This window comes from Clytia hemisphaerica, unplaced genomic scaffold, assembly GCF_902728285.1.
Source record: "Clytia hemisphaerica strain Z4C2 unplaced genomic scaffold, Clytia hemisphaerica genome assembly, whole genome shotgun sequence".
Taxonomy (NCBI): domain Eukaryota; kingdom Metazoa; phylum Cnidaria; class Hydrozoa; order Leptothecata; family Clytiidae; genus Clytia; species Clytia hemisphaerica.
Window position 1 is genome coordinate 879,514 of NW_027103359.1, and position 144,179 is coordinate 1,023,692.

A 144,179-nucleotide genomic window follows, 5' to 3' on the forward strand; every position below is an offset into this window, starting at 1 on the left:
GGTCATTCAAATACAACTATGCAGCTCCGCTCGAAGCTCTACTCTACCATTTTTGTTTTGATTTAACTTTGTATTTTAATGACCAGACAAGTCTTTAATTTGAGGGCGATGCGTGTTAGCCTCCACTGATGCAAGTTACCCTTTCTCACGGTAGTCAATAGTCTAAAGAGATTTAGAGTGTCACAAGAAAGCCTGATCGAATTGAAAGCATTCGAACACAATCAAACGCAATTGAATGCAATCAAAATCTCAAATTTAATTTTTAACCTTAAATTTTTTTCCTCTCTCTTATAGAAATGTGAAACTGAAGCCTTCCCAAGAAATATAGAGATCAGAGGAAGATGTAATCAATAATCTATAATCAAATAAAGAAAATATTCAAGCAAATTATAATAAGATGCTCATACCTGTCCTGCTCTCTGTGATGGGTGGGTGCTCTCTTGGTAATGGTTTTTTTCAGTGCATGTGTGAATAATTCTTCCCGCGTCAAAATGGTATTGCCCCACATACGATTCTATCTTAAACCGGGGGTTTAATTAATCATTTTACCATTTTATATTTGTTTATACGTAGTTGTTAAGGATTTTAAAATCATATTTAAAAAGTCATAAAATTGTCAAAGTTTACATTATACCATTAGCTATAATTTTTATTTATTGCGAATGGAAATCAACGAAGTCAAGAAAGAAAAACTCCCTGGGAGTATAATGATCGAAACGCCTAGAAAGTAAGCGGGAGCTCAGCGCAACAGCTTGAAGATCTAGAGAATCTATCGTTAGGTGAGTGATTATTTCGGAGAAATCAAACATGGCGGCGAAAATTCGAAAACGAAAGGAGTGAAAAAAACGCTGAAACTGTTAGTTTTCAGTCTTTCATCACTATAAGTCGTGCTTAAGATTGAGATTATATGTAACGAAGTTATGAGATGGGAATCCGTGAATCAAAGGTATCCTTTTTGGAATATGAAGAAGCTGTAAAAAGAGGTATGGATGAAATGAAAGTAAAAGGCTTTTTTGCTTTTTTTATTTTTTTTATACCCCCAGGCGTAGTTAATCGATATAATCGATAATCTTGAGTAATCGATGGATTAGATATCGATTAGCCGATAGAATCGATAGGTAATCGATACTCAAGATTTTTTCAAAGCTCGATTATTTATTGATCAATTTTGTCATCGATTGTTTATCGATTATAGACCCCTTTCATAATTTTTCAGCTTGTTTTGATTTTCTCGCTTAGTCTTCTTTTCTGTATGGTCTTTTTTAACAAAATCTGGAATAAAAGAGACATAATTCGGAGGCAAAGTTGGAGGCATATTGCCTCTATCATCCAAATTTGTAATATGTTTTATTTAGGCTAAACAAGGTAATCCAAAACATATGACATCACATGAAAGGGGTCTATAGATCCAGGCGTACCCAATCGATAACATCGATTGTCGATTTAATCGATGTCAATCGATAAAAGTCGTTCGTAATCGATGATCGATCGATTACTAATCGATGGCCAATCGATAGGAACGTAAAATTTTATTATCGATTGGTATCGATTATTATCGATTAGCCATCGATTGAATTCGATTGTTATCGATTAAGATCGATTGTGATCGATTGAGCTAATTTTCTGTATTTATGATCGCTACTCTGTGTACCAGAGTGTATCTCACGATGATATCGTAGCGTACTTTAAGGGAAGAAATTTTCGCGGGAAGAACTTTTCACGGAACTTAATTTCGCGGTTTTTCGGCAAATCGGGTGAATTGCCTTCGCACCAAATTTCTGAGCAATCCGAACAACAAAATCAACGGCGCAAGTTTTTTTGTCCTTGCGGTACCGTGGTTTTTCTAATTTAACGCGTAGTCTAATTCAACGCGTACCCTGCTTTTGGCGAAAAATCGTAATTAATCTTACCATATATAGGACGGGGTGAATCGGATAGAATTGGAAGGTTTTGGGCAAATTGCCTCTTCCCGACGAGACCTACCACCTAATTATACCGCAGAACTTGACGAGTGGGGTCTAATTCGCGAGTTTAGAAAATTTCATTTTCAAAAGTCAAAAGTTTCTTCTACGAGTCACTCGTTTCGGGGTGAAGTGGATATAATTTGACGGGGCGCCATTCGGAACATAAACAAACACTCTCTATATTTTGTGGTGGAGCAATACCACTTTTCAAAAATTACGTTTTGCCGAAGTTATAATTTGAATTCATGCAATTCTCACAAAGTAATTAGTCATTAGATGGAGCGTCATAAAAATGTAATACCTAAGGGAGATATATTTGGGTAGTACGTTTAGTATCATTGATAATAAAATTTTGATTAGTGTGCGCTATGAAAAGTGTTGGTTGAATCATAGAGGTATAAAGAAAACAGGAGTTGAATGTGTCGGTAATTGGTCGTTAAAGTCTTTTGATTTCTTTTATAAAATGTATCAAAAGAAATTCTAAGCTCGCCCGATGAAATAAGACTTTTTAGTAGAACTCAAGTTTGCTCTGAACATTCTAATAATCAGTATTGAAGATTCTAGCCTTTTAATATACGAAAATTAGATAAAACTTCGTCCACGAAACAAATTTATGTTCCATTTCGCTATCCGTTCAATTTTGTTTTGAAAAGATATTTTCTCAAGCCAGAAAATGAAAAGTTCTTTATAAGCACACACGATTTCAGACTCAATTGTAGACATAAAGTCGCTGGAGAATTTTGGAGGAAAAGTATCAAGCAATAGAGTTCACCTGAAAGAAAACATTGATCGAAAAAATCTTATCATTTGATGAAGGATTGCCAAGTTTACAGGCCTTTTTTTAGTCCAAATATTTTCTTACACTGATGTCAGAAACAATGAATCTCGTCTCATCTAATTTCTAAAGCTTAAATGAGCCAATAAGATTTAACCTATGGATAAAAGAGCTCATTAAAAATGCACGATATATGAGATTATGAGCATGCATACATCGTAACTTTTTTAATCGTAGGGCGAGCTTGGTTACAATAGCATACTTCTCCTGTCTTTCTTTATACCTCCATGGTTGAATGCACGATAGAAAGTGCAATGTAAGAAAATGAAACGTCTCTGAAAGGTCTGACTACATTAGCTAAATCCAAGTTTGTTTTTTTATCTAACGCTTGCGTTTCGTTCCAGAGAAAATGAAAAGGGAGAAGTAAATAAATGATTAAAAAAGAAGAGCATTAGAGAAACTGGACAACTTACGAAAATATCAAATTTTAATCGAAGCATCGATCGATAGAGTCATCAAACACATATTATATGGTCGTTATTTTCCGCGGTTACGATAGAAAGCATTGAATCTAAAAGCAGAAAATTATCACACCCAGCAGGTGCGTATTTCTTTTTTACCTAAGAAGAGTCTAGCACACCCACACCCACAACCCTGTTTCACAGGCCATGTTAGGTTAATAGAAATTGCGCTCGAAAAAAACCCAGTGTTCATATCCCGTTGTTTACGGACATTTTAAATGAACACTGTTTTGACGTTTAGCGTCCATTGAATACCCCTGTCTCAATTATCATTCCACCGCTACAAATGCCCCCCTGAAAAGCTAACTTTTTCTACGTTTGCAGTGATACTGGGTGTGATAGCTGAGTCGATAAAAAGAATAGAGAAATTAATCCGATCATCGTATATTTTTGTTTTCTCCTTATTTCAGGTACTGAACAATCTCAGATACTTCAGAGAGACGGGAGAAGATTATCAATAACGCTCTGGTTGGCTCTAAAATTTGTTGACAAAATGATAAGAGAAAACGTACGATACACCCCTGTTTCAGTGACCCGGTCAAGGATCCGTCCCGATGAAAAAAATACAAAAAGTTACCTAATACTGACACGTTCACTGCCAAGCCACTTTAAGAATTTTGACCTCATTGAATTTCATCGAAAGTTTGACTTTCAAAGGCTCCAGCCGCCTTGGTTCTGCTTTAAGTGCCTACAAATTGCCTACCGATCGACGCAGAATTTGAGGATGATTCCAGAAATGCAAAAACGAATCAAAATAAACCAGCCGAGGCTGGAAGGTCAGCCAATAGAGCTTAGCTAGATAGCTTTAATAAGTGGGTTAACAGATGTAAGAGATGTACTGAAACCCCGGGGGTGGGGGCACTCGATCTGAAAACGACCATACGTTCGGCCCAAAATTTGGGTTCTAAAATCGGACCCTTACAGTGCAGTGAATTTCCATGAAAAATCATACCCTTACAGTGCACTTGTCACAAAATTTCTCGCCAAAATTTTTGCGATTTTCCAAGAAAATGTGGAGTTTTTCCTCCAAAATTGACCAATTTTACCAAAAAATTTGGCCTTTGTCCAAGGTCATTTACCTTGAGTGCCCCCCCCCCTCGGGACTGAAACAGAGTAGACTAAAAATGTTGAATAATGTACAAAATGTGAAACATTTGATAACTTGATTTAAAATTATTTAAAACAAGCCTGAGAGCTCCTCCAACCCCCCCCCCTCGCGAGAAGCTCAAAGTATACTTCTCTTTAGCATTGTAGCACTGTTTCTATGACATCAAACAATTAAGCTATAGTTCATTACTACAAAATAAAAGAGAAACATTTTGTTAATTTCATTCCATAATCACTTATGATACATTTTTTCTGTTGGATGTACCTTAAAGGAAGAAATTTTGGCGGAAAGAAAATTTGGCGGATTTGGCGGATTTGACTGAAATCCGCCAAATTAAGTTCCCGCCAAAATTTCTTTTTTCCGCCATCCACCAAATTAAATTCCCGCCAAATCGAACATTTTGAAAATATGATCTCTTTTAAGGTGTTTTTGCTATTTTTTCGCTGTTTTGACGCCATCCTAAGGTTAAATTTTTAAGCCATTTGTCGTGACTTTCTGCGATTCCATTAAAAACAAGTGATACATTTATGGACCTACCTGAATGAAAAATGAACACGTGAACAAAATCACAAAATCTTGAAAAACACAATTTGCATCCAGTCTGCGTAAATAAATTTTGTAGTTTAGTACCGTCAAGTTACACAACATGCACACAACCATCTTGAAGACTTTACTGGTCGCAAATGATAATCGAAAACAAAACTCAAAATTCATAACTATGCGGGGAAGCTCATTTTTCTCCCGTTTTGCTTTAAACTCGCTTTTGATTGGTCTATGAATTTGGGCGATTGATTTACCACCTTGGCGGAATAAACACACGACAATAATAAATAAATTCAACAGGGCAGCGGTGTAGCAATTAATTTCAACTGGGAGTCCTCTCTTCTGTGCCAAGCACTGGCAGTGTTTTTTAAACTCTAAAACAATGTTAAATGAAGACCAGATTGATCTGTTTGTTATGGCTGTGCAAGTTGTGACGAGAGTGTGCATGTTGTGTAACTTGACGCCAGCCCGCTTTCTGCAAGTCTGATAAGAGATATGTATAAACTGTTATCGCCATTCATTCCATTCCATCATTCAGTCAAAACGTGCGCCAAGGTTAGAAGAGGTTAGAAAAACACAATCTGCGTCCGGAACTGTGTGAAAAATAGTTTGATCAATTTCAACAAGAACTGTATATATTAATATTAATATAAACGATCAAATTCCAAAGACCATTTGTCATAAAAAAAGTCCAATAATAGGAGATGTGATGTCATCATTTGGTTCCCGTCATCTGACCGACCCTGATTTACGGTCAGCAGGTAGAGTTGGAGAGTCGGAAAGCTTTTCCACTGCTTTGCTGGATTTCCACTGTCGACCTCTGCACGCTCTGTGTTTAAACAAGTTTTCAAATCGAAGTAGAGAGCCGCATGCTAATGGAGAGTAAACCAAAAACACCAGTTTATCCACGGTTTCTCAATTTTCAAATTCGGATCAGTCCACACGGATTCCCTTTCAACAAGATGTAGCTGCTTCTTAACAGAAAAATATTTTCGAACGACCGACCGACCGAACGACTCCCACTTTTTAAAGTAGAAATGACGGGAACCAAACAATTTTTTGCGATTCGCCTTATCAAACACGTCCAAGTCCAAAAAAGCACAATTGCATCCAGTCTTTATCAAATTTATACAGTAGCTGTACTTTTGTAAACTTTATCAAATTCCAATAACATTATAACACCATCAATCCCCTAGAGGCAACAAAAGAAAAATATGTTTTTATTGCAAAAACTATTAAAAAGCAGCAATAAAAAGTATCAGAAAATTCAACATAAACAAAAACTTGAGCAAACGGCTTTAAACCTTCAAAAGATGTAGAAAAAGAATCTCCTTGATGAAAATCATGTGTTTGATTTGCTGAGTTGAAAAAATAAATGACAGAAATTGAAGCTTGCAACAGATTTACACTGGAAATACTTTGATACAACACTGACTTATCATATCGCTTGAGCCGCCATCTTGAAACACTACATTATGATCTGTAAAAACAACGCACGCTAAAAGTACACAAAAAGTTAACCCGATCGGAAGAAAGTTTAGAAATCAAAGTGAGATCGGAAGATCGGATTTTTTTTTTGTCGTCTTATGGAACCGAATTTTACCTATTTGAATGCTCAGCTTAGGCTGACCAAAAAAGTATTTTCTTTAAAGGTTATGGCCCTTTAGAGTACTGTCGGTATTTCGACACCTATACTACAACTAGGTCAACCCAGTCAAAATTGAAAAAAAAATAATTAATGAATTCTAGGAATAATGCTTAATAAAAGTGAATTTTCCCGTACTCCGGCGAGAATTAAGAGATTACAAATACAGAGTCGGCGTGTGTGTGAAGTTTTACTTGTTTCATGACTTCTCCGATGGTCGATTTCAAATTTTCACTGAATTACTGAGACAGGGGTATTATGGTGGCACTTAAAGAATTCAGAACCAACGTGGACTCGCCATGAACACAAAGACAGGAGACAGTAATAATTCTATATGGTATTCAATGCTCAGATACATAGTATACTCGAAGTTGGTAGCAAACTTTCTAAGCTCTTATTTGGAAAATATGTACTTTTTAATTCTTTTCTTAACGAAAGAAAATACTTTATAACATTGTCTCTCTCTCAGTGCCCGGTGAGAACTTTTATACCCTTTGGAAAAATGAAGGATAAAAAACAGTACGGAATAAAGAAAATAAGAATTTCTCGGGTTCTTAAATATCAGGGGCATATTTTCTCAACGGGCCGATTATTTATTGCCAATTGTTCCACTAGGAAGGGGCTCCACCGTGTCATACTTTCTTGCCTCTTTTAGCTTACCAATTTCCGCTTGCAGAAATATTTGCACCCCTGTCTCAGAGATGATTTAAGCCAGGGGATGCGAGACCTCCGAGAGAATGAACAGCATATGAACGAACGGGAAATTATGTCTTAAAGTGTTTGTAGCCTTACCCTTCCCACTATTTTCTTCTGGAAAATAATACATAACATATAGGTCGTGTTCAGACCAAGGTTTAAAGCAATTAGGTCTACATGTTTCTTTTATATTCCTTTTGTATTTAACGGCACGCTTCTCATTAGTTAAACCAAAGTTTAAAAAGGAATCACCCTCTGGTTTAAAAAAAAAGTTTTTACGATTTCGTTACAGTTTTCTGAATAGACTAAATCAGAATTTGCGAGTGAAAAGCATGCTCCTTTTGTAAATGAAGAAAAAAGAACGTGAAATTTATGACTTAGAGACGCTCGGAGCATCTCTAGCAGTAATGGCTTCAACGAACACGAATTAGTGTTTTGCAGAGGGATTCCCTGAAATCTTTTTTGTTTTAAAGCGTCTCAAGAGAGAAGATGACATTATTTCAAGTTAGGAAAGGAGATTCCTCGAGATCGCCAATCGATGATGACAAAAGAAAAGTGATTATAATTGAATTCCCGTATCAACAAAGTAATACTTAAACCTTAAACTTTCAGGTCTGAACACGACCTAAAACTCCTAAATTATCACTATACAAAATATACAAAGACATTGTATTCACATGAACAATGAGTGACTATTAACATTTGAACATTTATTCCTAGCTACTCTGAACACTAACAAGCCTCTTGGGATAGTGTGGCAGTAATTAAAAATGACATGATGACGGCATTTGATATTTTTTAATTATTCAATAATTAACTCCTTTCCATTTCTCGGTTCCGTATCACTTAACAACGCCTTCAACTTGGGGCGCAAAAGGGCGATTCGCGTTGCGCGTTTTAACGCGAACAATTTTCCGCCCTAACTTTAGAATGAAAATACGAAGAATAGACATTGTTTTTCGTTTAGTGAACCAAAGATTGTATACAACTGGCTTTCGTAGAACACAATGCCAAAGGAATCTCCAATCACGGTCGCTTCATTATTTCTTATTCGGCATTTCAAAAAAGGGTCTGAAAATCAGAAGGTTTTCTTCTTCAATTTCCGAAGAACATGTTCCAAATCTTCGAAGCCATATTTTTCCGATAGCTTGATCGATCAGTGAACGGGATCTGAAAACAGAATGGAAAAAGACATCGTCAGTGAAGTATGAGAGGCGATTAAACAAATTATCCGATTCACCCCGTCCTACGGTACTCTAATTATTAACGCGTAGCCAAAATTCTGCATAATTAATTTCACTCTAATTATTACGCGTGATCAAGCCTTGGACAAGAAAAATTAGACAGGAAAGTTTTATTTTTGATAAACTTCTTTCATTCATAAACACAAATTAAAGGGATCTTCGTCATCCTCCTCTGGCTCCTCCAAATCAGCTAATGCTTGTTAATACATTATACGATCTATATGTAATATATATTACACAAGCCTTTAAGTAACGCGTACTTAAAACACTTGAATATATCGTAATTAATTGTTCTCTAGTTTTTCACGCGTAGCGTCTAAAATAATTATTTATTGCCACGCGTTAAATTAGAAAAACCACGGTAGGGTTGCGTTTTTAGCGAATATAAAGAAATCGATATTAATCGATAACAATCGAAAGCAATCAGCGATTAATCGATAGCAATCGATAACGATCGAATCCAATCGATAAGAACGTAAAGTCTTAGAATCGATTGGCTATCGATTGTTTATCGATTAGTTATCGATCACTATCGATTATTATCGATTAAAATCGATTAATATCGATTGATTTCCCGTATCGATTTCATCGATTGGGTACGCCTGGATAGATCGATTATACTTCGATTAAATTAAGTATCGTTTAAAAATCGATCGGCTATCGATCACAGCTTTTGATCGATTACATATCGATCAAAAATTGATTATAATCATCGATCAAATAGTTAATCGATCAACTATCGATTCGTGATCGATTATTTATCAGATTTTAGGGAGTGGTACTTTAATTGGATTAACTTTCGCCTTCGCGAGATTAAATTAAATACACCTTTCCCGTAATTCGTAAAACTAATGCGCGCGCATTATTTTGATGCTCTCCACCGTTTGGTCTCTGGAGGTAAACAAACCCGTTTTTGCCTGCGTTCCCTTAGGGAAAGTTGGTTTTTTGAGCTTTTCTTAAGTTCTGTCGAACAAAATCCCCTCAAATTTTAGTATGTTCAACCTATTCATGATATTATACCACCCTGAAAATATTTTGCCAAAAGAAGGTCGCTGTCAAAAGTTAGAGGCTCAAATCCCAATTTCCCTAACCCCTCGCAGGCAAAAACGCGTTTTTTACCTCCCAAACAATTTTATACACAACGGTGGAGCGCACATTTTCCCGGGCCATTTCTGAGAAATTTGAATTACGGGAAAGGTGTATTTCTCAATTTCTCAAACAAATTTTCGCCATTTTCGCGAAATTAAAAGCAACATTTTTCGCTGATCTCGATTGGGATGTACTTTTGAATTGAATCCAATCCCCTGGTAGCATAGGACCTAGATAAAAGCTACTACACTCGAATTTTTTTTATAAGCATACGGTAAATTTCGGCTGAAAGCATTCTCAAACCCTCTGAAAGGCTGAACAAAAAAAGTTAAGAAAAAAACAAAGTTACCGTTTTATTCAGAGAAGGGACGTTATTGAATGGTTTGCCTTTTTGGAGGAGCATTATTAATTCGAAAGCGGGCATTTATTACGCATGGAGCGAGCATTAGCGAGCGGAGTGCGACTCTTTTGCTTTTGGCAAACGCATGCGCGTAAGCAAAATTTACAAAATTTCAATGATATGCGGGCCTTAAAAATGGAAATTCAGTTTTTTTTTTCACCTTTTTTTCGTCTCGTCTAGCCGCTATTCCACCATGTTTAGCCACTGAAATGTTTCAACTTTTAACATTTCGTGAAAATTAGCGTTTTTAAGAGAAGTCGTTGCAGTGTCAATCTTTCGCAAATTTAAAAACCCACTTTCCCTTGGAAAAAATTGATGTTTTTTGTTTTTTTGGGACCCTTGGGGCATAAGGTACCTGTAGACTATGTTATAGTCTAAGACGAATCACTATCTAAGAAAAAAGCCCTAAGCCGAAGAAAATTCGCAAACGGGTTTTTTTGCCGAAAAGAGTTAACAGTCGGTAGAGTTGCCAGTCTTCTTCGAAACTCTCCCGCCGATTTTTTTCCGTATACCGCCATAACGCCATACCGCCATTTTTTCCCGCCTTTACTATCACTGTAACGGACGATAACATCGTCTAAAGGTACCTGTTGACCGCAAAAATTTCAAATTCGCGAATTGACCGTTGACAACATTAGGGGTAAAGGGACCTAATGACGGTACGGGTTTGGGAAAACTTCAAAATGCGATATCTCGAGTTTGAAGAAGAGTTGAGAGGTCGTTGACCCCTCATTAGATTGAGAACTTTAGGGGGAATGCTAGATGATAAGATTTATAAGGCTTGGGTAGGACTTTCAAATTTGGCTGAATTTTTAGCCATTTTCAGCTGATGACGTCATCAAAACAAAAAAATGCGATAACTCGAGATTGGAAAGGAATTGGGAAGTCGTTGACCCCCCATTCTATCGGGAATTTTATGGGGAATAAGATGGGATTGGAAAGGAGTTTGGAAATGGCTAACCCCTCTTTGGATCGGAAAATTTATCGAGAATGCAATGAGAGAGGGGTGTTATGAGGCCTTAGGACGACTTTAAATAAAAATTGGCTAACATTTGGGTAAGCAGCGTGAGAAAATCAAAAGAAAACAGCCAAAAAGAACTGAACTCTGGAAATAAATAATGGAAAACGTAAAAAAAACTATTTTTTGATGAGCTCTTATATTCTATTCTTTCCATAAAGTCAGTAAAATTAAAACTGATGATAGAAATTATTACAAAACTACTCGACACACACGTGACACGACCCAAAGCAAATAAATTCAGCTTTCGGCACTTTCGTTCGTTTCGTGAAAACCAAACAGTTCTTTTTATCAATGTATACATAAAAACTTGAAATTCTTTAATACTTGTCTTAAGGATATTTTCCATAACATAAGGGAAATTCGATGTCTTTGATTAAACCAGGTAACAAGGGATTTTTGTAAAAAGTCTCTTGTGTCTCTCCCAATCCTCCACAAAAAAACTGTGTCTTTGACTTTTTAGCATCAATTCTTCAACAATCAAAACCTCTTACTTCGAAAATTCGACACAATAGTTGAAAGTCGAGAAGTTCGCCCCAATTAGTTTTTGTTTCAAAAATGTTGTTTCAGACCATTCAATAGATGCATTATTTGCATTATTTTCTCATCTATGCATCGAAACAAAAACATCGAAAAGTGTTATCAATCTGATAGAGAAACGCAATAATGAAGAATTTCTTCTCAATCGAAAAAATACAATACATCTTTTTCTGTGTATACTGTAATGTATAATAATTTATTTTGATGTGCATAATTTCGGCGGGAACTTCGGTCGAATGTTTTTGTTCAAATCTAAAATTCGAATCTAACAAGATTTTCGAACAAAAACATTCGAAATTATAGAGACCCGGAAGTTATTTTTCACTTTTTAACTTGGGAATTTTTGCCTCCTTTAGTTAGATTTTCTAACTCGGGAAATTGGGCTTCCTTTAACTATCCAAGTTATTTTCTTTTTTTAACTCGGGAATTTTAACTTCCTTTAACTTTCTGTAAATAGATTAAATCTATTAAATTTTACGTTTAATAAAAAGGCTCGCCTCGCTTGTAAAATATTTCTCGTATTGCACTCAAAGTCATGCGATAACTATTACTTATTGAGTCTTCATTGGATTGGTAATCATCGATAGAATCTATCTGAACAATTAGAAATTCCCTTCAGTAAAGTTAAAAATTTATTACCCTTTCGGTGACGACATTTAGGGCCAAAATGACGTCCTCATCACAAGATTCACAGTATTTTGAGTTTTGATCCGTTTTAAGTTGTAATTTTTAGATTTATGGAATTTTGGATTTTCGGAATTTCTTTGGGGTTTGAGTACGATATTTTTTTGAGCAGCGGATTGATAGCCTTCACCTCTTCTTACATAACTAGTGTGGGCTTGAGGCGTCTATAGAATCCTTTCGCTTTGCGAACACGAGACTCGTTCTCCGTGCGTAACCGCTTTTACGATTGATTCAAAGTAATACGATCGGTATGAGATTTGGCGAATTCCAGAAATTTTCTATATTTTATTAAATAACTTATCTTGGCCCTTTTTACGCCGGACCTTATAGCGTTATTTTTGGGCTCGTTAGTGGAATAAGGGCCAATAACGATACGTGATCGAAGATAAGTAAATAATTGATAAGTAATCGATGATTGTTAACAATCGATACATGATTGATAAATAATCGATAGGTTGTATGTAGTCGATATGTGATCGATAAGTAATCGATAGCTTGGAAATAATCGATCGCTGATCGATACTCAAGATTTTTTCACGGTCTGATTACCTATCGATTCTATCGGCTAATCGATATCTAATCCATCGATTACTTATCGATTACTCAAGATTATCGATTATATCGATTAACTACACCTGGTATACCCCAGTCCCAGAGCTGCTTTATACCCGACTCTGCCACTTGATACAAAATTGAAGCACTTGCAGCATGTGCTTCAACAGTAACGTTTTTACATTTTTACGCTAACCATACAGTTAGTCACACTTACCGTCAACTGCTCCAACTTGAGATGATTGGTCGAAACTACATGGCATGTCCATTTCTTTTAAATAGATAGTCCCAGCCTTATCCCTCCTTCAGTAAAGCTTCCTATACCTTTTGTCCTTCAGAAAATCCAAACATATTGGCCTTAATTGTTTGCTTTCAGTTCCTGTAGCCAGTAGTGTGAACCCCTGTTGCCTGTATTTCTATTTTATTCCGCGCGGGTTTTTCAATAGAGATGTCACATGACTCAAATCCCGCAGTCTTATTGGACTAGAGAAAGCGAAAGTGAAATCGCGCGATCTGATTGGATGAAAAAAAGACCGTGTGAACTGGAACCGAAAATATGTTCTCATTCTAAAACAAGAAGAAAAGAATGTCTTTTGCTTTGGACAAAAGGTTGTAAATTCTGGTTGATTTTAAGGTTTTATCTTATCTCATCTCATTTACTTTAATTAGTAGAGGCTTTTTCAATGTTTGGGGAAGGTAAGTCTATAAAAGTTATTTGTTTTTCAGTGGAAAAAGTGTTTAAAAAAGCATTTTTTGTGCTCAAGGTTATTTTTCGACGCAAATTTTTGTCTTCAATCTTAAATAGATGAACAGGTATTTCACTGATGGTTATGATTTTTTCACAGAACATAGTAAAACTATTCAGGAACTTGGACCTTTTTACAGAATTTAAAAAAATCCATCAGTTCTGGAGATATATTGAAAAGTTTAGACATGGGTAGTTTGCGTTCGCATTTTGCGTTCCCAAACCAAACGCACGTGGTATGATATCTGAACTGTATTTTTACTTACTGTTAAATCTCTTTGACAACAAATTTGTTTTGATACTTCCTCCAAGTTTATCAACCACACTTTCTGTCATAACATGTCACGATAACTTTCACTGATAACGCGCCCTTTTTGACTTTTTGTTTTCATTCAAAATGACCGGACACCGATTGGAGAATTAGCTAGCGCCCGCCGCCTAACCGCCTATCGCCCGATGGGATTAACAAATAACGAGTGTGTAACTTGCCGCGCGAGTGACGTCAAATGCTCCATCGTTTTGCCACTAATTTGGTCTTCTTTGTTTCAGACATTTGCGTGTGTTCCACTACAGATTTTTTTCATATTTCAATTTAAAAGCCTACTCGGTGTGAAAGAGAAATCGTGTATTTTTTAATACGCGGTTCATTAACTCAAATCATAATGACTTTGGAGGTTTGGTGAAATGTTGATGGAATGGTCTTCCCATGTTTTGTCAGATAGTCCCAAGTTGGAGCAGCTGAAATGTGTGTCAAAGATTAATGCTGCGAAAGTGAAAGCTATGTATCGTTTACTTGACTCACAAGCAATAAATGCGCCGCAAAACTTCTAGGGGATTCATGAATAAATAACCTGGCGCTTTTTAATGAAATTAACATTTTTGAAAACTATGAGAAATTGCCTAAAATTTGAGCCATCATAGATGAAAAAATTTGAGCCAAGTCAACCTTAAAAACTAATTTGAAGATCAACTTCCCAAGACAAAGATCTACAGGGGAGACGGAACCCACCTAGATCTGCGCACCGCCAGGTTATTTCCTGGAGATTTTCCTGGACCTCAAACACTGACCCATTTATATGTGCGGAATTATTATTACTTTAGCGTATAAACAAGGCCTTAGAAATCAAAGCACTGTCTCGGGAATTGAATGACAAAATTTGGTTGGTTGATATTCTGGCTGGCACGTTCGCAATCGGTCATATTGTCTCATTTTAAGTTTTCAAGTTTTAATTAATTGTCTTGGGAATTGTTGTTGCAAATACATCCTGTAGATGACTGATGTTGTTTTTTCTGAAAGCTTGATTTCCTAGTGTGACTAACTAATAGATGAAAAAATTTGAGCACCAAGCTAACCTTGAAAACTAATTTGAAGATCAACTTCCCAAGAAAAAGATCTATGAGGGGACGGAACCCACCTAGATCCACGCATCGCCGTATAGGCCATTTTCTGGAAATTTTACTGGACCTCAAACACTGGCCCATTTAAATGTGCAGAATTATTTTTACTTTAGCGTATAAACAAGGCCTTAAAAATTGAGGTGCTGTCTCAGGAATTGAATGACAAAATTTGGTTGGTTAATGCTGCACGTTCCCAATCGGTCATTCTGTCTCATTTTAAGTTTTAATTATTGTCTTGGGAACTTAAACTTGATTCAGGTAACTCTCATCCTTGTTGTTGCAAATACATCAGCCTGTAGATGACTGATGTTGTTTTTTCTGAAAGCTTGATTTCCTAGTGTGACTACCGTGAGTGGTCCTAAATCCGACAGCCCTGCCTAAATCCGATGGGGTCTTTCAAAGATACAAACTAAAATTATTATTATTATTATTCTTTTTTATTAATTTATTTGGTAAAGCAGGTCAGGTTCTATATACAAAACTATATACAATTATACACAATTCTGTACATATTGGCAGTAAAAAACTGATGTGGACCTACTGGCTAAAAAACGAAAAAGTAAAATCTTGTGAATCAAGCTAAAGTTGGTTGAATCAAGCTAATAGTTAGTTGAATCTAGGAGTTGTTTCGTATAGGAACAAAAAGTTGATTAGGATTTTAAGACTTAAGAAGAAAAATATATATTCAGTAAATGTAATTTAGTAATAAACATAATCTTTATGTTTAATAAAAACAAACCTTTTGCTGTGACACAACAAAGATACCAATGTGTCAACTAAACTGAGAGATTTGATACATTAAACCAAATGAACCAAATAACAATATAATTGCTTCTTATACAAAACATAATTTTTTATTGCAATATGTACAACGTCATAAATGACAAAAGTAGTAACTAACATCATCATAAAAAGTAATTATTTTTACAATTCACACTTTTTAAATTACATTAATTGACATCTTGACATTATAGTCATCTTGTTAGATGTTTTGTTTCGAGAATTCTTGCAATAGTTTTATCGTTCAACTTGGAGAGGGAATGTTTGTAAATTTTAAACAGTTATTTGCGGGGGTCGGAATTAGGCAGGGCTGTCAGATTTAGGACGGTAACACTTCTAAGTATAAAACGGTTAGAGGTAATAACATGCCTTTTATAAATAGAGATATGAGAAAAGCCATCATGGTAAGATCCAAACTCAAGAACCTTTACTATAAGAATAAAACACAAGAAAACAAAACAAAATACAAAATACAAAATTTTTTTTGCTTATCGCTATTGAGGAGGACTAAGAAAGACTACTTTGCCAACCTTAAAAATTCCAGCATAACTGATAACAAAAAGTTTTGGAAAACTGTACAACCATTGTTTTCAAATAAAGGTTCAAACAATAAGAGTTATACCTTAGTGGATAAAGAAAAGATCATAAATGACGAGAAACAGATAGCTCAAATATTCAATGACTATTATGGCCAAATAATATCAAAACTAGACTTGCCTGAGCCTCCCTATGTTGCATTTGACAATACAAATAATCATACTGAAATTTGTATTCAGAAATATAGACAACACCCAAGTGTCACTGAAATCAAGAAAACTGAGTATCTAAATAAATTTTCTTTTATACCAACAACGAAAGAGGAAGTAGGGAAAATCATTAAGGACTTAGTTCAAGGAAAATCACAGCCAAGCTCAGATATTCCAGTGAAAATCATAAAGGATAATTGTGATATGTTTTCCAAGTTTTTATGCTCAGAAATAAATGCGTCTTTCGAGTCAAACTCTTTTCCAAAAGAATTGAAACTTGCTGATATAACACCTGTGTATAAGAGAAAAGGTTCAAAGAATGACAAGGGCAACTTCAGACCGGTGAGTATTCTCCCAGTTCTGTCAAAAATTTATGAAAAAGTCATACATACCCAAGTCTCAACCTACTTTAACAACATTTTGAGCAATAGACAATTTGGATATAGAAAAGGAATGAGTACACAAACTCCACTTTTAGTCATGACTGAAATTTGGAAGAAAGCTACAGATGAAAAGAAAAAGTTTGCAGCGCTACTCATTGACTTATCAAAAGCTTTCGACTGCATCTCTAGACTGGCACGCCAGTCGGGCTGGAACGGTATCACGCGGGAAAAGTGAGCGTAGGAGTTAGGTAAGCGTAGGAAGAAATTTTGTCGGCGGCGAGGGCTGAAAGCCCGACTGGAGCGAAACCCCAGGAAGGAAAAAACGGCTAAGCTGAAGCCCCAATCTTACAACGCCAGATTTCGGCGTTGTAGAAATGAATGAACTTTGAGAAATTCGTGAAATGAGAAATGAAAACTTCCGTCAAAGTCGCAGATCGTGTTGTTTTGATTTTTGAGGAGGGAGTGATTGGAAAAAATAATGGCTGACTTCTAGTGGAAATTTTTATTTGAAAAGATTTTGTTTTGTTTCTTGTTTCTTATTGATGAGTCTCTTCTTTGTGTATATGTGGCTTTTCTTCATGGTTCTCTGCATGCAAGATTCTTTGGCTCCCTTAAAATACAAACGATCAGTGGTTGTAGGTATGTTACATAGGATTTCAAGAGCATGCAGTACTCGTCAAAATCGTGATGACAGTATAAAACGTGCCCGCGATATCTTAATCAAAAACCAATACCCAAATCAATTTGTCGAATCAATTATATCTGATACTTTGAAGAAAATCGACGCACCGACTTTAGCGGAAGAGGAGAAGGATGAGGTAGATGAACCAAAGAAACTGTTTGTAGAATATCGTGGAAAGATATCTGACCAGTTTAAGAAGTCTTTGCTTAAACTGAATGCACCGTGTCGTGTGATTTTTACTCTGAAAAAGCTTAAAACTGTGTTACCTTCACTCAAACCTAAGATCGACAAACCTTTTAAAAGCTGTGTGGTTTACAAAATTGTCTGTTCACGATGCCAATCGTGCTATGTTGGATATACATGCCGACATCTTATCACGCGGATAAAGGAACATCGATCATTGAAGGCTCCAGTTGGCTCACACATGAATTCTTGCGCTTGTGAATTGTCCATTGATGACGTAGAAATCATTGCGTCATCATCGAGAAATGAAAGACACTTAATGACTCTCGAGGCACTTCTAATCAACCAATTGAAACCTGAGTTAAACACTAGGGATGAATTTAAAAGTCACGTGCTTACAATAAAGTTTTAATTCATTTTTATTTTATTTTTTCTCCCTTGAGACTTGCAACATAATTAGTATGTCAGCAATGTTTTTCGGGATTTTTTCAAGCGAATTTGATTTTAATTAGTTTGTTGTAGAGTGTATGAAGAGAAGTTGTATGTACTGTAGATATGTGAAAACATTTTTTAACCTTAAACGAATTTTAATTCTTACTTTTTATTTTTGATTTTAGACCTGATGATGATCAAATTGATCGAAATATATATATTGTCAACTAAATAATGATACCGTTGTTGGATCTTATTTTTCAAAATCATTTTTGATTGTTTTTTGTTTTGATTTGAGAGGCAAGAGAAGATGGAAAATCTTGTAACATCAGTTATCAGAACTTGTTGACTTGTTATCTTTTCCTATTCATAAATCATTCAATTTTAGGAATGGAGTATTCAGATTGCAAACACTATGGACTGTGAGTTTTTTTTTCATTTCAGCTTTCTTTTTCCTAGGTTTGCAGGTGGTAATCAAAGGGACAACCCAGGTACAGTAGCTAACAATTATTTACTGACATTCAAAGACATAAGACGTTTTAATTTTCCAGGACTCACAAGTCAAAGGTTCTTTATCAAAAATATATGGTTGTTGGACTACCAGAGACTAGACTACTACACGACACTGACACAATGTCGTGTGTATTGGAAGTGCTACAAACTTTTGTGAATATCTACCTGTTATCCCTTTGTTTTGAGTTTAATTCGTACTGTATCTATCCCTATGATAAAATTACTCAGTTTTGAGTAGAAATAAAGTTATGGTAAAGCGGCACTGACAAATTTCTCCAAAAAATATTTTCTTTCAAATTATGAAATATTAAAAGTCTTCTTACATCTAAAAATGATTAAATTTTTTCGCCATGCTTATGTTTTACTCAATTCTAGTATTTTTTCCAAAACTTATATATACTTACGTAGAGGGAAATTTAGCAGAATTTATGGAGAAAATTAAGAATTCTCAGTTTGGCAACAAAAATTTCTCAAACGTACCGTGAGAGTGGGTAACTTGCATCAGTGGAGGCTAACATGCATAGCCCTAAAATGAATGACCTGGCTGGTTATTAAAATAAACTATATTCAGCTCCACTCGCAGCTCTACTCTACCATTTTTGTTTTGATTTAACTTTGTATTTTAATGACTAGAGGGGTCATTTATTTGAGGGCTATGCATGTTAGCCTCCACTGATGCAAGTTACCCACTCTCACGGTACTGTACACATATACCTACTATAACTTTAAACATTTACATATTTTTAAATTGCCAGATTAGTGTGGCAAGAAAACTCATTTTTTTTCATTCAGCCATAAATCTTCAAGTGTGAAGTTAATTTTATAGTACACATACTTACAATTTACAGAAAAATGGGTGATAAGTATATGTCACATGTTCAACAACCCATTTTTTCCACAGCTTACTTGTTCAACAAATTCTTGTCAAATTGAATGTCGAACAAGTGGGTTGTGGAACAAATGGGTGCCAAAATGATCGACAACCCAGTTGATTGACAATCCACTTGTTCAACAATCTATATAGTTGTTCAACAGACCAGTTGTTTGAGAGAAGAGTGTCGAACAAGTGGTCGTCGAACAACCATGCAGTCGAGCAAATGGGTGTTGAACTAATAACTGTCAAACAACCGGTCTAACAAATGTACCGTCGGACAAGTATACTGTCGAACAAGTGGGATTTCCCCAAAATTATAGTTGTACGTAGATGAAAATTTGTCAGAATTTATATTACGGTGAAAATTCAGAATTCTCAGTTTGACAACAAAAATTTCTCAAATAGGTAACTTTAATTTAAATAATTATATTAAATTGTAAAATTAGTGTGGCAAGAAAACTCCCAAAAAAATTTAGCCATAAATCTTAAAGTGTAAGGTTAATTTTTCAGCATTTTTGACGTGTGACAAGAAAATTCTTCAGCACATAGCCACAGTCTATAGAAAAAGGTCAGAATTTACAATAATTCTCTTCTCATGACAAAAATACTGCATTTTTCTAAAATCATGAATACGTGTGCCCAAAAACTTTTCTGTCACCATATAAACTCTGGATTTTCTATCAGAGCTATCTTATCACAGCACTAAATTCTGCAAATTTCAATTTTTCACAAATTAAATTTGTACATGACAGAACAGATGTTACATTTTTCATTCGACAGACTGAAATACTTAATTATAATAATACACTTATAATAATAATTATGCACCAATGTGTCATTGTTTTGAGGTTGGAGTTTTAGTTATTCAACATATGACATCTTAACTATTAAAAGTAAGTACTTTTCTGTAAGTTTTCCATTTAATTTTCTATGTGTACGTGTAATTTTCCTGTGCTTGCTTGGCTGGTACGTTACATGCTGACAGTCAGGACAGGTTGTTTTTTGTAGCAGTGAGTCTGTTGAAGAGGAGGGTCGGACTGTCAGACAGCACCCTGGCAGTAATGACATTGAGAGTGATGAGAGGGATAATCTTTGTAGTCTCTTTAAACTAACCAGGAAACGCTGTTTATTCTCACGATAACCTAAAAATAGTTTTCAAACCGTACCAAAAAAATTTTTGGTACGACTTGAAAACCTGTGTTAGGTTATCGTGAGATATTAAAAGTGTCAGAATTATTGATTATTAGGATATGTTATTATTCTTAAAATAGTGTCAAAATTTTTTCAAAAAGGTTATTTTGTTGGGTACTTTTGAGCAGAGTTCCTGCCTGGTTAGTGTTACTGTTGTATTCATAGAAAAGAGTGTTGGAGGGGTTCACTTAGCCACAATGAGACTAGAGTAATCAAGTTCCTTAACAAGTAGTCTGTAAGTACTAAAATAAAAAGCAAAAGGTATTTAGGTGGAACCAAATTAGACTGTTAGAAAAAATATTTCTTACCTTGAATGAAAGAGGCTAGCAAAAAGCCCCAAAAGCACGTAACATATACCACCAACCTGCATAAGGAAAACTGAATAATCCTTGTACACTTTTGATGATTGTAGAAAACTGAAGCTAAATTGCAAATACTTACCTTTCTAAGAATGTATGAATAACAAAAACAACTAAAGATGTAAAAGTTTCAAAACTTGAAAGGTGGCTCCTCCACCACCCAAAATTCAAAACAAAGTGGTCTGTCGGCTTTTCTCCCTCCAAAATTTAGGAAAGCACTCCTCCGTTCTCACAACCTCCAAAATGAAGCCGTGGCAGAATGTTCTAGTCTGTATATCAGCAGCCTCTCACCAACTTTTGCTCGCTCTCCTACGCAGCTCCTATTCTAGCAAACGCCCGCCGAATTTATGTTCCCGCCCTCTGACATGATTAATTTACAGACTAGTTTGCTAGTCTACTGCATCTCGCACGAACTATTGATTGCTAAACTTGAAGCATACGGATTTTCAAGGAGTGCCTTAGGTCTCATAGCAGCCTATCTATCAGATAGAAAGCAAAGAACGAAAATTGGCGACCATTACAGTATCTGGCATAATGTTAAAGTAGGTGTTCCCCAAGGATCCATTCTAGGGCCGCTACTATTTAACATCTACATGAGAGATTTGTTCTACTTCCTTGAAAATAGAAATGTACTGAATTATGCAGACGATACAACACCTTTTGTGATAGCTGATTCCTGGGAACAGGTTGGTGAGGAGCTCTCGAATGGAGCTGCTATCATCTTTGAGTGGATAACCCAAAATCAAATGAAAGGAAATGCAGACAAGTCTGAGTTGATAGCTAACAATACCAGCAAAGAAATCTTCATTACTATACAGAATGAACGCATCTTTAACAGCAACTCAGGCAAGATCCTAGGATTAACTTTTGACAACTGTCTGACTTTTGAGCCACATATTAACACGATTTATAAGAAAGCTAGCCAGAAAATCAGTGCACTTGCGAGGGTAGCACTGTACATAAATCAAAAGAAAAAGCAAAGGCTCATGAATGCCTTCTTTCGAAGTCAATTCAATTATTGTTCGCTTGTCTGGATGTTTCATGTTCGCAGGCTAGATCAAAAAATAAATCACCTCCACGAAAAATGTTTGAGGATAGTGTATTCTGATCATACATCTACTTTTGAGCAGCTTTTAGAGAAAGACGGTGCCATCAAATTCCACCATAAAAATCTTCAGTTGTTAGCAATAGAACTTTTCAAATGTAAAAATAACATATCAAATCTAACTAAAGAAATTTTCAAACATGATGAAAATATCAAAGTAAATCACAAAACGCCTTTCTTCAGATCAAGAGAAATAAACTCTGTTTTTCACGGTTCAGAGTCACTTTCATTTTTAGGGCCAAAAGTTTGGGAATTAATTCCGGATGAGTATAGAGATATAGTTGATCTTAGTATTTTTAAGGAAAAGATTAAGCAGTGGAGGCCTACATCATGCCTGTGTAGAAACTGCCGGACCTATATTGACGGTGTCGGCTTTTTGTAATCACCTTACAAATTGTAAAGAAGCATTGACTTTTATTAGCCTTTGTTGCTACCTGTTCGTCAACTTGAAATAAACTATTACATACATACATACACTCACGGTAACTGGCATATTTTTTATCACAGAAGAGGAGAAAAAAATTTAGATTTGATTTTTTGGACTGAAAATGAAACATTTTTGCACAAATATTTAGAGTGGGACGGAGGATAACAACCAAACCATCCTTAGTCACTTGTTTTGATTCTTGATATACAAATCAAACCAGATCGAACAGACCTGGAAAGTCTACCAATTTACCCAACATAGTCATTATTCATACTAGCTTCCAATATAAAATTCAAGTGTGGTTTTTGTTACTTGTTGCATGTTGAACAGAATATGGTCGAAATATAAAGCAAAAAGTCTTCAAAAGGCATTTTAATAGATGCTTAGCCAATTCTTTACAAATTTTTGGCCCAAATTTGGTAAAAAATTTAGTCAATAGAATACTTTTTTCTAATAAAATAAAGCACTGAAAATTCAATTATGTCAACTAATCAAGACTAAATCAGACTTTCTAAAAAATTTCAAAACCAGGAGAGTGCTACACTCCCATGTTAGATTTGATATCACATATTTTCTCAGTGAAGAATCAGTTTGTTCTTTTTATTTGTGTCTTTTTTAGTTTCTGATGAGGAGATTGAAAGATTGAAGAAGACATTTAGATGCTTTACTGGAAATGGTTCCTTACTCACAAAACAAACATTCACTAATGACGTCTTGTCAGGTCTGGTTCCTACAAGATTAGCTGAGGTAATATTTTATTTCAACCTTAATTGATTTTTGTATCTTTGTGGTTTGTGATTTTTGAGCTCTTTTTACTCAAAAAGGTTCACAAATTTTTCCTGTAAAATGAAATATTTATAATATTTTATGTATAAAATAATTATTGTTAAAATACTTATGTTAAGAATTTTTAACAATAATTTGTTGATTAAGTAATTTGTTAATATGTTTTAGCAATTGTTTTTAACATGTGGTGGTTCACAAAAAGGCATCAATTTCAGGGATTTATTGGTGTTGTTGGTTCTTATCACCAAAGGAAGTGTGGATGAGAAAGTGAGATGTATGTATTTTATTTTTCGAATTTTGAGAAATGTAGTAGACAGGTACGAGCCGGGAAGTATCTTATCCATTTGGTGGACTAACTTTCTTTGGGTTTTTCTTGTTCCTTATGGTAATAAAAATATAAGCTTCTGGGCCACCTGGATTTCTCACCCGGGTATCCATAATGGCGGATTTTTGGTCATGTGACCCCTGTAGGCAAAAGTGAAAATTTTTCCAACCCAAATATAGGCTTATCATATATCAATCGATCGGAAATTCGATACTGATTAATTTTGAGATACAAAGTTGGGTCTGAAAGTTTTCCTATCTCGGGATATAAATCACTTTCGTTTTCTCAGGTTTGGCTGCAGTTGTAAGCGGGCTTTCATGGAGTAATGCAATTCTTTTAGTCATATCTCAAGAAATATGCTTTTAAACATAGCAAAACTTTATGTGCTCCTAGAAAAGGCATTAAAAATTGTTTTTGCAAATTTTCAATAAGTTTTCAGTAAAAATGTGTATTTTACAGACCAGAGTACAATTTCCTTACTGTCGAAAAAAGATCTTTTTCTCTTAAAATAAGCCTTTTTCTCTGAAATGAATAAGTGAAATGTTTCCCAATGGGGTTTAGAGCCAATCACTTCTTCGTAATCTCACTCAGAGGGGTACTTAGCAACAAAAGGGTTTACGGTAAGACATGATCCCGAAAGCGGTGAAATTTCCAAACAATTAATGAAAAAGCCTCTCATTGCATCTTAACATTAAACGAGAACCTTCTGTTCTTTAGATTGACTAATGCAAAGAATTATGAATGATGTAAATCGTTACTGTGTGTATTTTACAGACCAGATTTAAGTGCTTCAAGGAGCTTGTCTTGTCCTAAAACGCTTTGGATTACTACAGAAATACCCGAACTTACTGAGTTTAATCCGTCAAAATGCGCCAATTCCTTCATCTTTATTATTCATGCATGTAACGAGATTTAGAGGGCTTAGAATCTGTGTTGTCTGTAGGGCCACAAAACTTCGGCATAATATGGCTTCTAGAGGTGATAAGCCTAGGCCATTGTAATGGAAGCCTAGTGATAGAGCTGTATTTGTGAACCTGTCTGGGGCTATGCTGGTTACTGTTACAATTATAAGAGGCGTATAATGGTCCAATGCATCATTGTATATCCGCTTTAACTACATGAATGCAACACAACACCTTCAGCTAGTTGAAGAAGTCAGACTCTAGGAATTTTAACTAAAAGCGCTTTCAAGAAGTTATTGCCACATAAAATAATGCTTCCCTTTTCCTCTTAAGCTACATGTCAAAATTATCCTCGTTTTCTTACAAAAATCTAAGTATAATATTAAGAAATCTTGATTTTAAAATTCTTATTTGTTTCGGGCATGGCTTGCTGATGGTGATTCCATTTTCCTTTCCCCTCATGAGGTTTTAAGGTTTTATTTTTAATCATCTGGTTTCTGTAGCTTCATCAGAACATAAACATATAAACGACTGGACATCCTTCTCCTTCGTATTTTCGTAGAAAGCACTGCTACCTTCGTAGCCACCTCGTTAAAACATAGAATGAAACAATAAATTTTGATGATCTACCTTGGGAATACCTTGCTAACAACGTCAAAACTTCGACAAAAGTCTCTGTTGTTCTACTCTTCTCAAGTCTTTTATTTATATCATAACAAAGATAACAGATGCGAAATCATCGTCATTTGTCAAAACTCCAACTAATATTTCTAAATTTTGACTCAAAAATATGAAAATAATATTGAGTATATAGGATCGAGAGTATAGGATTCAAATTATGATATTCTTATGACATTTTTTTTTCGAGTCAATAAAAAAACTAATTTCAATGACAAAAGTGATTCAAAAGTATACACGCAGTTGAAATTCTCCGTTTTGTGATTTAAGAGTAACTAGCCGTATGCGCAGCGTCGCATGCTCTGTGTCCCAATCCAGCAAATCGCTATACATCTAAAGAACCCTAATGGAAGAAAGATGGCTGCCGATTGATGATAAGATTTTGATTTTATAAAAGAAAGGAGAAAAAAGTTCAACGTCATGAAGAGGAGGCTTTTTAGAGCTTTATTAGATTTTCGAAAAATTTTTACAAAACGTTGTAAACACACACGTTTTAGCGTATTAATATACTTTAATCGTAGAAATTTTAGCAAGACTAATTTTAGCGTTTTAGCAAGTTTTCCCTATTTTCGCTAAAATAAATCTCGCTAAAACACGCCGAATCGACAGATTGCAAAAATTTATCCACGCGAAATTTTTCAAAAAGCTGATACGCTAAAATAAATTCAGTATGTTTTTCTTTCATTTTTTATCATTTTCATAATTTTTCAGTAACCGGGGATGGGGGCGTAAATTTCCAAGTTTATCCGGCAAAATTTTTTGATATCGTGATTCGCTAAAATAAATCCAAAAAAATCAAGATTTTCCTGACTCACTAATATACGCTAAAATTAGTCACGCTAAAATTTCTACAATTAAAGTATAGATTTTCAAGCTATCAAGCTATCTATCAATCATTGTACCTGTAATTCAAAGAAATAGCATTGTGACGGAATATTGTCGGATTTTTTATACCAATTTTAAAATACAGACGCCAACGAAGCTCACTTCAAAGACACAATGGAAGATAGACGTCCAGTTATGATTTATCCCATGTGAAGGCGCAGTAGTGTACCAAGTATTGACCGTCGTCTAGGAGATCAGGGCTAACTCCAACTCGGTGCTGTGTTTCACTTAATGAAAAGTAAATGCTACTTTTCTAGGACTAACCCATACCACGTGAGGGTCGTTGGGTGGACAGAAACTCTACAGGCCGTTCAGCGACTGTGCGACAAATCTGTGCTAGTGTCTAGCAAGTATGCAAGAAATAAAAAATTTTGGGCTTTGTTCTTTTTTAGAAAAATAATTCAAAGTCTGACGTCTCGCGCATACAAGGTTATCCAGGCTTAGTGAGCTCAAAGCCAGACTAATTTCATCAAAATTTTGTGCTTTGGTAGCTACGCAGTTCTGGAAATTTTAAGCGCTTCTCGAAGTCTCAAAGACAGGCTACACAGATTTCTCGTTACAGGCATGAATAATAAAGATACAGGAATTAGAGGATTTTGACGGATTATACTCAGTAAAATTCTCCAGCTCGGGTTTTTCCGTGGTAAGTCTAAACATTTTAGGGCAATATAACCACTTAGAAGCATTTAATTCTGGTCTGTAAAATACACACAACGATTTACATGTATTCTTAATTCTTAGCATGTGTCAAACTAAGGAATAAGGTTCAACTTTGTTTAATGTCGAGATACAATGAGAGACTTTGTCAAATCTTTGAGTACCGTAAATCACCGATTAAGCGCCCGGGCGCTTATTTAATTTTTCAGGCTCTGAGGGGGGCGCTTATTCAAGCGGGGCACTTATTCAAGCGGGGCGCTTATATTTTTATTTCAGAAATTCGTATATCAACAAATTCGGAATCTGCTTAAACTTAACTTCAAAAAAGGATGAATAAAAGAAAAATCCAATAAGAAACAGAAAAAAAAGAAAGCTAAAAGACCTTGATTTTTATTTTTGTACCAATTTTTTTCGACTGTTAATCATCTGAAGAGAAATTCTTATCCCGGAAATTAGCCTAGGCCACCAATTCGAATAAGCGCCCCTCCCTGGAGGGGGGCGCTTATTCAAAGGGGGGCGCTTATTCGAGCGGGGCGCTTATAAAATTATTTTAACTAAATGGGGGGCGCTTATTCGAGCGGGGCGCTAATTCAAGCGGGGCGCTTAATCGGTGATTTACGGTAATAGCTTAGAAATTTCACCATTTTTGGGATCAAATCTTACCAAAAAAACATGCTTATAAAGTGCTGACCAGACACATTTAGCCCTTATATATTCCCCAAGTACCTCTCTGAGTATAATATAAAGAATCGAGTGGCTCTAAACCTTATCAAGAATCATTTCACTCATTCATTTCAGACAAAAAGGCCAATTTTGAGAGAAAAGGGTAAGGTAAGGAAATTGTACTCTGGTCTGTAAAATACACATTTTTACTGCTAACTTATTGAAAATTTGCAAAATCAATTTTTAATCACATAAAGTTTTGATATGTTTAAAAGCATATTTCTTGAGATATGACTAAAAGAATTGCATCACTCCATGAAAGCCCGCCTACAACTGCAGCCAAACCTGAGAAAACGAAAGTGATTTATATCCCGAGATAGGAAAATTTTCAGACCCAACTTTGTATTTCAAAATTAATCAGTATCGAATTTCCGATCGATTGATATATGATAAGCCTATATTTTGGTTGGAAGAATTTTCAGTTTTGCCTACGGGGGTCGCATGACCAAAAATCCGCCATTATGGATACCCAGGTGAGAAATCCAGGTGGGCCAGAAGCTTAAAATATTCTTATTACCATAAGGAACAAGAAAAACCCTAAGAAAGTTAGTCCACCAAATGGATAAGATACTTCCCGGCTCGTACCTGTCTATATAGCTAGATCGATGCCAAGTGTGTATAATTATGTAATAAATCGACTGATTCTGTTGGATTTTGAAATCTTTTCTCTGAAATTTCCTCAAAAAGTAACAAGATAGAGTGAAGATTTAACATTAACATCTCGCTTGCTAGGCAGCATTATAACTAGGGTTTTGCAATAATATTTTAAAAATTCTTATTTTTTTTGTGTATGCTAATAACATGGAATTTATACTTCAACATTGCTTTATGCTGCCAAAACATTTCACCCATTTTGTTTGATTTAGTTATCTTCCACTTAGAAGTTTATCATGCAAAACAAATGATACCATTTGATACAATCATGGATGCGTTAGCGCCAGTGTGACTCTCAATATATCGAATGTAACTTTTTTGTTATATTTATTCCATAGTTTTATTCAACTTGATGTCAGTTGATGGGTCATCAATAACACGTGAAGATTTGGAGAACTTTTACACTGCTTGTGAGAATAATGCTACCTTACCTGTCTGCATCCATCAAGCCTTTTGGAGGGTATGTATTGTGTATATACGTTAAAAGAAGAAATTTCAGACGAATTTGCAAAAGTTGATTCTCACTAACAAAAACCTTTCCTAAAAATGGTTTTAAAACTTCCTCAAAACTACTTTCAAAAAGTAATTCTTTTTAGTTTGATAGATAAGAAAAAAGTATATACATTAATTTTTCAGAATTATTAAAAAGATCTGAAAATCATTCAAACCTAGATTTTTCAGAGTGTTTTTTACTTTTAGAATGACAACAAGTTGTCTTTCCAAGAATTCCACGATTGGATCTCAACAAACCCAGGCTTCAGCACAATCACTATCTGGTTATTAGAAGAACAAGCAGGCTCAAATGGAATCCAGTTATCGAGTGTCGAAGATAAACCATCATTTTACAAGTCACTTGCAAGCCATAGCAAACGTATTTATGTTGTTTTTTACCAATTTTTTATTTTAGCCTGATATAAACCCAAATCCTATCAGGGATAAATTAAAACCTATATGGATGAGAATTAAGAAGATATATTGTTATGAAAAACATCGAAATACCTTTATTTCAAATTTTATACTTTAAATTAATTATTAGAGTTAAACAATGCAAAATACGAGAGATTTGTATTTTTAAAAACTAAATCTTGTTGTCTATCCGTCTATTTATTGTTTTTAGTTAATGAAAAGGAGATTATTGAGCTAGAGAAACGTTATTGGTATTTGAAATCCACTTCAAGCACAGGCAAATTTGACTTGAAACTCTTCAAAAACTGTACAACTCCTCCATTGCCAGAAAGATTCACTAAAAGTAGGTAGATTTGTTATCGTTTAAAGCTTCCAGCTAAAATATTCTAAATTGGCCAATGTCAAATTTATTCAACCACTTTGTAAAATTCATTTGTTTGTTTGTTTTTTTTGTTCTCAGGTTTTTACGACTTTTTCGATAAGAATGATGATAATCATATCGACTTCAAAGAAATGGTTTGCGGTGTTTCAACATTTTGTAGAGGCTTAACATCCGAAAGGCTGGAAGGTATTAGATTATTAGATTATAATTTATTCATAACATGCATCATAGCAATGCCTTCTGACATCACATCATAGATTAATGAGCTGATTGGTTGCAAGTGGCGTATAATCAGTCCAATATGTCACATACAACCAATCAGCTGTTGGGTCCATGATGTAATATCTGAAGATATGCATATCATGAATTGACTTGAAACAATGGCAGTTATATGCATTTCTTTCAAGAAATATGAAATCCCAGTCCACTAAAGTCAAACCATGATAGACTAGATGATACATTATTACTACTAACTACTGTAAATTAGTGTGTTATTTTGATTACACGTTTTTTTATAAGAACAAACTATATAAGAACATGAGGCTTCGATGCCCAAAATATTTAGAAACAAGTTAAGGACATTTTAAAGGCTTTGCAGATCATAAAACACCCAAAACCCGCAAAACACCAAAAAAACATGTTAAGAACATTTTTAGGCTTATTAAAACTCAGAAGTTTAGAACATCCAAAGGCTTCGATGTTCTTGGATGTTCTTATAAAAAAGTGTACTTTTAACTAAGAATTCGGCCTGCTTTTTGCGAAAATTGAATTTTCCGTATGTGGAAAAGTTTTTTGGTGATAGTTTATTCTTTCATTTGTTTTCTTTTCTTTTGTAGCTTGTTTCGATATGTTCGACTCTGACCATGATGGCATATTGAACGATGATGAAATGAAGAGCATGGTGGATGGTCTACTTGAAGTTTACAAACAATACGGTGATGTAAGAATCGATTCGTAAATGCACCATCAGATACTCTAAGGTCCCGAATAAAAGTTCCCCCCCCCCGCTTATTATTAAATTTTTGAAATTTTCTGGACCCACCTCCTATTTATTTTTGAAAATATTTTCAGCTATCACATGCTGAATTACTCTAAATAGCCTCTAATTAGCTTATTTAATAACCTTATTTTGGCAAAGCCCTGCCATTTATTCAGATTCACTCTAATATTCGTGACCTTAGAGTATGACATTTCTTTCCCTTCTTCTTTTTTCATCCTACATAATAGCAAGTTTTAGCCAAAGAAAGGAGGAATGTAGAAAGGGATTTTGCGCTCGCTTTGTCCGGATAGTATTTTCAAGTTTCACCACAACCATTTTCATAAATACAAGTACATTTTTAATATGCTTGTTGTAACACTTGTCAAACAAGGTGGCATATAGCCAACATATAGCCAACACAAGTTTGTATGTGTTTCTCATTCCTTTCTCTAAAAAACCCAATTATTTTCAAAATTTAATTATTTTTGGACCTTTTTTTTTCTTCTTTATTAGAATTTGGAAATGCAAGCAGATGATGTTATACAAGAGCTTACTAAGCAGGTTTGAAATACACCTTTTCAACATTTTTTTGTCCGCTTTATCCCACTAAAACCGTCCCAGTCCTTTTTTCGTATCTATAGACAATGGAAAAATGTGCCAAAAAAGGATTGGGTCGAGTTTAGTGGGATAAAGCGGACAAAGAAATGCCTGTTTGGCAATTGGCGGCTACGGTCGAAAAGGTGTATTTAAGTCTGGATATTTTAGTCAACTCAGTCGGTTTTGGTTTGTGAGGCGAGTTGTTGCTTAACACCTACAAAAATATTGGAACATTATTAAGTCATTTTCAAGTTCCCATTCTCTTTATTCATGATATGCACTATTGCAATGTCTTCTGACATTACATCATGGACCCAACAGCTGATTGGTTACAAGTGACGTTTTGATTGCCTTTACGTCACTTACAACCAATGAGCTGTTAGGTCCGTGACGTAATGTCAGAAGAATGGTGCATATCATGAATTGGTACTTCATTATACCTATCAATAGTGAATTTTACTTGCTCAAGGCCCATATTTAGAAAGACATACAATTGTGCCTGCTTGTGCTAATAAATGTACTGGAGCCTATCTAAGGGGATGATCAGACCTCTCAAATAAGACCCAGTGGATGATTAAGACCGGACTACGAAAGGGACGGGCTTAGAACCTAGGGGAGCAGAACCTAATCTTATCTACAATTGTTAAGTTGCTGTTCAGTGGAGCGTGGAAGGCGCTATTAGGCGTTAGGAGGCGCTTGGTGGTTGCTATAAAGGTGTGGCTGAAGGAATTTTAGTACATAATGATTCGGAAAGACCTCAAATGATGCATACATTTTTTCTAACTTTATGTCTATAATATAATATATTTTCAGCCGAATGGTGGTGCAATTGGTTTGTCGTTGTTTCGATCGTGGGCATCAACCAGTATTCTGATTCACGAATTCCTTTTATTACTCTCTCAGGTAGGAATATCATTCTTAGCCCGGGAGGGGGGGGCACTGAGTGTCAAAGGTGACGGGACATGCTGCTGGAGTTTTAAAAATGGACCCTTTCAAATGTGAATATTTGGTGAAAGAAAGAAATAAAAAAATCGAAAATCTTTCCCATTGCACCCTGAAATGTTACCAAAATGACTAAAAGTAGACGAAAAATTAAATTTTTTTTTTAATGCCACCCTGAAAATTGTCAAAAATTACCAAAAGTCGACCCTGTCAGATACACATCTTGAAAATTAGTAAATTTGGGACCCTGTCAGATATCTTCAAAGCCTAAAAAAGGGACCCTGACCAGCGCCACTTCCCCGAACGCAATTTTGCCTACGTGCCCCCCCCCCTCGGGATTCTTAGTGACTTTCAGATGTGCAGATTTCTTACAATCTGTCGGTGAAATGCACAAGACGTAATTTTTATTTTGTCCAGAAGATAACATCTTTCTCAGGGGGGGGGGGTCATGCAGTTACTATGTGAACACTATGACACTTAGTACGTGGTGGTGTAACAACTAAAAATATTTAAAACAGTTACTCCAAAGTGGAGTAAGTGCACATTTTTTCACTTTTTTGAAAAATTTCCCTAAATTTTTGTCAAAAATTTGAAATTTTTCGAAGAAACATTGAATTGTTTTTGAAAAAATATCTAAAATTTCTCCATGAAAATAATTTTTTTGTCATATTTATGAAAATAGAAATCGTGGAATGCTTTGATAGTGACTTAAACCAAGTATATAAACTTATTCCAACAATTCTTTTAAATACAAAAATCAAAAAAATTTTTTGACCAGTGGGTATGTCTTATAATATCTAAAAAAGCCGCATATTACCCATTTTATGGGGTGGTGTACCCCTTTTTGAGCACTAAAAACAGTTACTCCACAGTGGAGTAAGTAATGGTGGTGGTGGTGTGACAAGAAATTTTCCAAAATGGCAGTTACTCACCATAGTGTCACGGACTAACTGCATGACCCCCTGTCTTTCTTTGTATCGTTATCATAGGCCATTCTCTTACATGATTACTTCTAATTAATTAGACATATCTACCGGGTGCGCCACAAAAAAGTTTCTCTCTTTAAAACTAATTTTCTAGAAGTCTAACAATTCTGAAAGAACCATTCCAATTTCATTGGAAAGAAGAAAGGTAAGCTTAAATTTTGATGGGTCATTTATTAAATTTGATTCATTAGATCAATAGTTATGCTCAATTGGATAAAAAAGTTACTTTCAGAAAGTGCTCAAAAACGTTAAAAATCGACCTATCAAATTTTAATTTCAAAACTGGCAATCACGATAGCCTTTACATGATTAAAAACATTTTTAAGTAATTTAACACATAAGTTTAAAAACTGAAGGGTCGAAAGGGTATAAAATCTTTATCAAAATCACTTTAATTTACTTTTACCCTTACCTGTTCGTCAGATTTTTGGTTTTAGATTGGATAAAGTCTACGTAAAAGTCTATGTACCTCGAAACCCATAATTATATGTATTTTTATGAACTTTTACCAGACTTTTTGGCCTTTTCGACGAATTTTCTGCCATTTATTGAAATTCAACCTTCCTTTATTTAACAAAAGGTCATTTAGACAGCTAATTATCATTTTAATGACTAAAACGAAAATACTGATGTATTAAGTAATTATCCTTCCGTTTAATTTGATAGGTCGATTTTTAACGTTTTTCAGCACTTTCAGAATGTAACTTTTTTATTTAATTGAGCATAACTTTTGATCTAATGAATCGAATTTAATAAATAACTCATCAAAATTTAAGTTTATCTTTCTTCTTTCTCATGAATTAGAAACGGTTCTTTAAAAATTTTAAGATTTTGAAAAAATTAGTTTTAAAGAGAGAAACTTTTTTGCGGCGCACCCGGTATATCATTAGTTTACCCTCAGAAGTTTGAAGGAACTATTGGACAATCATGTCAATAATAATAGTAACAAATATTTTACGTGGCATGTTTCGAAAAATTCAACAGCTTTTAAACAGCTGAGGAATTGTTTCCATGAAGGCCCACTAACAGAACAGAATAGTAACTTAACAAAATTAGAAACAAGCAAAAAAAAAACCGAAAGATGTCCGACTGCCGATTGTTAGCGTGAAAGTTTTGAACACAGACTTGTACTGCAATGGACTGTGTTCGAATCCGAATTCACTTCCAGGCAGGGCGTCAGGATAGTATATTGAGCACCACGTATATAGCATCTCTTACTTTCACTGATATATCAACAGATATCAATCACTTGTAGCCTTAGCGCAGAGAAGGGCTGTGTTTGGAACTCAAGAGTTTGATTGATATTGATGATTTATTGACAAGAGTTCAAACTGAAAAATAGAAAAGTGACAAAACTAAGTTTTTGAAATAAAATTGAGAATCTAGGCTAGACCTATTGACATGCGAAAAATTGATTGAAAATATGAAAGTAGATGCTATGCTTTATGAATAATGAACTTAGAAAAACTAAACTTAAATAAATCTGAGTTGAAAATAAACGTCCTAAGACCTGGATGAAAGGCACACAAAGACCAAAAGAAAAAGGCAAAAACAGAAAACAAGAAACAAAAAACCTACCAGCTGGCCAAAAGTGAATGCTGGAAAGATGCTGTTAATACAAATACATGGCCGAATGAAAACAAGATTGAACTCGATAGAATATCAAAACATGACTTGAATCTTGATGAAAAATTGATGTCAACTCCACTCATACATACTCTTAACTGATTTGTAAAAAGAAAACGCAGGTCTTTTTTATCAAACAAAAATTAATAACTAGTTAAATTGATATTACTATAAAAATGTCATTTGAGAATTCGTACATAATTACTTAAAATTAGAGACAAAAGATAATGATAAATACTAATTAATACGGGAAACAAAAACTGAAAAGAGAATGCACAAGAGACACTGAACAAAAGAAACGGAGGACGCACAAGGGAGACAAGACACTGCAGAACAAAGGAAAACGCTGGCAAAACAAAGACGCTGACGAACAAAATGACACTGAAAGAGAAATACTTGAAAATTGAAATAAATATTTTTGTTTATTATTTGAAATCTTTTTGACTAAAAGTTGTTAACTTTACACTCCCCCAATAAACAAATTGATTGATTTGAGCCAAATGAAGACTGAAGCCTTTCCAATATTCAAATCACGTATACACCAGGAGTTTCATGAAAAACGTTTTCATTTGAGCTTTTACATTGAGGTAAAACTTTTCGAGACTTGGCTTTATACCAATAACATACCTTGACTTGAAAGCCTGGCGAGGAGGAGCGGTGATAACAGATCTTTGAAGAGACTGGATCTCCCAACGATTGTCATCTGGAAGCATTTGTTTCGTTATGACTGGAGATCGATCTACTTTCTTGACGATGGCTTGATATTTCGGCTTGACAATGATCTGCTGAACTTTGAGTTGAGGTCGAATATCTGATGATACAGGGTTGTCCATTTCGAAGGACAAATGGAATAACACTTTGAAGAACTTGAAAGCATGTACCATAGTTTTGATGAAGCTGCAATAGCGACGGTGATTTAGATGTGAATGACGAGTGATTGAAAACTCTTGATTGATATTGGAATGTTTGGAGATTCCCCTTGTCTGGACTTGAAGACATTTTTGATTGACGTGATCGAGCTGTGTCGAAGGTCGATGATTGTTTCGATTAGAAAGAAAGTTGATTGGAGCGTTGACGCCTGAAAATAAGTGACTGATTGAGGAGCTATTCAGGTCTAGCTTCATGCTGGTGACGACTGATGAGTTTCTGCTGTTGAGTTTTGAAGAACTTTGATGTTTAATTATTTGACGTTTGAGGATATTAGGGAAGATATTGGATGCTGATGACGATTTCTTGGTGTTGTTGAAATTACCGAGTTCAAGTTCTGGCAATTTGGATTCTGAGGTTTTAAGTTTCTTTATAGTACTTTGACCGAATTTTTTAACTGGCTGATTGGATTTTTCGGTATGTTTTGATTCAAATTTGTCTTTCTGGGATGATGAGATCTCGATGACTGATTCTGAATCTTCGAATTCATCGATAAGATTGGTCTGATTGGTGATTTGAGGTAACATTTTGATATCCGGGTTGATTTGGATGCCCATTCTGTATAGTTGATATTGCTGACTGAAGAATCCAAGATAGGACGATTGACTGAAAAATGTCGAATGAATTTGAGTGAAGATCGGATGAGGACCTCCAATGACTCCACGTGAACCATCAGGATTCTTGAAAACGGATTCGTATATGGTTAAACCGGAAGGAAGTTGATGAATGAATCGTGGATAGTATTTCAGGTATTTGATTCCAAGCATGAAGTGAACATCTCCTCCAACGCTCTGAGCCGGTATTGGAAGTTGAGCTGGATCTCCTCCTATTGATTGGAAGTGATTGCTGATATCCTGGTAGACAGCTGTACGTAGTGGGTATCGAGGAAATGTGGCAGTGATCGAGTCAAGAGCTATGCCTGTCAATGATGCGGTTTGACCATCATGTTGTGGGATGTTGACGTTGAAGGTACCAAACGTTTGAAGTGATGTTTGGCCAACTCCCCCAATTTCTGTAACTTCGGATGATACCTGTGATGCATTAGAGCCAAGTGATTTGATGGCTGAACGTTTTATAATGAAATCACTACAACCACTGTCGTAGAATACTGTATACGGGACATCATCGATATTGACGGTTTGAAGCATGTAAATACCTCTCTCGTCTTCTGGAGTTGAATTGTTGTTTGGTTGAGTGTTTGTCTTGTAGCTTTCGTAAACGTAAAGTGATAGGCTTATGTTACGAGCAAATGTTGGAAGATCTGAAGATTTGATATAACGTTGTTTGAATTTTTCGAGGATTTCCTTGTTAGATTCGTCATCTTTGTGTATGTCGCATACAAGTACGTGTTTTCGTGTCGGGAATTTCTGATGGTATTCATGTTGACAGGTATAATCACGTTGACAACGACCTTCTTTGTGTTTGAGCGATTGAGCATCAGCACCTGGGAACAAACATTGGAAGCAGTATCCTTTGTCTTTTAAGAGATTGAGTCTATCTGAAGGGGTGAGCTCAGCAAATATTTTGCACGAAAAATATTGAATTATCCTGGTGCCTCCAGGGCCTTGTGTTGCTACATGATCGTCAGTTCCTTCTTTGGCATCGCAAATATAGCAGATAGGCTCAGAAGGTATGGTATTGTGTGATGAATTAAAGCCATACCTCTGATTCCTGGGGTTTCTTGAATCTTGATTAGGACCAGTTGGACGTTTGGGCGATTGTCTGCCTTTCGAATCTGGATCCTGAGTGTTCTGGTTCATCACGATCGATTTTTGCTGTTGAAGCTTGAGTTCGTCTTCAAGGAATTTCGTCAGCTTTAACCAGGTCTCTTCTGGAGGAATGGTGTTGTCTGCTTGACTAAGCCATCTTGAAAGTCGAGCATCACCGAGAAGTCGTAGGATGTCGTTCTTTGCTCCTCCATAGTAGAGATGGTTTTCAATGTTGTGAGCTTTTACAAGCGAAGTCAGCTCCTTGACGAGGTTGATAATTTTGTGAAGGGCGTTGATGGTTGAATCGACGTCCTTTGATCGGTACAATGGGTTCATTGATGAAAGTTGACTGGTCTTTCCTTGTAGCATTATCATGACGTCACCGTAGGCAAACTTGAGTTTCGACCAGATTTCGTCAATGTCATCAATGGCTTTGACAGAGCTGAGGGCAGGGTCATTGAGGTAATTATTCTTCAGAAGTTCGGCTAACAGGTGTTTAGGCGTGGTCCTAAGATGAATCTTTTCGAATTTTGATTTGAAGGTGTAGAAATCGAGTGAATCATGATAACCAGAGAACTTATCAAGTTTGATATTAAGATTCGATTCAGAAAAGAGTTTTTGTTTGTACACTTGACGATCTTTGATTTCAGTGTTCAAGTTAGTCGTATATGTTGTTTTGAGAGCAGTTAAGGCAGTATAATTTGCTCGAAGTGTAGTGATACCTGTTTTGACTTGTTGATTGGATGATTCTTTGTTGATGACCTTTTCGATTCTCTTTGAGATTTCATTGAGTTGTGTGAAGTTTGATGGTAGACTGTTCTTCAGCTGGATGATTTCTTCATCACTCAGATCTTTGGGTGTACGAGAAAATTCGGATTTGAGTTCGGTGATACAACGTTCTATGTCTGTAACGGTAAACAGGATCGACTCGTCTGATGATGTTGATGATTTGATTTCAGTTGGATGCTTTGTTTCAGGTTGATTAGGGCTGATTTCGCAAACTTTGTGGATGTAATCTCTGATTGCTTGAACAGCTTGAGCTATACGTTGAGTTAGGTGCTCATTTGGTGTTTCAGTTTCGAGAAGCACTTCGTTATGTCGGATGCTTTTACGAAGCGTTACAAGTTGATTGACCACCACGGTTGGGTCGATTGCGATTTCAGGTGGGTTTTCTTCAACAAGGTCGAACACTTCCTGCAAGAGAATTTTGGTTTCTATGACAACTTCTGAAGACATTTGGACTGATGGTTCTGATTGATCAGCTTGTGTGGGCGTGGTTTCCGAAGATAAGTGATCGGGTTCTTCCACTATGACACGATTATATTTACGACGAACTCTGTAATCGATTGGAGGTAAGTTTCGTAGTGACATCAAGTTAAGTTTTGATGTGAGTCGAGGCGTAAGTGAGAATGACACTTCACAGCATAGGGTTCTGGTGTCCTGTTTGAATGTAGCCTTAGCGCAGAGAAGGGCTGTGTTTGGAACTCAAGAGTTTGATTGATATTGATGATTTATTGACAAGAGTTCAAACTGAAAAATAGAAAAGTGACAAAACTAAGTTTTTGAAATAAAATTGAGAATCTAGGCTAGACCTATTGACATGCGAAAAATTGATTGAAAATATGAAAGTAGATGCTATGCTTTATGAATAATGAACTTAGAAAAACTAAACTTAAATAAATCTGAGTTGAAAATAAACGTCCTAAGACCTGGATGAAAGGCACACAAAGACCAAAAGAAAAAGGCAAAAACAGAAAACAAGAAGCAAAAAACCTACCAGCTGGCCAAAAGTGAATGCTGGAAAGATGCTGTTAATACAAATACATGGCCGAATGAAAACAAGATTGAACTCGATAGAATATCAAAACATGACTTGAATCTTGATGAAAAATTGATGTCAACTCCACTCATACATACTCTTAACTGATGTGTAAAAAAGAAAACGCAGGTCTTTTTTATCAAACAAAAATTAATAACTAGTTAAATTGATATTACTATAAAAATGTCATTTGAGAATTCGTACATAATTACTTAAAATTAGAGACAAAAGATAATGATAAATACTAATTAATACGGGAAACAAAAACTGAAAAGAGAATGCACAAGAGACACTGAACAAAAGAAACGGAGGACGCACAAGGGAGACAAGACACTGCAGAACAAAGGAAAACGCTGGCAAAACAAAGACGCTGACGAACAAAATGACACTGAAAGAGAAATACTTGAAAATTGAAATAAATATTTTTGTTTATTATTTGAAATCTTTTTGACTAAAAGTTGTTAACTTTACATCACTAAAATTCAGATTGTAGATGTAGAACGATGAATTCGGTATACGATAATGTAATGTCTTCTGTTTGTCTATATTAATGATCACTTGTTGTTTCTTTATAGATTTGTCATATCATTTTTGGGTTGAAACCTGTGCTTCGCGAAGAAGAAGGATGCATTATCAGGTAATGTGAATCAAACACTGAACAAAAATCTTCTCGATAAAAAGGGTTGAGGATTAGATTTTTTGCAATACACAGTAGCGTAGAGTTGGACAGGATCTGCGTAGGAAAGCAGATTTTTACGACAAACCACTTACATATTTTTGGTATAAAAACATAATTACTGTGTCATTTAAATCTGCTAGCTCCTAAGCAAATGTTCCTTCAACCCTGTCTACGCTACTGATGCACTATATAGTGAACAAGGCTTGAGAGCATTGATTATCTGATATAAGAAGGTTTTGGTTTTCTCGTCTTTTTTCTTCACTTTCAATTCTCATATAATTTACTTTACTATCAGGCGTTGGCTTGATCGACAGAAAAAAGATGGCATGAACCAAGGCTCTTTTTATTACCTCGTCCCTTCAAAATGGTGGAATTCGTGGACAGATTACGTAAATTTTGAGGTGAGTAGTAATTTCGGCATAACAAAGTAAAAGGTCCAACAATAGGGTCAAAGTCTTATTTCATTAAGGTGGTATCCTCTTCAGGAATGGATCAATATCTAAATCAACTTCAACAGTCAACTTAACAGGATTTTTTTTTATTTGACCCACTAGTTCTTTTCCTAACAGTCAATGATCCTTATGTGTAAAAGTGTAAAAAACTAGTATCTAAGTAGTATAGTTGGAATAACATTTTCCTGGTTGACAAAGTATTCATTCTTAAGACGATGAAAATGTGTCTTGTTTCAAATATTTCAAAGAGACCAAACAGTTCGATAACACCTCTGTGATATTCTATAAATCTCTCCATTTTAGAAATGTGGCGTAAGCTCACAACTAGGAAGTGATAAAGCGTTTGCTGAACACGCAGACAATAATAGTAAAACAAATGATCTGAAGGCACCGGTTGTCAAAGAAGAAGCACTAACACCAACCAAGTCCTTTAAATTACGTAATAATCAAGTTCAAACTGTATCGAATGGTCATGCTCTAAAAACACCTCCGTCCTCCATCGAAAATGGCACACTACTCCAAGCCGAGCCTGCCGAATATAAAAAGGTTCGTTATTTTTTATTTCGACGGGTACGCGGTTGATTTTGTTCACTACAAGCTCTTGTTTGATGGAAAGCTTGAAATTGAAATGAAAACTCTCAACAATATGATATGGTTTGCGGACCGTAATGTACGAAGTAAACAACATATACCCTATTATAAGGAGAGTATTTTTGTAAACTTTCAGAAACTTTCTTTTTAGTTATACAATTTGACTGGTGAAGGTGGTCGTTTAAAGCAAAATATCCTTCTCATCGATGGTAAAGATTACGAAACCCTTCCAGAACAAGTTTGGAGATCGATGCAAATGTGGTATGGCTCTGACCTCGAACTTCCTCGTGTTGTCTTAAAAGCATCCAAAAGTGGACAGCCAGAACTGGAGTTATATCCTGTACCTGTGTTAATATACAAACATTCACCTCCGCCAAAAAATACTGGTTTCTCGTTAAACTCAATTGGTATTAATAACTTTTTATCGCAAATTTTTGGTGGCATGTCAGCGGCGGCGGCGCCGAGTACAAACAACCATGAACCCCAACCGTTGGTGACACCGAAGAAAGTTTTAACATACAAAGCATCATTCAGTAAAGAGAATACCATTAAACAGGTACTTTGCCTTTGCGTGTTTTCTTCTTTTTAGAAACCCCGAAGGAGTTAGATTTAAGCTTTTATATAGATGGGAAATGAAGCCACTTATTTACTATTCAAAACGCGTGACCCGCGTGGTTAAATAAAAGCCATTGCTAGATTTCGACAAATAACCCACACCAAAACAACAAAGAAAAAGGCGCAAATCTTAAGGCTCCACTTTCTCTTACTTGAGAAAAATTGAAGATCCCTCTCTAGTCACTTCCGGGCTTTAAACTTAGTATTTTTCTGTTAACATTTAGGTAAGACGGGGGTAAGATTAAGGACACGGGAATTAATGTTGGCTTAATGTTTCCAATACCATGTTTATGGCGCTCACCAAAATCAAAAACTTTTTTATTGAATTAGTAAAAAGTTTTAACTTATTTCTCAAATCGATGTTTTTCCTTTTGTTTTCAGATAGTGGAGTTTGTCGGAAGGAAGCTGAAAATTCACCCTGATGATTTACGTTTGTGGATTATGAAAGGAGAGGTCGGTCGCTGATCTTTATCTTTAGTATCATTGTTTCGGACTAAGATTACACTACTGCTACCTTGACTTTGATATGTTGGAGTTAAGGCCTCTTTAGGCATGAACTCTGTTTAATGCCTTTCTATTCAAAGTTCAGTAACTAAAGAAAGTGGTCAAGGAAAGAGCCACATAGAAAGTTTGGCGTAATGCCCGACCTTAGAGTGGAAAAGGGAACCATTCGGACGCCCCTGGCCCCTGGCCACTAACCTTACTTTACTATTTTTATTAATACTGATAAAAAACGTAGCCTATACGTAGGCGCCCTTGACCCTTGGCCGCTAACCTTACTTTACTATATTCATTATTACTGATAAAAAACGTAGCCTATACGTAGGCGCCCTTGACACTTGGCCGCAAACCTTACTTTACTATATTCATTGGCCCAGCTAGCTTTAGCGTACTGGGCCTTTCATTAGCATTCTGCCCGGTGTCAGTGTGTAACAATTTACTAGGCGATACGCGTTTTCATATATGGCGTTTTCAAGCACAGGCTAATTCAGATTGTGAAGGATTTGATTGGCTGTTAGAACATGATTGACAGAATAAAAAACAATTGAAATCGTCTTTATTGGTTAAAAACATAAAAGGAGAAAATACAATTAACTATTAAAACTATAAGAACATAACAGATGTAGTGTGTTTTAAGAAAAACAATGTAACAAACCGTAACAAACCTTCTTCTCTTTAGGAAGATGTTCTTTTAAAAAAAAGTTGTTTTTACATTTCTCTATCATGTGAACAGTTCAGTTGTTCACGTGTTAGGAAAAAAACATCTGTATATAAGATTTAAATATTATGAATTATTTCTTATTGTTGTAAATAACAGATAGCCGAATGGTATAAGGCGTCTATGGCTTGTATTAGCGACTACAGGTTCAAATCCCCTCTTATACTCAAGTCTTGTTCAGTTCATACTTTTATTCGCTGGGCCTTCATGCCCTCTGGGCTTCTTGTTAATACTGATAAGAAAACGTAGGCTATACGTAGGCCGGTGGTGATAACTTTTTTCCATTGCGTGATTTCCTTCAATACAGAACGAGAATATCTTACTTGAAGAAGACGAAAAGACGGTGGAGGACGTCCCCTTGAACGAGGGATGTCATTTACTGTTAGAGATACGGAACCGTGACTTGAGTTGGCCCGAAGAAATGAATTCGTTGGTAGCGACGCGCAATTTCCGTGAACGCTCCAATACGGGTGAGTAGTACAGTTTGATTTTCAAAGGACATACGTTTTTTTTTGCGATATATATGTAAGGAATTACGAAAAGGCTTTGAAATCTAAAGACACCATCGTTTCATTTCGAATTTCAAAGAAATTCGAAAAATAGAGGCTTGTCGAATAAAGAAGACTTGATTGTATTTTTTTGTGAAACTTGATTCTGGAAAACTTAAAATTATTAAAAATGATCAATTTTCAATCTTCAAGATGGCTCTTTTCTGTGGTTTTGAGGATATATATTGGTAGCTTTTACCTTCATTTTGTTAGGGACATGGCTTTAACTTTTGTTCATATTCTTAGGGTTGTTGGTAAAAGGAGCCACTGGTCTCCACAACCTTGGAAACACGTGTTTTATGAATTCTGCAATTCAATGTCTCAGTAATACCAAACCTCTCACCGAATACTTCTGTTCGAAGCTATTTGCTTACGAATTAAATCGTACCAACCCTCTCGGTATGAAAGGTTTACTCGCAAGACGTTATGGTGATTTGGTCACTGACCTTTGGAAAGGCATTTATCGAAGTATCGCTCCTGTAAAACTAAGGGTAAAACGATTGTGTTTGATCTAGGTTACATTTTCAACAACCTATTTTTAAAATTTCAAGGCTTACTTATTTTATGGAGCCGTCTTGGTTGACACTGACAAGTAGTGTTAAATGGTCATTATATGGTCTTTGACTTCAAGAACAGTCAAACAAAGATAGTAACGGATAAGGTCAGGAAGATTCCAAGATCAAAGAAAATTTTGAACTAAATAGAATTGGGCCTGATTGTGCTTACCGGCCGTTATTTTAGTGAGTCAACAACTCCAATTGTGAAAAAGTATTAATAGATCTTTTCATCTTTCAGTGGACGATTGGGCGGTACGCGCCACGATTCAACGGTTTCCAACAACACGATTCACAAGAGTTGATGTCCTTTTTGCTGGACGGTCTTCATGAAGATACCAACAGGTACGGTATATGGACGTTCATCTAGCGTTAGATGGACCTTTTTTCAACGTTTTGACCTTCTGACTAGACGGTCTGTATGAAGGTACTAGCAGGTACGTTGTATGGGCGTTCATCTAGCGTTACCAGGACCTTATATTTGACGTTACCAACAAGTACAGTAGGTGACTGTCTGTCTTAATTTGTCTGAACAACTTTGGTAGGTCTTCTTCGTTGAATTTCTCGCATTTACTTATCCTGGATATCCAGGCTGTAAACTATTTCACAGTATAGTTTTTGATATTTTATGTTCTGGTTTACAGCCTGGTCTCCCTAGAGCGATTTGCATCCTCGTATGAGAATGCAGTCCGCTTGCTTGCGCTCACTTCGCTAAAACCGTAAGGACCGATCTACATGGCGCGGAGCAATTCTGAAGCAAAAATAGGATAGTCCTCCACTTGCTAGTGAAGATAGCAGAGTTTACTGTTACATGAAAACATCAAGAAGAAGAAAACAGAGGCAAGTTCATTTTCCAAGAAAACATGGTCGGTCAAGATAATGCATGCAAACTTGTTTATGGACTCTGGTGTAATCTTTGGATGTTTTAAATGGTTTTAGACCTGGCTTTTTATTAATTTCTGTTTTGCTGCCCTGGGTTGACTAGTAAAGGTTTGGAAACATGGGTTCGCACTTTCATTCTCTAGGGAGACCAAGCTCTATAATTTTAGAACTTTGTATGTTGAGGTAAATTTAGTTTTTTCTAAAATTTTGAGCTTGGATATCCAGGCTAGCATTTACTTTGAATGTCCAAAGTATTTTTAGTAGGCGTAAAAAATAACATTTATCTTTCTTTTATTACAGAGTTCACGACAAGCCGTATGTAGAACTAAAGGATAGTGATGGGCGGCCAGATTCTGAATTAGCCAATGAGGTAAGTACCCCGTCATTAAGACATTCTACAATTCTGTCGTTTCTCCAAATTTTATAACAACCTCATTTTGTTATTTTTCCGAAAACCGTCACTTCACATCGGCGGGTATCATTGTTATTCCAAAATGTGGCGTCGAGCACTTCAAGAGTGACGTTTTTGAAGAGTTTTACTTTCATGCTCGTTAGTCCTGAATTCTTTGATCTCGGAAATCCAGTGCTAATATTAACGAGACAAATGTTTTACCTTGTCTTGTAAAAGCGTTTGCAGTCCAAAACTTCATAGAAGTGCGAAATTTTATCTCGACTAGCTGTAACACATCCGACTTACGTATTTCTCAACAGAGATGGGATAAAATCCAAGTTTTAAACGAGTGTTATTTCTTTTAAACTTGTACATTTTACAGATAGCTAATTTTCATTACAACAAAATTTTTTACTGATGATGGTACTCTGTTGAGGCCGAAACGTTTAGAAAATTTCAAAAATGAACCAAAAGCAGAGCTTCTGTTATTTAATTTTTTACTGGAGATGTATGGAAAGATTGATTTATTTAATTAAACGAGTGTTGTTCTTTACTGTCAAACTAGGCTTGGGAGAACCATTTGAAAAGAAATCAATCCATTATCGTCGACTTATTCCAAGGAATGGTATGTAATATTGACTCTCTGAAAGTTAAATAATGTTAAAGACAGTGTTTTCCGTCTTAGTGAAGTATTTATAAAGAGGTTTTTCCAACTCAAAATTCTACATACCTTATTGGAACTAATTTTCGCGGGAACTAATTTTCGCGGTCGAAAAAAAATATCCGAAAAAACTCATTTCACGGGTTTTAATTTTCGCGGTTTTTTTCATTCTGGAATTTTTGCGGGTTTTAATTTTCGCGGTTTTGCCCTTTTTTGAACAAATTTCTTTCATTTTCCTAGGGATTTTTCAAATTTTTCGATGAAATTGGAAAAATTTGTATTTCGCGGGAATAAATTTTCGCGGTTTTTAACTCTCAAAATTTTTCGCAGGCTCAAATTTTCGCGATTTTGACGAAAAACCGCGGAAAACGCTAAAATTAATTCCCGCGAAAATTAGTTCCAATAAGGTAATTCAGCAAAGTTTCAAGAATAATGTGTTAATTTGCTGGGTAGAATCCATTTTCCTTACCAGTTGATCAAAACTCTATCCAAGAACGATTCTTCAAATCAAACATAATTCTCACACGATTCCTTTATTTTCTTCTAGTTGAAATCGCAAGTCCGTTGTTTACATTGCGGACATACGAGTATACGGTTTGACCCGTTTACATTTTTATCACTACCCTTACCGATGGAAAGGTCTCTGCATCTTGAAATTCCAGGTTTGATTTATTTCACATGACCTTCAATTTAAAGTATTAGTACAATGTATTAAATTAAAGGCTTTATTTTCTCTGAAATTCGAATAAAAGGAACACAAAATCTTGAACTTAGGTTTTTGGAAACTTTAAAAATTTCACACTGATAGACCTTTTCATAAATTACGTCACGAACATCACTTGCCTCGTTTTGAAATTATTGCCGTGGTTTTTAACTCCCAGCGGATTTTACTAAAACTACTTTCTATTTCTTTCTATTTATGAAAAAATAATTTAATGTCTCAAGGGACATAATCACCATGGTAATTGTTTGAATACGAGGCAAGTGATGTTCGTGACGTAATTTATGAAAAGGTCTATTTCAAATTTTATTTGAGACATTTAAAGATATTTCATATTTTCTTAGATGAGAATTTATTAATAGGGACCTCTTAGTTCATTTTATTGTCATTTTTAATCCTTTTTAAGCTTTTTTCACATGTACGTAAAATTTTACTTAAGACCTTGAAGGGTGGGAATTCCCCTAAGCTTATGTAGAGTTTGCTTACGTTACGTTGCTTAAGTTTTGTACGAAAGGAAAAGTCACGTAAGACCCTCTTAATCAACAAAAACTCTACATAATTTCGAAGAAATTCCCAAAAGACAGCCTTACGAACGATTTTCCGTAATATCTAAAGTAAAATTTTACGTGCATGTGAGAAAAGCTTTAAGATAAGCTTAGAGGGTGATTTTTTTCCTCTAAAGTTTTTTTCACATGCACGTAAAATTTTACTTAAGACCTTAAAGAATGGGGAATTTCCCTAAGCTTACGTAGTGTTTTAAGGCCTTAAGTAAAGTTTGCTTACGTTCAAAACATTTTGAATGGAAGGAAAAGTCACTTAAGACCCTCTTACGGGACAAAAACTGTACGTATGGGCGGGGAAATTCCCAAAAGACAGCCTTACGAAGGATTTTTCGTAAGGTCTAAAGTAAGATTTTACGTACATGTGAAAAAAGCTTAAGGAACATAAATAACGTATTAAAAGGTAAAACGCATGGACTGTCATTTTCTTTGTAGCTGATTTTTTTCCAAAATTTTGGTACGACACACGGAAGAATATTGGGGTTTTCCAGAAATAGTCCTTGTCCCCCTGTTGAGGATATCGGATATCCAGGGGGTTAACGACTTTTGTTCAAAAGTGGATATCCAGGGGGTTAAATATCTACAAGGGAGCGGATATCCAGGGGGTAAAGTGTCTTTTCAAGTAAAAATACGATATCCAGTGGTAAGCATCTTTATACGAGAGGATATCCAGGGGGTTGAGCATATTTTTAAGAGAGAATATCTAGGGGGTCTTTACTAATAAAGTAGCCCATTTTTATAATATTTTTTTATTTTCAGTTTTTACGCGTGATGGTAGTGGGATCATCAAGTATGGTTTGTTGTTACCCCCTGATTCAACCGTCCTCCACGTGCGCAAAGAATTATCGAAATTGTGTACAATTCCTGTGGAAAATTTGTTGTTAGCTGAAGTTGTAGGGTTCACAATCAGGGTATTTTCTTTTTAACGTTTTTTATCTTGTTTCATTTCTTTTCTATTCAGTCTAACTCTTATCATCGTGACCACGCAATTTTTTGTCTTCAATCACGATCACGAAAATCAGCAAAAGAAATGGCTAATCACGCAAAAGTCCTAATCACGTATCACGGCTCAAAAAAATTTTCAAATCACGATCACGTTTTGACCTCTCATCATCACGCAATCACGAAAAAAAAAATCCAAATCACGTAATCACGCTACAAAAAAGCCCCTATCACGTCATCACGCAAACTGCTTGGGGGGCCTCTTTAAGCACAGTTTTACTATAAATCGGACTTACCTGTTATCATCTCAAACAAGGGGGATTTAACAGTCCACTTTCTCGAAATCAAAAGAAATTACCATGACTTTTTTTGTGAGCTTAGGCGTAGTAGTGTAGTAGTCATCGTTCTTGACTTCCATGCTGGAGGTCAGGTTTCGATTCTCACTCGGTGCTACGATTCACTTGGCAAGTGAATGTACCTTGGCCCGGGTCAACCCATGCCATGCGAGGGGAATAGGGTACCATCGCTCTGATACAAGAGTATGGGGAGATATGCTGGACATTGAATGTCTTGAAAATCTTTTCATTGAATTTATTCTTGACTCAGAAAGGCACCACGCCTTATTTCAGTTCGATTATCTCCTTACATAGCTCTAATATATATTTTTTTCCTTTCAGAGATGGTTTTTCCTTTAAGTTTTTCTTTTATTTAATAGCTAAGTACCTCTGGTGATATCACTTAGTGCCTTGCGGGGGGAGGAGCTATCTATTTTTCTGTGTTCGTTTTGTAAGTAGTATATGTTCGTAAGTGTGATGTAGTTTCTCAAATTATAAAGAAAAAAAATTGAATGTGGTGTGGTGATAGTACTTATATGTTCAGTACCTGCGAAAACGCAAGGTTCTCCCGTACTGTGCGAGTATCATCATCGATACAGCACGGCTCTGATGTGTCGCGAGCACAGTCTAGCAAGCGCTGTAATTTCCCTATCCCGGGATAGGGCCCGGTCCGATGATATTGGAGGGTTCGCTTCTCTCACTAGGCTTTTTTGGGTCACATACGAGTTGAAGAGTTCAAGTGTTGTTTATTTTTGATAAGCAGAATTATATGAATGACCTCTTTAAATCCTAATCTCAACCCTTTTCTCATTTAGAACTTCTTAATGGACTCTCAAAAGCTGAGTACAACGGCAATGGGATTTCTATACGCTTACGAATACATTCCATACGATGAAAACTACACGTCACCCTCATCACCCATGCATCATCATTCATCATGTGATACTCTCTCCTCAACCACAAGCAGTAACCAACAGCAACAGCAACCACAGAACGTCATATCCACCAACATTGGGAACACCACTCCGGACCCATTCGATGAAAACACAACCACCACTACTACTACTGTAAACACTCTAAAACCAAATGAACAATCTTCGACTTTGAAAAACAATACACGTAACAACACTACAACTAAAACATCAAAATCGAAAAAACCGAAAAACCCATTCCGTCACCGTAAAACGCATTCACATTCTAAAGTTGTTGAAGTGTCTTCACAAAAACCATACACGAAGGAGAGCACGAGTAGTACAGAAGTGTTGGAAGTACCAGGTATTGTGAACGCATCGTTCTCCAACGTACAGGGGAACGGTAATTCATCTGTGAGGTCATCAGCATCATCTGAATGTGTTTGGGATTCCAGTTTCCATGGCGTTGTGGTGGCCATTAACAGAAAAACTGTAAGTATAGGCTATTTCACAGTCGAAATGAATCATGGGTAATCAGGACTGATTGCGCCCCGATAATGGTTTCCCGTTGGTTAGACGCAAAAATCGTCCAAAATTTTCAAAACATTGGACCAATAGTAAGTTGTTATTAGCGCGCAATGGTACTGATAACCCATTACGCTTTGCGACTGTGTAATGGCCTATTTGCACCGAAATCTAAAACCGAGTCTAGAATTGACAATCTGTTCAATGTTCTGCAAAGCCGGTATGGCAATCTCCAACTAAAATTTTTTAGAAGCTTGCATCGTTTTAAAAGAAAATTCCCATCAAGATCGTCATTCAAATCTTAAGTTTTAAAGCCTGTTGGATCTTTGTCTGATCTTCAAACTAGTTCTTTTGACCTTTTCAACTACAGCACCTGACCCCGAGAATGTAGTAGCATATTGTTACATTTTACTTATTATTTCTAGGCATTAATTTTTAAATTGAATTAATTTTTTCCAACAAAAATCTGAATCGAAAGTTGATTGGATACTACCTGAATTTCACTTAGATAGAGAACAATAAGAGGTAGGAACTCAGATTGGATTTCATGTCTCAAAAAAATCTCGATGAATCTTTGCTGGTGTAGTAATAACTTTTTTAACATCCCTTGTATGTCTTATTTACAGATCCAACAAACAAATTACTTTTTATCATGGCAAAAGTTTCGTCCGGTGATATTTGGTGTGCCTTGTGTTCTCTCTATAGCTGAAGACACCAAAAACAGGGACGTGTACGAACAAATTTCCAAACACATTTCAAGATATATCACTGGTGAACAGCACTTGCAAGATGAAGACAAGTATAATGGCTTCCTTTTTCTTAATCTTGGCACACCCTTTTATTACCAATTACCTATATTGGGCTTTTCCAGAAAAAAACCGTGCACCCCCTGTTGAGGAGTTCCAACCTTTTGTGACCTACCCCCTTGAAATTTCAGTCGATTTTAGGATCATACCCCTCTGGAATTCCGAATTTTTACAAATTTTCAATCATCACCCCCTTAGAATTCCGCTTAGTTTTCGACGGATTTTCGTCTACCCTTATGGAATTCCACTGCGTTTCAAACCTTACCCCCTTGGAACGGAAATGGACCTCCTCAACAGGGGGTGCACGATTTTTTTCTGGAAAAGCCCATTGAAACCTTTGATTAAGTTATATTTGGCATCTCTGATGGGAGCTTTCAAAAAAGTGGTAACCGCGCTGGATGCCGATACGCCGAATACGTTTTTCGTCACATTTACGTAACATCCACATTGAGTTTTGATTCTATTAAGATACCACTATGTAAAACCCAGATCAAAGTCTTTGATTAATCTGTTTTTAGAAATTGCCTCCAGGCTTTATTTAAAGGGTTACTCTCAGATGGTTACCAAGATTGAGATACTTCAATTCTGAACCTACAGGGAAAGCCAGAATTCATTTTTCCAAAACTTTAATAGTTTTTCTTAAACCCTAACTGAAATTCTTGGTTTTTAAAAGATCTCAGAAAGCAGTCGACATGTTTTTTTATGGATCTCGCATTTTGCGCTTTCCAGTTTGTTATTGTAATCCAAGTTGGCTTACAAACTCACAAAATTCCGAGAGATTTTTGCTTTCAATTTCGGTTATTTGTTTATGTTTATGCGGACCGTTGCGGAGCAAGTTTTTAGTATTATCGCTGCTTAAACGGTTCCGAAGAAATCTTTTCTGTCAGGAGGTTGCAAAGCATCTGTAAATTATTTCTTCGAATGGGTAACACTTTTATACTTTATTTCATTTTCCTTTTATGAGGTAAACCATGATGATGGTCCTATTTTGAGTCAAGAATGTTCAATAGACATCATCGATTATCTTTGAGAAAATTCTACAAGACCCCTTGAAATATAACTCACCTACGACAAGTCCGACGGACTTTTCAAGAACTTCAAAAAAAAAACAGTGGGACCTCTCGCGGACCTCTCGCGGACCTCTCACGTTGGAAAGAGCTTTTTAAAGTGGAATATCTTGACACAGACTCTTCAGTTGGCAAAACTACTTGGGGAATCACATGTATAAGAGCAGGTACCCTTAAAATCTCAGACCATCTGATTATCCCATTAAAGCTCAGTGGTTATTGCCCACAACTTGCCCAATCAAGCACTCTCTTTTCCTCCCATAACTTTCAACTTACTACTCTCCTTTTACAGCGTTTATCCATTCGAGTTGAAATGCGTAGATAAAGATGGAAATTATTGTGTTACCTGTCCCTGGTATAGGTAAGCTTGCTTTGTTTTCTTTTGAGTCTTAACTTGACTCCACAAGCCTTTTTCTAGTGAGTGAGCAATGCTGTTACTCGCCAAGGGTCATTTTTTCATATTTTGAACTACACTTAGGGTGGAAAACTCGAAATCCAACCTATTGCTTACTCGAAATTTAATCACTTTTTAGCAGAATAGGTAGAACACTGCCTTTTTTTCTAAATGCTCAATATCTTTGTTGATGTTGTATGAGTGAAACATAAAAAGCCATAAGATGTGTAACCAAAAATTAAACATAACACATTTTTTAATGAGTTTTATGTATTGGTTTTGACATTCTGTCATCATAACTAAAGTTTGAGTTGAAATAATTAAATAACCTCAATGCATTTCTTATAGATTTTGCCACGGATGTAAAGTGCCGTGTGATGATGAATATTTCGCTTTCAATTCAACATATCTTGCTATTGATTGGGATAGTACCACACTTCATCTACAATATCAACAAGCATTGGAAAAGGTTAGTAATAAAGTTATACTAATGCCTTAGATGTCTTGACCTTTTAAGATTTGCCTAGAAAAAGGGTACTGAAATATTTCTGTCAACTGTTAGCCCCTATACAAGAATTTTGACCCTTTCCTGAAATGATAAATATATAAATACCTTCCAGATTTCGTTGCTGCATTAGCATCGGTACTATCACCCATATCTATTTTAGTAAATGGTTATTACTGAATAACAAGGAATTTGCAGGTAGACGACTTGAAAAAGTCTCCAGAATAACTAAATATTTATCATTTGTTTTGCGAAAATTCACCTGTCAATTAACTCTTATTCTAGTAGGGCTCACTAAAAATGTCTTTCTTTTTTTCCATAGAACTACACAATGGACAGTAGCATTGATACATGTTACAAATTGCTACAAGAACCGATCTCTGTTGAGCAGTGTTTGCGAGATTTTACGAAAGAAGAAGAATTAGGAGATGATGAAACTTGGTAAGTTTGAATAAAACAGCATTTTGTCAGTACACGTTTTTTTATAAGAACATCCTAAATTGGAAAACCTTAGGATGTTTCAAACTTTAAAGTTTCAAGCCTAAAATTGTTCTTAACGTGTTCTTATTTTCACCGTTTTGTCAGCATTTTGTCCTTTTCTTAACAATTTGGGTTTTTAGAGTCAATAAAGCCTTTAAATATTCTAAAGTTGTTCTTATTATTTTGAAAAATTAAAGTCTTCTGTTCTTACATAGTTTATTTTATAAACCTCTGAAGGTGCTTGTAGATGAAACATCAGATGAAAAAAGTGGAAATTTATTCTCTATTTTTCGTCCCTGCTGAAAATGATCGAGTAAACAAAACCTCGCTGCAAAATATTGTGCTATCTTTTCCATCCCCTAATTCACAAAAAAATCCTAATGTGCAGGTGAGAACGGGGTATTGTTATGTATGTGCCAAAATATCAAAGAAATATTTTGCTAATGCAGTGAACCAATTTTTTCTCCAATTTTTTTGTTGTCTCATAGTCCTTAAGAAGGCGTGATTTTGGGCTACACCAATGCTTATGTTAACCAGGCTATGCTTATGTCAGCTGCAACATTAGCTTACGTTCACGGCCTGCAGAATCAAATGTCCCCTTCTCAATAATTATCTACTCGAAACTTGTTTAAGGCGTTTTTCTTTAGCCCTTAGATTAAATCCCATTAGCAGAGTGGGTAAACCCAACCTCACCACCCCCAGAGGCTACTTTTTTTAAAGGGTGTCGGAAAGCAAAGGATACTAACAAGCCTTTTTTACACCCCCAGAATTGTAGTTTTTAGTAACTTAAGAACGTACTTTATTTAACGGACATTTTCCATTAATAAAGCGGGCGCTAAATACACATTTTACACCAGTTTTTTGGCAATCCATTATTCTACTGACCGTTATATTTCCAGAGCTATATGGAGTCAGAAACTGGCTCATCGTTGGATAGCTTTTTAAAAGTTTTATAATGTTAGATTTCCTTTTTCAGGTACTGCTCAAAATGCAAGGAACATCGAAAGATAGCAAAGAAATTCGATATTTGGAAACTACCAGCCATACTTGTAATTCATTTTTCATATTTTTTTTATTCACTGTTCCTAGAGGCTTTGATCCGAGTTAATTTCTCAGTCATCGACAAAAATAAAGCAATTTTAATCAACGGTGGATCCCTCAATTCCTTTTTGGACCTACCTAAGGTAGTCCTTTAAATTAACCCTTGTCCGTTCGTTCGTCCGTTCGTCTGTTGCCAGCTTTTCTCGGGATCGGCTCATTAGTTTTTTCTAATTTTTTGCACAATGATGCAAAATGGCAATGCCCAAAATGTGACGGAGCCCGATTTTAGAAAAAAAAAATTTTCCGGCCGAAAATGGCGGAAATATGCCGCAAAAACTGGTTTTTCGGCATTTTCTCGAGATTTCATCATTAATTTTTTCTGATTTTCTGCTCAGAGATGCGTATTAACAATGGCCAAAACATGGCTTAGTCCGATTTTCGAGAAAAAATTTTTTCCGGCCGAAAATGCTGGAAATATGCCGGAAATCGCCGTTTTTCTGGATTTTCATTAGACTTTTTCCATATAATTGGTTGTTTTTTCATTCAAAAACATTATTAATAGCAATGCCCACCATCAAGCATGTTTCAATTATCAATAAAATTGATTTTTGAAGCCGGAACTTTCTAAAAATCGCCGGAACAGCCGATTTTCGCCGGAAAAACAGTATTTCTTGAATTTCTTGAGCTCTACTTTATATTTTTTCATGAAATTTTGCACACTGATGCAAAATGTCAATACCTAAATTGTGACGGAGCCCGATTTTCGAAAGAAATTCAGTTCCGGCCGAAAATGCCGGAAATATGCCGGAAAAACTGTTTTTTTGGCATTTTCTCGAGATTTTATCATCAGTTCTTTCTGATTTTTTGCTCAAAGATGCGTATTAACAATGCCCAAAACATGGCCGAGTCAGATTTTTGAGAAAAAATTTTTTCCGGCGGAAAATGCCTGAAATATGCCGGAAATCGCTGTTTTTCTAGATTTTCATTGGACTTTTTCTTTACAATTGGTTGTTTTTTCATTCAAAAACATTATTAATAGCAATGCCCACCATCAAGCATGTTTCAATTTTCAATAAAATTGATTTTTGAAGCCGGAACTATTTTAAAAGTCGCCGGAACAACCTATTTTCGCCGGAAAGACAGTATTTCTTGAATTTCTCGAGCTGTACTTTATATTTTTTTATGAAATTTTGCACACTGATGCTATATGACAATACCTAAAATGTGACGGAGCCCGATTTTCGAAAAACATTTTTTTCCCTCCGAAAATGCCGGAAATATGCCGGAAAAAAAGTTTTTTGACATTTTCTCGAGATTTTATCATAAGTTTTTTCTGATTTTTTGCAGAAAGATGCGTATTCGCAATGCTCAAAACATGGCCGAGTTCGATTTTTGAGTAAAATTTTTTTCCGGTTGAAAATGCCGGAAATCGCCGTTTTTGCAGATTTTCATTGGATTTTTTCCTTATATTTCTATGTTTTTCACACAAACATTATTGATAACAATGCTCACCATCAAGCATGATTCAATTGTCAATAAAACTGATTTTTGCAACCACAACTTCCTATTTATCATTTCCCTACAACCCTCCCCTCTCCCCCCATCAACAATCAATGATGAATTTATTGCGTTGTGTATTTTCGCTAAACGCTATATTTTCTGACTGATTTTTTTCATTTTTCTGTTCGCATTGCTATCTAAATTTCATCATCAGGTAGGTCCATTCAGCATGTTGCTTGTTTTAACTGTAATTGTAACAATTCAAAGAACGCCACATTTTTTTATAAACATAGGGTAAATTTTTGTGAGCCTCGTTATACTCATCAGAATTCTTCTTTTGAGCCTCAAACATGCTTATGCTATGCTTTTATGATGTAAACAGTTTTGGGGTTTTAGCTTCGACTTACACGGTTGTGTGTAATTTTTCGTCTCTATTTCATTTCTGGTAACTTTTGAAATAAAAGCAGATTTGATTTTTGAGATCTCGTTGACTGAGGCTCAGCATATGCTTAGGCCAAGAATTGAGTTTTTTTCAATTTTGTGCCTGAATATGCTTTTAAGCGTTGTGCTTATAAAAACATGTATTTCTACTGATTAGATTTACTACTGTTCGGCAAGAAACCGGTCATGTTTTGGGTGCTTCCGTATAATACATTACGTCATGAATTTCACGAATTGAACTTTTTACCCCTTATATATTAACACGTTTAAATTTTTTCAGGTCATCCATCTGAAGAGGTTTCAACTGGTCAACAATCGTTGGGTGAAATCCAACAAATTAGTTCGATTTCCGTTCGAAAATTTCAACATTTCACCTTATGTTCCTCATTCATCTGCGTCCACTACTTCAAATATTACGGAGGTAAGTTTTAGGGAGATGTAAAATGTTATCTCCTTTATTATTATTTTTGGACCTACCTCCGGGTACCCCGGTGGAGGTCCTTTAAATTAACCCATGTCCGTTCGTCCGTTCGTTCGTCCGTTCGTTCGTTCGTCTGTTGCCAGCTTTTCTCGGGATTGGCTCATTAGTTTTTTCTGATTTTTTGCACACTGATGTAAAATGACAATACCTTAAAAGTGACAGAGCCCGATTTCGAAAAACATTTTTTCCGGTCGAAAATGCCGGAAATATGCCGGAAAAACTGTTTTTTTGACATTTTCTCGAGATTTTATCATTAGTATTTTCAGATTTTTTGCTCAAAGATGCGCATTAACAATGCTCAAAACATGGCCGAGTCCAATTTTTGAGAAAACTTTTTTTCCGGCCGAAAATGCCGGAAATATGCCGGAAATCGCCGTTTTTCTGGATTTTCATTGGACTTTTTTCTTATAATTGGTTGTTTTTTCATTCAAAAAAATTTCCGTTTTTGCAGATTTTCATTGGATTTTTTCGTTTCATGTCTTTGTTTTTTTCAAACAAAAACATCATTTATAAGAATGTCCACGATTAAGCATGGTTCAAGTTTCAATGAAACTGATTTTGGTACAGGAACTTTCTAAAAATCGCCAGAACAGCCGAGAATCGCCGGATTCCATGAATTTCTCAAGTTGTTCTCACATTATTCTGCATTTTCATACTATTGATCTCATTTTTCAATTGTCTTATTACATCAATCTTCAGGTAGGTCCATTCAGCATGTAGTTTGTTTACTTTGCCTCTCTCGTGAGGATTGGGTAAACGAACAGCTATGATAGGGAGCTACAGTATTTGTGGTAGTAACGAAGATTCAAAATGTTTGAAATATTGTTAACTCGATATTTCTTTATAGTTTATAGCACTGTCTTTATAGTTTGGTATAGTTTTAAATGTTGGACGAGTTTTGACCGAGCGTCTTGATATCAAGCCATATTGATGTTCGTAAACTCTTCCCTTGATTCCTAGTGGATACAGTACAATTGATTTTCTCTACTTCGAAGCTCTATCATTCGATACGCTTCATTATTCGATTTTATTGAAAGCCACTGTCAACAAGAAACTCATGAACGACGCTCTACTATTCTATACGCTCCCATTTTCGATGAAAATCCAATTCAATTTTCACCTTCAGGTCAAATCATGCGAAGATGAAAACGAAGAGCAAAACGCACTAAATACTCTTCTTCAACACGAACAAAAAGAAGAACTGCCGGAAATTGAAGGAAAAACAAATAACAATAATTACAAATACAATTTATATGCAATTTCGGTGAGTTTGGTCACCTTAAATCAGTGTCAAAAGCTCTTTCGTCATAGACGGTTATGGCTTTTCGTCTCAGAATTCTGCTGCACAGTTAAGTAAGATTTTGAAAAATATGTGTTAATTAAATGTGTAAAATCCATTTTCCGTTTTAGAGGGAAAACCTTGCTTTTACAAACGTTATATAAATTATTTTAAATTATTTTAATATTTTTAAATTTTCCAAGTTTCTGTGGATTTCTCTATCAGGGAAAAATATTCAAAGCAAATCAACCTGAATTTATAGGATATGACCAAGTTAACCCCCGACAAGGAAATTGACTAAGATTGTCCAATTGTAAATTTCTCTAAAGCTACAATTTTCTCCACACGGTATTTATTCACCAAAAAGATCTTATTAACATTTTCCTTATTTTTCTTCAGTGCCACGCAGGTATGTTGAATGGTGGCCATTACATTGCATATACTAAAAACATGAACGGAAAATGGTATTGTTACAACGATAGCTCTTGTAAGGTATGTCAAATCCTCTTCTTAACTTACATTAGGGCTATATCATGTCTATATCTGTAAAGTTTCTGTCCGTTCAACCAGGCTCAACAAGTCACAAAATTGGTTGCATTTTGTTAGAATTTCTTGTACCTCCAGTGCTGCTTATAGCCTGTAGAAATTTCTTAATAAAGGTATTTATTGAAAAGTTTGTTGATTTTTGGACTCTCAAGGCGAACGGTGGTAAGTCTTAACACAAACTTTACCTAGATTTTGACGTCCAAAACAAAGTTTTTAGAAAGCCGTAAAAAAGGCAGCTAAAATCTGTAAAAAATATCGGGGAACTTGTTGCATTAGCGCGAGACTTTGCGTTTTCTTGGAGAATTTTGAAAATTGGCTGACACTTCGTTTTCGCTTTGTTTGTGTTTTAAAATTATGACTTTTAGTCTCTTGCTCCACAAATTTGTTCTATTGGATTCGCGCCATTTGCACACTTTCGATTTCGCAAGCAATGTTTTGTTCTCGATAAGTTTGTTTTGATTGACAGATCGAATAGAGCATGGTTTAGACTTTATTCAGCCTTTGTTTTGAAATTTATAGCCTATCTACATTTAGTAATTTTAATTTCTGCCCAGCTTTGGCCAATCCTGTTTTTTCTTTTCTTTTGTTTGAAATGTCTTCGCGAATGTATTCAACGATCGTATTTATTAATGACATTCGAATTCTTTTCAAAACAAAACAAGTTTCTTTTATAGAAACGAACGTTTCAAATGTAAATCCCCTGTAAATCAAAACATAAAAATTGAAAAAGTTTGTCGAACAATAACAGCATTCAAAGGGCGATAAAAAGCAAGAGAAGAAATTAGTCCATCTTTTTATTCATATAAAAACATTCAAGTGGTTGATACTGTTAAAAACTGTGTACGTCATTTTACATGTTTAATTTCGAAAAGTTATGAAAAGGGTTAAAAAAAAGCAACTTAGAATTGACTCATTTATCTTTTTAAATCTGATAAAAACAAAGTTGCACTATTCTTTGTGGCTTTCCGCCTTTTCCTAAAGAATTCTCATTTCTACATTTCACTCCTCTTTACCATGATATTTTCTCAAATTATCGAAAACTGGACGGCGTATTTAATTCGAGTGAAGCAAGAAAAGGATCTCCGGGGGAGGGTTAGAGTCAAACTTTGAAGATATCTTTTTATTAATTTGATCATTTTTTAAGCCAGCTTCAACATCCAAAGGACTTTTAGTGCGTTCAGCTACAGCTTAACCGGCGTGCGACGCCGGGTACCGGCTAGTAATAAATATTTTTCCAAAACAACCCAAATTTGAAAAAAGTCAAAATTCTTATTTCTTTTAGGAAGTTGAAGTGAACTTGTTGGAAAACGAAGCGCCGTACATGTTATTTTACGAGATGGATCAATTAAACTCTATAGATTATATGCCAGACATTAAAAATAAAGAACCCATACAAATTAACCAAGAAGAAGACGAGTTTGATCGAGAAGTCAAAAAATATTGTTCCGTCATGTAAACAGACCCTGTAAACAGATAATGTACATCCTTAGATTCGTTCAACGTACTAAAAGACGCCTAATAATTGTAATATTTCGTTCAGCCCTTTATCGGTTGGTCTCTTTTGAACATTACCGGATTTTGTTTCTATCATATAAAACATGTTAATAAGCTCTATTCTACATGTAAACAGAGACTTAAATCCTGGTATTAGCTACATTACAAGTTGTAAGTATTCTCTACTCGGTTTTGTCTAATTCTGATGTTTCATCAGAGGGTTTTAACTTATTAAATACTTTCCATTGAAACTGAGCCAAAGCCTCTAAAAAATATTCGGAGAGAAGAGCGATAGAATTACAGCGTGAAAAAAAAATCATTTTGAATGGAAAATTAAGAAATTCTAACTTCGCTCAAAGTACTCTCAGTGGGCCGTTGAAAGTGGTACTGTTCTGCCGCGTAAAACTTAGATTCAACTGTATGCAGATGAATTAAGTTTAACTTGAAATTTTTTTTTCAAGAGAAATATATCAAAATACAGTGGAGAAAAAACAAAAAATACAAAGTTATAATATTATAGAGCATGGTGCAGATAGATTAGTCTGAAACAGAATGTTATAAACAGTCTGTGTGTGAACCCTTGTTGACAGAGTTTCTGAACTTTGAAAACCCAGGCAAACACACATAATCAACTTACCGTGAAAACTCTTTCGCAAGCTCTAAAGACTTTCAAAACTACTAAAAACCACATCAAAACATAAGCCACGTGTATTTAGACACCCAGCCAACAGCTATTTTGTTTCTAAATGAATCTATGTTTTCATTTTCATTTATTTTCCTTTTTTCTGCAGAGTCAGCTTTCTCCATAAATTATGCGCGCGCATCGAAATTATCAAAATGCACGCAAAAGTACTGCTAAGTAATACGCACAAAATCTGGACAATTAGACTGAACCTGCATTACAGGGAAAAATCTCCCTGCAGGCGCGTTACCTGCGCCAAGTGTTAAACAAGCAGCAAAAATATCATAAGCTAGACTCTGGAAAAAGTTTAATGCTTGGATTTCCAGGCTACTAAACTATATACCGACGCCAAATATTTTTGATATCTCTTTTTTGATCAAAGGATACGCACGAAACTCTATCAACAAAATTCCCCGTCAATACTTTCGCAGCCCCTTATCATAACTTTGGTGTTCAGTTTTCTTGTTTGTTTGTTTTTGTTTAAGAGAAAAAATTATTTTACGAAATTGATAAATTTACTTTAATCTTTATACCTTATAAATAGGGGTGTTAAAAATCTTAACAGTATGCATACTATAATGAACGATACCTTGTAAATATATTATAATTACTAATTTTGAGAGTAATTTGTTGACCTAAATGTAATTTTTCATCTTCGTTTTTTTAAGTTAAATTTCATTTCTTTTTTGTATACAACACGAAAATAAATTGTTTTTTATATATCTTCCGTGGAGAAAGATGAAATTCGTCTAATGATGACTCGTAATACTTTAAGGTTATGCGTCTTTTATTAGAACACCCCTGTAAAACAGCCTCGTTGGGACTCCCTACCCACTGGGAAAAATACCCTATTATTTCAGCCCCACTGGAAAATTGACTTTGTTTTTATTCCCATTAGAAATACAATAGGCACTCCAAAACCGTCCACACAATATTTTTTGACCTGGGAACAATATAATTTCTATCCACATTGGGATTTCGATAAAAATAATATTCCCCATTGTGGTAAGAAGTTCCACCGGGGTTGTGAGACATGGGTATATTAGAACCCGTTAATCTTGGCTGAGGCTCGGCTGTTCTCATTTTTCGAATTTTGCGGTCATAAATGTTCTTAATATGAGGCTCGGAAAACACGAGTTAAAAAACACGAGTTAAAAAACACGAGTTACAAAAAACACGAGTTACGTTAAATGTGACGTCATCAATGGGAAATTATGAAAAAAATACACTGCTAAGTAATACGCACAAAATCTGGACAATTAGACTGAACCTGCATTACAGGGAAAAATCTCCCTGCAGGCGCGTTACCTGCGCCAAGTGTTAAACAAGCAGCAAAAATATCATAAGCTAGACTCTGGAAAAAGTTTAATGCTTGGATTTCCAGGCTACTAAACTATATACCGACGCCAAATATTTTTGATATCTCCTTTTTGATCAAAGGATACGCACGAAACTCTATCAACAAAATTCCCCGTCAATACTTTCGCAGCCCCTTATCATAACTTTGGTGTTCAGTTTTCTTGTTTGTTTGTTTTTGTTTAAGAGAAAAAATTATTTTACGAAATTGATAAATTTACTTTAATCTTTATACCTTATAAATAGGGGTGTTAAAAATCTTAACAGTATGCATACTATAATGAACGATACCTTGTAAATATATTATAATTACTAATTTTGAGAGTAATTTGTTGACCTAAATGTAATTTTTCATCTTCGTTTTTTTAAGTTAAATTTCATTTCTTTTTTGTATACAACACGAAAATAAATTGTTTTTTATATATCTTCCGTGGAGAAAGATGAAATTCGTCTAATGATGACTCGTAATACTTTAAGGTTATGCGTCTTTTATTAGAACACCCCTGTAAAACAGCCTCGTTGGGACTCCCTACCCACTGGGAAAAATACCCTATTATTTCAGCCCCACTGGAAAATTGACTTTGTTTTTATTCCCATTAGAAATACAATAGGCACTCCAAAACCGTCCACACAATATTTTTTGACCTGGGAACAATATAATTTCTATCCACATTGGGATTTCGATAAAAATAATATTCCCCATTGTGGAAAGAAGTTCCACCGGGGTTGTGAGACATGGGTATATTAGAACCCGTTAATCTTGGCTGAGGCTCGGCTGTTCTCATTTTTCGAATTTTGCGGTCATAAATGTTCTTAATATGAGGCTCGGAAAACACGAGTTAAAAAACACGAGTTAAAAAACACGAGTTACAAAAAACACGAGTTACGTTAAATGTGACGTCATCAATGGGAAATTATGACGTCACAAGTAGATAATTTAACTCGTCAATTTATGGTGCACCTTAAACGGACGAGTTAATTAACTCGTCAATTTATGGTGCACCTTAAATTGACGAGTTAAATTTTCATGAAACCAAGTTGGTCAAAAATTCTAAAATGGTGGTTAAATTATTTTTTGTGCCTATTTTTAGTTTAAAACTATTGGAATGGTAATTTTCTCTCATAATATTCTATAGTCTTTAACTGAGACAGAAGTTGACAAAAAGTATTTAGGCTGGCTCAAATGCTAAGGGAGGAGCATATGTATGTAGTTTTGTTTCATATAAAAACTTACTGGTCATCCTTGGGAGTTTTTGATATCCAAAATTGAATCACCATTTGATAAGAATAAAGTTTAGATAAATAAAGGCTGCCTTCGAAAACTGAATTTCGAAGGCAGGAAAGTCTACTAGCGAAAACTGAAGCAAACAAAGCATTCCATTTCTCTACATACATACCTCTTTCCAATCGAATCTCAATTTAATTAATTTTACAACTTTCCTTCATTCTCAAGTTTTATTTTTAAGCTTGAGAGTAATAATTATAGGTTTTATTTTTTGAAAAGCTCAATGTGTTTTTTTCAAAAGCTAAACTGCCAAAGTCTGCCAAAGTCACAAATGGAACTTTTTGTTTTGATTTTGATTGCAACATTTTCCAATCTTTCGAATGTGTGACGCAATTTGATTGGCACAAAATAGAACGTGCGCGAAAAAACAACGCAATGACTTCTTCTCTGAGATGACAAAAATCGCAACTCCAATTTGGCGCGCGATGCCTAATTTTACATTATAAAGATTTTTCTTCGAAGCCTGGAATCTAAGTCCTAGAATATCTTTCAATCAGGTAAAATTTCGTAAACCTATTATTAAAATATATCTCTTTTATCTCCAAGAAAATCAATGGTATATTATTCATATTGTTTCCATTTGGTAGTTGATAAATAACACTTTCGTTTCAAATTACGGAAACATATTTTGCAAACTGTTTTTTGTTTGATGAAAAATGTTGAAAATTCTCGATTGCGTAATGGAAATCGAAAAAAAGAACTTTAACAAAGAGGTTACGATTCCTGAAAATAATTCTATTCATTGTCACTTTTAATAAATCTTTTAATTCATTTAATAACGTTTTCATTTAAAAATATTCTTTTTTAGCAAAACATTTTAAAACTTTTTCTTACAATTATTTTTAAATTGTACTCGTAATGAACCTATTATGCCTACTAATAATTTTCAATTCAATAATATATTGAATGTATGCCTATTTTAATCTGAATTTTAGAATTTTAGACCAACCTCGTAAGATTAAGGTGCACCATAAATTGACGAGTTAATTAACTCGTAAGATTAAGGTGCACCATAAATTGACGAGTTAATTAACTCGTAAGATTATGGTGCACCATAAATTGACGAGTTAATTAACTCGTCAGTTTAAGGTGCACCATAAATTGACGAGTTAAATTATCTACTTGTGACGTCATAATTTCCCATTGATTTCCTATAGATTAAAATGGTCAAAGAGGGCCTCAAAAATACATTTGAAAAATTGGATTGAAATCAGCCAGATTTAAAGATTTCTTTGAGGGCTCAAAATAGAAAAATTAAGTAATCAAAAAAATTTGCTTTAGCATTATATATTTTAATTTTCAACATATCAATATTTTTACATGTTTGTCAATGATTGATTCAAGAACTGCTCAATTAGTAAATTCGATCTTCATTCCATAGATTTCTTCTTCTTCATTTCAAGCATGCGCAATTTAGATCTTCTATAAATTTGTGGTATAGATTCGATATTATTGATGACGTCATTGTACGATAAAATGGTCAAGACAATCCATTCTTTTATTTTTGCATGTTGCATTTTGGTGAACACGCCATAAACAGAGAGAGGACCGCCCTGTCCACAACTGTAACCCCAAGAGACGAGACCAACAGCCGCCCATCGTCCACCCTTCTTTTGACACGCCAATGGACCTGAAAAAAAATATTGTGACGTAGCTTTATTATCTTTCTTTCCATTTTAAGTTTTTCCTGACTGACCAAAACGTTTAGTAAGTCAATTTCATTTTATTAAAACTAGTTGGGAAAATTGGTTGAACCGGCTTAATTTTTTCCATCAAAAATTATTCTATAGTTAAGTTTGTTTTCCCAATCAATTTAATTGGCCAATCTTATTTTTCCCTTACAGAAAATACACTCACCGCCTGAGTCTTGGTTGCATGCATCTGATGTTACACCATTTGCATTATCCCGATAGCGTCCGCAAATAGCTCTCGAGTGAATAGAGCCGTTATAGGCTTGTTCCGCATTACATATAGCCCGAGATACCAATTGGACTTTGGCCGTACGTGGAATATCGTTGACTATATGGCTACTTTGTGATCGGCCCCATCCGGTAACTGTACATTCTGCGTTATCGAAGTCTTCTGGAGCGTCCGGGATACAGATAGGAGAGATGTGATCATTTAACGATAAAGAAGTTGAAAGTTTCAACAAAGCTAAAAGAGATAGAAAATAAGATATTTCTTGCATTCTAAGGTTATTTTCGGTAAGTGAGCATTTGTCATTTCTTAACGAGCATCTCAATCTTTAACGACATTTTGTGCGCCTTTTTTGAACGGATGCTAGTAGAAACAACACGTCTAATTATATGGTTGTCAATAATACAATTATTGATAAAACCTATGGCACAAAGCCGGAAAATGAGCATTTCTTCCCTCCACCCCCAAACAATTTTGTTCCATCTGGATTTGACCCACCGTAGCTATCTTTCTTTTTCGTACAATATTATTGGGAGGTGGAGGGGAGACATTGCCTTAAACGGGAGCATCCCTGCACCAAGCTATATCCGCCATCTTTGATCGAAGTTTTTTTTGAATTGGTACCCGTAAAGAAGCCATTGCAAAAGTTTTCGAGGGAAAGTAGATCTACTGCTCTCGATGCATTTACACCACTATTGAGTAGTGCCGCCATTAGGGTACCCCTTTTCAAAAAACTCCGATTAAAAATTTTGCTTAGCCGGGATTGAGAAACTTGGTCCAGAGTATATAAGAGTCAATGGCTAAACCACTAGAATAATGTGATATCATTTTGTTAATGATTATACTTACCAACGTCAAAATCATCAGGAATATCAACATGTCCTTCTTTCCAAAAAGGGAAATATTTATCATGTTTGAGAATTGTTTTCACTCGTCTCATTTGTTCTTTATTTTCACTTTGAGAGAATTTATAATCTCCTGCAAAAACTCTCCAATCGTTTGGATTGGCTGAAGAATAATCTGCATCTAAAAAGAAATCGAATACACTTTTTGGTTGAAATATTCGAATAAATTTATGAATTAGCCTAAAACCGACTCTCGCCCGAACTTTAAATTGCTAAAAAAGAGGAATTAACCAAAATTCTCAATAGTTTGACCGAGATTGTATGTGGTCCTATGTGAGAGAAAGCTATATCTGAAATCAGAGAATTCAAAGGAACTTCTGTACCAGAAATGAAGTTACAAGCACCAAAAGGATAAAAAGTTCATTTTTTCATCTTCATCTCTGATTTAATCCATTTTTGTTCTCACAGCTGATCAAATATTGCAAGGCAAAGTTGGCAATTAATTTTTGTGTTAGGCTCCTTTTTTTATTTGGTCAATCAAATGCTAAAAATATATTAGCCTCCCAACAAAATGATATGCTCTTACCAAAGCAACTTGCAGCAGTCAGAACCCAATCTTTTGAAAGAACAGCTCCATTGCATTTTAAAACTCCTGAAAATATGAATTTATATTTTTATGAAGATTCATTTTCATAATATTGGTCTTATCGTTCTTTATTCGTTCCCATTTTTAGATTAAAGGTTTTATTTTTAAATAAGAGTGATATCGTTTGCTTACTTATCAATTTTAATTTACAAGCTGATATTGAATTGACACGGATGTGGAGCAAGATTGGTCGGAAAGAGGAAGAGAAAAATATTTTTTTTGCTTATATCAGCACAACATAACAATAGGTAGACACTGTCCTGATATGAAACATGTGTCTGATATGAAACGAAAACACTTCTGTAAAAACAAAACCTTTAAGTATCGATTGACAAACCCTACGTCATCTTAGGTAGGTCTTTGACCACAGTCGGAGGCGAACCGTAAGGCTGCACTTTCGAAAGCTGTCTACTAGAAGCTAGGGAATGGCTCCACTATTTCTCCCTGGATCGCTCCCTTGGTCCTTCTCTTTATTGATGAGTATCAAGCAGAGAGCCATCAAGTACCAATTTTGTGTTAGAAACGAAGTCTTTGATCCCTTTGCACTACAGATCACGTCATCTTACCGTTTAGTCTCAGTGAAACCAACCATGGCCATTCACCATTAATTGCCTCCCGACCACCAACAACTCTACGAAAACGTTGGAGAATTTCTTTCCCTTTATTTCCATCCTCTCCGATTTCTCCTTCAGGTGCACCGCTAGATGGAGGTAAGGGCTTACGAACTCCACAATGTAAAGGTCCTGAAATAAATCGTTATTGAATTGAAAAATTTCGTCTTTATCCTATTCATGATATTCATGACGTAACGGTCTATACGGAAACGCGTAAAATAGCCCGAGCGCGATCTTCGTTGATTTTTTAGACTCACTCTTGCTGTTTTCTGGTGTTTGTACATTGAAAAGTTACGAGGGTATAAAAGGATAAAAAAACCATATGGCTCGCACACACTCGGTACCCATTTGGCTTAGTACCCCCCCACCCAGTTATCAGGTTTAGTAGATTAAATTCTTTAGAGAAAACTTCTTTTACTCAAATCATAATAATACTTTCGGATCATAAGACTGCAGTGGAATGCTTTGTTTTTCACTACAACCCTTGACTTGAAAAAAGACTTGGTACTGCATAAAGATACACCTGTCTCACAGCCCCGGTGGAACTCTTTATCGCACAGGGATGATAAAAACTTTCAATCGAAATCCCGATGGGGTTTGGAATTCCTTTGTTGCAAGTTGAAAGAATCCAGTGGAGATCGTTTTGGATTGCAATCTTTTACATTGAATTTAAATGCAGGTATCCTATCGGGTCTGTGACACGGGATAACAAAAGCCAATTTAACTTACTCTGTTTTTGACAAGTCTTTTTACAAATCATTGAGCTTCCACCGTAAATATCATTACAAATTGTGGTGATCTTTGATACATCTTCACAATACGGGCTGAAGTCCCATGCTCCCAGGATGCATTGTGTTGAAAGGAGTATAAGTAGAAGAAGAACTGTAATTTGAAACATAAGTGAAAGCTGCGTCGTATATTACAAGATAATTGTTTAATTTTTATGTTTATTTTCTCCCGCCCCTCGTTTTTTTGCATACAGGATCTTTATCCGAACATCTGGTATGATAAATACTGATGTATGGCAATTAGTTGAGAAAAGAATGAAAATTCAACATGAAAAAGAACATCATTTTTCAATGAAAGAATAAACTGCTGTGGGAAAATGAACATTTTTGAAGCAATAGCTTTGATGTTAAATATTTGAAGATCGATTGAACTATGAAAACAGATTGATGTGACATTATTTGAAGAGAACACTTTTTCAAATGTTGAATCCCATCGCAAGAAAGTAACAAACAAATCTGTACTGATTATCATGACCTCTGTCTTAGGATAGGCTCTCGGGGGGACAAGATGGAGTTTTTACAAGCTCTTATTTGATTGGTTGGTCGTTAACCAGTAATAAAACAATTTTGTTACTTTTTCTAAAGAACACGTCATTTCTATTACTCCAAATGACCAATCACTAAATTATCTTATAAAAACTCCATCTCATCTGCTCTTGGGGGCATTCAGCAACATAAGCTACGGGGATAGGCTGAATTCTTCCCAGTTTCCCTGCTTCCACTGGGCCTGGGAAGTGAATGTGAAAAAAGCTAATTAAAAAGAAGCACATGTTTTAAAAGAGACTTACCTTGACAAATGATCAAGTTCCATTGCCCCATTTTCAATTTGGCTCTGATACAGTTCTTCGTCTTGACAGATTACCGAAAGTCAAGGGAATCAAGGACTGCAAAAAAAGGAAGAAAAACTGAATAAAAGTCGAATGTATATGCTTTCATTCATCCCTCCCACTATTTATATAGATACTGAAACGGCGCCTAATCAAACAAATAATGAAGTGCCATATAGACAAAAGAATGAAAAAGGAAAATACAGGAGAAATATGTACATAAATTTCTTCATCTTTACATTATATATTTGTCTAGAGAATGATTGATATGGGGGCTGGCAAAATAGCTGGGAGGAGCTAGTCATATTATTATATACGCTGTTCAGATTTTACGAAATACGTTCTAATGGGTGTAAAGTCTAAAAGACGTAACGCGCTTTTTGCGCTTTACACCACTAAAGCCAGAATTTAAGGTAAAAAAATTGTGGCTCTTTAAGACCCGTTTTTCAGGCTTCCGAAAGTACAATGTATTTAAAAGTTGATTCGTAAAGGTGAAAAGGTGAAAAATCAGTTTTGTTTGGTAAATTTCGCCCTGTAATACACATGAACATAGGCGTAGCAAGATACCCTGCAAAATTTATGAGGGAGTGCAGACGTTTATGACATATTCATTACCTTTTGATAAAACAAAGACAATAATTACAGTGTCGTAAAAACCGCTCTCAACTCATCCATAAATTTTGCAGGGTGTCTCGCTACGCCTATGCCTTCCACTACTGGTACTAAACCCGGAAATTTCAGGTGAAAGACCTATAAGTGTGGCTCCTTAAGACCCTTTTTTCAGGCTTCCAAAAGTACACTGTAAAGGTCGATCTGTATCAAAAAGTGAAAAAAAGGTTTTATTGGCAAAACTTTGGAAGTTCCGAACAATTTCACCCTGTAATTCACACAAAGACATTTAAAAATATACGCCCAAATGGTATTATCTTTTTGCCCAAATTTTGCTAAACTTTCTCTGCACTCCAAGGTTTAAATTTATGGAAAACATAAACTAAACATATTATTACACACATACGGGCGTGTTCAAATCGAGTGTCCTCTCAGACTTTTCTTATTACCCTGGGAAAGGTCAAAGATTCTCTACTTACTATCCTTAAGTTATATCCTACAGGTCCATCTGAGCCAATACTCAGTCTCCTAATTTCCTACACAAATCTTAGATTCCCACCCAATCAATATTTTTTTCATATTTTCTCTATTTTGATATTTTGATTATAATTTGTACGCTAAATGTTGTTTTGAATCTACCTTTCGAAATTTTTCTTTGCAATAGAAATTTCATGATGTGTCAAAAATGAAGATCAATTGATAAGAAAAACAAAGTTCTAATCAATATCGTACCCATCTTATCATCGGCTTTTCGATGGCGCCAGATACTTATTTTCTAACGATTTCTTGGTTTTTGAAGGCGTAAAACTATCTATAAATACCAGTTTTATTTTTTAGTTGCATTTCGAAGACCTTGCCTTCTATTTTTGAAATACATCATAAACATAAAGTTGACAAAGACAACTTGATAAAGACAGGGAATTACGCTGTGGAGGGAGAAATCCTGATTTTATTCAATGCATATTCAGCGCGACAGGAGAACAAAAGTAACCATGGAAATCATCTAGAATCTTGGATGAAGGCCGTACAAATCACGTCAAATCACAAATAACAAACGTGGAAAAGATTCAATGAAAGAGAACCATATCAACCCCCCCCCCCCAGGGGGGGGGGTACTGAGGCAAATGGAGGGTACGGTATGTGCCGCCCTTAAGGGCACCTTTTTTGGATTAGTCCCACTAAGGGGTCGGAAAGATCGAAATTTGGTCAAAATTGGTCAAATTTGTCCCAATAAGGATCGTAAAATTCACAAAACCTTCCTTTGTTTTCTCCTTTTTAGTCCCGGTAAGGGTCTAAGGGTCGAAAGATGGGCGGTACCCCCCCCCCGTCAGCTCATAAACCTAGTTATCCCTCCCCGGGTCAAAACACATCGATATGTTTTGCCATAACATTCAGGTCTTTCTGTAATTAAAAATCGATAGAAGTCACCTAAAAGAATTGAAATTTATTTATGGCTACAATATCGGCGCCGAAATATATTGGCACTTTTGGGTATTTTAACGTTTTTCAGAATTTAAAGATAGGGCGAGAATTGCAGTTTCAGTACTTCCACTTTGTTTCATTGGATTTTTTGATTTGGTAGGGGTTAAGTGGCTTCCAGGCTATATTCTCAGAGCTCCTTATTGGAACATTTTTGAGCTTTTAGATTCTGAGATCCTAAGGTCCTAAGTCTCAGACTTATACTTTCCATTATTTCGTTATTCTTTTACTGGTCACACTTTCTTAGAGAAAGCGCAAGTTCTGAGCTTTGGTTTTTATTTTAGTAAGTGAGGACAGCACTAAATTCGAATTTCCCACTGTAATTAGGGGCAATAATTAGGAATATTTTATTGATTTAATTATTGAATGATTGATTGATTAATTGAGGCATATGCTTGAAAAAAAAATTATATTCCATTAACACAATACTTGAAGAATTCATGCAGCTTGATAATTTGATAAAATTTAAGGAAAAGCTTCTCAAAAATATATTTAAAAAATGATGGTATCATTAGCTTACTGGTTTTCACATCTCCTGTTTGTTTTTTTCTCCCAGTTTCTTTCTTACAACAATATATGTCATGATTATTATTCACAATAGACCTTTTCTGATAATGCCGCAGACATCTTAGATTGTAGGCAAAATATATAGCGGTGAATAAATCAATAAGGCAACCAATCAGAAATAGCTTGCTTTTTTCATTGGCTGCTATATTTCAACAATTCTCTATTGCTACTTTGCCTAATAAACAATAGCCAAGAGCCTACTACGTTTAAAATTTTTTTTAAAGTTCTGCGCCATCTTAAATTGGGTGAAATAGAAACCAATCCTAGTTAAGGCCCGGGCTCCTCTTGTGTACGCTGTGATTGCACTTCTCAAGCAAAATCTTCTATGTTGTTGGACAAAAGAAAAACAAGACGACTTAAAGTCGAAAATTTCGCCAAATATTTGCAAAAAGTATGCTAAAATGCTGGCTCTGAAAAAGCTGTTAAGAAAATTACGAGGTGGATTAGAAAAAAAGATTTAGGTCGAGTCATGAGAAATGATTCGGACACGGTCATTTTTTATGATGAATAAGCCAGGCTGAGCTATATTAAAACTGCTGCAACCAGTAGTCCCCTGGGGGGGGGGTTTCAGGGGGTACCCGATTCCGCAATTCCGTCAATTTTTTCTCCAATTTCCGTCAAACCGTCTTAAATTGAACCAGAATTCCGTCACCGAAAAATCCTTTGAAATTTAATATTTTTGTCGAAAATTCGGCAAATTTTGAATATCTTTTATCAATTCCGAAATTCCGCAAATTTTTTTGCTAAATTCCGTTTTTCCGCACTAAAATTGTCTAATTTTCCGTCTCCGTCAGAGAACCCAATTTCCGTAATTCCGTCTAAATTTTCGCTAAATTCCGCCACTCCGTCCGAAAAAAGGGCCGATTCCGCTCCTCCGCCAACCATGAAACCCCCCCCATCCCCTGTCTACCTTGTTCGAACTAATTACCTAAAAGTATATCCCCAGCTATCAAAAGTTATTGATTTGATTTTTATAAAGTATATGCTTATAAGAAAAATAAATATGCACATATTGTGCCATTCCCTTGTTTACTTTGTAAGAACTAATTACCGAAGGGTATATGGCTGTCTATCAAGAGTTATTGACTTGATTCTTATAAAGTATATGCTTATAAGAAAAATAAATATTCTCAAATTGTGCGTCATCCCTTGTTTACTTTGTAAAAACTAGTTACCGAAAGATATATGGCTGTCTATCAAGAGTTATTTATTAGATTCTTATAAAGTAAATGCTTATAAGAAAAATAAACATTCTCATATTGTGCACTGTCCCTTGTTTACTTTGTAAGAACTAATTACCGAAAGGTATATCACCGTGTTTCAAGAGTTATTGATTAGATTCTTATAAGGTCTTATAAGGCCTATATTATAAAATAAACTGTTCCCGCATTTTATACCATCCTTTGTTTACTCTGTATGAACTAATAGATTGTCTCAATCATTTGACTACGCTTCTCAACCAAATCCTCTTTATTTTAAACGCATAATAACCACTCTCTGTTTTTCATTTACGCATGTCAAGTAGAACATTCATAAGAAAAATAATAAAAGAATAAAGTATTTGTTTAAAGTACAATGAAGATGAGCAAATAATATTAATGATATTTGAATTGTTTCAAAATTGTACGTTTTGTATTTATTATTTTTCTTTTTGAAAAAAAAACGACCACAATATTTATACATGGTGAGTGTGACCGAGGAAAGGTAGAAAAACAAATTAAATTTATTGAGTTCATCCACCGTATCGAGTACTTTCGTTTTCTAATTTTTTTCCGAGGACACCGCCGCCGCCGCCACCGCGAAAGGCTATCGTAATACTTTCGCTAAGCGAAATTAATAAAGGAATGCCATTGTGGTCTATTCAGACTTACAGTGGAGAAAAGTTGAAATGCGCTTTAATTTTTTTTCAAGTGCATAGTACTTTTTCATGATGCAATTTTTTCTCCAAGCTGAAAGGATCAAAGCCATTAAGATGATCGCAGCGCAGACAATGAAGAGACGTGCCTTCAGGAAGCTAGACTTTTTGAGTTTATAGCTATATACTTTCACTTTATTGTGTTTCCATATGAATGTCTGTGTATCTAGTCTAACCACCGTTAAGGTCTTGTTAGACGGTAACATTTTTGTGTAACATTTGCTAACATTTCTAAAAATAGAAGATTTCAAAAATGTGCTCAAGAAATGTTAACATATGTTACACGCAAACATTTTGTGTGTAACATTTGATTCTTTTTATTAAAAAAGAGAGAAAAAGAGAGAAAAAGAGAGAAAAAGAGAGAAAAATCGGCGAAAAAACACGTGCGCACTTGAAGTATCCTTTTAAATTCCCTTTAAATGGCGGCATCCTTTGATTCAAAATGTTAACCATCGAGAGCAAATCATTTTTTTTTGATTTGCTATCTGCGCGTAACATTCGTTAACATTTGAATGTTTCTGAATGTTAATCGATGTTACACAGTAACATTTTGTACAACATTTGCTATTTTTAGAAAATGTTACACAAAAATGTTACCAAATGTTATCGTCCAACAAGACCTTTAAATGCCTTCGGGAAGGTCCCTCCTAACTTGGAAAGCCAGAATTATTTCACCAAACCACTGGAGCGTAAATTATTTAGAAAAAGTTGAATATGCGCATGTAAAGTTAAACGAATGTTAACAAACTTTTTTCAGGTTTTTGAAATAGATTTTTCCGGGATTTTACCACACTGAAAAAACAGTGAATATACTCTAAGTGAGGTAAATCTACATTTTTGTACTTTGCCGGTATCTTGTTTCACTAAGTTAGAAGGGACCTTCTCGAGTTACGACCATATAATGCCTATTCTGCACGTTTTGCAGAATTTTGTCGGTTAAAGGTTTGAGCAGCTGAGACAAATTTGAGATATTTGTAGAATCGCTGGTTTTCTAAAATGTGTGGCGTTTTACTACGGAGATAAAAAAAGCATTTTTTCGGAGATAACGATGTTAATCATGAATAGATGAAAAACATGCTGTGGCGCCCCGCTAGGGAGATAAATGTTAAGTAAATAAAAAAACTTATTTATTAGCTTCTGATTCAAACCACAAGTGATTAAACAACTCAAATTATAGTACGTCATCAAGATCACTGATTTCGTCATGCAACATAGCACATCTGCCACAGTGGTTTAGCTTATGCGTGTTTTTTTTTATTAGCATACTAAAATCCGAAAACAGGCTCAGAGATGCTTAGGTTTAAAGCTTATAAGACTGAAAAATGCAAGAGGGGATGCTTAAATCTAAAACATAAACATAGGGAAATACTGAAAATCCGCAAAGTTCCAGCCAAAATCAGGAATAAAAAAACTTATCGTAGGCTCAAGTAATGTTTGCTATATGCTTAATTTTTCCCCATATCTGAGCCTAGACATGCTTATAAGTGCAATGCTTATAAAGAATATCCATATTTTCAAGTTAAATCACGCAAACGAGAGTGTCGAAGTGGATCATTGTCTAAACCGATGAATTCTTCATCAAATTTAAGGCGGTCGTTATCCAGTGATGTGAGCACTGTTCTAGTTATTAATAAAATAAAAGACAAAGATAAAATTACAGTTTGAACAAAAATATCAAATGTACATACATTATTAAAAAACTTGAGCAAATTTCTTTAAAGATTCCAGAAAAAGAATTGAAATCATTGCTGAAATGAACTTCTGAATAAATGACAGTATTTAGTATTCAGTTTCAAAGACAAGAAACAAAATTTGACATACAAAACACTTTTTCCAGTCAATGAATCAGCTCATCCTCATAACCAGTTTACCATTTTGTTTGTTTTAATTTGCACAAGTAATATTGTAATTCGTGTTATATCATACACTGTTATAATTTGCATTTATAACACTCGCTTCAGCTTTTCAAGGCTAAATCAAAACTAATAAATTGTAATATGTAACAATGGTAATAGCATATAACGTAATATGAAAATATGCATACTACTGTCCCGAAAAAAAAAACCCGAACATTTACGGAAGAGACTAACTACGGGGATGCTTGCAACAAAAAACAACAAAAACAACAAAATTTCGAGATTCCAGTCCAATATCTATGCGTGAAACTATGAGTGCCTCCTCGACGCTGCGCTCCTGCGGGGGCAAAAATATATAAAAATGTGTACGGATTGTGATGAAGTCTTTAGACGATTTCGAGCACTTCTTTTAAATTTCAAGATGAATAGAAATCAACTATTGTTCGCTATTGCGTTGCGACCACTTTTATATTTAAAACTCTGGTCGCAGCGCACTACCCGTTAATTGAATGAAAACTAGGCTTATAAGAAAACGGGTGTTTAGAGTCCACAAAGCCTTAAAATGTTCTTAACATTATGCCAATCAAAGCTTGATGTTCTTATATAAAAAGACGTGCAGACGATACGAGCTTACATAAGAACATGGCATTAAAGCTTTTCTCACATGTACGTAAAATTTTACTTAAATGCCTGTTTCCATCGATCGCGCGAGCGTGCACGCTAGGGCAAAATTTCCTAAAATAGCCTATTGACGTCACGAATTAAATTTTCTTAAAACTGCTGAGTAAACAAAAAAATGTAAACATACAGATTGTGTATGTTTTTGATGGAAATCAAATATTGATCGCGTGGAGTGTGCGGCCAAATCTACTTTAGGCGTACAAACTCTCGTGAGGACGAAAAATCGCAACATTCACGACATTTACTTTCGCGAATTTAACGGAAAAATATTTTTCGCGAGCATAAACTTTCGCGAATCAAGACGTAAGGTAAAATTGAGAATTTTCACATGAAAAAATGGCTTAAGGGACAAATACTTCTTGGATTGACTTGAAATATTTGTCCTTTGACTTATTAGTCTTTAGTAGGCTAAAAAGTGCCATAAAAGTTACATTTTATTCAAAGTTTGAAGTTTTACAGATTTTTTATTTTGTCAAGAATATTTCGCGAGCATAAACTTTCGCGAATGGCCCTTCCTAGAAAGACATTTACTTTCGCGAAAAGGGCCAAAATTCGCGAAAAACGCGAAAGTTTCTGATCGCGAAAGTTTGTACGCCTAAAGTATTTTAAGAATTTTGGCCTAGCATGCACGCTCGCGCGATCAATGGAAACAGGCCTTAAGACCTTGAAGAGTGGGAATTTCCCTATGCTTACGTTGTGTTTTAAGGCCTTACTCTCGGGTGCCTAATAAACGTACATGTACGTTTATTTTTCTCGTGTCAAATTTCCCGCCTGTACGCACCTTATTAGGACCTGTACGTTTATTTATTTTGACCCAATATCGCGCGATTCATACTGGAAAAAGATTCTAAAATCTTCTAAAAACTGATAAAAAGTATTGACTCAATTGATTTATTCGTTACTTTACAGTAGTAAAAGATTATTAAGTACTTGTCATTGATCTATAAGAGATATGATATACCTATACTTAAGTCAGTCGTTTCGACCTGGATGTTCTACTTTTGAAAAATTGGTAGACTTTTCTCTGTACTTTTATTTTAGCCTGCACGTTTATTTATTTTAGCTCTGATTTCTTGCCTGTACGTTTATTATTTCCAATTTACGTTTATTTTGGTCTGTACGTTTATTAGGCACCCGAGAGTATGTAGAGTTTGCTTACGTTCAGAAAGTTTTGAACGGAAGGAAAAGTCACGTAAGACCCTCTTAATCAACAAAAATTCTCGTTTATGTCGGGGAAATTCCCAAAAAACAGCCTTACGAACGATTTTCCGTAAGGTCTAAAGTAAAATTTCACGTGCATGTGAAAAAGCTTAATGGGCTCTTCCAGAAAAAAACCATTCATGGTGGGTGGAGGATATATTGTCCAGGGGTATTGAAAAAAAACTGAAAAACTGCCATGTCCAGGGGTAAATATTTGTGTCCAGGGGTTCAAACTGATTTTGTTGCAGACACTTGCAATTTGTTCTGCAATATTTTTATTGCGTTGCAGAGCAATTGCAGAAAAAATTGACGTGCTACATTTTGCAATTTCTCACGAACTTGCAACGCAACGCTAATTGCGTTGCAACCGCCTGAAAAAACTATCAGTGTAGCCTTAGCTTTACAGTATATCCCTAATCTAAATTTGTCGAGAGTTTTCCAAACAGGTCTCCGTTTTCTCAAGCTAAAATTTTCATTAATTATTGACCCAATGATTTTTGCCCGAGACCGTCATATTTGTCCGAAAATCACACGAAAGTGTACGAAAAAAAATTGGAACCTTATATATTTTAATTCCCCTTACCCTTCCAAAAATGTATAACAAGTGCTTTGACCAAAACAATGAGCGATTTTACAAAATGCCCTCTACTACCTTAAAGGAAGAAATTTTGGCGGAAAGAAAATTTGGCGGATTCAAATTAAGTTCCGCCAAAATTTCTTTTTTCTGCAATGGGCTCTTCCAGAAAAAATCCGTTCATGGGGGGTGGAGGATGAATTGTCCAGGGGTATTGAAAAAATACCTAAAAATTGCAATGTCCAGGGGCAATTTTTTGTGTCCACGGGGTTGATTTGATGTTTGTCCAGGGGTATAACCCGTGTCCAGGGTGTTAAAAATCAAAATGTCCAGGAGTAATTCATGAAAAAAATAATATATCCTCCACCCCCCATGAACAGATTTTTTCTGGAAGAGCCCAATCCACCAAATTAAACTTTTTGAAAATATGATCTCTTTTAAGGTATTTTTGCATTTTTTTTGCTGTTTTTACGTCATTTTAAGGATAACTTTTTCAGCAAACACCAAATTAAATTCCTGCCAAATTTAGTTTTTTCGTCCATCTGCCAAATTAAATTCCCGCCAAAATTTCTTCCTTTAAGTTATATTGTTTGGAGTAAGACTCTGTTGCAATTTTGCAAAAATCCTGAAAAATACAGTCCACAAAATTTCTGACATTAGAGTATTAGACCTTCAAGAATTTGTCGAAATACTATAAAAAACAGTTTTCTTAAAAAAAATCATGTATTTATTTACAGAATAGTTAATAATTCAAACTCTTTGATAAATATTTTTATCAATATCTAGCATTTCTCTTAGGTAAGATATTTACAAGTAAATGCGTGAACTTTTGATGGCGGCGATTGACAATTTTGTTAAACAAGACTCTTCTAAGTGGTGTTATATGTTCAAATGTTTTTCAGATTCAATAAAATCAAAGCAAACTGAATGATCACAGCTACAAAAAAAATATTGACAAACATATGGTGGAGTAATTTATCCAGACTTGAACAATAGAATAGCAACTTGTCCCATGTAAAAATAGATAAAATGTTTTGTTTCATGAGTAACATAAGAACCAAAGTTTCTGCCAACAATGCAATGCCAGGTTGGGTTGTATTTTTTATCAAATTCTTTCTTAATATATGCAGCAATGTCTTTTTCAATGTTAAATTTCTCCATAGCTTGTGTTGTACATTCAATGGCATCTTGCTGCATCTCCTCTGACATGTCAGCATTCTTAACAATAGCTTTACGTTCCGACATCTGAAAAATAAAGATTACACTTGCGTAAAAAACAGTCGAGGAAGAGTAAATCATTAGAAGTTGCCAAAATAGACTGATTCAGCGCAATCCAGTTAGGGACTTTTTCAACAAAACCTTAAGAGGTACAGGGTTTGGAATTTTCAAAATACCGAATAATTTTGCCCAAATTTTCGAAATTCTGTAAAAAAATACTTGCAATTCCGATACCAATTTTTTGGGCATTTTTCCTTGTTTTGACTAATTTTTCATCAAATTTGGTTTTATGTATGATTTCCGTTCATAACTGACATAAATTTCACCCACGAAACAAAAACAAACGAACATGTGCAGGTCCTAACAGGAAATATTTGAAGAACTTTAAGCTATCATTTGTTACCAAATCATCATATATTGTTTTTATCATTTCTTAGAAAAATTGCTAATCATATGTGAAAATGTTGTCACAATCCGAATCAGTGTTATAGAAACGAATACCGTGAAGTGGGGTAACTTCCATCAGTGGAGGCTAACATGCATAGCCCTTAAATGAATGACCTGGCTGGTCTTTAAAATATAAAGTTAATTCAAATCAAAAATGGTAGAATAGGCCGATGAAAGTCACATGTGAGTTTACCGTCGGCCGCCCGCATCTCTAAAAAGCACCCGCATGAAAATTTCATTATTTCGATAAACTGCTCAAAATTTCATTATTTCTATATTTCCTTACAACTACAACCTCCATCGTTGTTAAAATCGTCTCTACGCAGGATTCCCTCTACGCATGACCTTTTTCCCAGAGTAAACACGGGTAAACAAAGAAGATTTTTTACAGAAAATGTGACCGCCCTCAATCCTACAACTACAGCGGGCGTCACGCCCATCTATCTGCCTAACCGCCCTGGCGGCCATTTTAGTTTTTTGCCAAATCTAGCGCCACTGTAGCAATCGATCTTTATTTTTCGTTCGCAAAACATGCGTAGGGTTGAAGCGAAGCAAAATTTTTTATTTTGAGAGAGAATGGTTAGCAGAAATGGTGGATAAGGTGCTGTTGGGAAAATAATGAATAATGAATAATGAAATCATGCCGCATCTATTTTCGGGTAAGTTGACGACGGTAAACTCACATGTAACTTACATCGGCCATAGAGCTAAGTGCGTAGTTCATTTGTTTTGAAATTTTGCTGCTTTGATTGGTCAGTCATTTGATGGTTATGCATTAGCCTCCACTGAAGTTACCATACCCGATCTCACAGTACTGACTTTACAAGAATGAGTCTTCTTGTCTTGTCAAGTATCATGTCACCGAAGAGCTTGAACCTTACTCTCAAATAGGTTCTATTCCTCAAATCAAGACTGGGTAAAAATAAACATAAAAAGACCAACCTTGTAAGGATTGATGTAGCTTCAAGGTCTCAGCAACGTTGTTTCCCTCGAAATAATTTCTACTATGATCCTTGATGAGAGTCTATTTTGATTTTATTGAACCTAATCACCGAAATCTCAATAAAAAGAAGTTGGTTACCATGACAAATCAATTTTGATTGGTGTATATACATTCCGACTCTAGAACGACAAAATTACCTACAATGCACCGCAAAATAACAAAGGATGGCTCATAATCATTAGCGACCCAAAGAATTACTTTCTCGATGACCTGTTTTTGAACCATCCTCTAAATCAGTTTTTATTCTCAGAAAAGGAATACCCGGGGTTTACGAAATTTTGGTGGAAAGAAAATTTGGCGCGCACATGGCGGTGATTTGACAGTCGGGACCAATGAAGAATAAGCCCGAAGGGCTAGAAGTCAATCTCCTTGGTTCCTTGGTAGGATTTGAAGCCAACAAAGATGCGCGGCCTTGAGCGGCTCGCCTGGTTTTTACACAAATGCCAGATTGAAACTAAAATTTACCGCTAAACTTCGATAGCCCTTCGGGCTTTAAACTCAATGGTCGGGATCACTACATGGAAAAGACAACTATTCATGATATATGCACCACTGGAGAGTCTTCTAAAAACTTTCAAAATTGTCCACGTCACTTAAACAATAGAAAAAAACGACGTATTGGTACCATGAGTACCACAGCTCGAATAAAAGCGAGATTAAATTATGTATCGCTATCGGAGATATTGTACGGCTACGCTTGCGGGGGCTGCCCGTACGGGTCTAGGCTTCTGCTCATCCTCTAGCGAAAAAAGTTTCTTATAGGAAGTATAGGTCTGCGAATCAGCAGACTAGTACGGGTCGTGACCAAAGTCGACGTGTCGTTGTCATTGAGTTTAAAGCCCGAAGGGCTAGAGTAGAATCTCTAACCTTTCTCTGGCAAGAAAAAGTGAAGCCTTAAGAAATGCGCCGTATTTTTGACGACCGTATAAGCAAAGTTGACATAATACCGTACGTCAAATATGGAACTTGCTTTATAATATAAAATATTAAAACACTTACCATTTTTTGCAAGACTTCATTGTTCCTGAAAAATACAGGAAGCAGGCCAAAAATGGATCACTTTCACTTATTATTGCTTTTTCATCGCAAACTGTAGTGTGAAAGTTTTGGAATCCAATCTAAAATATTTTCCTCTCCAACTCCTCCAGGTCCATAGCAAATTTTGAGTAGTTGGATCGCGTAAAACATTTGCATCAGCGCTATAGGTGTCATTAGAAGTATTCACCCTCATCAAAGACTTATACTTTTCTCAAAGTTCCCCTTCATTTATTCTCCAAAACACAACTTTAATCGATTAGATCATCGCGTCTCTCTCACTTCATTTTTTTTCATTCAAAATTCTTTTCGGCAATGTTTTGATTCGATTTCTGTGTTCTGGGTTTTAGAAATAAAATTCGAACAACAACAATTTTCGAACGTTTTACAATGCAACGCCTTCTGATTGGAAAACATTACCTTGTCGCTAGAGAGGTTAATATTTTCTCTAGGAAAGCTTGGGCTTTGGTACCCAGGGTAACGTATTTGGTGGAACAAAAAGAGAAAAGTTGTATATAATTTCGTGAAGTCATTGCAGTGGTTTATATCACGAGTGCCTTAACGGGAAATATTTCCCGAACGGGAAGGTGAAAATAACCCGAAAAGGAACTTGAAGGAAACTGTTTCCAGATTGAAAATTTCATCACTTTTCTATTTCCCGTTTTGGTCAAAAACTCTCTTCGCTGTTTTTTCTTAGTCTAAAATGTCAGAAAAGCTCCATTCTCCAGGTTCTTAAGGGGCTATACACTAAAGTCAATGAGGAAGTAGTAAATATAACATTTTAGCGATCCGTGAGATAGTATAATTCGCAAATTTTCACACTCAGTGCACAGATTTAATATTTCAAATACATCTTATAATTTTTGTGAGTTTTAAGATTTGAAACCAAATGTCAGCCTCAGATTTTAATCAACAACGATCCATATCGATTATCTATCGATTCAAATCGATGATTGCTTTTCGGATTTTGACTGTTTGGTAAAATAAAACAGTTCATGACTTGTGACCACAGACATTCAGGGGTTACCTCAAAACTTCTCGAATTTCGTTGTGTATATCTATCTAGCCTGGATCTAATGGTTAATGATCCTCTAAAATTATAGAGCTTGGTCTCCGTAGATAGAGAATGAAAGTGCAAACCCATCTTTCCAAAACTTTCCTAGCCAACTCAGGGCAGCAAGACATAAATTAATAAAAAGCAGCCTTACAAGATCTAAACCCATTTAAAATTCAGATTACACCAGAGTCTGTGAACAAGTTTGCATGCATTATCATGACCAATCATGTTTTCTTAGAAAATAACGCTGACGCTGACGCTTGCCTTTGTTTTCTTCTTTTTCATGTTTTCATGTAACAGAAGGCACTATCTTCACTAGTAAGTGGAGGACTATCCTATTTTTGCTTCAGAATTGCTCCGCGCCGTGTAGATTGGCCCATACGGCTTTAGCGAAGTGAGCGCAAGCAAGCGGACTGCATTCTGATATGAGAATGCAAAACGCTCTAGGGAGACCAGGCTGTAAACCAAAACATAAAATATCAAAGACTAGACTGTGAAATAGTTTATAGCCTGGATATCCAGGCTAATATCTATCTTGACGACTTTATTTTCTATTTGCTACAAAATGGCGTTCCCTTTCTCTTAGGTCATTTAAATTTAAAGACAAATTCAATATCAAAAGTTTACTACCCTGAGTATCAGAGGTTAAGTTTTCAAAGAAAATAGTAACCTCTGAAGACAAATAATAGAAATTTTATCGCGCATGTGTCAATCTAATCACTGTAGAAAAAATCAAAGATGAAGAGCAAATATTACCATATTAATGTCTAGCAGATTGTATCAGAATGCAGTTTACTATTTACGAATTCCCCAGAAACCTCCAAGTGTAGTTGAAATGAGTTTATTTCGAAAGAAATCTTTTACATGATCCCCAAATGTATAACAGTAATTACTAAACTTTTAATTATGGAAATGTCACTTTAATTGAATCGAAATAATAGACAGACTTTATGTTATGATTCTCTATCACTGACTCTTTTTACAAAGCATTGATGACTTTTTGTAAGTTGTGTTTTCAACGACGGGAATAAAAATATCGACTATGACGCTCATCCAAGATCTTGGATGGTCGTCATGGATACTTTTGTCTTCGCTGATTGCGCGATGAATAGAATCTCGATTCGTCGGTACAGCGTAAATATATGATTTTGAGCTGTGCTTTTCACGGTAAAAGTTTGCATCTAGAGAGCACATGCTCTTATGATTTCTTTTATTTTTGTTAGAAAATTACCAAATCAAGTTTTGATCAAATTTAAAGTTTGTTTTCTGCATGCCGAAGCGTATTTTCTCCGTCAGCGAACGCAACCCAACTTAACGGTCACCCGGGGGGGGGGGGGGTTACTACCCTTGTCGACCGACGGGGGTGCTCCGCTGATGTTCGAAAAATGGACCCTACGTGGGACACGAAATTTGCGAAAAAAGTGACCCTGAATGGGACTGAAATTCCAAAATTTTCTCAAATTTTTTACTTTTTCCCTAAATTTTCCAAAAATAGGCACCCTACTAGGGACTGATTTTTCTATTTTGGTGTTTTTGCGACCCTACCTGGGACTTGTGGAGGTTTAAAAAGGTACCCTGACCAGCGGAGCATCCCCGTAACCCATCTTGCCCTAGTACCACCCCCCACCCCGGCAACGGACAATGCCTAACCTAGCATAGCCTGGGTATCCAAACTCAAAATTTTAGAAAAAAAAACTCTTACCTTAAATGTAAAAAAATTATAGAATTTTGAATCTGGTGTAATTAAAACTGTTTGTTACAGTTTTTTTGATACTGTCTGTGAGTGAACCCTTGTTGAACGGGTTTCAAAACTTTGGGAACCCAGGCAGATACACATTATTAACTTACCATAAAATCTCTTTTACAAACTCAGAAAACTTAAAAAATTACTTTTATTACTAAACTACATCAAAACATCATCCACATTTATGAAGGCTCCTTCCAGCCCTTACGAATTCTAGGAAATCTAAAAGCATTGACAGCCATTCCAAACAAATTCCGTAAAATAAAATCCTTTAACATAGTTCAAAGTCAAATGCATTTCAAAAATAAAGAACAAAATTCAAATGCAATTCTAAATTGAAGAAAAATGAACTGTGTTTGGATTGTTTAAACTTTTTTTCCCTGAAAGTCTGAAAGTTCTTTGAACATGCTTTGAACAATGAAATGTTTATGGATTGTTTCAAACACCTATCATTGTTAAAACAGCTTAAAACTTTAAAAGTGTCTTTAAAATTACAATTCGGTTCTTTGTGCCAAATTTCAGAATCATTTGCGGTCCTGGTCAAGTTTTATGATAAAAAGAATGACATAAGGCCTAAAACCAAACCCACAGAAAAATAAAAAATTGATGTCAACTTATGGTTTTTGAATTCGAAGTTAAATCACGGGCAGTCGGAATTCTTTCATGTTTTTCGTTACAGGGAAAGAAGAAAGGGTAATTAGGCACAAATAACAAAGAAGGATTAATCCTAAGGTTTTTATCGAGAAAAACTTTTAAATATTCATTTTTCTTGAGAAAAACAACCACTTCTCAACTTTAAGATTTGTCAACTTTTGGCTACTTTGTAAATTTTTCAAAACCAAGCTTCAAATTTGCTTTAAAATTATTTGTTTATCCTCCAAATGATTTTTATGGTACTTCTAACCTCGGGAAAATCATTTGAAGACTTTTGCATTCACATTGAAGCTAAGTCTGATCTTTTCCCCTTCGCTTACGAAGCTACCGTCAGTAAAACGTCAAAAAAGGAAAGTCTAGCTTTTCTACCAAAAAACGCCCGGTTTTCATTGGTTCTCGAAATAAGGCTCTGGCAATACTTTCAGTCCGCTAATAGACTGTAGAAGTCTTCAGTATAATTCTAGCTTGGTACTAACAACAATCTTTTTATCATAAACAATTACACCCAAGAAACAGGATCAAGATGTTGAAAGGCAAAAAAATATATTGCAATTTTTGAGTTCAATTTCTGCGGGTTTTGAAACATACCTATGGAAGAGTGTACCCTTATAAAACAAGATTAATTGAATATTTTTGCCTAAGATTTTTACAAGATATGCGAAATATAATTATTTTTGCTTGTGTAAAGTTTCAAACACACATCACAAAGCAAACGTCAATTTATAAACATTCAAGTTTAAGTTTTTTTGGGCCACCCGGTATATTTGCTTTTAAAGGGAAATATAGCAAGGACAGTGTCCTGTCCACACTGGTAGCTTGTCTACCATCTTTGTTTTGATCAGTCGATCGCCGGCAACTTTGTGAATGTTAATATCGGCGCCGTAATTTTATATCGGTGGCTTTTTAACTTACAGAAATAACACCATGAAAGCCTAATGGCTGACTACTGTTTTCATTCATTCTAATTCAGCTAGTACTTGCCAATCAAGTCAAGTTAGAACATAACATATGGCGACGAAGATTTAAAAAGACTCCACTGCCACAACAGTATCAATAGTTTATGGTGAAACAAGACCAAAACTACACAAAACTACTGACTTTATAAACACTCATCCCAAATCTCATAGTTCATTCCAACATGGCTGGTCTGAACATTCCTGCAGTTCCACCGTTCGACCCAATGGGAAATCAGAACATCGTTGCATCAAGATGAGAGAAATGGAAGAAATCCTTCGCCTTCTTCGTAGCAGCTGCTGCCGTCAACGACGACAATCGAAAAATATCACTTCTTCTCCACCTAATGGGCACCGCATCACAGGAAATATTTGAAACTCTACCGAATCAAGGTGACACTTTTGATCAGGCTATAGCAGCCCTTGACGCTCATTTCTCTGTAAAGGAAAACGTACCATATGAGAGATCAGTCTGTAGATTCCCCATATTCACAATGCAAAACAAGAGCCCCAAGAGAGTATTGAACAATACATTACTAGACTGAGAAAACTTACCACTCACTGTGAATATGGGGAATCTACAGACGATCAAATTCGAGACCAGGTAATCGCATCCCGCAGATCCTCGAAAAACCGAACCAAGTTTCTTCAAGAGAAAAACCTCACACTTCAGAAAGTTATTGACATTGGGCAATCAATCGAGTTAGCCTCACACCGGTCAAAACAAATCGAAACGACAATGCATCAAGATGGTACCGCCAGCGCAAATTACGTCCGTCCCAAGAGAAACGCTCCTCGATTCAACAAACCCCAACAACCACCTCAAAACAATCAACAACAACGTCAGCAGCAAGACAACAAAAATCAAAAAGTGGTGAATGTGGTCGTTGTGGATACAAGAACCATAAATCGTCGGAATGCAGGAGATCGAAAAACGTCAAATGTAGCACATGTGGAAAGATTGGACATTTCAAAAAGATGTGTCGAACCTAGAGAAAAATCAACCAAGTTCAACAACAGCCAGACGAAGAAGATTCCGACTCAGATGACGATTATGTGTTCCATATCGACAACCCACCAAAACTGAAACCACCACTATTTCCAATCAACATCGATGGATTCAGTTCTCGTCGCATGCGTTTTGATGCTTTTTCGTTTTCATGTTTTTCTGATCCATTATTCAATTCTCGTCGTATGCGTTTTGATTCTTTTTCTTTTTCATGCTTTTCAGTACCTTTCACATTTTCACGATACCTTTTAACAGAAGCATTTATTTGTCTGTGTGAGACTTTTGTTTGTACCTTTTATATCTTTCTCATTGTGAAAATCAGTTTTTAGATAAATGATGTTAAAAAGATTGGTATTATTATATTCTGACCTTATATATCGCTTAATTTCTTGTATACTGTCAAATTTTAAAAGAACTGAAGTTCCAATGCCTCCTTCAACTTGATGACCATAAGAATCTCTACTATGTGGATCAAAAAGAAACAAGAAGCCGGAGCGGCGTGAAGGTCCAGCTGACGTGGCAATTCTTCGCCACGGCATGACGTCAGAACTGGGGTACAACAGAACATTTACTAAAGATTAATTATGTGTTTTCAGTAAACATAATCTTTTAGTGAGTTAAACCATAGTGTTTGTTTTACCCTCAAAATTATTAAATTTTATTGGTTGAAAAAGATGTCACGTGACTTTCCGTGGCAAAGAATAACCGAATGTCGTTCCATAGAGGTATAAAGAAAGACAGGAGATGAATTTGTCGGTAATTGGTCGTTAAAGTCTTTTGATTTCTTTTATGTAATAAATCAAAAGAATTGCTAGGCTCGCCCGATGAAATACGACTTTTTAGTAGAACTCAAGTTTGCTCTGAACATTCTTACTATCAGCATCGAAGATTTCTAGCCTTCTAATATACGAGAATAAAATAAAATTTAGCTCCACGAAATAAGTTTGCGTTCAATTTTGTCATCCATTAAATTTTGTTTTGAAAAGATATTTTCTCCAGCCAGAAAATAAATAGTTCTTTATAAGCACACGCAATTTCAGACACAACTTGTAGACAAAAAGTCGCTGGAGAATTTTGGAGGAAAGTATTTAGCAATAGAGTTCACCTTGAAGAAAATTTGATGAAGGATTGCAAAGTTTACAGGCCTTTTTTTAGTCCAAATATTTTCTTACGCCGATGTCAGAAACAATGAATCTCGTCTCATCTTATTTCCGACACTTGAGTTAGCCAACAAAAGAGCTCATTAAAAATGCACGATATATGAGATTATGAGCATGCATACCTCGTAATTTTTTTAATCGTAGGGCGAGCATGGTTACAATAGCATACTTCTCCTGTTTCTTTATACCTCCATGATACCATCAACTCAGGTTGCACAAGAGTAGTCGTCACGTCACTGCATTTGCCACTCACAAAGGAGTCTATCGCTACAAGAGACTTTTTTTGGTATAAGCAGCGCAACATGTTGAAATCGCCCTTGCAGGTTGCAAAGGCGCAAGGAACATTTTTAGACATCCTTATCTGGGGCAAAGACCAAGAGGACCATGACAAAAACATTGATGAAGCCCTCACAAGACTTAACAACCGTTACCTCAAGCTGAACAAAGACAAATGTATCTTCAGCGTTGAGTCCCTTGTTTTCGCTGGACATCTCACCTGAACGACCAAAGATTGAAGCCATCAAAGCCATCCAGCGTCCAACAAATGCAAAAGAAGTCAGATCGTTTCTTAGACTTACAAACTTCTGTAGTCGTGAAATGAAGAAATACACATTCAACTGGGGAACAGAGCAGCAGAAAGCCTTCGATCAATTAAAATCAGCACATTCTGATGAATCGGTCATCGCTTACTACAATCCAAACGCTCATACCCAAATCACAGTCGATGCAAGTCCAGTCGGTCTTGGAGCAATCTTATCGCAAACCCAACCAGATGGTGAATCCAAAGTTGTCGCTTATGGATCTCGCTCTTCTTCAGTGGACAGCCGCTTAGCCAAATCGAGAGAGAAGCACTCGCCTGTGCATGGTCACTTCAACACTTCCAATACTACATTGCGGATCGGAACGTTGAAATCGTAACAGATCACAAACCTCTAACCTCAATGTTGTCAAACAAGTCATCTCCACCACCACGCATTCAAAGATGGCTCCTATACGTATGTAAGCCTACCGGTATACAATCACCTACCAACCTGGCTGCAACAACGCTGTAGACACCCTATCTCGAAATCCTCTGTCACCAACCGAAGAAGATCGTCGAGAGTATGTCAACATGGTTGTCGACCACGAAACAACAGAGTATGTCAACATGGTTGTCTACCACGCAACACCAAAAGGTGAGTCCCTTGATGAAATCGCCAAAGCAACCAAGGACGACCCTATTCTTGCTCAAGTTATCAAACGCATCCAAACCAACAGTTGGACCAAAAATCTGAAACCGTTTCATCAACTGCGCCACAATCTATCACTCCATGAGGAAATCCTACTGAAGGATCACACCATTGTCATACCATCATCCACGAGGAACGACATCCTTCAACTTGCTCACAAACAACATCTCGGTATCGTTAAAACCAAAAGCCTACTCCGTGAAAAAGTCTGGTGGCCCGGTATCTCAACCGACATTGAGAAGTTCATTTCGTCATGCTACGCATGCCAAATCATTGCACCACCCAAGAAATCCTCAACTCCCATTCAAACAACCGAAATGCCAAAACAACCATTGGTATCAACATCAAAGGTCCATTACCATCTGGCGAAAACCTTCTCGATTACCATTCAAGATACCCAGTAGTACACACCTAAATCAATCAGCCACAACCGCTGAAATCATCAAGAAGATGATCAAAACATTTTCGTTATTTGGCTACCCGCAAAGCATCACCTCAGACAATGGCAGCCAATTCATCTCCACAGAATTCAAACAGTTCCTGAAGAAGCACAACATCGACCATCATGCCGTCACACTATACTGGCCCCAAGCAAATGGCGAAGTTGAACGTTTTAACGCCTCTATCGGAAAGATTCTTCGCTATAGATCAGCAGAACGTAAAGATTGGAGAAAAGAGCTTGACGATTTCCTCCTTACCTATAGCTCAACTCCACACTGCGGAACACAGACATCACCAGCCGATCTACTCTTCAAGCACAAAATGAAGAACGACATCCCAAGTATCACACCCTCATCTACTCAAAATCAAGCAGCCCGAAGCAAAGATCAAGAGTACAAGCTTACAATGAGATCGCAAGACAACAAACGTACCACCAACAAGCATGTCTACAACAAAGGAGACCAAGTTCTAGTAAAAGTCTTCAACCGAACAAACAAGTCTGGACCGTATTTCGAACAAATGCCATACACTGTCACAAGAACACTCCCGTTCAGTGTCGAGCTACAAAACGAAAAGCGCACCATCACACGTCACATCACCCATGTCAAGCCGTACGTTCAGAAATTTGTTGTCCAAAGCGCTCAACCAAGTGAAGTCAAAGTTAGGGAATCGCCCATCACCTCAGTAGCAACTCCGTCATTCACCCTCCTACCTGATCTACAAACAGACTCTGAAACTGAATCTGATTCATCCGATGACTCCGAAGCATCCACTGACCATTATGACCTTGAGGAAGAAGAGGGTAGACCGAGACGGAACATCAAAATCCCAAAACATTTAGAACAATATGAACTTTAACGTGAACTGAATTACTGGTTTGAACCGGATTTGCATTTTTAGCATTTGTTTGACATTGCATATATTTTAGGGGGCTACTTTTCAGTGAGCGTTCATTCTCTTTCATTTTTGTTCAGGGTTTTCTTTGAGTCATTTTTGTCTCCCCTGGTTTACGTGGACACTTAGTTTTTTCATTCTGTATGAGTCCTTAAAAAGCACTTGAGGAGAGATGTCCTGTCCACACTGGTAGCTTGTCTACCATCTTTGTTTTGATCAGTCGGTCGCCGGCAACTTTGTGAATGTTAATATCGGCGCCGTAATTTTATATCGGTGGCTTTTTGACTTACAGCAATAGCACCATGAAAGCCTAATGGCTGACTACTGTTTTCATTCATTTTAATCCAGCTAGTACTTGCCAATCAAGTCAAGTTAGAACATAACAGACGGGTCTGAGTTTTTAGTCATCTATTTTGCGATCTATAAACAGAAATCAGATAAGCTGCTCGTATACTTTTTAAATAAAATCTTACGTTATGTATGAGTATGTATGAGTCAATGTTCTGGAAGTCTTGGTTGAATTTCCACACAACAACCTCATTCTTTTTCAAAAAATGCTTGAATGTTTTGTGAACAAGTTACTTACTTAATTAGTATGTAATATCTTTCAGAATGTTGTTTTGTATCTAAACGATGATAAAAGATAGTACATAAGCTCTGAATAAATGAATATACCTAATAACATTTTGAATTAAAAGGATATAGAATAATCTTTCTTGATAATGAAATTTATTTTCGTAATAAACTTAGCAAATTTTCTGCCATCTTGTTCAATTTTAATTGCATTGTGGGATGCATGATTTAGATTGCATTTTAAATGTGAAATGTGCAATGGAATGAATTATATGTTTCAAATACAATTCAATTTGAAATGTATTTAAATTAAAACTTTGAAACATAAAAAGTGATTTTCAAAAATATATTTCAAATATAATTCAAATTATACAATTCAAAAGCAGTTCATGGATTGCTTTTGAAATGTCATTATGATACACGCTTTTTTTTTATAAGAATACACTTTACAAGAATGTCCATGATGAAAATGGCCTAAAAATTAAGAATATGCTAAGAGGCTAAGAATATCACCATCGTGGAATTTTGCTATTCAAGCAAAGAATGTCATTTTTAGAGCATTTTAAATTATAAATTGCCAATTACCCCCAAGTAATAAGAATGCTGTAAGAATATTTTAGGATGATTTTCCCAAAAAAGTTAAGAATATCCATGATGAAATGGATTTACACCATTCTTATAAAAAAAAAGCGTGTATGCATTTGAATTGCTAATTATATTCTTAGAAATTTATAATTCAAATACAATCCAAAAGCAGTTCATGAGCTGCATAAAAGTATAGATGAGCTGGATAAAACTAATGAACAGATACAATTCTTTTAAGGAAAAAAGCAGATCAACTTTCCTTTAACTTTCTGTTTTTACTTGCCAACTGTATTTTCAATCCTTGAACAGATCATGAATATTTACTTTCTTTGAAGTTATCCGTTCTCATTCATTTACATGCCAGCTAGTTAGATTTCATGCTGGAAACATTCAAAGGTTGTTAAAACAGCTAATCACTTCCGGTTTGTGTAATTTACGATGCGCGATCCAACGATTCACGATGCGCGATGCACGATCCATGCATATATTATGTTAATTATTCTAATTATGCACGAATAAGTTTTCATAATGCTAGCTACAAACATCATATAACAATAACGAAAAAAAATTTAAAAAATAAGGGGAAATAATTTATAATAATCAGAATGATTAAAATAACTTATATCTTCTGTGAAGAAAGAAAAAAATTGATAGCGAGAGAAAGAAAATGTTCGCCGCGTGCCTCACTCGTTTCTAAAATGAAAGAAAAAGCCTTGACGCCATAGAAAGGTTTTGGCGCGAAAAATTTATTAAAACACAAACTCATTTTTGTACTTTCATTATTTTTTTAAGAACAGTGAATAAGGTAAATAAGGAATCATTGGCTACATTATTACTTTTGGCATGTTCTTATAAAAGCCTTTCACAAACTGAATTGCAACTAGTGCTTTTATTTATTTCATCTTTTTCTTTGTTTGATGATCAAGTTAATTCATTTGATCTTTCTCAAAAAAGTTGAGTTTATACACGCGCTCTTCATTAAAAAACGTCTTCCTTACCTTTACCACAACATTGTAAATTTTTGTTTAAAACCCTGTCTCAATCCAATGCATTTGTTTGGTTTAATCGGAGAAACGTTTTTTTTTAAATAAAGAAAGCAAAAAGGTTACAAGATATTCAATTCAAAGCATGGGCAAAAAAGTTGTGATTGTTGTGATTTGATTTGATTGTTGAGGTTAAAATATATACACGCATACTTTACATTGATTTTCCAGAAATACAAAAGAAGGAATTAAAATTATATGATTACTAAAACCTGTAAATGCATAATTAGAATAATTAACATAATATATGCATGGATCGTGCATCGTGCATCGTGAATCGTTGGATCGTGCATCGTAAATTACACAAACCGAATCACTTCACAGACCAGATGACACTTTTCCTGTTTGCGTTGGGACCTTTTCCTATTCATACGACGAAATGTAGAAAATTGAAGGTTTCCGAAAATGGAAATATCTCGAGCAATATGCTCGTTAATTACCACAGGAAAAAAATTTCTATTTCCAAGGTTGTAAATTCAATATTTTAGGAGTGGAAGTTTTGGTTGAAATTGAATCAATTAAATTGAAGGTTGGGAAATTTGAGTTATTACCTCAAGCTGAATTGGAAATCGTAAATTACCCTTAGGTTTTGTAGAATAAACCAATGCCCTTGAAAAATCAAGTAAAAAAAAAACAATGTAGAAATTACAATTTTCCAAGGCTGGTTGGAAAAGATAACTTTTTGGGTGGGACATTTTTATTTTTCCAAACATTTCCATTTACCTGGATTTTTTGAAAATTCCAAGTTTACCTTCTTTGGATTGTGGCCTTTTACAACCTGGATTTTTGAAAATTCCAAGCCATGGAAAGTGCAAAATTTCCATCCTTGGAGAGTGTCCCAAGTTTCCAAGTTGGATTTTCCATTGGGTTTTATCTATTTTCCAACTGAGAAATCTTGAAATTTCTATGATATAAAAGATTTCGGAGCTAAATCAAATCGTGTCATTTAAAGTGACCATTTTCACTCAGATTGTTTCACATCCACCGATTCCTTCAACCGACTCCATCATTCTATGTCTATGAGTTGGTTGATAAAGTATTGTTTGATTCATCAGACATCATGCATGCATTTGGTCTTTTTCGATTCCAACGTTTTTAATAATTACGAAAGCTCTCTCTTTTTACCGAAAATCTTGTTTAAAAAGTAGAGTAGCACGTTTGTTACGTCACAGATTTAAAAAGAAGGGAAATTTTCAAACGTCTATTATTACGTATTGAGAAAAAAACTCTCAATAATATATAGCTCGTTTTGATCGTCTTGTTCTAAAATATCTAAATGTAACAAAAATGTGTGGCAAAAATTTGGGCTGACGTCCCCTTTAATTTCGTCGCTAGCCTTATTATATTGTTTTGACGACTGGGACTTAATTTTGCGGACGACAAGGATGACATCTGCAAAATCTGCGAAATTTAATCCTCACTAAACATTATCCCATTAAAGTATGTGTACGGTGTAATGGTAGAGGTATAGGTAAAGGATTGATTTTTATTAATTTCGATTAGCGAAAGTATTACGATAGCCTTTCGCGGCGGCGGCGGTGTAATGAAAAATTTATAAAACGAAAGTGTTTCATACGGTGGGTGGACTCGCTAAGCTAAGTTAAAATAATAATGTTTGGTAATTTAAAAGTTCATCGTGTAACCACGACCCTTTTTCGCGCATTTTTTGATACTGGGCCTGATATTGTAGAGATTTCCCAATGTAATGGGAGATCCGAACCTTATTTTTTCAAAGTAAATTACACGCTTTTACTATCAGGTGATATAGAACTCAACCCTGGTCCAAGTGTTCAAGGTTCATTTCATCAGGGCAATAGTAAATTTGGTCAGACTGCGGGTTGTTTTTTATGAGGGGTTGAATCTCAAAGCTATGATTAACTCACCAACCTGTTTTAAAAATCCTGATCGGCCAACTTGCATTGACCATATGCTTACAAATAAGCCAAATCATTTTCAGAAAACTGCTTACACTATTACCACTGGAATATCGGACTTTCACAAGATGACTCTAATAATCCTAAATGAAAACTTTAAGAAATTGCCACCGAAAACAATCAGATACCGATCTTACAGGACATTCAACAGTGATACTTTTCGCATGAAACTAGGATCTGATCATCAATAGTGATAACAGTGAATTTGAATCAAAAATAAAATGTATCATAGAAGAACTAGACAAACAAGCTCGTTTTAAATATAAAACGGTTAGAGGTAATAATATGCCTTTTATAAATAGAGATATGAGAAAAGCCATCATGATAAGATCCAAACTCAAGAACCTGTAATATAAGAATAAAACACAAGAAAACAAAACAAAATACAACAGACAAAAAAATTTCTGCTTCTCGCTATTGAGGAGGACTAAGAAAGACTACTTAGCCAACCTCAAAGATTCCAACATAACTGATAACAAAAAGTTTTGGAAAACTGTACAACCATTGTTTTCAAATAAAGGTTCAAACAATGAGTGTTATACCTTAGTGGATAAAGAAAATATCATAAATGACGAGAAACAGATAGCTCAAATATTCAATGACTATTATGGCCAAATAATATCAAAACTAGACTTGCCTGAGCCTCCCTATGTTGCATTTGACGAAACAAATAATCGGGTTGGTCTAAAAAGCAGGGTAGCCAATGGGGTAGCCAATTGGGCTAGGTTATGGGGTACCTCTTTTTGCCTAAACTTTTGAAATCTGAAACCTGTTTTCATGTGGAAATAACTATACAACATCTTGTTAATGATTCCATGTAATAAAATTTAAGATTCCTTTCGAACTTCAGCCACAATAGCCTTTTTTCCAAAGGTACTAAACTTTGTTACTTCTCAAGAGACCTGGCGCCATTTTGTCTTCCTTCTTGGCTTCGTTTGAAAATTTACCCGAATAAAAAATATATACAAAACAGTTTTTAATATTTTAGATTTAGATTTTATTTATGTTTTTAATTGTTATTTCCGTGACAGCTGTAATTCGATGATAATAGCTTTGAAATCGCCTTTGGGCTATATGATGATCTCTAATCTTATCATATCTTAACAATCCTTTGTTATTGAATCTATTGTTTAATTTATATCATGTTTAGATGTTTCAAACAATTAATTCCTTTCAAAATTTTTTAATATGGCAGCTTATAATAATAGATACAAAAAGTCTTTTGAAATAGCTCTATTATAATGAAGCTCTATTTCTTACTCCTCGTGCATTAACACGTGGTAATTTATATCTTTGTTTATCTTTGTAATCATACATGATCAATCTAAGTATCAATCAGATTCGTGCTCCCTGGTCAGTAAAATGTGGTTCTATGCATTCATTTTCGGTATTTCTATTCTGGTCTGTAAAATATTTAGGTACCCCACAACCTAGCCCAATTGGCTACCCCAATTGGCTACCCTGCTTTTTAGACCAACCCCAAATAATCATACTGAAATTTGTATTCAGAAATATAGACAACACCCAAGTGTCACTGAAATCAAGAAAACTGAGTATCTAGATAAATTTTCTTTTATACCAACAACGAAAGAGGAAGTAGGGAAAATCATTAAGGACTTAGTTCAAGGAAAATCACAGCCAAGCTCAGATATTCCAGTGAAAATCATAAAGGAATATTGTGATATGTTTTCCGAGTTTTTATGTTTAGAAATAAATACGTCATTCGAGTCAAACTCTTTCCAAAAGAATTGAAACTTGCCGATATAACACCTGTGTATAAGAGAAAAGGTTCAAAGAATGACAAGAGCAACTTCAGACCGGTGAGTATTCTCCCAGTTCTGTCAAAAATTTATGAAAAAGTCATACATACCCAAGTCTCAACCTACTTTAACAACATTTTGAGCAATAGACAATTTGGATATAGAAAAGGAATGAGTACACAAACTCCACTTTTAGTCATGACTGAAATTTGGAAGAAAGCTACAGATGAAAAGAAAAAGTTTGCAGCGCTACTCATTGACTTATCAAAAGCTTTCGACTGCATCTCGCACAAACTATTGATTGCTAAACTTGAAGCATACGGATTTTCAAGGAGCCTATCTATCAGATAGAACACAAATTGGTGACCATTACAGTACCTGGCATAATGTTAAAGTAGGTGTTCCCCAAGGATCCATTCTAGGGCCGCTACTATTTAACATCTACATGAGAGATTTGTTCTACTTTCTTGAAAATAGAAATGTACTGAATTATGCAGACGATACAACACCTTTTGTGATAGCTGATTCTTGGGAACAGATTGGTGAGGAGCTCTCGAAAGGAGCTGCTATCATCTTTGAATGGATAACCCAAAATCAAATGAAAGGAAATGCAGACAAGTCTGAGTTGATAGCTAACAATACCAGCAAAGAAATTTTCACTACTATACAGAATGAACGCATTTTTAACAGCAACTCAGGCAAGATCCTAGGATTAACTTTTGACAACTGTCTGACTTTTGAGCCACATATTAACACGATTTATAAGAAAGCTAGCCAGAAAATCAGTGCACTTGCGAGGGTAGCACCGTACATGAATCAAAAGAAAAAGCAAAGGCTCATGAATGCCTTCTTTCGAAGTCAATTCAATTATTGTTCGCTTGTCTGGATGTTTCATGTTCGCAGGCTAGATCAAAAAATAAATCACCTCCGCACGAAAGATGTTTGAGGATAGTGTATTCTGATCATACATCTACTTTTGAGCAGCTTTTAGAGAAAGACGGTGCCATCAAATTCCACCATAAAAATCTTCAGTTGTTAGCAATAGAACTTTTCAAATGTAAAAATAACATATCAGATCTAACTAAAGAAATTTTCAAACATGATGAAAATATCCAAGTAAATCGCAAAACGCCTTATTTCAGATCAAGAGAAATAACGCCTTATTTCAGATCAAGAGAAATAAACTCTGTTTTTCACGGTTCAGAGTCACTTTCATTTTTAGGGCCAAAAGTTTGGGAATTAATTCCGGATGAGTATAGAGATATAGTCGATCTTAGTATTTTTAAGGAAAAGATTAAGCAGTGGAGGCCTACATCATGTACCCTGAGTATCAGAGGTTAAGTTTTCAAAGAAAGTAGTAACCTCTGAAGACAAATAATATAAATTTTATCGCGCATGTGTCAATCTAATCACTGTAGAAAAAATCAAAGATGAAGAGCAAATATTACCATATTAATGACTAGCAGATTGTATCAGTATGCAGTTTACTATTTACGAATTCCCCAGAAACCTCCAAGTGTAGTTGAAATGAGTTTATTTCGAAAGAAATCTTTTACATGATCCCCAAATGTATAACAGTAATTACTAAACTTTTAATTATGGAAATGTCACTTTAATTGAATCGAAATAATAGACAGACTTTATGTTATGATTCTCTATCACTGACTCTTTTTACAAAGCATTGATGACTTTTTGTAAGTTGTGTTTTCAACGACGGGAATAAAAATATCGACTATGACGCTCATCCAAGATCTTGGATGGTCGTCATGGTTACCTTTGTCTTCGCTGATTGCGCGATGAATAGAATCTCGATTCGTCGGCACAGCGTAAATATATGATTTTGAGCTGTGCTTTTCACGGTATACATCATGCCCGTGTAGAAACTGCCGGACCTATATTGACGGTGTTGGCTTTTTGTAATCACTTTATAAATTGTAAAGTAGGGTTGACTTTTATTAGCCTTTGTTGTTACCTGTTCGTCAACTTGAAATAAACTATTACATACATACATACATTGATATAGGAGATAGCACTTGTGCACTAAATTTCAACATTTTTGAAGGCTTTTTTGAGACTGGTAATATTGCAGTGAATTTTGTTCAGGAAGAACTCCTAATGCAGCATTCTGGTGCAGTTTTAGTAATAGCTGGAAATTGCCTAGCTGTAATGCACTACAACAAAAATTATTTGGTCCAGTGCGCAGCAAAATGGACCTTTAAAAAGCAACTGATCGAAAAGATTTTGTCTTTGTCGGGGCCTGTGCGCGCAACAAATTAACAAGTCCAGGCTAAACCAACCGCCGATCTAGAATTTTTGCCCCGCCTACCCGCGCGATGTTTGACCTATGTTTTGGATTGAATTGGTAGTAGAGTCAAATTTCCCGGTTAGATTAAAGAGTTGTTTCAGGTAGGGTCAGGTAGGGTTAGGGCTAGGGTTGAGAATGAGAGTTAACCCCTGGTTATGGTTTAGCCCCCGGGTAGAGTTTGGAGTAAATACCATGTTCATAACCAACTTTGAAGTCCTTAATCCAGTTATGACTCGATGGCCGAGTGGTTAAGGCGCTGGCGTTCTAATCATAGGTGCTTTGTATGTAGTGGGTTCGAATCCCATCAGCGGCAAAAATTTCGAAATTTCAGGAAATGCATCAAAAACTTTCAAAACTTAGCATTACAAAGAAAACGTCAAAGAATTGAAGCTCAGAGTTGAGGATGGGAAGGAAATTTTTTTTGCGTCACTTAAGGAGCCCAGTACGAACGACATTCGGTTATTCTTTGCCACGGAAAGTCACGTGACATCTTTTCAACCAATAAAATTTAATAATTTTGAGGGCAAAACAAACACTATGGTTTAACTCACTAAAAGATTATGTTTACTGAAAACACATAATTAATCTTTAGTAAATGTTCTGTTGTACCCCAGTTCTGACGTCATGCCGTGGCGAAGAATTGCCACGTCAGCTGGACCTTCACGCCGCTCCGGCTTCTTGTTTCTTTTTTATCCACATAGTAGAGATTCTTATGGTCATCAAGTTGAAGGAGGCATTGGAACTTCAGTTCTTTTAAAATTTGACAGTATACAAGAAATTAAGCGATATATAAGGTCAGAATATAATAATACCAATCTTTTTAACATCATTTATCTAAAAACTGATTTTCACAATGAGAAAGATATAAAAGGTACAAACAAAAGTCTCACACAGACAAATAAATGCTTCTGTTAAAATGTATCGTGAAAATGTGAAAGGTACTGAAAAGCATGAAAAAGAAAAAGAATCAAAACGCATACGACGAGAATTGAATAATGGATCAGAAAAACTTGAAAACGAAAAAGCATCAAAACGCATGCGACGAGAACTGAATAAGGGATCAGAAAAACATGAAAATGAAAGATCATCAAAACGCATTCAACGAAAACTGAATAAAAGATCAGAAAAACATGAAAGTGAAAAAGCATCAAAACGCATGTGTCGAGAACTGAATAAAGGATAAAAAAACATGAAAATGAAAAATAAAGAAAGAGAAAAGTTTACAAAGCTAACAAGAAACTTAATGTAGGAAAAAGGGTTGAGAACTTCAGACAGAAAAACCAAGAGGGTCCTTCTTACATTTGTGTAATGTGTAACCGCAGCATGTTTAAAAAATCTGTGATAGGTTTTGATGAGCAAAAGTACTCATTAATTAACTTTGAAGAAATAGAAAATTTAAATCCTGTAACTTCCTTTGATGGTAACTTCTATGTATGTACAACCTGTCATAGAAAATTAATCGGCAGGTACAAAATGCATAAAACATAATGCATATTGCATAATGCATAATAGTATTGTGTAATTTACAGAACGATTTTATATTTTCTAAAACTCTCCTTTGCAGAGGCAAAAACCGCGAAAACCTCTTTAGAAGAGTTTTTTGTAACATTCCAATTAGAGGGATTTCCCCAGACATAATATTTACTTTTCGAATCCGAAAGAAAGAGAAAATATTCGAATCATAACAACATAAAGGGTTTTCCCTCAGCATAAGTAATAAGAAAATGCAACAGATCAGAAAGTTTTCCCCTTCTTTCTTTCTCAAAAAGGTATATAAATACACAAACATTCGAATGTAAAAAGATTGGAAGTCTATTTTCTTTGATCTAGTTTTCGCACTAAAGCTCTTTTAGTGAGAGGACTGATACGCTTGGCGCCCAAAGGTAAATTTACTGACCCAAAGTAGACCCCGCCTAATTCTCCACCCAGTTTCACTAATACGCTTCGCACCCAAAACGCGTTAGAACCTAGACCCTTCACTGATACGCTTCGCACCCAAAACGAGTTAGTACCTAGACCCTTCGCTGATACGCTTCGCACCCAAAACATCTTAGAACCACACCCTTCCACTGATACGCTTCGCACCCAAAACGCGTTAGAACACACACTTCCACTGATTACGCTTCGCACCCAAAACGCGCTAGAACCACACCCTTCCACTGATACGCTTCGCACCCAAAACGCGTTAGAACCTAGACCCTTCACTAATACGCTTCGCAACCAAAACGCGTTAGAACCTAGACCCTTCACTGATACGCTTCGCACCCAAAACACCTTAGAACCACACCCTTCCACTGATACGCTTCGCACCCAAAACGCGTTAGTACCTAGACCTTTCACTGATACGCTTCGCACCCAAAACATCTTAGAACCACACCCTTCCACTGATACGCTTCGCACCCAAAACACGTTAGAACCTAGACCCTTGACTGATACGCTTCGCACCCAAAACACCTTAGAACCACACCCTTCCACTGATACGCTTTGCACCCAAAACACCTTAGAACCACACCCTTCCACTGATACGCTTCGCACCCAAAACGCGTTAGAACCACACCCTTCCACTGATACGCTTCCCACCCAAAACGTGTTGGAGCCTAGACCCTTCACTGATACGCCTCGCACCCAAAACTCGTTAGAACCACACCCTTCCACTGATACGCTTCCCACCCAAAACGTGTTAGAGCCTAGACCCTTCACTGATACGCCTCGCACCCAAAACGCGTTAGAACCACACCCTTCCACTGAGTGCATCACCTAGCGAGGGAAAAGAAATGTTTTCGATGTGAAGGTTCTAATCATTTCTCTAAAAATTCAGTGTGTAAAGGACCATCAAATAAAACCTGGAATAGGGATAGTAATAATACAGACTTTATATTCAAGGGGAGGAAAGCGAGATAGGAGCTTTTTTCTTGGGGGAAGTGACAAGATCAACGAACAGCAATCAGAACAGATATCAAGTTGCAATGAAGATACAGAAGACAAATTCTAAAATCAGAGTAAATAGAGTTACTTTGATCAAAATCAAAATGAAGATCGACACTGCCGCAGAGTTTCAGTTATTGGAAAAAAAAACATTTTTCTTTATTTGGAATCCTGCTGAGAAATTTGAGTAAATTTGATCGAAAGTTAGTTGGACCTGATAAGCATAGATTTAAATGACACGGGTGTTTCGTTACGAGCCTGAATTGGGAAAAAATCAATGTTTGAAGTGATATATGTCTGTGACCAAGTACCCACTCCACTACTGGGACAACCAGGAATTGAAGCTATGGAGCTTGTTACAATCATATCAGGAATCAACTTGGTGGAAGACCAAAAGTAGAACAAAAATAAATTTATAAACAGTGAGAATGACTTTGTAAAATATTTTGGGGGTCTAGGGCAAGTGAAAGGAGGGCTATTTCACATTTATGTCGACGAATCAGCCACATCATTCCACATTATCTGCACCGAGAAAAGTTCAAAGTCCGTTACTGGAACCATTGCGAATGGAGATTGATCGCATGCTGCAGATGGGAGTTATCGAAAAAGTAGAACAACCAACAGACTGGTGTCATCCAATAGAAGAAAAAATCATGATCTGATATTCCGATGGCGTATTGGCGGCCGCCCACGCTAAAGCTCTAAAGGAGCGGGCCAAGCAATATACCATCGGAGAGAAATAGTAGTTGTCCATTGATGTGCCGACATAAGTTTAGCCCTCATTTTCGGGGCCGTGCTGAATGCTCAAAAATTGTTTTTTTGAGATCTGGCGCCTCAAAAAGACCGTCAAATCACTGTCGTTAGTTACCACGTCATGAGTATGTCGGCAAAAATTACAAACAACATGGCTGATGTAATTTTCAAAAAATGTGTGCTGTATGGTTGTTTTTGGTTTCTTTTGATGGATTTTTTGTAGTTTAACTGTACTTATCACTCCCTGAATATTAGTTTTAGTATCCAGTGTAATTTCTGTATGTGCACCAACCCAAAAAATTTGTTTCTACCACAGAAAAGTTGATAATCATAACTTTTGTTTTTGTTTGTTTTGATGGCTGATTTTTTCTGCACTTTCTCAAATTTTATACCATTCAAAGACCAAGGAAACTAAAGCAGGTATGTTCCTATGGGCTTAGGCTTTTATCAGTAACTTTCATGTTGTTATCTATCTTAGACCGTCCTCCAAATATAACTGTTGTCCACCGGCCGACAACCGACAAAGTCCGACAAACCAACTTCAGTGTTCCAGAACTGAAGTTTTTTGGATAAAATCTTTATCAAACTTCACAAAAGTGTTCATTGAGGGTTAGTATTCATTTTCTATAGCTTTAGTTTTTCTTTTAGTGTTATTAGATGATGATTATGACTTTTCTCTTCTTTCAGGCTTTTTTGTGTACAATGTTATTTCTATTTTGTTTTTGCTTCTGTGATCAGTTTAAAGAAGGAAAAATACCTATTTGAGTATTTCTACATGACCTCCTTGTGAAAAGAATGATAATATTTTGCATGATTCCTTCTCCAAAAAGTTTTGTATTTGAATTTATTTCGTGAAACCTTTTGAAGTTTTTTCTGACCCAAATTTTGTCGGCCATGACACCTTCCCTGTCCAAATTGCACTCGGGCCCATTTTTCTAAAAAATTACGCGGCAAGGCGAAATTCCGTAATGTATTTCTTCCAGATGTTGAAAATTTTCCCGACCTTCAGAGCTTTAGCGTGTCGGAAGAAAATTTCTACATCGGGTGCCAGATAACCTTGATAGTAGATTGAAAAAACTTTCAGGACGAATGAAGGACAACAGAGTTACTTTAAATGCTGACAAATGTGAATTTAGCAAAGACAGAGTAGAGTTTTTGGAATTTGCTATATTATCAGAAGGAGAAAAGCCACTAAACGAACGTGTAAAATCAATAAGCCTTAGACGCTTCCTAGGAATGGCACAACAACTATCTCGTTTTTGTCCAAAATTGTCTAAATCAGCTGAACCACTTCGAAGATTGCTTAGTGTGAAGAATGACTTTCTATGGACGGAAAATCACACAAAAACTTTTAACGAGGTTAAAAAGTGTTATCGTCCCCGAAAACCCTGGCTCTATATGATCCGACTAAAGATAATGAAATAAGGACATATGGGAATCTACTCAACGGAATAAGTGTAATACTATACCAGAAACATAAAGACGATTGGAAGCCTGTTGATTGTGCTTCAAGAGTCCTATCCAGAAGTAAGAAAAACTACTGTCCCATAGAGTTAGAGATATTAGTTGCTACGTGGGGAATGACGAGAATAAACTTATATTTACAATTTATTTATTTACAGTAATAATTTCCCAGGTCTATCGACATCTATGAAACAATCATGCTTAATATTTTACAATTTATGGAGATCTTTTTCCCATTCTGTGAGCAATTTTTCTTTGAAGTTGGCGACAGATGTTGCAGCTACAACATCAGCTCCAAGACCATTCCATATGTCAATACTTCTGTAGAACAACGAATTTGTTTGATACCCTCTGACACCATCATTTGCAAAGTTTCTTTGTAGTTCGTAATCGTGCCGACGTTTTGGGCGTTCGCGAAGGGCAAACTTTTGACAGGCCGATGATTTATCATAAACGTGAAGATGTTTATATACTTCAACCATATCGCCAATTTTACGTCTGATTTTCAGTGTCGGAAGGTTAATCTTACGGAGACGGTATTCCTAAGATTTGTTCTTGTACCCGCTAACCAGTCTCGTGGCCCTTCGCTGAACACTCTCGATGGCATCGATGTGTTTGATGAGTCGTGGAGACCAAACGGCTTCAGCGTACTCAAGATGAGGTCAGACAAACGCTATAAAAAGAGTGCGGAGTATTTCTGGTGAAAGAAAGTCAAAACTTCTGCTGATCAGACCAACGATTGAGTTAGTTTTCTTGATTTTACCAAAGATGTGTTCTTCAAAATTCAGTTCCCCGACGATAATCACTCCGTGATCTTTTTCTTGATCCACGTGTATCTATGTTGTATTGATGGGCATGTTTGATGTTACAAAATTTTCCCAGTGTTAGCACGTGGCATTTATCTGGGTGGAATCTGAGTAGCCAGTCCTTTGACCATCTTTCCATATTCAGCACTAATTATCTCCTCAACAAGCTTTGTGTCGTCTGCAAAGAGGTACATATCAGAGCTTGTAACCTCAGGTAGATCGTTGATATATAACACAAAAAGTAATAGACCAAGAACACTTCCCTGTGGGACACCGCTGAGTACTTTACCTTCCTTGGATAGTTTACCATTTACCTTGACATACTGATAACGATCCGACAGAAAGGATTTGATCCAGTCTAACGTGTATCCTTTGATACCGTATGCGTCGAGTTTCTTGATAATGATGAGTAATCTGCGGTGTGGAACTGTATCGAAGGCCTTGGCAAAGTCGAAATAGATATCCTACGAAATAGATAACATTCTAACGTCCTACAAGGACTACAACATTTCAATTTAGAAAGCGACCATAAGCCCCTCATTTCTATTTTTAACACTAAACTTATTTCTGAACTATCACCCAGGATTCAAAGAATGAGAATGTTAAAATTTAATTTTACAGCATCATACGTACTAGGCAAAAACCTTTATAGATGCAGATGCGTTCTCGCGAACACCATGCTCAAAACTATCAGAAAGTGATATTATTCATGAACAAGAAATTAACATTCACGTGAAAAACGTTATGACTACCTTACCAGCCTCCAACGAAATGCTTACTACAATTTCCAAAGAAACTAAAGCAGAAAAACTATTAGAAGAAGTTCAATATCACATTCATAATGGCTGCCTAATAAATCGCAACCAGTATTCACCATACTGAGAGCATAGAACTAATTTGACAATATTGAACAATTTGTTGATGTTAAGAGATAGAATAGTTATACCGAAAAAAAATGCAATTTCTGGAACTGGAAATTCTGACTAGAATACACGCTGGACACAAAGGAATAGAAAGGTGCGAGCAAAAACGACGATCAAAACAGAGTGTTTTTTGGCCCGGCACGGTTAGGGACGTTGAATCAATCGTGAAACAATGTAGAACTTGTGCAAGATTACTGTCATCAAAGCCGAAGAGTCCATCATTGCATCAAGGCATTCCGGATATTGTCTGTATACAAACCCAATATCTACGGCTAATTTCAAAATTCATTGCCGTAGAGGGTCTGTTGTCATTGTCTTTTCTGTTTTGAGATTTTTCAAACCAACCGCTACGATGGTGTGCTGTTGGAGTTTGGCGAGAAATCGGAGGCGATAAGACAAAATGGCCGTCAGAGTTGTCAGAAACTATAGAAGTTTGTCGAAAAAAAGTGTTTTCATAACAAAACTGACTTCTTTATTTTTTAATAATTGGAATAAAAGAGAGCTCTAAATGAAGACATTCTATTGCAAAATAACTCTTTTTGCACAAATCGAATGTTTTTTGTTTACATTTTGGATCTTTGAGTTCACGAACATGAGAGAGAAGTTGTTTGATTTGAATCTTATTTATAAAGTGGTTTTAACTTCAGTTCTTTGCAAAAGAATATACTCAGAGTATCTCTCCATGTTTTTATGTTCAAATTCAGTATTACTTTTACGGCATTCGATCTATGTAGAGTGGCTATAGTTTGTTTTGTTGGCATAACTTTTGTAATTAAAATGTTTGTATTTTTCTTTGGCTGACTACATGGAAAAAAAGGGTAATTGGAAAATAATTTTCTGTTAGATAATTTTGAATATGTCTTCGTTACTTTTCAGCTTTTAGTTTGGCTCAAAAACATTAAAAAAGCAGCCAAAACATGCTTAGAAAGTGACCCTCAATGGACCCCATCCCTTTGTTTACAATTGTCGTACTTTGGCGGCCATTTTATTTCAAAATTGTACTTCATCGCAGAGGTCTCCGTACGGAAAAACTTTTATCAAACAGACAATGCGCACAGAGTGAACAACGCTACGATAATCGTGAGATACACTCTGGTACAGAGTAGTACAGCTGAGAAGAAGCTTTTTGACGAGAGGATTCCAAGAAGTGCTGTGCCAAAAACTCAAAATAATCCTAATTCGAGATATCGGCAATTCGTCCAAAAACACGATCGTTCACGAACACGTTAAAACAGACGGCTTCAATAACGTCGTTAACGAAAAACGCCGATGATTTCATTTATGTTAATGCGATTCACGCAAAATTTCGACTGGTGATGCAGATAACCATTCTAACATTCTAACGGTGTTTTTCGATGACGTTATTGAAACCATTATTTTGACGTGTTTTTTTGACGGATTTTTGCCACCGCAGGGAGCCTAAAGCGACCAAGGATGGCATCCATAGCTTCACGTATAAGGAAGTTGGGCAAACATCTCATAATTTTGCGCGCGTTTTTCAGTCTTTTAGTTCCGCTTAAACGGTGTCCCGGTAGCATTCTTATCTTGATGGTCTCTCGTTTTATCATCATCAAAAAGAATTTTCCTGAGCTAATTGATCTGATTACCAAGTTTGAAAGCTCAGTTTGTCTTTTTTTTACCCCTAATGAATCTAGGAAAATCTCTTTTTTAGGAAATTCCCTTTTTTATACCACAAGTAGTTACTAAGCGCTCCACGTAGGTTAAAACAATCACAAAGTATTTGAGTAGTTATGCTACCATGGACTTATTATAGAGACTCTTGATAAACATGGAATGAAATGGTGGAGAGGCAAGTATTGTCTTTCTCTTGTTTCAGAAAACAATCGATGTCCTGAATTTGTCGGCAAAGGATAAATGTCATGGCGGCTCGAAGGACTCTGATTTTAAAAACTGATTAATACTCTTATTTCTAAAATGTTCTTTAACTTTTTCTATTCGTACTTTTTTTGGCAAAAAGTTTGAAAATAAATGTGAGAATACCAAGCGGATACATTTATGAAATCTGATGTGAGAAAAAAATCATAGGACGAGTAAAATCAAATCAAATGCTTATAATGACACGAAATGTTAAATTGGGAATAACTTTCTGAGAAGAGCTGAGATTGACATACATTAGGCGTGAGTCTGATAGCTCCACTGTGGTATGAAAATATTTTGGTGGCACGGGGGATTTTTTTAGGTTGAAGTTTAAAAAATTCTGGTGTCAATATCCAATTTCTTAGAAATAGCATGTTTTTACATCTTTCTCGCATTTTAAAACGTCATAACGACGTATAATTAGTGATTAATTAGATGAGTTTGAGGGTTGAAGGAGGGTGAACAATAATGTCATTACTGCGAACAAGGCTTGAACATGAGATACCAGTAAAAATCAGTCAGTTGTTAATCCAGGGTCTATAATAATTGTGTGGCTCTAAGGTGTTTTGGGTGCGAAGCGTATCAGTGGAGGGGTGTGGTTCTAAGGTGTTTTGGGTGCGAAGCTATGAAGTTAGATCACCGCCAAAATTCGATCCTTTAGGTCGTCCCGTCGTACTAGAAGTAGTCCCGTCGCAATTTTCGGTAGTCGAACCATACCAAGTTTCTAGTGGTTCCTATCAGAAGTTAACTCGTCGGAACTTGGTACATGTTCCAATCATGTACGTTTAACTGTTTTCATAAGTGTTAATGTCATCCATCAGGTATATTATGGAGATAAAAATATAAATATAAATTCACATTGCACACCACACGAACATAACATTATCTCCACAATATTTTGATTTTTGATACACGAAACAATAAAGTTTTTTTTCGGAATAGCCTAGAGTCCAACTCTTTGGGATGAGTCGACTGCCGAAATTTGCGACGATTCAACTTCTGAGGCAACGACTCGACTTAAAATTTGGAATGTTTCGACTTCCAAAAGATTCCGACTTGCGAGCTTCTAATTAGACCTGCGGACTTCTAGTGCGACGGGACAACTTCTAGTACGACGGGACGACTTGAAGGATCGAATTTTGGCGGCGATCTAACTTCATACGAAGCGTATCAGTGAATGGTCTAGGTTCTAACGCGTTTTGGGTGCAAAGCGTATAAGTGGAAGGGTGTGGTTCTAACGCATTTTGGGTGCGAAGCGTATCAGTGGAAGGGTCTAGGTTCTAACGCGTTTTGGGTGCGAAGCGTATCAGTGGAAGGGTGTGGTTCTAACGCATTTTGGGTGCGAAAAGTATCAGTGGAAGGGTCTAGGTTCTAACGCATTTTGGGTGCGAAAAGTATCAGTGGAAGGGTCTAGGTTCTAACGCATTTTGGGTGCGAAGCGTATCAGTGGAAGGGTCTAGGTTCTAACGCGTTTTGGGTGCGAAGCGTATCAGTAAAAGGGTGTGGTTCTAACGCGTTTTGGGTGCGAAGCGTATCAGTGAAGGGCCTAGGTTCTAACGCGTTTTGGGTGCGAAGCGTATCAGTGGAAGGGTGTGGTTCTAACCCGTTTTGGGTGCGAAGCGTATCAGTGAAGGGTCTAGGTTCTAACGCGTTTTGGGTGCGAAGCGTATCAGTGGAAGGGTCTAGGTTCTAACGCGTTTTGGGTGCGAAGCGTATCAGTGAAGGGTCTAGGTTCTAACGCGTTTTGGGTGCGAAGCGTATCAGTGGAAGGGTGTGGTTCTAAGATGTTTTGGGTGCGAAGCGTATCAGTGAAGGGTCTAGGTTCTAACGCGTTTTGGGTGCGAAGCGTATCAGTGGAAGGGTGTGGTTCTAACGCGTTTTGGGTGCGAAGCGTATCAGTGGAAGGGTGTGGTTCTAAGATGTTTTGGGTGCGAAGCGTATCAGTGAAGGGTCTAGGCTCTAACGCGTTTTGGGTGCGAAGCGTATTAGTGAAACTGGGTGGAGAATTAGGCGGGGTCTACTTTGGGTCAGTAAATTTACCTTTGGGCGCCAAGCGTATCAGTCACTCTCACTGATAGGCTTGGTGCCCATGGGCCCTGTAATGTCAACCTGATCCTTGTTTGTTCAAAAAGATCTCTGAGAAAACCCAGAATAAAGATCTTGCTATAAAATTTACGTTTTCGAGTTAGAAAAGTAATATACGGAGGAGATATTTTCGTGTTTTTTCTGCACTATACTACGTTCTGTAAAATACAACTATGAAAACCAAAATGGCGACCAGCATTTTCAGTGGATCATGGATTTTCTTCATCATCCAAAATTCAAATTTACAGCTTTCTACCCTTTATTTTCTGGTAGAAAATGGTATATTTGTTTTGTTGAAAGTATTATCTTTCAAATTCTCCTTATCATAGCCTCTAAAAATGACATTTTTCAAATATTATGCATTATGCATTATGCAATATGCATTATGTTTTATGCATTTTGAACCTGCCGGAAAATTAACGAAGGGAGAAATCCCATGCCAGTCTGTTACTAACAAGCTTCAAATTTTTGATCTCCCAGATGATCTAAATGATATACGAAAACTGGAAAGAATTTTAGAGGCTCAAAGAATTTCATTTTCTGAAGTCATGATAATGCGCAAAGGAGAATTCCCTAAATTACAAGGTGCAATATGCAATGTTCCCATTGAAACACCAGATGTATGTAAAGTACTTCCTAGAGGAAGTGATAGTAGTGGTGTAATAAATGTTGAATTAAAAAGAAAAATATCCTACAAAAACCCTGTTATTTCGCAACAAGTAAGACGACAAAAAGTTTTTGAAACTTTGGACTTTTTAGTGAATAATAATTCTTTGTATCATGATATAGATATTGATATGTCAATAATTGACCAAATGAATAATGATGAATATGTTGAAAGGGTTTTATCAAATAATGATTCCATATCAAACGCTTCTTCCAGATTTGTTGACGATACAACAGTGACTTTAATCAAGCCTTTTGAGAGCAATTAGAAAATGAATTTGATTCTGATGATCCACTCAGTGCGTATCGGACACCAACATGTGAAACAGTCATTGTATCAGAAGTGCCAAACATTATTTTAGATGATGAAAATGCAATATTCAGATTACATTTTTTTTGCTCACAAAACTTTACTACAGCTTAACCTTAGAAGTAAGATCAATATTGGAATATTGCAATGAGAATTTCAAATTTCAACTTGACTGCGGGATTATTAGCAAATAATTTTAATGATACAATTCAAAATTGCGTAGCATCTGATAATGCATACGAGTTTATGAGTACTATTAAAGGAACCCCTGCATACTGGCAACATATGTTATCTGATGTTCTTGCAATGGTTAAACAACTTGGTGTCCCGACATACTTTATGACTCTCTCTTGTGCCGATTTACGGTGGGAGGAATTTGTTAGTATTATCAGACAATTAAGCGGGGATGCTGATACTGATCATGAACTTCTTGATTACCAATCTAGATGTGCCCTACTTAAAAGGAATCCTGTTGTGCTTGTGCGTCAATATCAATATAGAAAAGAGTTGTTTTTCAAAGAGATTATAATGGACGGCCAACTTGGAAAAATTACATACTATGCCCTCAGAGTAGAATTTACTTTCAGGGGTAGCCCACATGGGCATTGTTTGCTTTGGGCTAAAGATGTCCCAAAACTTGAAAACGGAAAAGAAAAGTATATTGAACACATAGATAGTGTTATTTCTGCTAATGTTCCTGATAGGGAAGAAAGTCCTGAGTTATGGAATTTAGTCACTAAATATCAAATACACTCCCATTCTAGAACATGTACTTAGTAAATATCGCAAAAATGAATGTCGGTTTAAATTTGGAAAACTTTTCCGACGGGTACATAATGCATAAAACATAATGCATATTGCATACTGCATAATAGTATTGTGTAATTTACAGAAAGATTTTTTATTTTCTAAAACTTTCCTTTGTAGAGGCTAAAACCCCGAAAACCTCTTTAGAAGAGTTTCTTAAGTAAACATTTCAATCAGAGGGATTTCCCCGGACAAGATATTTACTTTTCGAATCCGAACGAATAAGAAAACATTCGAATCATTAACAACAAAGGGTTTTCCGTCAGCATAAATAATAAGAAGATGCAACAGATCAGATTGATCAGAAAGGTTTCCCCCTTCTTCTTTCTCAAACAAAGGTAAACACATAAACATTCGAATGTAAAAAGATTCGAAGTTTATTTTCTTTGATCTAGCTTTTGCATGAAGCTCTTTAATTTATATTGACTTATCTAACAAAAAGCATTCACATGGTTAATTATTTGTAAGAGGGAAAACCCGTTCAATTTATTAGCAATTGTTCGAAAAGATCTCTGAGAAAACCCAAAATAAAGATCTTGCAATAAAATCTACGTTTTCGAGTAAGAAAAGGAATATACGGAGGAGATATTTTAGTGTTTTTTCTACACTATACTACGTTCTGTAAAATACAACTATGAAAATCAAAATGGCAACAAGCATTTTCAGTGGATCATGGATTTTCTTCATCATCCAAAGTTCAAATTTACAGCTTTCTACCTTTTATTTTCTGGTAGAAAATGGTATATTTGTTTTGTTGAAAGTATTATCTTTCAGATTCTCCTTATTATAGCCTCTAAAATTGACATTTTTCAAATATTATGCATTATGCATTATGCAATATGCATTATGTTTTATGCATTTTGTACCCGTCGAAAACTTTTCTGCAAGCGTACTATTTTGTCTGAACCGCTTCCTGAAGGGTTACCTGAAACTGAAAAACATGATATTTTGCTTGCTAGAAATAATGTGATCCAAACTGTTCAAGAATTTATAGATACAAATTTGCATCCTAAAAAGAGAAACATTTTGGATCCTGATAAGCCTGAGTATATTGAAATTGGCTCTATTGATACAATTTTGTCTTCTTTAGAGTTAAATTATGAAACATATGAATATTACTATATATACGAATATTTACTCAATCTCACCAGACAAAGATCAGCATTTGTTTCTAAAGCGTGACCCATATTCTTGTTATGTCAACAATTATTTTGCAGAGGGCCTCCTAGCATGGGAGGCCAACATCGATATCCAACCAGTGTTTAATGCATACAAGGCAGTTAGTTACATACATGTGTGCCTATTTTTCAAAAAGTGAAGATAAGTGTTCAACTGCAATTCAAGAAGCATTGAAGCAGGCTAAAGATTCAAATGACAGTCAGTTTGAGAAAATGTCTAAAATTGCCAAAGTTTACAACTCTAATAGAGAATGCTCAATTCAGGAAGCAGTTTACTTAACAATGCCTGAACTGTGGCTTAGAAAATACTTTCCTGCTATTTCGTTCGTTAACACTAACTTACCTGATCAAAGGTACAGAATTTTCAAATCAAAAGAAGAAATTGAGGAATTGCCTGAGGATTCTGATGATCTTTTCAAACGAAATATGTTAAACAGATATATTGACCGCCCAAACACAGGGCAATTTAATACTATGTGTTATGCCACATTCTGTGCAAACTATACATTAGACACAAGAAAAAATACAGATGATGAAAATGATTGGCAGCCTACTGTACTAGATGATGCAACAAGTGCAGTGAATCATCAAGAACCCCAAACACTTCCAAAATCAGCCAAATTAATCAACAGTAAGGAGAAACTTAAGCTTCGTAAGGTTCCAAAAGTTTTGAGGTACTACACTACTAACAAAAACAAACACCCAGAAAGATTTTCCCACCATATTCTAATATTGTTTTACCCATTTAGATCAGAAGAGAATGATTTGAAACTTGATGGTTCATATGTGTTGAAGCTCAATTTAGATGAAGTCAATGCAGTTGTTAACGAGAACAAGCAAATCTTTGAACCTGATGGTCATCTTGTTGATTTAGTACTTCAAAACTATCGCAATGACCTTATGCATAATCAAGATGCCTTTGCTCAACAAGAAAATTATGAAGTGCAAGACCTAATGAGTAACTCACCAGACAGTGAAAATGATGATGAAAGTCATGATATCGAACAAAATTTAGCACCATTTACTCAAACAGTTCATGGGTTGCAAACTGATGACCAAATCAATACCCATATACACTTTTTTTTTTATAAGAACAATTTTATAAGAACAATGAGGCTCAAAAATGCCAAAAAATAAGAACAATTTAAGAACAATCCTGAGCCTGGAGTTGCTGAGTTTTAGGTAAAATAAGGGCCATATTAATGAAATTAGGGTTCAAACCCAAAAATACCCCCAAATTTGCCCTAAAAATAAGAACAGGATAAGAACAATTTGAGGCTCGAAGTGCCAAAAAAATAAGAACAGCCGAGCCTCAACAAAAATTTACTGGTTCTTATAAAAAAAAGTGTAAGATCTTTAAATTCTAAGCAAAGAGATATTTTTGACATAGTACTAAATTGAGGAAAAATGTATGTGCAAAATTCCAAGTCCAATAATCCTATACTACTAGAACCATTGAGAATATTTTTAACAGGTGGTGCGGGCGTCGGAAAATCTCACTTAATTAAATGTGTTTACAATTGTTTGTCAAAAGTCCTAGCATATTAAAGTGATGAGCTAGAGAAGCCACGTATTATTAAATTGGCCCCAACTGGTATAGCAGCTATCAATATATCTGGCACCACAGTACACACAGGATTGAGTATTCTAGTTGGAAAATTCAGAAATATGGCTGACAAACAAAGGACTGCCATTAGAAATAAATTACATCATGTAAAGTTGATAATAAATGATGAAATATCTATGATTTCGTCGCAACAGCTTTTGAACATCCATACAAGATTATGTGAAATTTTTGGTGTAAATGACAACACACCATTTGCAAGGAAAAGTATCATTGTTTGTGGAGACCTCTTTCGATTACCTCCAATTTTTCGAAGTTCAGTATTTTCAACTGAGGGACCTATTATTGTTGCATTCAAATTATGGCACCTATTCAAACTTGCTGAATTAGATGAGATTATGCGTCGAAATGATGACTCTGACTTCATTGATCTCTTGAACAATGTAAGAGTAGGTGAATTGAATAGTAATGATGAAAGTATGATTAAATCTAGACTGATAACACGAGAACACCCTGATTATCCAGTAGAATCATTGCATTTGTTTGCAGAAAATGCTTCAGAATATGGTCCAGTAGAGCTTCAAAGATTAGATACTCTGCCCTCGGAAACAATAAATGTAGAAGCTATGGACGTTTATCCAAGGGATTTTACTGAATCTCAAATTACCAAGGTTAAGAACCTGCCACTTAACGATACAGGTGGCTTATCAGTTCTATTTGATTTGAAAATAGGGGCAAGAGTAATGCTAATTAGTAATATTGATATAGAGGATAGGTTGATCAATGGTCAACTTGGAACCATCACTGACGTGAAATTCAGAAACAATAAAGCAGAGCTAATTTTTATGTTAAACTAGACGATAAGACGACTGGAATAAAAGCTCAAAGTAAAGACCAATATTCTAAGGCCACTGAAACTGCTCCCATTGAAAAGAGTGAGGTAAATTTTCCCTTTGACAAAAAAAAAAAACCATACACTTCACCTATCATTTCTCGGACACAATTTCCTCTTAAGCTACAATCTTTCAAGAAATATATTGAGAATTCCGGTTATTTTGACGTTTTTCGAGATTTAAAGTTCGGGCGATTTTGGGCTATCTCTTTAATTTAATCGAATATTTCAATTTGAGACGGGTAGGCAGACTTCCAGGCTAGATTCGGAGCCTTACTGGACCATTTTTGAACTTTTGGATCCTCAGATCCTAAGGTCTTAAGTCTTAAGTCTAGCGTTAAAACTCAGAGTTAAAACTCTACCCTTCGAACCTACTTTAGAGCACTTACAAATCGATTGTGGTTTCAAAACACCCCGGTGGATTTCCCTTTTGTCTCAAATATTTCTTGAAGGATTGTAGCTTATGCTTGTACAGTGCACAAAGTTCAAGGATTAACTTTGGATTCAGTAGTCGTTAGTTTTGACCTTGCAAGGCAAAGAAAGTTCCATGCTGGTCAAATGTATGTTGCAATGAGCAGAGTGAAAAATTTAAATGGTTTGTACTTTACTGGTCAATATCGACGTAGTGCTTTTGTCTGTAGTGATAAAGTTAGTGAAGAATACACACGATTGCGTCAGAACAAAGTTTAAAGAGTTGCAGATATTATGAGGTGCAGTTCTAATTTAAATGTTTGCCTATTGAATGTAAGATCTTTAAAACGACATGCAGTTGATATTCAAAAGGACAGATTTTTGTATGAAAATGATTTGTTATATCTGACAGAGACACAGATGAGTTGTGAGCATTCTGAGGAAGACAAACAAAGTATTCATGAAAAGCTTCCTTATTATATTCTTAGTCATAATATTGACCACCATAAATTCAACAGTGTTACTGTCTGTCATTCTCCTTCTTTTATTGACATTGATGAGTATGATCATTCATCATGCTTTTCTCTTGTAAAATTTAGAAAAGCTGAATTTACTGAAAAGGAATTTTGTGTTTTGGTTCTCTATAAAAGTTCAGGAGACTTCAACATGGACGGCTTTGAAATGGAGCATAATCAATTGTTGGCTGACAAGATTATGATTTAGTTCCGAAATTTCCAACACATATCGATGGGAAAATGCTTGATCAAATTTGGACACATAAGGAATTGGTGCACGAGTATGGTATTGAAGTTATTCGTAAATGTGTGAACTTATCCGATCATGATGGAATTTTTACTCTAAGCAAGCTCAAAGTTAGCCTTCATTAATTCATTTTTGATTACTATCTCGTCAGGAAACTTACATACCTATGGATAGTGGGGGCGTACGGGACTTCGTAATACCGATATACCGAGCACTTTTTCTCTCAATTACCGATATACCGATAAATTTTTCACTCAAATACCGATACCGATCGATTTTTCCCCATTTTTCAGGTACTCAGGGGATACTTAGGCAAAAATGGGTGCTTGGTATGTGTGGACGATAAAGGTCGGGTTTTTCATCCCCCAAAGTCTCTATAACAACTACCAAACTGTAGCGTGGTGGGTAGGTACAGGCTAGGGAAGCAAAAGTAGAATTTTGGCTTACGGTGCCTCCTTGTAGGCTCATTCTGGCGCCCCTTTTGATCGCATTGGTATACCGAAATTTAAACTCAAAATTTAGGTCACTTGAGAAACATTTAGGAAATGCGAGCGAAGCGAGCAAGAAAAATTTGCGAAATTTTTCATCGAGATGGATTGAGTAAAGCCTAGCAGAGGCGTAGCCACGAGTTTTTGTTTCGGGGGACGAGATTGGAAAAATTTTGACCTTTTCAGGCGAAATTTTCATAGAAAGTCTTTTTCGTAACTTATGCGCCGCAGGCGTAAATTTTTACTCTAAGCAAGCTCAAAGTTAGGGAGAATAAGGTCACAAAAAGTGCAGAAAGTATAAAATTTCATGTCACAGAGAGCTTCCTTTGTAATCTTGGCGCCGCCAGCGAAAATTTTGGTCTAAGAAATGTCAAATAGCTTAAATGAGGCCTTAAAAAGGTCAAAGGTAGCCAGAAAAAGGTCACAAAAACTACAAACCCCTTCACATTCTGTCGGGAAAACTTTGACCTTTTTGGTCAATTTTCTTTTTTTCTTTTTTTTATTATTTTCTTGTATTCTTTTTGTTATTCATTTGCCTACTCAAAAATCAAAAAGACTGTCACAGAGTTTAGAAAATAGACAATATGGAAAAATATGGAATGAAAAAATATGGAAGTGCATTGCAAGTGAATTGATTCATCTATATATGTATGCATTTTGGTTGATATTATAAGGATAATTATGGAAACGTTGAATAGTGGTATAAGTGGATATATATTTCTATTTTGGAATTATTACAATTGATGTAATCGCTTATCCTAATGCAGCTTAAATTCATTGAATCCCAAAATATCCTAAATCGTCGTCATTTTCAGTCTTTATTAACAAAGAGTCGAATAGCTTCGAAAATTTTCATTACAATCACCAACATTCGATACAATCGCCAACATCGATACTACAAAATATGCGCTTAAAGTCATTGTATCATAATCGTTTCATCCGATTTTCACAATATGCTGTATTTGCTCATTGGAAACATAAAATTTTATGACTTTCAGCATTTCTATAGTTAAACAACTGTCGCGCTCAGCCACCAACCGACCATTGATGATACAAAAATAACGATTCTTATCGCGATTTCCATGATTCCACTGTGACTTCTTCGACGTATGTATCCAGACTTGACCTCATCTTCGAAATGTCGTGTGATTTGTTCCTGTCGGAAAAAAAACGTTTTGGTATGTAAACTTTGTATGGTTTGATTACTCGAAATGTGACATTTATGTAAACGAAACACTGAAAACTAATTTTTATTATTTTGAAAGCCGGAAATCCATCGGATGTGAAAAAAAGCCAAATTTGCACAATACTTGTAAATTTGTAAATTGCTAGCTATTTTCTATGAACTATGTTCTATCGAAATTTTGGAATTACGAATACTTGGAAATATAATTTTTAGATTCATGAAATCCAAACTCAAGTTACCCGTTTTTGCCCCTGTACCAACCTGTATTTTCCTGTTCATTAAAAAACGAAAGCAGATTTTCGGCTAGAACGAAAGAAAAATTTTCTATGAATTGTTGTCTTGTCTTTTCAAGTTCAAAATATTGGATATTTTCGACTGGAAATGACGTAAAATTTTACCCTGCTTTTCGTTCTAAACTCACTCAAAATAGGTTTATTTAATCGAAGAAATTTTAGCGAGACTAATTTTAGCGTATATTAGCGAGTCAGGAAAATCTTGATTTTTTTTGGATTTATTTTAGCGAATCACGATTTCAAAAAGTTCCGCGTGGATAAATTTTAACGAATACTCGTATTACATTATTGACTGAATTCGTTTTCTAGCATTTCTTTGCACTTAAACCCTTCCTATTGATAAAAATGTATCAATGCAATACAACCAGAAATTTGGCGTGGATAAATTTTAGCGATCTGTCGTTTTGGCGTGTTTTAGCGAGATTTATTTTAGCGAAAATAGGGAAAACTCGCTAAAACGCTAAAATTAGTCTCGCTAAAATTTCTACGATTAAAGTATTAATTTTCCGCATTCCTCTTCAAGTTTTAATTGTGTGTATTGTTCTCCAAGGATTTCAATGTTCTTTTCTTCTTCGTCTTATTTAAAGCGAAATTTTCGACTTCTAGTCGTCTTGTTATACTTGTGGTCCCATTAATAGTGCAGTATTTTCTGCAAATACAATGGGCAGTTCCAGAAAATTAACCATTACTCTCCTGGGACGACAGGGTTTTTTGGAGATTTTTTTCACTTGGAAATCCTGTGAAATTTGAAAAAGGTTTCATAAAATCCAGGATTTTCCTCATTATTTAGTCATATGTATCGGAAAGTCCATGAAATCTTTTTGCCAAGTATCGGAAATTCTATGATTTTCCCATAAAAAATCGTTAGTGCTACGGTAGCCTGGGAATCCATGCTATGATTTCTTCTTTGATAAACTGATGGCGAAATGTATAGCATGGTACGGGCTGAGAGTTTGAATTTCTCAGATCCTAATAACAGTTGAAAACATAGCCAATCAAATTTTGTTATTTTTTTACTGGTCACACTTTCTTAGAGAAAGCGCAACTTTCGAAATTTGGTTTTTATTTTAGTAAGTGAGGGCAGCGCTAAATTCGAATTTCCCACTGTAAAAAATGTGAGTCCAATATTGGACTCACAGCTCGAACCCGTCTTGTGTACATCAAATTATAAAAAAACACACGACGGGTCTCCTGTCTAGTGCTACGGAAATCCTGATGTTTTTCAAAAGTAAACTGCTACGGAAAATACATGTCGTCCACAAGGGGCAACACTGATAGCGTGCGTCATTAAAGGAATATCTACAGATATTAAAAGTTTTAATCGACCATGCTTTGAGACAAGGCGGTAAAGTCTTTCGGTTACAGAAAATATCTAAAAAAAATTACGGCTAGTAATGTCATGTTGTTTCCATCGTAAATTTCTTTAAATAGAGTTTAGTCCTAGGACTACCTCTCAATTTCCATATATGACTCTTGTCTTTTTCTTTCAATGTTTTTATTTTTTGCTTTATGATGCCATTGTTTTATTACCTCGCGTTCTTTCCTTGAAAAATCGTCTGATACTCTGAAATCATCTTTATCTAGTTTGTGGGCTGATGCAAGTATTCTAATCCTTTCTTCATCACTCTCAAGAGTAACTTTCAATGGTCTCCATCGTTCATTTGTATACATTTCATCTTTAGGAGCACCTATGCGTTCTACCTTGATTATCGTCACATCGAAACTCATTTGTTTTTTTCAGCATTCTTTATATAAAACCTTTGTCACCAACTCGTTGCTCTTCTCCGTTTTCGTGCTTGTTTTCACCGAAATCATGCACCATGATGTTTGTTGCACTTGATTGATTTGAGCCAACGCTCCTCTTCGTTGATCTGATGAAACTTTTTATGGTCACCTCTTGTTTTTGTAGATCTTCTTTGGTGACTTCTGCATATGATTGTTTTTTTTGTTTCTGTGTTGTTGAGCTGTGTTTCAGATCGTTTATTGTTCCATTCTTTGTTGACGTCTTTTTTATTCATTAGATTCTCGACTTTCCTTTCTAAAGAGGTTATTCTCTCGTTGAAACCTAATTTCAATCCATGATGTTCATCTTGATCTGCTTCTTTCGTTGTGATGTTACTGCGAGCTTTTTGTCTGCTTGTTTTAATCCTCTCAAGTAAGATTCGCGTTATTGTAACACAATATCCACATTCGAAGCACAGGCTTTTATATTGCAGACAAAGTTGAATCTGATAGGGCGGGAGCTCAGAGCAAGCATAATGGACAAGTCTATCACATCTTCTACATTGTAAGGTGTCGTTATCTGCTATGTTTGTTGTTATTGGGTGTGCAATATCCATAATTTTGTTGAATTTCCTTTTTAGAATTTTCGTTTATTTATTCCATATTGTTGCATTTTCAGGATTGTGGCAGCACAGAAGTTTCCCAGAAGTTCTTTTTCAAAATTTTCAATTTCAACAGCTTAAAGATGAGCTTTTTCTAATGGCCCCCAAAACAGAGGTTTGAAATTTTAGTGATTTCTCGAGATATCCTTAAGATATGAATACAAAATTTTGACCAAAGTTTGAAAATGTGATTTAGAGGGTTTTGGGCATAAATTTGAGTGATGAAATTTTTACAGTATACTCCTGGTTGTAAACACGCAAGTTTGGGCCCCCCAAAACGTAGGTGTAGTTAAAATCAAATTATTAAGCCCAGTGGTAATATGGGGATAAACTATGAACATATTTGTGTTTTTCATTTAAATCTACGACCCGATGGATGTGAGTTCGTGATTTTTACACGTTTAGTATAAAACACAGGTCACAGGTCACGGGCCACGGGTCACAGGTCAGTGTTGACAGGTCAGCTTCAATTAATGTAAAACAAAAAGACAATGTTTGAAAAACAGTTGTTAATGTCAAAAATATAATTCCAAAGGTATTTTATTGATCTAGAACTATTTTAAAGCTAAAAATCTACCCACGTGCTTACCACGCGATTTCGCGTTTTATACTTTGTATTACATATTACATCTATATCACACATACAAAAAAATTATATTTTCAATGTTATACGCATGTTACGTATGTTATATACAAAGAATAAAGAAATACTCGAATATCAATCTCATCTTTGCTTTAAAGGGACATAACAGTACTTGCGAAATTTGTAAAAAAACTGTATGCAGCGGGATACAAAATCAAGACAAATGTCACATGTCAAAATCAAAAATCAAACTAAATATGGCTAATTTTGATTGTTCAATTGTTTTACAAGTTTGTTTTGGACACGTGATTTTAATTGTTCTCTTTAATGACACGTGGTTCGCGCAATGTTTTTACATTTTACTACTTAAATGTCCCTTCAATCAGCCCCCTAACAGGAAAATTGCTATTTAACAATTACTATGTCATATCTCATTTTATCTCCTGCATCACCTTGGGTATGATAACAAGAATTATTCTATACCTGTAGGCAAAAAACAGCCGTTTGATAATTAACGATATCACATGGCTATTATCACATGGCAATTTTTTTATTCAAATTTTTTTGAACTTGTCATTGATTTTTGCATGTTTTTACTCTTGCTAGAAAAGAAACTTTTGAAATAGTTCTATTGTCAATTTCACTTTACATTTTAAATGACTTAAAGTAATTAAAAAGTTAATAAAGAGAACAATTTCGAACATTCGATTTTGTGAGCACTTTTTATTTTGTAAAAAATGTTTCAAGTTTTTCTTTTGTTTTTGCCTTTAGGTATAGAATAAAACGTATATTCAATAGTTTTACGTTGGTTATTGGATTTATTAACCCTCGGTGACGATATTCAACTCAGCTTCGCCTCGTTGAATATTCATCACTTTGGGTTAATAAATCTCAATAACCAACTTTTACCTATTGAATATCTGCTTATTGATGAAAATAGCGTCAATGGGATTATTTATTTATAGAAGTGTATTTCTCAGGTCTATTGACCTCTATGAAACAATCTTACATCTTTACAATTTATAGATCTTATCATTCCATTCGTTTGTCAATTCTGTTTTACCATTAGGCACCTTGGTATCTAACCCACTCTTCTTACAATCATGTTGTTTCCGTCGTAAATTTCTTTAAATAGAGTTTAGTCCTAGGACTACCTCTCACTTTCCATATATGACTCTTGTCTTCTTCTTTCGATGTTTTTTCTTTTGCTTTACGATGCCATTGTTTTATTATCTCGCGTTCTTTCCTTGAAAAATCGTCTGATACTCTAAAATCATCGTCTTTATTTAGTTTGTGGGCTGATGCAAGTATTCTAATCCTTTCTTCTTCACTCTTGAGAATAACTTTTAATGGTCTCCATCGTTCATTTGTATACATTTCATCTTTACGAGCACCTATGCGTTCTACCTTGATTATCGTCACATCGAAACCCATTTGTTGTTTCAGTGTTCTTTCTATAAAATCTTTGTCACCAACTCGTTGCTCTTCTTCGTTTTCGTGCTTGTTTTCACCTAAATCATGCACCATGATGTTGCACTTGGTTGATTTGAGCCAACGCTCCTCTTCGTTCACTGATTTGATGAAACTTTTTATGGTCACCTCTTGTTTTTGTAGATCTTCTTTGGTGACTTCTGCATATGATTGTTTTTTTGTTTCTGTGCTGTTGAGCTGTGTTTCAGATCGTTTGTTGTTCTGTTCTTTGTTGACGTCTTTTTTATTCATTAGCTTCTCGACTTTTCTTTCTAGAGAGGTTATTCTCTCGTTGAATTCTAATTTCAATCCATGATGATGTTCATCTTTATCTGCTTCCTTCGTTGTAATGTTACTGCGAGATTTTTGTCTGCTTGTTTTAATCCTCTCAAGTAAGAGTGGCGTTATTGTAACACAATTTCCACATTCGAAGCGCCAGCTTTTTATATTGCAGACAAAGCTGAATCTGATAGGCCGGGGATTTTATTTTATAAGATGTTTCAATATTTTTATCTCTCTAAAACAGCTCTCTTGGAGTATTTATTGTTTTCAAAACCTGTCAATCTATATCCACTTGCAGCGTCATCATCCTATTATGCATGAAGAATATTTTATTGTTAATTGGTGTCAATATTTGGGGTTTATGATTTGCTGTTTAAAGGGACCCCTCGTGTTATCGCGTTCCCTTTGAGAATTTCATTTTATAGAAATTTGTTTACTAGCATACGACTATATTACCTAGAGAATTTATAGAACATATTGCTACGCCATTTTATTACTAATTACTATTTGCGTATTGCCTAGGGAAATTATGAGAGTGTATAAAAACCCACAACATTTGTAGATAGGCGAATTCATTTTTATTATAACGATGAGAACATCAGTGCAAATTATGGTAAAGGACTAGAGTTTGTTAAAGATGAAATATGGCTGGAAATAAAGTTGCATAATTGTCCTTATAATTTACTGAGGTATCCTTCGAATGAATTCCTTTGTCTTTGCAAAGTTCAACAATAATTTGCATGTTCTGAAAAGAGAAATTAAATAAATTTTATGGTATTTGATTTACTGGAAGACACAATTAATAAAATTTGCGTAGTCCGTTTATTAACTATGAATTATTTAAATATTTTGAACAAGAAGAATTGTTTTGTTAATTTTCTGGCTTGATTTGATTTGATTTGATTTGACTCATACCAAAGAGTCGTTGAATTTGCTGGCTGGAGTTATGACTCGAACCTTGGGGTCGAGGGAAGGACTCGTGCCAAGAGTCGTTGAATTTGCTGGCTGGAGTTGTGACTCGAACCTTGGGGTCGAGGGAAGGACCCGTGCCAAGGGTCGTCGAATTTGCTGGCTGGAGTTGTGACTCAAACCTTGGGGTCGAAAGAAGGACCTGTGCCAAGGGTCATTGAATTTGCTGGCTGGAGTTGTGACTCGAACCTTGGGGTCGAGGGAAGGACTCGTACCAAGAGTCGTTGAATTTGCTTGCTGGACTTGTGACTTGAACAACTCACTATTTTACGTACACTGACGTATTCGTACATTAGTCCATCCGTACACTGACGTATTCTTACATTGACGTATCTGTACAATGACATATCCGAACATTGATCTATCCGTACACTGATCTATCCGTACACTGACGTATTAGTACACTGTTCTGTCAGACTTCTGATCAACCAACTACCTACTGATCAATCATCTGCTTGTCAACCAACTACTTGCTGATCAACCAACTACTTGCTGATCAACTAACTACTTGCTGATCAACCAACTACTTGCTGATCAACCAACTACCTGCTGATCAACCAACTTCTTGCTGATCAACCAACTACTTACTGGTCAACCAACTACCTCCTGATCAACCAACTACTTGTTAATCAACCAACAACTTACTCATCAACCAATTAATTGCTGATCAACCAACTACTTGCTAATCAACCAATTACTTGCTGATCAACCAACTACCTGCTGATCAACCAACTACCTGCTGATCAACCAACTACTTGTTGATCAACCAACTACTTACTCATCATTCAACTAATTGCTGAACAACCAACCTGCTTATCAATCAACATTGTACACTGACGTATTCGTACACTGACGTATCTGTACACTGATCTATCCGTACACTGATCTATCCGTACACTGACGTATCCGTACACTGATCTATCCGTACACTGACGTATTAGTACACTGTTCTGTCAGACTTCTGATCAACCAACTACCTGCTGATCAATCATCTGCTTGTCAACCAACTACTTGCTGATCAACCAACTACTTGCTGATCAAACAACTTCTTGCTGGTCAACCAACTACCTGCTGATCAACCAACTTCTTGCTGATCCACCAACTACTTGCTGGTCAACCAACTACCTGCTGTTCAACCAACTACTTGTTAATCAACCAACAACTTACTCATCAACCAACAACTTACTCATCAACCAACAACTTACTCATCAACCAATTAATTGCTGATCAACCAACTACTTGCTGATCAACCAACTACTTGCTGATCAACCAACTACCTGCTGATCAACCAACTACTTGTTGATCAACCAACTACTTACTCATCATTCAACTAATTGCTGAACAACCAACCTGCTGATCAATCAACATTGTACACTGGCGTATTCGTACACTGACGTATTCGTACACTGACGTATTCGTACACTGATCTATCCGTACACTGACGTATCTGTACACAGTTCTATCCGTACACTGACGTATCGGTACACTGATCTATCCGTACACTGACGTATCCGTACACTGATCTATCCGTACACTGACTCATCCGTACACTGACTCATCCGTACACTGACGTATCTGTACACTGACGTATCAGTACACTGACGTATCGGTACACTGACGTATCGGTACACTGACGTATCAGTACACTGACGTACCCGTACACTGACGTACCCGTACACTGACGTATTCGTACATTAGTCTATCCGTACACTGACGTATTCGTACATTGACGTATCTGTACACTATTGTATTCGTACACTGATCTATCCGTACACTATTGTATTCGTACACTGATCTATCCGTATACTGACGTATCCGTACACTGACGTATCCGTACACTGATCTATCCGTACATTGTCGTATCCGTACACTGATCTATCCGTACACTGACGTATCCGTACACTGATCTATCCGTACACTGACTCATCCGTACACTGACGTATCCGTACACTGACGTATCGGTACACTGACGTATCGGTACACTGACGTACCCGTACACTGACGTATTCGTACACTAGTCTATCCGTACACTGACATATTCGTACATTGACGTATATGTACACCGACGTAGTCGTACACTGATCTATCTGTACACTGACGTATCCGTACACAGATCTATCCGTACACTGACGTATATGTACACTGATCTATCCGTACACTGACGTATCCGTACACTGATCTATCCATACAGTGACTCATCCGTACACTGACTCATCCGTACACTGACGTATCCGTACACTGACGTATCGGTACACTGACATATCGATACACTGACGTATCGGTACATTGACGTACCTGTACACTGACGTACCCGTACACTGACGTATTCGTACACTAGTCTATCCGTACACTGACGTATTCGTACATTGACGTATCAGTACACTGACGTATCCGTACACTGATCTATCCGTACACTAACGTATTCGTACACTGATCTATCCGTACACTGACGTATCCGTACACAGATCTATCCGTACACTGACGTATCCGTACACTGATCTATCCATACATTGTCGTATCCGTACACTGATCTATCCGTACACTGACTCATCCGTACACCAACTTCTTGCAACCAAACTGCTATTCAATCAACATTGAACATTGACGTATCTGTACACTGACGTATTCGTACACTGATCTATCCCTACACCGACGTATTCGTATACTGTTCTATACGTACTCTGATCTATCCGTACACTAGCGTATTCGTACACTGACGTATTCGTACACTGACGTATTCGTACACTGACGTGTTCGTACATTGACGTATCTGTACACTGACGTAACCATACACTGACGTATCCGTACACTAATCTGTCCGTACACTGACGTGTTCGTTAACTGATCTATCCGTACAACGATTTAACCGTACATTCATCAATGTACTTGCTGATCAACCAATCTGATGTAACCAACCTGCTGATCAACCAACTACTTGCTGAACAGCCAACTACTTGCTGATCAACCAACTACTTGCTGATCAACCAACTACTTGCAGTTCAACCAACTACTTGCTAATCAACCAACTACTTGCTGATCAACCAACTACTTGCTGATCAACCAACTACTTATTGGTCAACCAACTTGCTGATCAACCAATCTGCTGTAACTAACTAGCTGATCAACCAAATATTTACTGGTCAACTAACTTGCTGATCAACCAATCGGCTGTAACCAACCAGCTGATCAGCCAATTACTGACGCATCCGTACACTGATGCATCCGTACACTGACGCATCCGTACACTTTCACTAGAATCTTCTGAGTGTGTGAAATTACTTGGTGAAAGAAAACTGAAATGATAACAGCTTTTATTGTCATAAAAAGGCCATTTTATTTCAGACAGACCTAATTTCTAATTTTCAGACTTTACCTAAATTGATTAGACAACATATATGCACACTTTTTGAGTTAATATGGTAATCATCTAAGTTACCTGAGCTGCAAGTTATAACGTTCATCATATTTAGTTGATGTGTTCTCTTGCTAATTTGATCATGTATAAAGCCCTGGGATTTTAGTATTCTCGAACTCCCAGAGTTGTACCAAATGGTTCCAACAAGGTTCACTTGTGACCAAATTATAACTTTTTATCATTTTAGTGACTGACAGATACATTTTTGCAAAGTGGGAAAACAGAGGCACCTACACCTGGCTTGCAAAAGAAGAAAGAAAAAAAGAGACTGTACCTGGCTATTCAAACTGTTGAAGGGCTGCATGCAAACTACAGGTTATTGTTATGATTTTGCATTCAAAGGTTAATTTTAATCAATCAATGTTTCTGTGAGTGCTCCTGGCCTTGCATGTTTTAGAGGTGTTTTTTTTTAATATAGAAAACCGACATTTTCTCAGTCTTTCAATCAGACCTTTTTTCACTTTTCATCTTGCAGGAGCTGCTTGTTGAATATCCTGGATTTTACATTTTGGATCATAGTCGTCTTAGTCAGCCAACTTCAACTTATGTGTGGACAGGTCGTTTTGATGGTTTTTTCTATTATTTAGATTATTGTTATTTAAAATTTTGTCTTTTTAGATTTTAGCTGGATTTGATTTGGATAAATTCCCTATATTTTTTGTGGAATTTCGAAAAACAATTAATCAAGCAGAAAAAGTAAATAAACATACATAAACAACAGAAAGGATACCTCTTACCTTTGCACTTGTGACAAATTATATGATCTCAATACATTTGCTAGTAGATATTTATCTTTTGATGATAGTTCATTATATGATTAAATTATGTTAAAATATTTTATATATTAATATATTATGGTTTTTGTTGAAAAACATACATTTTGTAGCTGATAAAAAAAGCTAAAATTGACAACTGGTGCTAGATTTCTCCCTATACTTACCTTACCTTATTTGCAGCTATATAGACTTTCATTGAAGTAAACCTTTCTTTAGAACGTGAGAAAGTGAACAGTATATTTCAAGAGAGCTAATATCTAAGAAAAAATTTCCAAAAGACTCGAGCTGTCAAGGAAAATAGCAGCCATTTTTTCATATTTGTCTCTCTGCCCATTCTACTTTCGTATTCAAGCACTTTTTTACGGCATTGATTATATCTTTTTGAATAAAACACCGATTGTTTCAATTTGGTCGGTTCCGTAAAACTTTCCCTCTTTTTTTCTTCCCTCATTAATTATTCATGATCATATCTAACATAGTATAATAGAAAGATAATCGTGCAACCTCCTCTATTTTCTATCTCTTTGATCAGCTGGTTGGTTACAGCAGATTGGTTGATCAGCAAGTTGGTTGACCAGTAAATAGTTGGTTGATCAGCTGGTTAGTTACAGCAGATTGGTTGATCAGCAAGTTGGTTGACCAGCAAGTAGTTGGTTGATCAGTAAGTAGTTGGTTGAACAGCAAGTAGTTGGTTGATCAGCAAGTAGTTGGTTGATCAGCAAGTAGTTGGTTGATCAGAAGTCCGATTGATCAGTTTACAAGTACGTCAGTGCACGGATACGTCAGTGTACGGATACGTCGGTGTACGGATAGATCAGTGTACGGATACGTCAGTGTACGGATACGTCAGTGTACGGATGAGTCAGTGTATCTTTTATTTATTTATTCTTTCTTTAACGTTGGTGTAAAAAATATAGTACAAAACTAATTAAAGCCAACTTGACAATCGAATATTCCCTAGCTAGAGAATAATATTAAAATTGATAAAATCAATAAAATATTGAACAAAGTTTGCAAGAACAATAGATTTTTGTTTTGCATATTTTATTTTTGAAACTCTCCACTGAGTCCAAATTTTTAAGTTCTGCGGGAAATCTATTCCATGCTTGCCCTGCTCGAAAATTAAAAGAGTTCAAGCAAACTGAGTTCTTCGGTTGTGAAAGTTTAATTTGAGCACCTCTCCTAAGTTTAGGACCTTTCCGAGAATTTTCGTTCTGGTCCTCATCCTCATTATCAGTGTTTTTGACTTCGATGATTTCAAATTGATTCCGGCCTAGTTTATTGCCGATGTTATTGACGCTTTTGTAAACTTCCACTAGCATTAGTTGAAGGTTTTGAGTATGCATTGACTCACTGTTTGCCTTTTTTAAAAGTGCATCATAATTCAGGTTTAAAAGATTTAGTTTAACTTTCAGTTTGATATAAACAGAAATTTTGAATAATTTTTCTGGGCTCAACATCAAAACTTCTTGAGTGGCTTTTTCAGCTGTGAAACACACATATTGAATGTTTGGATGGTGACAAAGACTCTAGCTTATTTTCATTATTTCATTATGATTGAGTGTTTGTCCAGCTAAAAGGAAAGGAATTAGACCATATAATTTCAATCATTTTTTTTGAATTTCAACACCTGGTAGTGATAAATATTTCAAACAAATCATCATTAATATCATTTAAGGTATTTCCTCCGGAAATAATAGACAAACCATTGACTTACAAAATTTTTGGTGCTTCTATTTTCATGAGAGTTTTCAAAATTGTTTTGTCCTCACAAATGAAATATATACTGTGAGATTGGGTAACTTGCATCATAGACCTTAAATGAAAGACCTGGCTGGTCATTAAAACAAAGTTAAATCAAAACAAAAATGGTAGAGTAGAGCTGCGAGTGGAGCGGAGCTGCGTAGTTGTATTTTGATGACCAGCCAGGTCTTTTATTTGAGGGATATGCATGTTTGCCTGATGCAAGTTACCCAATCTCACGGTAGAGCTTATTTCTATCCAAAGCACATTAATGCTGAAGAAATGGACTTTATCTTCCTTATTCTTTGAGTTTATAAAATGAACGGTTTGTAGAAGCTCCACCAGATACCAAACACCTGACTTTCAAACTCAAATATTCTAACACCACTTCAACAGCTCCCAGACAACAGGAAATAACTCATCACTTGAAGCAGATGGCAGTAGGGAAAAAACAAAAACAAAAGTAATCCAGTGTAGATACCTCGTACAATAAAAGCTAAAACATGCAAGGCTGATTATCTTGCTCGTTGGCCCTCCTCATCACATTGCCTTTCCAACCTATTGATTTCCTCATTTATTTCACCCAATTCAATAAAACCAATCAATAACAAATATAAAGTCTTCAGCATCAATAATTAGACAAAGCCACGGTCTCTTTTCTGAAATTTTCTCTCCATCAACAAAATCTGCGAAACCACTGGTATCAATATCTGATGTTATTGTTGTTTTATAACACACTGTGTTGATTTATGCCTAACTTTCTCTTTTTTTCCTACTTTCAGCTTGGGTACTAGTCTGGAGACCATACTCTGTACAAAAATATTTCTATCCTGTTAAAATCCCAACAACTTCACTGAAATACAGAGTATGGAATTATTGACTCGATTCAAATCACTTCAAATCACAAAAGAAAAAACCGTTATTTTTTCAAAACAATTCAAAAGCTCGCGCCACTTCTTGAAACAATAGAGCTGTTTGACGTCATACTTTTGTTTATCAAATCATAACAATAAGATATTAGCCAATAAAATTCTGCGATTAATTCTTGCATCTTGTATAATTCCCGGCTACTATTGTCTATATTTTGATATTTTTTTGAAACCACATAGACAGAGAAGTCGGGTCTCCCAGCTACTTGGGTACTTCTGGGTGCCTTTCAATGCTGATTCAAACTTCGTACAAACAACTCTACACTTTTCACAGATTTTCTCAGGAAGAACATCAACGCAGCATCATTAGTAATATCAACTCCCAAAGCATTGAATTGAAAGCTTCTTTAAAAGAAGCTGTCTCTTTAAGTTTTCTACAGTCCGCACCATAGTCCACAGTTTTCTACGCACCGACCGCATAATAATCTACACTACTTTACTACAGGCAGCTAGCTGCTCTGTTTGTTCGATGAAATTCAAATTTTTCTTCCGTGTCTCTTCCTTCAGTAATAAAAAAAACAAATCAAGAAGCAAAATTTTTGAAATTAACCGCCAACTTTTAGCTGATCACGTAAACAAAGTGAAAGACAACAAGAACTGCAAGAACTACCTAGTCGATGGTTGAGTACATGAAATTGAAAAATGGGCTGAACTCAAAGAGCCAGACCACAGTGAAAAGAGCCAGACCACACTAGAAACTTCAGATATACATACCTCAAGGCATCCTCTACCAAGGAAAATTGTTCCCTATTTGAAAAAAATTGTCCATCTTTTCGATTTCGAGCTATTTCCATCAGTAGGTGCTGTTAGCTACTCAACAAGACAGGCTATCTTTCTTCGATGATAATTTCACTGTCTCCTTAGTCAAAACGTAAACAAATCATTTGATTGGTTGAAATAAATATATCCAAAAGCATTTGAGATGTTTTAAACAATGTAGTACTTGCTGTAGACGTTGTTTTAGTCATAACTCGAATAGACATAACAAAAATAACAGCAGAAAAATCACCGCTTCGACCCGCCATGTTTGCTTCCTTCTCGATTGGTGGCATAACTCAGCTCGCGTCAAAGGCGATTTTTCTTTGTTGCAAAACAAAGGAAATTGAATAGAAAACAAGAGTCGCTCGGCTTTAAAGCAGTTGCGTGCAACCTCCTCTATTTTCTATCTCTTTGAGCTGATCAGCCAATTACTTAGCTGATGAAGCAACTACTTGCTGATCAACCAACTACCTGATGATCAACCAACTACTTGCTGATCGACCAACTACTTGCTGATCAACCAACTACTTGCTTATCAACCAACTACTTGCTGGTCAACCAACTACTTACTCATCAACCAACTACTTGCTGGTCAACCAACTACTTGCTGGTCAACCATCTGATGTCCAACCAACCTGCTGATCAACCAACTACTTGCTGATCAACCAACTTTTTCCTGATCAACCAACTACTTGCTGATCAACCAACCTGTTCGTCTATCGGTATATTCGTTATTCAAACCTGTGAGCTACCCCCTGCTGGCTAGAAACAACACGAATGATTAAAATGGTAACATCATCTGACATACCAAAACCAACCCTCAATCATGCTAAAAGACGACGAGCTGGAAGGAAATCTGCTATCACGCGTAAGATTAACAAAATCAAAGAGCTCATCTCAGAGAGGGGAAGCAGAACCAAAATCAAGTACCCGGTTGAAGCTTTAAAAACTAACCAGAAAGAAGCTATTCAACGCCATGAAGAACGAAGAACTCATGCTTCTACTCGAAAACGATGATCCTGATTTTGACGATGAATGGATCAATGCCGGGGGGGGGGGTTACTTAGGCAAAATGGGTGCCGGGTATGTGCGAGCCATAAGGGTACCTTTTCTCATTCCTCAAAAGTCTCTCAAAGGGGTACAAATTCAAAAGTTAGTCTCTGAAAGGGTCCCAAAATCACGAAAATCAAAAATTTCTCTCTCAAAGGGTCACGATTTCCAAAAGTTTTGAGCAAAATTTGGTGAAAATCAAACCAAAATTTGGAAAAAATGGACCGAAATTTAGGAAAAAGTCTCTCAAAGGGTCCCAAGATAACCCAAATTTTGTCTCTCAAAGGGTCGATTTTCGATTTTCGGCTCGGACATACCCGTCACCTCGCAAACCTAGTACCCCCCCCCCGGGGATCAATGACTTATCTTTAGCCGTAGATACATGTATATCTGACACTGAGATATATTTTCTTGAAAGAATTGACGATCCAGATTCCCTAGAACCAGAAAATCAAAGTGATGTTCTTCTTGCTGTAGAGAATTGGCGCCAAAGGAGTTTCAGCGTTGCTAATTCAAGTAAAACATATGAAGAAAATAAACAAATACCAGATGACCTTTCATCTGTTGAGGAAAGTCTCATCAATCCTGAAATGACAAATGCTTTCTCCAAACTTAATCTGAATCCAAACGAAAATGTCAAAATCAATTCAGATGGAATGAAGTTAAAAGGGATGAAAAGACTCGACAAAAGTTTGGGAGACCTAATTCATCCTAGAGAATCTGATGTTGGTCGTTATCTTCCAACATGCCTCAGCGAAAAGGATGACGCAAGCAAAAATCTGGAGAAAAACTGGACACACTTAAAACAACTACATTCACAGTTAGTTCCTACAGCAAAAACCTACCAAGAAATTGAAGTAGAATCTCCTCAAATTGACTCTAAATCGCACAAAACCAACCCTGCATCAAACAAGGAGGTGGTAAAGATGATCACCAACTTGCCAGAGGACAATTCTCTATTTGAAGAAGAAATAGCAAGTACTGTACATAACCAACCAAAGCAAACTTACGATTATGCTGAAAGCGTCAAATCTAAACCGAATTTCTCAAGATTTTAAAGTACCTATACCGTCATTCTGAAAAGGAAAGGTACATCAGTAAGGCAGGAAGAAGGACACGATCAGCAACATCAAACTGAACACCATAAAGAAATGCCTAGTGTCAGGGCCTCAGGACAGGACTTTAAACTACTTCAAATGCATCACAGCAAAACACATAAACACAAAGAAGATTCTATCGACAGCTGGATAGACCACCTAGATCCTCTTAATGAAGAGGAAATCCTTGAAAATACAAAAACATTCAACATAACGATGCAAATGTTAATCCAACAAAGATTACCAAGGTTGACAATACCAAATTTTGATGGAACTCCAGAACTATGGGTTGATTTTATCAGCAAATTCTACGACATGATACACAAACAACCATTCTTGGATCCTTTCCAGAAACATGCTCATTTGATTCAAAACCTCCATGGTGAACCATTGAAGGCAGTTAGTGGATTTGATAGCAATTATGAAGGCTATGTCCAGTCACTCCAGAGGTTAAAATACATGTTTGGAAACCGATCATTAGTTGCTCAAGCAACAATTGGAAAACTAGTCGCTGGAAAGCAGCTGGAAAATGATGACATTAAAGGCCTCAACGACTATTACTACACCTTATCACATTGTATGAACACTCTCAAAAAGATGAAGTACTACGCTGATATGTAGAGTAGTGATGTCTTGAGACAAGCACTCGCTTGCCACCCTATTTACTACGAAAATGGGGTGAATATTGTCTGGTATTGCGAAGACGAGAAGAACCATCTCTTCAGCACCTTGAAATTTGGTTACAAACAGAGTGATGGCTGCCAGAGACCCAAATCTCCCAACAGAGGAAAAACAGCCAAAACGCTCAAATACATCATCAAGTAGTCTACACCTACAAGGACCTGTCATTGAAGAGGACTTTAAGGAAACCGACAAGGGTAGATATTCTGAAAAGACAACTACTTCCAAGAAATTGTGTCAATCATGTGGACAAAGGCAGCATCTAACCTACAAATGTCCTGAATATTTGAAACTTGATGCCAAAGAGCGTTTCAAACTAATCAAATTAAAGAAGTGCTGTTTCAATTGTTTGAGCTCAAAACATCAACAAAGGGATTGCTCATCAAAATATACTTGTCTCATTGACGGGTACAAGCAAAAGCATCACACTTCCCTGCATAACTTCTTTTCCAAAAGATCAAATCAAAGACCGAACACCAACCCTTCTCCAAATCCAAGCCCAGACCGAAACGAAGTCTCTGAACAACAACCACAAGGCACGAACTTGACTAGTACAGTCCACACCACAATGAACAGAAGTCGAGTCTTCTTACAAGTAGTTCCTATAAAATTGACAAGCTCGTCAGGAAATAGGATAAAGACATATGTGTTAATGTGTTAATGTGTATATTCTTTAAAGTCGAAAAAAGTGTACAAATATGTACTAGCTTTAAAGCTAATAGTGTTCGACTGCCTATTTACAAAATGATTCATTCATCATCATCTGTAGACGAATAGTCTACATCATCTGTTGATGCCCAATCGCTGACGATTTCTTCTGTAGTGTATTTTTGTTCATTATAATTTGAAGATATATTTGTTTGATTTTGTAATTTTTTAACGATTCGTAGTTTTGTTCTTGGGCTCCCTCTAACACGCCAGTTGAAGTCTTTATTCTTATTGTCTTTGTTAAGTTTCTTTGCTTGTTCGTGCATCTCCTTTATCTTTTTCCGTTCGTTAATTGTGAAATCTTCCGTGATACTTACCTGAAAGAAACAAGTTTCTTTCACATGTGTAAATTCTTCATGATAAGATCTTTTTCATGCTGACTTTGTAGGGTGACTTTAGAGGACGGCCGTTTTCTGTTTTTCTGTTTCCTAATCTGTGGTGAGTAACATTTATTTCTGGAACATTGATGTCCTCCAGGAGTTCTCGGAACCGAAATATGTCATATTTTTCCCCATTTTCTTCTTTTTCCTTATCTGGGCCTGAATATTCGAGAAACCCGTGAACGATGATATTCAGTTTTCTATGTCTTTCTTTTCACTTTCTTCCTTCCGTTTTTGTTGTTCGGCAGATCTCAAGTCTTCTTTGTGCTTCTTAGTAATTTCGGCGTATGTTTTCTTTGATGTCTCCGTCATTATTTCTGTTGTGTGCTTGATTTCTTCCTTTATCATGGTTCTTGTCTTTTCTTCCATTTCTTGTAGCTTTCCTGCCAGAAAAATTTTGAGATCATTTTTGATGGAATCACGGGTTTTGGTGTTGGTGTTGACCTCGTTGTTCAGTTTTTGTATGACGTCGTCTTTCTTTTTAAGTTCATTTTGTATCATATGTTGAGTGTTTTTTCCCACTTTATTTCTTAGGTTCTTCGTTATTCGGACACAGTTTATACATAAGTAATGATCGTTATAGGATGTCACGAATATTTGTAGTTGATACAAAGGTAGCTTTGTGCACTCATAATGAACTGATCTTTTACATTTTTTGCATTCCAAGCGATCCAGGTCTTCATCATTGGTACATCTTGACGGCGTGCAAGCTTGAGGTGGTGAGGCTGCTTCGAAAGGCTGATCTTTATCCATTTTGATGTTATCTTCATGAATTTTGGATGATGTTTTTGTTTGTTTTCAGCCATTTTTCCGAAGAGCGTTGCAAAAGCGTCTTATCTAATTGACGTCAAATAAAAAACTATGCATTACTTGATGGTGGGAGTCAATGTACCATATTGCGAAAGGATTTTTGTCAAATGTTAAAACTTCAAGGTGATCTAAAGCAGATTAATCTTGGAACATTTAAAGGCTTTGGTCATCCAATCCAATCTAAAATTGTAGACATCAATGGACAATACATTCTCAACAAAGATACGAAATGTCTTCTCAGTCGAAAAAGAATACTTCCATGTACCAAGCCAAAAGCTACCAGACAGCCAATCCGATAGAGACAGATGGGATCAAATCAAAGCTCTGGATATTTCAGATGTCGACAAAAGCAAGATTTGTGTGTTGATTGGAGCTGATGCACCCCGGGCATTGGTTACCACTGAGTCTAGAGATAATGGTCCAGGAGTGCCTTTAAGTACCAAAACTCCTTTTGGTTGGGCCATCGTTGGATCCTATAACACATCAAAAGCTGAACAAATTTATTGCAATCATTTATCAATTCACGAGATTAATGATTTAAACAGAAGTGTACAAAGGTTTTGGGAAATCGAAAGCTTTGGTACAAGTGCTGGATATAAAGGAAAGTCAAATACACTGTCCATACAAGACACAAAGGTTTTGAATTACCTTAAATCAGAGTCAAAAATCAAAGACAGTCATTACGAAGTTCCTATGATTTGGAAAGAAGACATGTTTCTACCAGACATCTTGAAAACCACCTAAAGACGATTTGATTACTTGACGAAAAGGTTTAAAAGGGATGATTCCTATTTCGATATGTACAAGACGTGCATCGACAAATACATTAGATTAGGTCATGCACGTAAACTGACTAAAGAAGAGACAGAAAAGAAAACCTCCAAAACTTGGTATCTGCCGCATCATGGTGTTATCAATGAAAACAAACCAGGAAAAGTACAAGTTGTGTTTGATGCAGCTGTAAAATCACATCAGATTTGCTTGAACTCAAATATCCTTGCCGGACCTGATCTCCTCAACAAATTAGTTGGCATACTTTTACGCTTCAGAGAACATCCAATTGCAATCACATGTGATATCGAAGGAATGTTCAACCAAGTAAGACTTAACGAAGATGATAGAGAAGCAGTTCAATTTTTATGGAAGGATTGCCGATCAGACAAAGAACCTTCACACTACCAGATGTTGGTACATATTTTTGGAGCAAAAGATTCGCCAACTTGTGCAAACTTTGCGCTTAAACAATGTGCCGAAAATGTCAAAGAAGACTATTCGGAAGAAGCTATTCAAACAGTCAAAAGAGACTTCTACATGGACGATCTCATAAAATCGGTTGATGATGAAGAAAAAGGCGTTGAACTCGTTCAAGAATTGGCGTCAATTACCCAATCAGGGGGATTCAATCTTCATAAGTTCAACAGCAATTCACAGAAGATTGTTGATTCAATACCCATCGAAAAACGAGCTAAAAACATCAAAAACATCATTGATGATAGGGAAATTGCAAGTAGTAGTAGTAGTAGTAGTAGTAGTATTTTATTTTTCATGATTGTAGTAGTAAATATGATACAAAGTTTTATGTTAAATTATATAATAAAACTAAACAATGCTAGAATGGAGACCTCATATTAGCAAGCTATTCGAGATGGGCCACCTTTTTGTAATTCCAAGGAATACTAGTATAATTAGGAAGAATTTCTTAAACTACTGAACACGTAAAAGTCTTAAAACAGACAAATAAAAATGAAGGAGGAGAACAAAAAGTAGAAAACTAAACTTAAAAATATCAAAAAATAGAAAAAGATACACAAATGAAATAGACAAAAAAGAAAAAAGAAAAAGAAAAAATATGTATGTAATATATCAATAATGAGATCATTATGAATAAATTAAATAAGTATTTAGGTATATCAAAATGGAAACATGATTTTGAAAGGTGAATTTTGAAAGTAATTCAAAGAAAAAAAAAAAAAATAATAATAATAATAATAAAAGTTTTATAGCTTTACTGTCACTGTTCAATCAAAGCAATTAGTAATCAGATACAAGATAATTGTGTAAGTTTATCCTAAGTTCACAACCAGTTAAGTCAGCCAAGGGATAAGCAGGAAAATTCTGTTGTAAATCATTCCACTGGACAATGGTACTATAGGTGATAGATTCTGTACCATATACATAAAAGTTCTGAAAGAGGGCCTGAAAAGAAGACGCACTGATTTCCCTCTGGTTCTTTGTTTATGTTGATAAAAGTTTAGAGAGAAGAGATTCTTGAGTCTAATTGGAGAAAAGCCACATAAGATCCTGTGAGCAAGAGTTATATTTAGTAGATTAATGTGATCAGAAATTTTAAGAAGATTAAGTTCATAAAAGATTTTACTAGAGTGAGCATTGAAATCAGAAAAAGTCATGATTCGTAAGCATCGTTTTTGAAGTTTAAAGACTCTTTCCACATTATAGTTATGTTTTTGACCCCAGATTTGGCAAGCATAATTAAGATGCGAAAAAAATAGAGCATAATAAATCTGAAGTAGTGTAGATAGAGGAACAAAATGTCTGAGTTTAGAAATTATTCCATTGGCACTACTTAATTTAGAGCATAGATTGTTTGTGTTTATTCTCCAATTTAAAAAGTGATCAAGAGTTACACCAAGGTATTTGACTGATTCGCTTAAGTTTAGGGGAATATTATTAATCGAAAGCTGAAGATTATGTTTGATTTGTTTGTGTACATTCCTGAAAAGTAAAATTTTAGTTTTAGCTACATTCAAAGAGATTTTGTTTGCACAAAGCCATATATAAAGATTTTGGAGATCTGCATTGATACTTTCTTCAATGTTAATAAGAGATTTATCTGAGTAGATTAGACTCGTGTCATCTGCAAAAAGGGAGGTTAGGGAATGTTCAATTGCATTACATAGATCATTAATGTAAATTAAAAATAAAAGAGGGCCTAGAACAGAACCTTGAGGAACACCTGTTGAGATTTTACGTGCGTTTGAATTTGCACCTGAATATGAAACATATTGAATTCTATTAGAAAGATATGATTGAAACCAATTATTGGGAATACCTCTGATACCATAGAGTTCTAATTTCTTGAGTAGGATTTTGTGGTCAACTGTGTCAAAGCTTTTTTCAGATCAATGAAAACACCACAGGAGAACTTGCTATCATCTAGTGACCTACGAATCTCTTCAGTAAGAGAGATTAGAGCAAGATTTGTAGAATGATTTTTTCTAAAGCCAAATTGTCTTTCTGAGAGAATACCATGGAAATCTAGGAAAGACATTAATCTTGAGAAAACAAGTTTTTCAAATATTTTATCAATGTTTGATAATAGTGAAATTGGACGGTAGTTATCAACATCCTGATTAGATCCCTTATTTTTGAAAACTGGGATTACTTTAATAGTTTTAAGGGAGTTTGGAAAAATTCCAGTTTGAAAAGTGAGATTTAGGATTTTTTCTAAAATAGTTGCAAGGGAGTCTGGAACTGTGTCAAAAATTTTACCAGGAATACTAAATCACCTGAGCTTTACTGTGATTTAGGGATTTGAAAATGTTTAATAATTCATCCTTGTTAACTGGGGTAAAGAAAATGAGTTGCCTGATGTTGGTCTTTTTATGTATTCTTTAAAATCTCCAATGTTTGGTATCTCAGCTTGAATTTTAGTTGCTATGGTAGTGAAAAATTTATTAAACTCATTAGAAACTTCAGTAGGCTCAGAAATGATTTCGTTTTTTTTAGAAGAGTTTTTTAAGACAATATTAGACTGTTCCTTCTTCTTTTTGTATATGATTTCATTTATAGCTTCCCAGGTTTTTTTAGGGTTTGTAGAATTTAGGTAGAAATAATTTTTGAAATAATTCTTTTTGCTGGCTTTCAGTAAATTGATGATTAAGTTTCTATAAAATTTGTATTTTTGACGTAGGTTAGCTTCATTGATTGGATCTTTAGCATTGATGGATTTTTTTAAAAGTTTATCTCTGACTGACATGAGGTAGATATACCATTTGTGACCCATGGCTTTAATTTTTTTCTTTTTTTGCTTTTTGGAAATTTTTTTAATGGGTACATTCTCATTAATCAATTCTGTAAGTTTGCTGTAAAAGTTATCAATGAAATATTTGGGTCATTTTGATCAATTTTTAAAATTTCTTCCCAGTTGAAATCATTGAAAGTATTACTGAAATTTTGTTGGTTAAAATTTTTCCAATCTTTGTAATAGCCTTTTGTTTTATCAGATAGGTTATCAAATTGAGAATTATTAAAAATACAAAATTGTAAAAGGTGATCAGCTATTCCAGTAATGAAATTGCCACTACTAGTGCAGTAAGGTGTTGGAGAAATGAAAATATTGTCTATCAATGTTCTAGATTTATCAGTGATTCTTGTAGGAAGGGTTATGTGTGGTTTGATTAAATAACTACTGAGGATATCAAGGAATTCGCTCTTTGCAAGAGCCCTAGGAGTAAAATGGGACTTAAAAGTCGATTACTTCACTTTCTTTTCAAACAAACACGACTGCCCAGTTATCACCAATCGAAGTATTTTAAGAATAACAGCAACAATCTTCGATCCCCTTGGGTTCCTGGCACCATTTATTCTCAGGGCAAAACTGATGATCCAAAATCTTTGGAGAAAGAAATTTGAATGGGATCAACCAGTTGACGAATGTACTGAAAAGGAATGGAAGAATTGGAAATCAGAATTGGATCTCCTACCAAATATTCAAATACCAAGATTCATTGGGACAAGCAAGGAATTTGAAGCTGAATTACACACATTTTGTGACGCATCCGAATTAGCATATGACGCTGTCAGCTATATTCGTATTAAACAACCTAATCAAATCACTTGTCAGCTTGTCATGTCAAAATCTCGTGTAGCACCTGTGAAGCAAATATCCTTACCAAGGCTGAAGTTAGAGGCCGCAGTGCTTGCAGCCAATCTAGCAGAAGCAATGCTTTACGGTATGGAAACTGAATTCAAGGCCTGCTACTTCTGGACTGATTCGATGTTAAACCTTTAATACATCAATAATGAAGTTCGCCGATTCAAAGCCTTTGTAGCGAATCGTGTAACTGAAATTCGTGAAAGTACAAGTCCTCAGCAGTGGCATCATATAGATGGTGGTTCAAACCCCGCAGATCTGGCAACAAGGGGTTTGTCTATCAAGGAGATGATAGCAGGGAAGTGGTTGCAAGGACCAGATTTCTTATATGATGAGACTATCAAAACTTCAGATAAACCAATCGACTTTCTTCCCGAAACACACGAAGAAGTCAAGAAGGAAAAGGTCAGGGTTCATGTCATAACCTCACCAAGCAAACTGATCGACTTTGAAAGATTTTCCAGTTGGGGCAGATTAACAAATACATTAAGTTGGATATGTATTTTCATAAAGCTGTACCTCCATAAAATTCAATGTCTATCGAATAATCCCGACTTCGATAAACTCACACTCGAAGAAAAACTGATAGGGGAGACTGAATTAATCAAAACTATTCAGTCCGAAGTGTTTCATGACGAGATCAAAAAATTGAAATCAAATCAAAGGATTTCAAGTAATTCTAATCTCAGAAATTTAGACCCATTTTTGGATAAAAAGGGAGAATGGAGAGTTGGTGGAAGATTAAAGTTTGGGAAATTACCTTTCGCTTCTAAATATCAAGCAATTCTACCAAATAATCACCATGTCGTTAGATTACTTTTGCAACACTTGCATAACACTCACTATCATGTTGGTAAAGAACAGCTGTTATCAATTATGAGACAAAACTACTGGATTTGCAAAGGTCGGAAAATGATATGGAACGTAATCAAAAGGTGTGTCAAATGTCAAAATGTTAAAGCAAAACCATATTCCACCAAGATGAGTGATTTACCAGCTGATAGATTAGAGAAAACGACACTCTTTTCAAACACTGGGGTAGATTATTTTGGCCCTATCGCTGTCAAAATCTTGAGAAGTAGAGCAAAAAGATGGGGGGTGCATTTTCACATGTTTGACTACAAGAGTTGTCCACCTCGAAGTAGCACCGTCACTCGAAGCCGATGATTTCCTCAATGTCTTTGAAAGATTCGTCGATCGCAGAGGTTGCCCAAAGATTGCACGGTCAGATTGTGGCACAAACTTCAAAGGAGCTGATAGAGTACTAGGTGAAGAATGGATGAACATTGACCGAGATAAAGTAATCGACTACGGCACCAAGAAGAAGTTCGAATGGAAGTTTAATCCACCTCCTCATATGGGGGGAGTTTGGGAAAGGATGATCAGAAGCGTAAAGACCACACTACAAATTATCTTCTCGGAACAATCTATCAATGATTTTACTTTGATGACAGCGTTTACCCAAGTAAAGGCACAAATAAATGGAAGACCATTGATAACTAACAGTGATGACATCCATGATCTAGAAGCACTCACTCCGAATCATTTTCTTGTTGGTCGTGCGGACACCTCCGTCCCTGTGGCTACTGAAAATTTGAAAACCAGTCTTCGTAAACGTTGGAGGCAAACACAAGAATTGTCTACACAATTTTGGAATAGATGGCAGAAGAAGTATCTACCTTCCCTAACGAAACGATCGAAATGGTTGAACGACAGTGAAAGTAGATGAAATGGTACTTGTGCTTGACAAACGAAACGAGCGTGGTATGTGGCCTCTTGGTAGAGTCCTGGATGTTTATGCAAGTCGTGATGGTCGAGTTCGAAAGGTTATTGTTGGAACAAATAATGGAACATTTACGAGACCGGTCGTAAAATTATCAAAACTTGAACTTTTTTGAGAGTTAAACTCTCGAGGATGGGAGTATTATCGCGTTCCCTTTGAGAATTTCATTTTATAGAAATTTGTTTACTAGCATACGACTATATTACCTAGAGAATTTATAGAACATATTGCTACGTCATTTTATTACTAATTACTATTTGCGTATTAGTTAGGGAAATTATGAGAGTGTATAAAAACCCACAACATTTGTAGATAGGCGAATTCATTTTTATTATAACGATGAGAACATCAGTGCAAATTATGATAAAGGACTAGAGTTTGTTAAAGATGAAATATGGCTGGAAATAAAGTTGTATAATTGTCCTTATAATTTATTGAGGTATCCTTCGAATGAATTCCTTTGCCTTTGCAAAGTTCAACACCTCGCTTGTTTGTGATCTTTAGGAAATCAAACTATACTGGTCCAAAAACCCCTAACAACATATTCAAAGAACATAAAACTTATCTATTTTTTTTATTTTCCAATTTATTTATTGTTGGTCTGCCATAGTAATAATAAAATACTAATTAATACCAACCGTAGAGAATAAACTAATTATATAATGAAGAATATAATATAAAAAATTTTTTTTTTATATACATATTTTACAAAGACAAATATTTGTGAGGCTTATTTCTTTCTGAGGATTTAAAAGTTTCGATAGAGGATTCAAGCTTGATTTTTTTCAATCTGATTCCAAAGCAGGCTTCCTCGAAATAAGAAAGATTGAGTTCCATAACGTTTTGAATTAGCCTTAGGTATAGACATTAAAACTTTGTTTCGGAAGTTGAATTTTATTTTCTTCGTTACGTAGATTTCTTGCATGAACTTCGGATTTAATTTGTTCTCAGATTTGTAGACCTCACAAAGTAAGAAGCAAAGCTGAGTTTCATGAACCGTCTTATATTTGGCGTTCTGCAATAAAACTTCATAATCGTTTCTGAAATCACAGAGTAGAGCTCTTACGGCCCGCTTATGAACTTTAGCGATTTCTTCATATGTGGTTTTATTACAGAACATCCAGATTATCGGTGCATAGTTAAATATTGACATAATATAAGCATTAAATATTAACTTTCGCTGGTCAAAATTAAGATAAAAACGAATTCTGTTCAAACTCCAGATTCTGGATCTTGCTTTAGAGCAAAGTGAATTGACATGGGTTGCAAAAGAAAGATTGTTATCAATAGTTATGCCTAGTAGCTGAACAGAATCCGTTGATTTTATCCTAACATTTCCAACGCTGATTTCTACAGGAAGATTCCTATTTCCTAGAACCAACATTTGGAATTTTCCGGGGTTAGCTTCGAGGTAGTTATTTGAAAACCAGGCTAAGATTATTTCTAGGTCAAACTCAAGATTTGAGATGACCCCTTCAAGAGTTTCCGCA

The 144,179-nt window shown here is 35.7% G+C and overlaps 4 protein-coding genes across 4 annotated transcripts; 3 read left to right on the forward strand and 1 right to left on the reverse strand.

Annotated features, from left to right (window-relative positions):
- Window positions 1–781: 781 nt before the first annotated feature.
- Window positions 782–60,380, forward strand: LOC136822146 (ubiquitin carboxyl-terminal hydrolase 32-like). Its single transcript, XM_067078381.1, has 32 exons — window positions 782–983; window positions 23,217–23,344; window positions 23,552–23,657; window positions 28,546–28,667; window positions 28,907–29,078; window positions 29,325–29,456; window positions 29,574–29,681; window positions 30,332–30,435; window positions 30,988–31,035; window positions 31,885–31,974; window positions 39,656–39,717; window positions 40,055–40,160; window positions 40,515–40,757; window positions 40,954–41,358; window positions 41,799–41,870; window positions 42,944–43,106; window positions 43,431–43,675; window positions 43,980–44,083; window positions 44,921–44,990; window positions 45,577–45,636; window positions 46,220–46,334; window positions 47,713–47,864; window positions 49,046–49,633; window positions 50,293–50,465; window positions 51,832–51,900; window positions 52,282–52,402; window positions 52,761–52,879; window positions 53,895–53,967; window positions 56,181–56,321; window positions 57,508–57,645; window positions 58,060–58,152; window positions 59,489–60,380. Exons 1-32 carry the CDS (start codon window positions 926–928, stop codon window positions 59,660–59,662), a joined length of 4,554 nt encoding a protein of 1,517 aa, XP_066934482.1. The 5' UTR covers window positions 782–925; the 3' UTR covers window positions 59,663–60,380.
- Window positions 60,381–64,294: 3,914 nt separating this feature from the next.
- Window positions 64,295–68,726, reverse strand: LOC136822136 (chymotrypsin-like elastase family member 2A). The gene is made up of 7 exons (XM_067078371.1): window positions 68,622–68,726; window positions 67,775–67,927; window positions 66,998–67,174; window positions 66,372–66,437; window positions 65,790–65,966; window positions 64,881–65,177; window positions 64,295–64,653 (listed from the first exon to the last, which is right to left on the reverse strand). The coding sequence occupies exons 1-7, from the start codon at window positions 68,650–68,652 to the stop codon at window positions 64,394–64,396; spliced, it is 1,161 nt and encodes a 386-aa protein (XP_066934472.1). The 5' UTR covers window positions 68,653–68,726; the 3' UTR covers window positions 64,295–64,393.
- Window positions 68,727–136,810: 68,084 nt separating this feature from the next.
- LOC136821645 (uncharacterized) lies at window positions 136,811–141,044 on the forward strand. The gene is made up of 2 exons (XM_067077857.1): window positions 136,811–137,543; window positions 140,545–141,044. Exons 1-2 carry the CDS (start codon window positions 136,811–136,813, stop codon window positions 141,042–141,044), a joined length of 1,233 nt encoding a protein of 410 aa, XP_066933958.1.
- A 150-nt stretch (window positions 141,045–141,194) lies between these two features.
- Window positions 141,195–142,635, forward strand: LOC136821655 (uncharacterized). The gene is made up of 3 exons (XM_067077865.1): window positions 141,195–141,311; window positions 141,420–141,652; window positions 142,032–142,635. Exons 1-3 carry the CDS (start codon window positions 141,195–141,197, stop codon window positions 142,633–142,635), a joined length of 954 nt encoding a protein of 317 aa, XP_066933966.1.
- Window positions 142,636–144,179: the final 1,544 nt, after the last annotated feature.

Excerpts from the sequence above, each read along its gene's own strand:
- LOC136822146 (XM_067078381.1), top strand. The coding sequence starts at position 926 with ATGGGAATCCGTGAATCAAAGGTATCCTTTTTGGAATATGAAGAAGCT. Across the intron at positions 51,901-52,281 it reads GTTACCTGTCCCTGGTATAG|ATTTTGCCACGGATGTAAAG; the intron begins GTAAGCTTGCTT and ends CATTTCTTATAG. Across the intron at positions 52,403-52,760 it reads ATCAACAAGCATTGGAAAAG|AACTACACAATGGACAGTAG; the intron begins GTTAGTAATAAA and ends TTTTTTCCATAG.
- LOC136822136 (XM_067078371.1), bottom strand. The coding sequence starts at position 68,652 with ATGGGGCAATGGAACTTGATCATTTGTCAAG. Across the intron at positions 65,967-66,371 it reads GACTGCTGCAAGTTGCTTTG|ATGCAGATTATTCTTCAGCC; the intron begins GTAAGAGCATAT and ends ATTTCTTTTTAG. Across the intron at positions 65,178-65,789 it reads TCCTGATGATTTTGACGTTG|CTTTGTTGAAACTTTCAACT; the intron begins GTAAGTATAATC and ends TATCTCTTTTAG.
- LOC136821645 (XM_067077857.1), top strand. The coding sequence starts at position 136,811 with ATGTACAAGACGTGCATCGACAAATACATTAGATTAGGTCATGCACGT. Across the intron at positions 137,544-140,544 it reads TAGTAGTAGTAGTAGTAGTA|TTATCACCAATCGAAGTATT; the intron begins GTATTTTATTTT and ends ACGACTGCCCAG.
- LOC136821655 (XM_067077865.1), top strand. The coding sequence starts at position 141,195 with ATGATAGCAGGGAAGTGGTTGCAAGGACCAGATTTCTTATATGATGAG. Across the intron at positions 141,312-141,419 it reads AAGAAGTCAAGAAGGAAAAG|CTGTACCTCCATAAAATTCA; the intron begins GTCAGGGTTCAT and ends ATTTTCATAAAG. Across the intron at positions 141,653-142,031 it reads AGAGTTGGTGGAAGATTAAA|AGTTGTCCACCTCGAAGTAG; the intron begins GTTTGGGAAATT and ends TTTGACTACAAG.